This window comes from Ovis canadensis, chromosome 17 (assembly GCF_042477335.2).
Source record: "Ovis canadensis isolate MfBH-ARS-UI-01 breed Bighorn chromosome 17, ARS-UI_OviCan_v2, whole genome shotgun sequence".
NCBI lineage: Eukaryota > Metazoa > Chordata > Mammalia > Artiodactyla > Bovidae > Ovis > Ovis canadensis.
This window is the reverse complement of record NC_091261.1, coordinates 45,671,892-45,796,761: the sequence shown is the minus strand read 5'-3', so window position 1 is coordinate 45,796,761 and position 124,870 is coordinate 45,671,892. Positions and strand designations below refer to the sequence as shown.

Genomic DNA, 124,870 nt, shown 5'->3' with positions numbered 1-124,870 from the left:
TGCTTATTTTGCAAATAAATCGAGACTCAGAGGAGTCTCAAGGAAAGGAGTCAGTGATAGTTCCTGGGGATAGCCAAGGAAATTATGTTAATTAGATAAGAAGTTAGAAATAACATTTGTTCTTTAGGCCAAAGAAGACCCAAACCAAGGCCATACAGCTTGGTTAGCAAAGTGAAGGCGGACTTGAGCCCCACTTGCCCCCTTGGCTTGGTGTCCTCATTCACAACCTTACACTATAGCCTTGCTCTTGGGTTTTCAGCTTATATAACTTGGTTAATAGTAGTGTCGAGTATGAGATGGGAAATTCACTATCCCACCCAATTCCCACAGTTTTCCTTGTCAAATAATAAGAGAGTCATGTCAAGTATGAAGGATCAAAGTACTATAGTTTAACAATTCCCAAAATGTCCTTTAAATCACACAGTATATTCTGGCCATCTGATGTTTAGTTAACTTTATATTAGTATGTCAGAAATGTGAAAGCAAGGATTTAAAACATGGTATATTTTCACTTACACACTGGCACTCAATCATTTGTTATTTAATATACATATAAACAGTAATATTTACATAATATTAAATCTAAAGCAGTTTACTAAAATCATATAGCAACACTCGTATAGTTTTGAAATAAAAGATCATTTAAATTACACTGAAATGCCTTAAACACTAAATTAAGCTTTTTACTGTGTAATTCACGGAAAATAATGCAAATTATGTGAATTATCTGTCCCAAAGCCTCAATCAGGTAAATCTCACCTAAAATTAATCAATCTTTGGCTGTGTCAAAATTTTAATTACATAAAAAAATGGGGCCCAAAACATCATATTGCATCTCCACAGTATTCATATGCTAAACTTAACGTACTGTTCTCTGTGCAAGCATAGAAGCAATGACACTTTGGAAGCAATGAAACTTATAAAGCAACAAGTACAACTAGCTCTAAGATGTTAGTTTATCACTATCATTATCCAATAAAAATAACCAGGGGTTCCTGGAAAAATGGCCAATTTTAAGTCTAAGGGATGGAAAATAAAAGCATCTTATAGTTCCAGAAAATAAATAAATACTTTTTAAAAACAGGAAGATGTCAAAAGGGTACAGGAGACTACAGTGAAAGAGATCCCAGCACTGGAATAATTTGAGCAACAAAATAATAACAGTATTGGAGTATACTCAAATAATAAATATCACTGGCCCCACACTAGCATGTAAGGGGATGAATTTTTTCTTAAAATGAATTTCAAATAACAAATATGAAAGGAATGAGAGAAACAGAAAACTACCATTAGAACCCCACAGTAGAAATTCTGGTTGAAGATAGTGAAGTAGGAAGATCCTGAACGTACCTCCTCCCACAGACACACCAAATGTACAGCTACATATAGAAAAATTTCCTCTGAAAGAAACCACAAAACTATAGCTGAGAGACTCCTACGCAACGGGCAATCCAAAAAACCCCAAATCAACACAGGTAGGAGCAGATGAGACACAATCTTGCAGAAAACTCCACCCATAGTGTGGTGACCCACAATCCGTAGGAAACTCATGCTTCCGAGCTTCCCCCTGAGGAGCAAAAGGTCTGACCCCCACATCTGGTAATTTTAAGACCCACACCTGAGATACGAACTCCCAAAACATCTAGCAATGAAAGCCAATAGGGCTTGCATCCACAAAACATACAAGTTGCTGGATATCAAATCAGTATACAAAAATCTGGTGCATTCATATACACTAATAAAGAATTATCAGGAAGAGAAATTAAGAAAACAGTCCCATTTAAAATTGGATCAAAAAAGAATTAATTACTAGGAAGAAACGATCTAAGAAGTTGAAAAATGTATACACTGAAAACTGTAAGACACTGATGAAAGAAACTGAAGATGACACAAATAAATATTTATGTGGAAATAGTCCAGTCTCATGGATTGAAAAAATTAATGTTGGTAATATGTCCATATTACTCAAGCAATCGACAAGATTCAATGCAATCCCTCTCAAATTTCCAATGGCATTTTTTAAAGAAGACAAGCAATACTAAAATTTGTGTGCAACAACAAAACATCCCAAATAGCCAAGGCAATCCTGAGAAAGAACAAAGCCAGAGGCATCACACTTCCTGACTTTATACTATAAACTATGGTAGTCCAACAGTGGCACTGGCACAAACAGATGCATGGACCAATGGAGTAGAGCAGAGAGCAGAGAAATAAACCCATGAATATGTGGTCAATTAATTTATGACAAATGAGCCAAGATTATACAATGATTCAGTTCAGTTCAGTCACACAGTCGTGTCCAACTCTTTGTGACCCCATAAATCACAGCACGCCAGGCCTCCCTGTCCATCACCAGCTCCCGGAGTTCACTCAAACTCATGTCCATTGAGTCGCTGATGCCATCCAGCCATCTCATCCTCTGTTGTCCCCTTCTCCTTCTGCCCCCAATCCCCCCCAGCATCAGAGTCTTTTCCAATGAGTCAACTCTTCGCATGAGGTGGCCAAAGTATTGGAGTTTCAGCTTCAGCATCAGTCCTTCCAATGAACACCCAGGACTGATCTCCTTTAGGATGGACTGGTGGGATCTCCTTGCAGTCCAAGGGACTCTCAAGAGTCTTCTCCAACACCACAGTTCAAAAGCATCAATTCTTCGGCGCTCAGCCTTCTTCACAGTCCAACTCTCACATCCATACATGACCACTGGAAAAACCATAGCCTTGACTAGACGGACCTTAGTCAGCAAAGTAATGTCTCTGCTTTTCAGTATGCTATCTAGGTTGGTCATAACTTTCCTTCCAAGGAGTAAGCGTCTTTTAATTTCATGGCTGCAATCACCATCTGCAGTGATTTTGGAGCCAAAAAAAATAAAGTATGCCACTGTTTCCACTGTTTCCCCGTGTATTTCCCGTGAAGTGATGGGACCAGGTGCCATGATCTTCGTTCTCTGAATGTTGAGTTTTAAGCCAACATTTTCACTCTCCTCTTTCACTTTCATCAAGAGGCTTTTTAGTTCCTCTTCACTTTCTGCCATAAGGGTGGTGTCATCTGCATATCTGAGGTGATTGATATTTCTCTCAGCAATCTTGATTCCAGCTTGTGCTTCTTCCAGCCCAGCGTTTCTCATGATATACTCTGCATAGAAGTTAAATAAGCAGGGTGACAATATACAGCCTTGATGTACTCCTTTTCCTATTTGGAACCAGTCTGTTGTTCCATGTCCAGTTCTAACTGTTGCCTCCTAACCTGCATATAGGTTTCTCAAGAGGCAGGTCAGGTGGTCTGGTATTCCTATCTTTTTCAGAATTTTCCACAGTTTATTGTGATCCACACAGTTAAAGGCTTTGGCATAGTCAATAAAGCAGAAATAGATGTTTTTCTGGAACTCTCTTGCTTTTTCCATAATCCAGCAGATGTTGGCAATTTGATCTCTGGTTCCTCTGCCTTTTCTAAAACCAGCTTGAACATCTGGAAGTTCACGGTTCACGTATTGCTGAAGCCTGGCTTGGAGAATTGTGAGCATTGCTTTACTACGTGCGAGATGAGTGCAACTGTGCAGTTAGTCTTTCCAATAAAACTGGACAGCCCATGCAAAAAAATGAAATGAGATGACTATCGCACACCATACACAAAAATAAATTCAAAATGGATTAAAGACTTGAACATAAGACGAAAGCATAAAAGTCCTAATAGAAACATAGGTAAAAGGTAAAAATAAACAAGTCGGACTATAATAAATAAGTCATACTAAAAAGTTTCTACATAGGAAAGGAAACCATTAACAAAATGAAAAAGCAACCTCTGAAATGAAGAAAAAAATTTAAATCATATATCTGATAAGGGTTAATATCCAAAATATATAAAAAGCTCATAAAACTCAATACCTAAAACCCAAACAATCTCATTTTAAAAACAGAGAGAAGATCTGAATACATAAGAAGGTATACATACGGCCAAAAGGTACATGAAAAGGTGTCAACATCACTAATTAGCAAGGAAATCAATGCAAATCAAAACACAATAAGATACTAATTAACATCTGATAGAACGGTTATTATCTAAAAGACAATAACAAGTGTCGGTGAAGACATGAAGAAAAAGGGAACTCTCATACACCGTTGGTGGAAATATAAATCCATTCAGTGGCAATGGATAGCAGTATGGAAGTTCACAAAAAATTAAATATAGAACTATGATATGGTCCAGCATTTCCACCACTGGTTATTTATCTCAAGGAAATAAAACCAATAACTGGGAAAGATATTTGCACCCTCATGTTTACTGCAGCATTATTTACCATAGCCAAGGCATGGAACAACCTAAATGTTCCTTAATGGAGGATTGAATAAAGGTGTGATACATATACATACAAGTGAATATTATTCACCTATAGAAAGAAGAAAATGTTATCATTTGTGACAAAATGGATTGACCTTGAGGGTTTTATGCTAAGTGAAACAAGACAGAGAAATATAAATACTGTATGATCTCACCTACCTATGGAATTTTTTAAAAATGAGGTCATAAATACAAAGAACAAACTGGTGGTTGCCAGAGGCAAGGGGTAGGCATGTCAAAAGGTACAAACTTCCTGTTATAAGTAAGTCCTGGGCATGTCACACACAGTATTTGCTACGATGTGTGTGTTAGTCACTCAGTCATGCCTGACTCTTTGAAACCCCATAGACTGTAGCTCGCCAGACTCCTCTGTTCATGGAATTCTCTAGGCAAAAACACTGGAGTGGGTTGTCATGCCCTTCTCCAGGGGAGCTTCCTAACTCAGGGATCAAACTCGGGTTTCCTGCATGGCAGGCAGATTCTTTACCGTCTGAGCCACCAGGAAGCCCAGTAGATCTTAAAAGCTCTTATCACAAGAAAAAATATTTATAACTGTATGTGGTGATGCTAACTAGATTTGTGGTGACCATTCTGTAGTATATACATATACCAAAACATATGTTTTACACATGAAGCTAATGTTATGTGTTAATTGTGCATGTTAGTCACTCAGTCGTGTCTGACTTTTTATGACTCCACGGACTGTAGCCCTTCAGGTTCCTTTGCCCATGGGATTCTTCAGGCAAGAATACTGGTATGGGTTGCCATTTCCTTCTCCAATGTGTTAATTATATTTTAATAAAAAAGAAAAAATTTAACTGACAAAACATTTTAAAAAAGAATACCACAGTAAAAACTGCCTCAGGCAAAGTGAAAATTAGTGAATCACACTCTAGGGCAAAACAGGATATTTTCAGATCCTCAAATTATCTTCCTCAAAATATTTATTAATATGGTGGTTTTAACATATGTCCACAAACTCTGGGGCTTCCCAGGTGGCACTAGTGGTAAAGAACCTGCCTGCCAATGTAGGAGATGTAAGAGATGCAAGTTCGATCCCTGGGTCAGGAAGATCTCCTGGAGAAGATGGCATGGCAAACCTATTCTAGTATTCTTGCCTGGAGAATCCCATGGATAGAGGAGCCTGGCTGGATATGGTCCATGGGGTCACAAAGAGCCAGAAATGACTGAAGCAACTTAGCAGAGCATACCACAAACTCTGTGGTACACCTCTCTCCAGAAGGTGGATCTCTATTTCCCTCCCCTCATGTCTTTGCTGCCTTCTAACAGAGTATAGAAAAGGGAAAAGAGTAACTTCATAGTGGAGACACCAGACAGACACAACCTTAGCCACTCCATCAAGATTAACATTACCACTAGTAGCTGCTGATATCATGTACTCTTTGATATGCCACAAGATGTGCACTTCACCTCCATCTTATCAAATATCCTTAATTATAGTCTAACCAAGAGAAAACATCAGCAAATGTAAACTAAGGCCCATTCCACAAAATATCAAAATCATGAAAAAGGATCAAAGCATCAAATCATGAAAAAACAAGTGAAGACTGGAAAACTATTTCAGACCGCAGAAGACTAAGGAGATGTGATGGCATAGAATCCTGGATTGAATCTGGACTTCAGTTAAAAACCTGGTGAAATCCAAATAAAGTATACAGTATAGTTAGCAGTAGTACTGTACCAATGTTAATTTCTTAAGTTTTGATAAATATACTACACCATGTAAGATGATAACACTAGGGGAAATGGATGCAAAAATATAGAGGCACTCTATCTTTACAATTCTGTAAATCTAAATTATTTCAAAATAAAACATTTATATATGCTGTATCTTTAAGAGTAATTTTTAAACATTCCTTTTACTTTTTCAGCTTCTATTTCCATTCCATGTCCCTACTCAAGTTTGGTCCTAATGAAATTATCTATTTTTGTACTTTGAAGCTTTGATCACCATCCTGAGCACACTTCTTGGCAACATTTTAATTTTTTAACTCCTGTAAGCAAAAGTTTCTCAACGTTAAGAAAGAAATCTAAACTGAGTTATCGTTAAAATTATTAATGAGCACTTGATCAGAGCATCAGAGTCAACACATTCTGATAACCTCTAAAGAAAAATGTGCTGCTTCTATTGAAAATGAATTGCTTAATGAGAGATATGAGGCTATTTTTTCTCCCAATTAGCCCCTGTATTTGTGGAGGTATGTTACTTCTTGCTGTAATGATACAGAATACCATCAACTCTGTTATTTTTCTTTTTAAGTGATTTAACCCTTGAGAAACCTTTCCCAGATAAAAGAGTAGAGGAGCATTTAAATTTTGTTATAGCAATCTCCCTCAGTCCCTTGAAGTCCTTGTGGGTTTCATGCCAAGACCTGTTTAAATACTTGTAAAATACTACTTAAAATATTTTCAGTGATCTATCAGCAACACCTCCATTAGTGCCTCCTTCATCTTTCCCAAGAGCAAAGACCTGGGGACACTCACTTTGTGTGTATCATGCATTTATCAGTCATTAGCGTCTCAAGCCCCAACCAGTTTTCGAAACTGTTGCTTATTTGGCTCCATGTGAGGCTTCCACAAGAGTCCAGGGAGGCTTTTTTCTGTAAACAACAAACACACCATGAGGCCAAACCTTGTCCACAGGTACCTTCTGAGAGTATAACTGTGGACAAAGCAAAGGGTCTCCTGAAACTACCCACACATAGGTACCCTAGGACTGCCTCCAGGGATCCTGTAATAGATAGGAGTGATCAGTCATGTCTGATTCTTTGCGGCTCAATGGACTGTAGCCCACCAGACTCCTCTCTCCCTGGAATTTTCTCTGCAAGAATACTGGTATGCACTGCCATTTCCTTCTCCAGGCCATCTTCCCAACCAAGGGATCAAACCTGCGTCTCCAGCATTGCAGGTGGGTTCTTTACCGCTGAGCCAGCAGGGAAGATGCCTATAATAGATAAGGAGGCACTATTCCAGTGCTATGTCGGGATGGAAGGAGTACCAGGCAGGTGTGCGTGGAGGGCATCAGGCAGGAGAGTGAAGGGGCTGAACTGCGTGATCTTACCTGCCTTTCCCAGCAGACAAGGAGGCCAATAGGCCCAGCTACCTACACACAGAAAACCTGTAGTAGCTCAACGAGGCCTTGAACATGCGCAATGCGCGATGCACGACATCACTACGTCACTTGACAGCGCAAGCCTTGGCGCGCGGCAGGCACGCGCTGGCTCAGGCGCGGGGCCGGGAGCGCGGGCCGAAAGGACGGTTGGTGATTGGATGAGGCTTGCGTGAGGCGTCCGCCCCGGTCCTGTGGTGACTCCACGAGGCGGCTTTTGAAAGACGCCCTTCTTGCCGCGTGGCTCTCGGGCCAAGCTGTCTGAAGTGAGAGGTTGAGGCCGGGAGAAAGAAGCAACGGCGTCGTCGGCGGCCGGCCGGCGAGCCCCCGGCCTGCGACCTGGCCTTCGGCTCGGTCAGAGCTGCCCGCCAGCGAAGTCCGGCCCGCCGGGCAAGAAGGACAATACCGGTGGGTGGGAGTTAGGCTGGGGCTCAGGAGGCCGCCAACCGGGTGGCCACTGGAGGGCTCTCAAATTTTTTTTCCTTTTTTTCCCCCTGACCCCCGAGAAAGACTTTTCACCAAAAACCACGTCGTCCCTCCTTTCCTCCTTGTAGAAGTTCTTTGGGGAGGGGTTTGGGAGACAGTTCTGTCACCATATAACTGGTCATAAAGCAGTCATGACATCATGGAAGCGCATGTCATGGGAGTGTGTGTGTGTGAAAAGGCCATGTATGGGAATGTGGTTGTTTTTATTTCAGAGTAAGTATTTTTAGTTTACGTAGTACTTTTTAAATTTTCTGCTAATTTTCTAAACAATTTGTAGGTGAGAAAATGTCTGGCAACAATGACTGGTTTCAGAGTTCTCGGGTCCCTAGCTTTGCCCAGATGCTGAAAAAGAACTTGCCAGTTCAGCCATCAGCCCAGACGGTAACAACACCCACAGGATATTCCTCGGAAAGTTACAGCCTGTCAAACATGGCATCCAAGGTTACGCAAGTGACGGGTACAAACTCTTACATTTGTAATAATGCCTAAGTTCTGTAAGATTCTGGGATGTCCAGTCAGTTTTGATGAGCTTCCGGTTTCACTGTTTCCAGAATATATATCCATTTACCTGTGGCCATGTCCCAACTAAAACTTGGATTTGACCCCCAGCCCAGTAGAAATGCTTCCCCTGGCTGTTCACTTAATTGTTCTTTACCACTTGAGCACAAGACCACTTCCAATATGTCTTGCCTTTTTGAAGTGAGTCTGTGTTTATGCCTTTCAGGAAAGAACTGGATTTATAAGGGGTTGTATTCCGCATATCACTTACTGTAGTGTTAAGTGGAAAGCCAGGACACACACAGTAGAAATTCAGTTGAACTCAGTTTAAAAGGTAAAAATAGTGAATTGAAAGCAGACTCTAGGTTCTGGTACCAAATCTAACTACATTCTAGGCCTCAGCGACCTCGTGTAAAAATGACTTAGCCTCTGAAGACCTTGACATCACTGAAATCCTGATTCTTTGATATCACTTTATGCTTTGACAATAACAGCACTTTGCACAATAGCACAATAGTACTCCAGAAGGTATATATGTAACAGGTTAAACTTCTTTAGTAGTAGAAACATTTTTGATGAAAAACACATGTGACTGTGTGTGTGGAATTGTCTTCCATTTTAGGGAAGGGTTTAGTGCTTTTGCTTGTCTTATTACTCTTTTTAATTTAACCAAATTGACAAGCATAAACATTTATTTTTAGGTAATTTTCCAGAACCATTGCTTTCAAAAGGTCTTTCATCTATTTCAAATCCTGTCCTTCCTCCGAAAAAAATACCTAAAGAATTTATAATGAAATACAAACGTGGAGAGATAAATCCTGTATCAGCCTTGCACCAGTTTGCACAAATGCAGCGGGTTCAGCTTGACCTGAAGGAAACAGTGACAACAGGCAAGTAAAAAGTTGTATCTGGTTGTTACAATACTAGAAAATATTTTCCTATTAAAAGGAGAGTATATATGTGGCACTAAATTAAATTATTTTCTTTATTCACCTAATGTCAGGGTTGGATAACTACTAGTATGTTTTGACAAGGATACGTCATAAATGTTTATATTCATACTTTAGCATTTTGAAACTCTAAATTTACTCATACAAAAATTTTAAAATCACTGAATTCTTATTTTTTGTGTATGGCTAGTTAAACGGAAATCTCATCAGCCTTGTAGATTATTTTCAGGTGTAACTAGGTACTCCGTATAGCCTAAACATGCTTTTGTAGGGATGTTAAATATTTGGGCTGATTATTTTTATGAGTATTCTGTGATGATGATGCCTGGCAAGAATTATAGTCAAATTTGGCTTCTGAAATACAAAAGTTAGAAGGGAAAATAGCACTTAGGTGACTGATTCTCTTTGTGAAGACTTGCCCGTGACTTAATTTCTCCATTCTCTCTTAAACTGTCCCCCACCAGAAGGTCTATTACCACCTTGGGCCTGTGGAAAGCTACAAGAGTAAAAGATGGAAAGAAGTTTCTGATTTCTTCACCTTATGACTAGTGATTAGGAAAAAAATTAGGAAAGTGAAGGGATGAGAGAATAAAGTGCTCTTAAGAGGCATTGACAGGCTAAAAGCATGTAAAGCAAAGGAGCACAGTCTTTAAAAATCTTCATTATGTGTGCACACATTATCAAGTAGTTTCCTTTCTTTAATTTTCTATTCCTGATACTGTTACCAATAGGGATCTCAGAGCTACTATATGTAGCAGATTGTCATAGTGAAGCCAAATTTCTAGTCATTGATTTGGGTGAAATAGCAGTACATTAACAGGTGACCAAGAAGGGTGGAGTTTTCCTGGTCCTGTCACTGTAGGTTGGATAACGATGTGTTCAATACTATAGACTGAATTTTTCTGTAATTAGTTAGCTTTCTGCCGTTCTGTTAGTCAACTCTTAATACCTCTGCACCACCAGGGAAGCCCTAATTGAACTAAGCAAAACTCAAGAACACAACCCAGTGATTGTTCATAGTGTTCATTTTATGTGCATAGTACTGTCGAATTACCTAATTCTGTAGATTTGATAGAAAAACCACAGTGTCAGTATTTTTAAACCAGCTAGGTAGTATGGATTTAGATGATGGTAAAGTTTGAGAACCTGGGGCAGAAACAAAATGAAGCTTAAAGTCTCATCTCTCTGATTCAGGATACTTATTAACAAATTTCATGCGTAGTATCTCAAACATAAGAATCATCTGGGCCGCTTGTTAAAAATGTGAGTCCCAGGTTTACTTAATTTGGATTGGAACTCAGGTGATCATGAAGGAAGAAATTTGGGGAACTGAGATCATAGATGTTGGGAGGAAAGCAGTTTACCCTGATACAGTCTGGAGTTACTTATAAAATCTTGTTGTACATTTTAAGAACCTAGCAGTTAATGGAGTATGTGAGAAAATAATAATAAAGAGGCTTATGTCGAGTGACAATGTACCTAGCCATTTGTAACCAAAGTAGAGACTTAAGTTTCTTAAAGGCCTCCTATACTTCCCCGGTAGCTCAGACTGTCAAGAATCTGCCCACAAGGCAGGAGACACGGGTTGATCCCTGGGTTGGGAAGATTGCCTGGAGAAGGGCAAGGCAACCCACTCCAGTATCCTTATCTAGAGAATTCCATGGAGGGAGGAGCCTTGCTTGGTGCAGACCGTGGGGTCACAGTCAGATATGACTGAGCGACTAACACTATTAGAAAGGCTATAGTCTGAATACCAAAAAGTAAAATTAGGAGAGGATTCCATTTCATTTTTCATCAGGAAAATATTAAAACTAGGTAAATATAATTGTGTAAAGATACTTTTTCTGGGAATTTTGGATGATTGAACAGTTTCATTCTTTAGAATATCTTTTTTATTATTGTTTATTTTGGTTTCCCATGTAAATCCCCACTATGCACCCTAAAGCTGTGATGGATTTGGATTGTTTCTGTGACTCTGATAGAAACATAGGATTTCTTCAAAGGAATTCCTTCTGTTCTGGAGCTTATAATAGTATCAGTATACTCAGAGGACAGGAAAAATTCAGCTTCATCCGTACTGAGGTTTGAAAGGAGACATGTTGCCAGACGCTCCGCATTTTCCCTTTCATTGATCATTAGATAGACATTTGAACGCCTACCACTGCCAGGCATTATACAAGACACTGTCTCTCTGTGTGTGACATGTACTCTAAAGTTGGCCCTATTGTTTATGCTGAATCTGAAGCCACACTAGCTGCTTGAAGTTTTCCTCAGAACAAGTTTAGGGGTCCGATTATCAGCTATACTTAAAACTGTATTAGCCCTACAGAAAAACTGTCAAGTTGAGATTGTTTAATGAAGTTGTACTGGAATGTTTTCCTATGTAACAGACATCTTTCGCAAGATCATTCTGTGAAGTATTACAACTTATTCTGAGTTACTTTTCAAGGTAATGTTTTGGGACCATATTTTGCTTTCTGTGCTGTGGTGGATGGTATTCAATACAAGACTGGACTGGGACAAAACAAAAAGGAGTCTAGATCCAATGCAGCAAAATTAGCTCTTGATGAGCTTCTACAGCTGAATGAACCCGAACCAAGAATTTCAGAAACATCAGGTAAATATTTTTTATTATAAAGTAGTGTTGTAAAATGTTTCATTTTCCAAAAGGGTCATCTGAAAGATTTACAGTAATGAAGTTACTTGCCAACTGCACGATAGAAGTAGCAGAATTTGAATTATTTCTTTCCTTTGCTGATTGCTGAGTTATTTGATAGTAGTTAAAATGCTCTTGTATATTTTAGCATCAAAGATATAAACCTGTTGCTGAACTGTCTAGTAACTTTGTTGATGGGTTTGAGTACTGAAACTTAGTTTCTTCTTTAATTTATTGGATTCTTGTTATGTTCCTAAACTATACATTTAACATGGACAGGTTTTTATGCAATTTTTGTGACGTTTGCTTGTGTTAAATTTGATAATGTTAGGATTGCTTGAGAAAATAAGGGCCTAAGGTAACATAGCAAGTAGGCTGAGAGTGTAAACTCCAGAAATAGATTGCTCAGTATTGAGTATTGTCCCTGGACAGATAAGTTGTTTGTCTTCTAAGTCTTAGTTTCATCATTTGAAAAATGGAGACAAGGATAGATACCTCCTATATCTGTCATTTTAGAATTCAATAAATAATGCATGCAAAGCCTTTAACCAGTGCTTGGTGAAGAGTAACATAATCAATTAACAGAGGTTCTTATTAATCAATTTGAAGAATATATGTGTTAGCATAGTAAACAGTAAATAGTTTTTTTCAATATTCATTCATTTTGATTTTTTTAATCATTTTGGTTTTGATTTCATTTAGATTACATTTTGTTTTCCCTATAAATGAAGCAACTTCATTAAAGAAAAACATTTAAATTTGATTTAAACAGTGACAGTTGACTTTTTAAATTCAAATTATCACTTTATTTTATGACTGGACTTTTTTTTGTTTATAACTTGTTAATTGTAATATTTCTTTCATAATACTTCCCTTAAGGTCATTTTGTTCTTTAAGTTCAATCTGTATTTCATATATTTTAATTTTTCTGTTTAAGTATAACAATTATTTAATAATTAAAAGTGATCTATTTTGCCACGTCTCAAATTTGATGTGTCTGTTTCATTGTTTTAAAAATAGTTTGTCATAGTTTGGATTAAATAACTACTTAGAAAGTATTTTGTTAATTTTCATATTTCTGTTCACTATATTTCAGATTTATTAATTTTTTTAGGGCTAGATGTGATTTTGCTGTCTTACATATATTGGTAGCTTATTAATGGAAAATCTCTCTATATGATGATTTTATAAATTATCAACCCACTTAGGTATGTGCCCAGAAATATTTTCCCTGTTTCTTTCCAACCATTGCATGCATTCAAATCACTAAATCTGTGGTTTGAAGATCTGCTATGTTTCAGACAGTTTTCCCAGGATCCATCTGCCAATACACAAGATGCAGGAAATGTGGATTCGATCCCTGGGTCAGGAGGATTCCGTGAAGGAGAAAATGGCAACCCACTCCAGTATTCTTGCCTTAATTCCATGGGCAAAGGAGCCTGGTGGGCTATAGCCCATATGGGGGTGCAAAGAGGACACGACTGAGCACACACACATGCATGCATGTTCCAGGGGCTGTGATAAACACTGGGAATCTAGACTCGAATAAGACCCATCTTATACCCTCAAAAAATTAAAATACTTGGTTGAAATCCAGTTAAAACATATCTACAGAATTTTCCAATTTCCAATTACTAGAAAAGGATATTTATAATTGGTTTCTCATGAAAAATGCATTTCCCTAAAAGTTTTCAAAATGTTTATCTAGGGCTAGCAAATCTTTTGCCCTTTGGCTACAACGTTTAGTTTCTAAACATTTTTATTTTCCTTTTTTGTGAACATTAAAGTAGCATTTTCCCATCTCCAGTGATAGCATTTTAATATTCAACATTGTTTTCTCAAAGAATGATAGAAATGCATTAATTATGACTAAACTTTCTTTCAGTTCAGTTCAGTCACTCAGTCGTGTCCCGCTCTTTATGACCCCATGAACTGTAGCACACCAGGCCTCCTGGTCCATCAATAGCTCCTGGAGTCTACCCAAACCCATGTCCACTGAGTTTTGAAAAAGTCCAGTTTGTCAATTTTTTGTTTGTTTCCTGTGCCTTTGACATCATGTCCAAGAAATCATTACCAGATCCAGTGTCATGAAGCTTTTTCCCATATTTTCTTATAAGAATTTTGTAGCTTTAGCTCTGATGTTTGAGTCTTTGATCCATATTGTGTTAATTTTTATATAATAGTGTTTTCTAAGGGATCTGACTTCATTTATTTGCATATGAATATGTAGTTTTTCCAGCATCATTTTTAGAAAAGACTGTTCTTTCCCCTCATTAGACTTATTAGAAAAAAACCCTGATGCTGGGAAAGATTGAAGGCAGGAGGAGGAGGGGATGACAGAGGATGAGGCGGTTGGATGGCGTCACCAACTTGATGGATTTGAGTTTGAGCAAGCTCCGGGAGTTGGTGATGAACAGGGAAGCCTGGCATGCTGCAGTCCATGGGGTCTCAAAGAGTCAGAAACAACTGAGCAACTGAACTGAGCTGTCATTTCCCCTATTGAATGGTAGTGGTGCTCTTGTTGAGAATCATTTGAAGGCCTTTAAAAAAATTTATTTCTGCTCTCTCTATTCTATTTCATTGGCCTATATGACATTACCACAGTTTTGATTACTGTCACTTTAGTATTCAGTTTTGAAATCAGGAAGTGTGAGTCCTTCAACTTTGTTCTTCTTTTTCAAGAATACTTTCCCTGTTTGTTTATGGTGTTTCAAAATGTAGACCAACTTGTACAGTCACATTTTCTTATTTATTGAAAGCATTTGTGCTTGATAAACAAGATTAATATCTTTAGTTTTCATTTCACCCACTGAACAGATGGGAAAAAATCTATCTTCCTCTGAGTTTTTAGAGTTCTGCTTATCTAAAGTTCAGAGTGTATATATCTAACTATAGTCAACATTTACTTAACTAATGTGAACCCCAAGATAACATTGTGAATCCTTCTTTGTTAATTTCTGTGTTTTCAACCAGTTTTTCATTTTACTCAAAGTGAGGTCCAAAGTAGTAGTTCTGTTTACTGTCTTTGTCTTTATGAATGATTCTTGAGAGATGCTAACTACTTTAGTTGAACCTTTGCTCCTGGACTTTTTTCATTTAAACTTTACGATCATTTTTGTCCCTTTGATTTAGTGTCCTTTTTTCTTTTTTTTCCTGGATTCCCTAATTTGGAACCAAATTAGAAAGCTATTGCAAAGAATTGGGTAAAAAACTTAGAAAACTTTTTTTTCATGTCAGTCTTTTTTATTGTGCTACTGACACAAAAGAATGAAATTGTTTCTGAATTATGTTTAGACCTTTAAGTTACTCATTTAACAAGTTCATTTAAATAAATAACTTAGAAAACTTTGAATGAAGTATTCCCCTACAAAATGCTCTCGTAAAATAACATTAAAATGATAATTTTTGCTTACTAAATTAAATTTTTGATAGAAGATTAAATACAAATGTCTTACAAATGTTTTACCTGGTATTACTGTGAATATAAAATTATTCATAAGCATTTAAACTAGGGTTTAATTTTAACCGATTTTCAGAATGTTGAATCTGTTACAAAGCAAGCTATATAGTAGCATAAGAATAGGGAACCAGAAATGTATAATTTGGTGTTTGTATAATTGATTTCAGTATAATAAAAACATTTAGAAAGCTGAGCTAATGGATAATTGATGGCCTAGAGTTGACAGAAGTATATAGAAAAAACAATCATTCTTGGATTGTTGTTTTATTACAGAATAGTATTATACCTGTCCTTTTGAACATTTAGGTTTCATTTTTCCTTATGATTTTGTTTTATTTACAGGTCCTCCTCCTATCCCTGCAGAACCTATTGTTTCACCTGAACCAGTATATGTTTCAAAAGTACATTATGGTAGGAAAGTCCTTTATGATAATTTTTAAAAGAAGATTAACCCAATTAAAATTATAACAGCATACAATTAAAATATGCATAGGTATGAAAATGTGCATTAGTATTTTATTCAAACCTGTCACACTTCTACAAAGATGAGTATTTCCTTCCATACTCTGCTAAAAATTAGACAAACAATAAAATTGGAGAGGAACAATTGAAGAAGTGGCTTTTTTCCTATAAAGAGATGACATCAATATCATGTAACTGCCTTTTTGAAAATTCGATGCTTTGGTGGGCTGGTCATTAATGAAATCCAGTAGCTTTCTGGTGCTTGATGGTTGGGATATTCATTTCAAATAATCTGTTCACTTTCTTTTAATGTTAGTTGTTATTCAAGCTCAAGAAAACTGTAACTGCAATTGAAGTTACTAGTTGTGTGACCTAGAACCACTTACTTTTCTCTGTACACCTTAATTTCTCTACCTGTAAAATGGCTACAACAATAACTGCCTCATAGGGTTATTGTGAGGTTTAAATTAATTTATGCATGTACAAAATCTTGATCAGTGCCTGGCCCACAGTAGGTGCTCACTAAATAGTAACTACTATTATTTTATTGTATTTATTCTATTCAACACTATATGGTGACTGTTGTATTCTTTTCCCATTCGATTGTTAATCTCCTGAAAGGCAGGAAATTATCCTTAATTTCTACATTGCCTACATAGTAGTAACACTTCAGACTTTAAAATTTAGAGTATTTGCAAAAGTAAAATGAAGAAGAGCATTTCTTTCTTTGTCCTTTCCAGGTCTGAGGATTAGGATTTGAAAACACTTTTCAGGCTTGGTTTTCCATGGTCTTTTTGAGACAGAAAAAGCCTGTGTACATTTGTGTGCTTGTTTCAAGTAAAAGGACTAGACCAGGGGAAATAGGCACATTCAAAAGGCAAAATCAACCAAGAGTTAAATATATTCAGTCAAATATTGTCACTTGATCAAATGATCATAGGAATTGATGAACAGAAGGACAGTGAGTGATCATTTCAACAGGAATGATCTCTTAATATTGAAAGGGGCTCTAGTCTTTTCAGCTTCGATGGACATTTTTAATGAATAGTAGAAAGAATCCTAAGTTGATGATGGGCAGATAATACAGATTACTGGTACCCTGAGTATGTGGTTAACAATGTGTTTACAAAAATACATGAGTAGAGTCAGATTTGATAGGCTCAGGTAAGGAGTTAAAAAGTTAAAGATTAACAGTTCTCTGTTAGGAAAGGGAGGGACAAATACCATTCTTCAGGCTTATGTGTAAACACAGGAGTTGAATATTATCACTTTGAAGAACAGATTTGAGATACATAAAAATCTCCTGAACAGCTCCTTTTGGGCCAGTTATGGAAGGTATCATTTTCTCACAGCCTATCTACTTTGCCATATTTTTACTGGACTGTATCTTCACTTAATATAATGATATTTTGGTTCTGAAGATAGATTCAGGTTCCTTATGATACTAAGGATCACTTGAAATTAGCAACTGGAAATCAAGGAAATGGTGTTAACATCATATATGTAATGCTTTATCTCATCCTTCACGTCCAGTGATTTGTGAGAACATTTTATTTCCTCAGCAAGCAGCACACATGTATAGGAAAAATGGTATTGCTCCTTATTCATATGCATGCTAATTATAGTCACAGGATTCATTATTTCCTTCAACAATCAGTTACAATCAAGAGCTGTATCAGTATGTTGTTAACTTCTAAATGTTCTTTATAATATTTAGGTGCAACCTTTTTATATGCAGTGAAACATTGTCCTGCCACACACATAATTCTTGTTCTGTCAGTATTAATTGCAGTGTATTTTTCTGTTCTGTGTCATTGCACAAAATAATTGCTAACTATATAGTCAAAATCAAAGTCACTGAATCTTGTCCGACTCTTTGCCACCCCATGGACTATACAATCTGTGGAATTCTCTGGGCCAGAATACTGGAGTGGGTAGCCTTTCCTTTCTCCAGGGGATCTTCCCCCACACAGGGATCAAACCCAGGTCTCCCGCACTGCAGGCAGAATCTGTACCAGCTGAGCCACAAGGGAAGCCCAACCATATAGGATGTGATGAAGCAAATTACATTCATTCTTTGGAACCATTAAGAAGGAGGGTAGCACTAATGTCTACCTTTGAATAATGCCCAAGACCAGTTGCAGAGTGGATTTTAGCATGCCCAGTTTTAATTTTTTTAAGTAGTATATGTTTTTATTTATTTATATTTTTGTTCATCAAAATATCCATCCTGATAATAGTGGTTGCATTTGGAGAGGAAGACTTCTGAATGTACGCCTTTTATATTGCTGTTGGAGTGAAAAAAAGGTTTCATTTTAAAATATCATTAAATGAGTATGCTTCTCCTGTGTCATAAGATGTTGGTGATAAACAGAGCCAAGTTGCTGAATGCTTCTCATTCATATTTTTACTATACACTATACACTTTTACTAACATCAAAAACTAATTTTTATGCCACACAATGGTTTTGCAAAGTTAAATGAAATATATGCTAGCATGCAATTGTAATAACTTGCACCTTCACACTTTGTGGTTAGATAAAAGAATATAACCAGTAGTTCATTCTTCTTTCCCTCAGAATTTCATTTTATGATTGTATTTATGAAGTTCTTTAACTCTTTTTGATGTGACTTTACCTGTTTTTGCTAAGAGAGCATTGACAGTATTAACAAAGAAAAATTCGAGTTTGACAAATATAAATAAACTTGTAAATGGCCTGAGATTAGTTGTACTAAGACTAATTTAAAATTTTTATCATTTGTGTGCCTTTTTAATATATTTATTAAGCAGGTAAGAAGAATTTCTATGAAAGTATGGGTTTCATATATATGCAATGCATGAGAGCAAAATTGTGTCATTACTTTTTTCCTCCGAAGATATCATGGACTGCAAACCATTTGATAAGACTACTTAGCAGCCATCATGCAACATCAGGAACTTTCAGTGGCTTAGTAAACAAGTAAACTTTGAGAAATACTCTATTAAGTGATTCTGCAACCTCTCATTCTCTAGAATAATGATTCTTCCCTGGGGATACACAAGCATATATACACAAAGCAATAGGTGGCCAAGGTCCTATCTCAGAACTTCAAAACTTTCATATTTTTTAAAAAGTCTGTGGGTAAGTTTTGATGTATATTCTTGGTTATAACTATTCTGTAGTAATCCTAATTACTTTAAACTACCTTTATCTCCTTTCAAAGTCTGGGTTTTTCGTTTTGTTTTTTTTTGCTTTTTTTTGGTTTTGTAGGAACATGGAACTATATCAAGAGTTTAAGTGTTTAGTGCTTTTCAGTGGTTCTCAGTGGGGCAAATACTAAGGAGTATATTTTGATTATCACAGTGATTAGGGAAGACTGTTGGTTTTCATTGACATCGTGCTTATCAGGCAGTGTGGGACAGTCCCTTATAACAGAGAATTGTCTTTTGTCCTGAATGACTTTTCAATATTATATCAAATACAAATCAGTAATCTAATTTGTAATACTTGCACTTCTTTTTTTTTTAACAAAAATCTATCCAACAGCTCAATAACTTGTATACTTTTAGAATGGAATACTTTAAAATCTCAGTCATGACATAAATTGTACATTTGCTTACATACCTCTGAAAATTAACTCATTCAGTTGAAAGGTTATTCTGGCCTCTGGGATAAAGCACAGTGTTCTTCAAATTGATGTTGCATTTGATTTTTTTTTCTAGAAGGGAGACATATTCAGTTTGCAAAGATTTCACAGATTGTTAAAGAAACATTTAGTCAACTAATTTCTAATCAATCAGACTATCTGAAATGTAGCAACTCATTAGCTGCTTTTATAATTGAAAGAGGTAAGTGTGAGTATTTGGTATGTGTTTATAGAAAAACTATTAAGTAACTTAATGATACTGTGGTAGTATATAATTAACTTTCTTTGCCCCTATTGATAGTGGTGCTGCATTAATTTGAAATAGCCTTTTCTAGTAGGTGTGGGTTGTTAAACACACGTTCTCAAAGAGAGAAAGTATACTGAACAGGAACCAATAGAGAACTGCAGAATGGTAAAATACTTAACATTTTAATCAGTAACTATGTTGGAATCACTAGAAACTTGAAATCTAAGCTCATTATAACAAACATTGAGGACTCTATAAAAATGAACATTTTCTTCACTATCAAGTAATAAAAGATTAAAAATGAAAAATCATGAATCTGTTTTTTCCTGTAATTATTATAATGTGATTTCAATTACATTTTATTTTTTATCCTTTAATGTTCTATGTTGATATTAAAACCATTTGAGTTTTATATTCATCTCTGAATAAGACACTGTAGATGATACAAAAACAATTTCATATTTGGTTCCTATTCTTAAGGATTTTTTTTAACCTAGGTAGGAAGAGAAGATATATATGATTATTCAAGGGTCAACTTAGTTTGAAATCATGGAGCATGATACCTCCATGCTTGTTTTTTTTTTCCTCTCTCTAGAGATAGCTTTGGTTATTTGGGTGTTTTTATGTTTCCATACAGATTGTACAGTTTGTTCCTGTTCTGTGAAAAATGCTGTTGGTATTTTAATAGGGATTGCACTAAACCTGCAGATTGCCTTGGACAGTAGTATGGTCATTTAAAAAATGATTTATTTATTTTAATTGGAGGCTAATTACTTTACAATATTGTGGTGGTTTTTGCCATACACTGGCATGAATCAGCTTTGGGTGTACATGTGTCACCACGTCCTGAACCCCCTCCCACTTCCTTCCCCATCCCATCCCTCTGGGTTGTACCAGTGCCCCGGCTTAGAGTGCCCTGCTTCATGCATCAAACTTGGACTGGTCATCTGTTTCACATATGGTAATATACATGTTTCAGCGCTGTTCTCTCAAGTCACCCCACCCTCACCTTCTCACACAGAGTTCCAAAGTTTGTTGTTTACATCTGTGCTTCTTTTGCTGTCTTGCATATGGGGTTGTTACCATCTTAATTTCTTCCAGTCTTTGAGCATGGTGGATCTTTCCATTTGTTTGTTATCTTCAGTTCCTTGTCAGTATCTTACAGTTTTCTAAGTACAAGTCTTTTCCAAAACTCCTTGGTTAGATTTATTCCTATGTATTTTATTCATTCTGATATAATTTTAAGTGGTATTGCTTTCTTAATTTGTCTTTTTTGATAGTTCATTATTAGTATATAGAAATGCAGAAAATTTCTGTATATTAGTTTCATATCATGTAACTTTACTGTAACTTTACTGTATTAGTTGCAATAGTTTTTTGGTGGAGTCTTTAAGAATTTCTATATATAGTATGTCAGGGTTGGCAATTTTACTTCTTTCCATTCAAATTGTATTCCTTTTACTTATTTTTTAATCTGATTACCATCGCTTGGGCTTCCAGTACTATGTTGAATAAAAGTAGTGAGGGTGAGTATCTTTGTCTTAATCCTCTTAAGAGGACATTGCTTTCGGCTTTTCACCATTGAGTATGATGTTGGCTGTGATATGTCATATATGGCCTTTATTATGTTGAGGTACGTTCTATCTCTACCCACTTTGTTGAGAGTTTTTTGTTTTTAATCATAAAAGCATGTTAAATTTTGCTGAAAGCTTTTTCTGCATCTATTGAGATAATGTACTTTTTAGTTTTCAGTTGTTTATATGGTGTGTCACATTGATTGTGTATATTAAACCATCCTAGCATGCCTCAAATAAATCTCACCTGATTATGGTATATGATCCTTCTGTTAATGTATTGTTGAATTTGGTTTGCTAATAATTTGCTGAAGATTTTTTTACATATGTGTTCTTCAAGCATTTTGGTCTGTAATTTTGTTTTGTGGTATTTTTCTATGGTTTTGGTATCAGCATAATGCTGGCCTTGTAAAGTGAGTTTGAAAGTGACCTTTCCTCTTTAATTTTTTGGAATAGTTTAAGAAGGACGGGTATTAACTCTTCTGTAAATGTTTGGTAGAAGTCACCTGTGAAGCCATCTAGTTCTGGACTTTTGTTTGTTGGGAGTTTTTATACTACTGATAAATTTCATTACTGGTGATTAATCTGTTCATATTTTGTTTCTGCCTTGTGCAGTCTTCAGAGATTGTATGTTACTAGGTATTTATTTCTTATTGGTTGTCCGTTTTATTGACATATTATGGTTCATAGTAATCTGTCATATTTCTTGATATTTCTGTGGCATCAGTTGTAATTTAACCTTTTTCATTTCTGATTTTATGTGGCTCGTTTTTTTTTTTTTAATGTATCTGAGTAAAGGTTATAAATTTTGTTTTTTTTGAAGAACCAACTCTTTTTTCCATTATCTTTTTTTTTTCAGTCTCTGTTTCATTCATTTCCATTGTTATCTTTATGATTTCTACTAACCTTTGTTGTTCCATCGCTCAGTCATGTCCGACTCTGCAGCCCCATGGACTGCAACATGCCAGGCTTCTTGGTTCTTCACAATCTCCTGGAGTTTGCTCAAACTTCTAACTTTAGTTTTTGTTTCTTCTTATATTCTAGTTCCTTTAGGTATAAGGTTGGATGACTTGTTTGAAAATTTTCTTCTTTCCTGAAGTAGACTTATTTATTTTATTTTGGCTGTGCTGCATCTTCATTGCTGCACTGGCTTTCTCTCTAGTTGCTGTGAGAAGGGGCTACTCTCTAGTTTGACCATGTGGTCTCAGTAGTTGCAGTGCACCAGCTTAGCTGCTCCATGGCATGTGAGACCTTCCCAGTCAGTCAGTCAATCAGTTCAGTCACTCAGTCGTGTCCAACTCTTTCCCAGACCAGGGGTCCAACCCTTGTTCTCTGCATTGGCAGGCAGATTCTTAACCACTGGACCACCTGGGAAATCCCTAGACTTGTTTTAATTTCAGTCTTGTATCTGCTTTTGCTACATCCCATAGATTTTGGGTCATTGTATTTGCATTTTCATTTGTATATAGATATTTTTTTAATTTCCTCTTTGATTTCTTCAGAGACCCATTGATTGTTTAGTACCATGTTGTTTAAAATACATGTTTGTGTTTATGCTTCTTTTCTTATAATTGATTTCCACATTCATAGCATTGTGATCAGAAAAGATGTTTTATATTAATATGATTTGTCTTCTTAAATTTATTGAGACTTATTTTGTGGCATAGCATGTGATCTGTCCTGGAGATTGTTTCACATACACTTGAAAAGAACGTGTATTCCGCTATTTTGATGAAATATTCCATATATGTTCAGTTCTGTCCAGTCTGATGTGTCATCTAAGACTAGTGTTTTCAAATTAATTTTATGTCTGGATGGTCTGGCTATTGATGTAATTGGGGTGTAGCCCCCTACTATTATTGTCAAGTTCTCCCATAATGTTTATTAATACATTCTTTATGTATCTGGATACTCCTATGTTGAATGCTTTGCATTTACACTCGCCATGTATTCTTTTCAGATTGATCCCTTTATCATTTTATAGTGCCCTTTTTGATCTTTTTACTGTCTTTCTTTTTCTTCCATTTGCATGGAAAATCTTTTTCCCTTTCACTTTCAACCTGTGTGTGTTTGTAGATGTGAAGTGAGTCTCTTGCAGGCGGTAATGTGTATCTTGTTTTCTATTCATTCAGCCACTTTGTCTTTTTTATTGGAGCTTTTAGTCTATTTACATTTAAAGTAATTACTGATCGGTAAATACTTACTGACATTTTGTTACTTGTTTTCAGCTTATTTTTATAGTTCTCTTTTGTTCCTTTTTTCTCTTGCTCTCTTCTCTTGTGATTTGATGACCATCTGTAGTAGTTGAGTTTGAATTCCTTTCTCTTTTTTGTGTGCGTCTCTATTATAGATTTTTGGTTTATGCCTACCATGAGGTTCATATATTACTATAACTATATATATATATATATATATATATATGAGTGATTATTTTAAGTTGATGATCTCAAACTGAGAAGGACTGGGTTATAGAAAGTCCACATAAATAGGAGGTGAAAAGAAAAATGAATGGTATTCTTCTGAGCATAACGTTTCAAAGAAATCTCAAATGGAGTACAGCAAAAAATTATTCTGTTGCTTTTTTTCCTAAAAGGCAAAAATTTAGACAAAGTATAATGTGAAACATCTGCCTTTTAAATTGAGATATTACTGAAGTATTTTAAAACTTTGCTTCTTAAAAGACTCTCAAACTTTTTTTAAACTTTTCATTTTGAACTGTAGTATAGCCAGTTTGACAATGTTGTGATAGTTTCAGGTAAACAGTGAAGGGACTCAGCCGTGCATATACATGTATCCATTCTCCCCCAAACACCCTCCCATCCAGGCTGCCATATAACATTGAACAGAGTTCCATGTCCTATACAATAAGTCCTTGTTGGTTATCCATTTTAAATATAACATGTGTACCTGACCATCCCCACCTCCCTAACTGTCCCTTCCCTTCAGCAACCATAGTTCGCTTTCTAAGTCTCTGAGACTCTCTCTGTTTTGTAAGTAAGTTCGTTTGTGGAAGACTCTCAAACTCTTATTTGAAGGTGTGGAATTATTGATATTTTTCCATATTTTTGGTCAATGGTTTTTCTAACTTTTAAATGGTAAAATAGAATTTTTCATTGAATTATAAGCCTAATTCACTCATTTAACCTAATCTCTTTTTATATTAATACCTGGCATTTATTGGGTTGGCCAAAAAGTTCCTTTGTTTTTAAGAGACAGATTTTTTTTACTTTCACCAAGAATGTTGATGATGTTGTTCAGTCACTAAGCAATGTCTGACTCTTTGTGACCCCATGGACTGTAGCACACCAGGCTCCTCTGTTCTCCACTATATCATGGAGTTTGCCCAGATTCATGTCAATTGAGTTGGTGATGCTGTCTAACCATATCAAACTCTGCCACCCCCTTCTCTACCTCCTCTCAGTTTTTCCCAGTACCAGAGTCTTTTGCAATGAGTCAACTCTTAGCATCAGGTGACCAGTGTATTAGAGCTTCAGGAACAGTCCTTCCAATGAATATCCAGGGTTGATTTCCTTTAGGATTGACTGGTTTGATCTCCTTGCAGTCTAAGGGACTCTCAAGAGTCTTCTCCAGCATCACAATTCAAAAGGATCAATTCTTTGGAGCTCAGCCTTCTTTATGGTCCAGCTCTCACAGCCATACATGACTACTGGGAAAACCATAGTTTTGACTATACGTACCTTTGTTGGCAACGTGATGTTTCTGCTTTGTAATACACTGTCTAGGTTTGTCATAGCTTTCCTTCCAAGGAAAGGTGTCTTTTAATTTTGTGGCTGCAGTCACCATCCACAGTAATTTTGGAGCCCAAGAAAATAAAATCTGTCACTGTTTCCACTTTTTCTCATATATTTGCCATGAAGGGATGGGACTGGATACTATGATCTTCGTTTTTTCAATGTTAAGTTTTAAGCCAGCTTTTCACTCTCCTCTTTCACTTTCATCAAGAGGCTCTTTAGTTGCTCTTTACTTTCTGCCATTACACTGGTAACATCTGCATATCTGAGGTTATTGATATTTCTCCCAGCAGTCTTGATCCCAGCTTGCAAATCATCTAGCCTGGCAATCCATGTAATGTACTCTGAATATAAGTTAAATAAACAGGGTGATAGTATACAGCCTTGTTGTACTCCTTTCCCAACTTTGAACCACTCCATTGGTTCCATGGAACAAACCAGTCTGTTTTCCATGTCAAGTTCTGTTACTTCTTGACCCACATACAGGTTTTTTTAGGAGACAGGTGTAAGGTGATTTGGTATTCCTTGGACATCGGACCCTGCCTGGGCTACAGTCCATGAGATAGCAAAAAGTCAGACGTAACTGAGAGACTAACACACAAGGTGGTCTGGTATTCACAGCTATTTAAGAATTTTTCAGTTTGTTGTGATCAACAGTCAAAGGCTTTAGCATAGTCAATGAAGCAGAAGTAGATGATGTTCTAGAATTTGCTTGCTTTCTCCATGATCCAATGAATTTTGGCAGTTTGGTCTCTGGCTCTGCTGCCTCTTTGAAACCCAGCTCATACATCTGGAAGTTCTCGGTTTACACACTGCTAAAGCCTAGCTTGAAGGATTTTGAATAACCACCTTGCTAGCATATGAAATAACCACAATAGTATGGTAGTTTGAACATTCTTTGGCATTGCCCTTCTTTAGGATTGGAATGAAAACTGACCTTTTCCAGTGCTGTGGCCACTGCTGAGTTTTCCAAATTTGCTGACTTATTGAGTGCAGCATTTTATCAGCATCATCTTTTAGGATTTGAACTAGCTCAGTTGGAATTCTGTCACCTCCATTAGCTTTGTTTATAATAATGCTTCCTATGGCCCACTTGACTTTACAATCCAGGATATCTGGATCTAGGTAAGTGACCACATCATCATGGTTATCTGGATCACTAAGACCTTTTTTGTATAGTAGTTCTGTATATTCTTGCCACCTCTTCTTAATCTATTTTAGGTCCTTACCATTTCTGTCATTTATCATGCCCATTCTTACATGAAATGTTCCCTTGCTATCTGCAGTTTTCTTGAAGAGATCTCTATATATAGTCTTTCCCATTCTATTGTTTTCCTGTTTCTTTCATTGTTTATGTAAGAAGGCCTTCTCTGTCCTTACTATTCTCTGAAACTTTACATTCAGTTGAGTTTTCCCTTTCTCCCTTGCCTTTCATTTGTCTTCTTTCCTCAGCTGTTTATAAAGTCTCCTCAGACAACCACTTTGCCTTCTTGCATTTCTTTTGAGGATAGTTTTGGTGACTGCCTCCTGTACAGTGTTGTGAACCTTCATTCTGTAGTTCTTCAGGCATTCTATCTACCAGATCTGATCTCTTGAATCTATTCATCACCTCTACTGTATAATCATAAGGGATTTTATTTAGGTTGTACCTAAATGGTCTAGAGGTTTTCCCTAGTTTCTTCAGTGTAAGCCTAAATTTTGCATTAAGATGCTTATGATCTAAGCCACAGTCAGCCCTTGTTTTTACTGACTGTATAGAGCGTCTCATCTTTGCTACAAACAATATAATCAGTCTGATTTTGGTATTGACCATCTGGTGATGTCCATGTGTAGAGTCATCTCTTGTATTGTTGTTAGAGGGTGTTTGCTATAACCAGTACATTCTCTTGACACAATTCGTCAGCCCTTGCCCTGCTTCATTTTGTTCTTCAAGGCCAAACTTGCCTGTTACTTCAGGTATTTCTTGACATCCTAATTTACACTCTAGTCCCTTATCATGACCTCTTTTTTGGGTATTGGTTCTAGAAGGTGGTGTAGGTCTTCATAGAACTGGTCAGCTTCAGCTTCTTCAGCATCCGTGGTCAGGGCATAGACTTGGATTACTGTGATATTGAATGGTTTGCCTTGGAAACAAACCAAGATCATTCTGTCGTTTTTGAGCTTGCACCCAAGTACTGCATTTCAGACTCTTTTGTTGACTATGAGAACTGCTCTGTGTCTTCTAAGGGATTCTCTCCCATAGTAGTAGATATAATGGTCATATGAATAAAGTTCTCCCATTCCTGTCCATTTTAGTTCACTGATTCTTAAGATGTCAGTGTTCAATCTTGCTGTCTCCTACTTGATCATGTCCAGTTTTCCTTGATTCATAGACATAACATTCCAGATTCCTATACAATATTGTTCTTGACAGCTTCAGACTTTACTTTCACCACTAGACACACAGCTGATCTGCTTTGGCCCACTTGCTTCATTCTTACTAGTTGTTCAGTTCCTCAGTCATGACCAACATTTTGCGACCCAATGAACTGTAGCAAGCCAGGCTTCCATGTCCTTCACCATCTCCCAGACCTTGCTCAAACTCATATTCATTGAGTCAGTGATGCCATCCAACCATCTCACCCTCTGTCATCCCCTTCTCCTGCCTTCAGTCTTTCCCGGCATCAGGGTATTTTCCAGTGAGTCAGCTCTTCACATCAGGTGGCCAAAGTATTGGAGCTTCAGCTTTAGCATCAGTCCTTCCAATTCAGGGTTGATTTCCATTAGGGTTGACTGGTTTGATCTCCTTGCAGTCCAAGGGACTCTCAAGACTTCTCAAACATCACAGTTCGAAAGCATCAATTCTTTGACTCTCAGCCTTCTTTATGGTCCAACTCTCACATCCATACATGACTACTGGAAAAACCATAGCTTTGACTATATGTTCCTTTGTCAGCAAAGTAATGTCTATGCTTTTTAGTACACTGTCCAGGTTTTTGATAGCTTTGATCCAAGGAGTGAGCATCTTTTAATTTCATGGCTGTGAAATTAAAATCACTGCAGTGATTTTGGAGGCAAAAAAGATAAAAGTTTGTCACTGTTTTCATTGTTTCCCCATCTGTTTGCCATATGTGATGAAACTGGATGTCATGATCTTAATTTTTTGAATGTTGAGTTTTGACCCAGCTTTTTTTCTCTTCTCTTTCACCTTCATCAAGGAGCTCTTTAGCTCCTCTTCACTTTCTGCCATAAAGACGGTGTCATCTGCGTATCTGAGGTTATTAATATTTTTCCCCACAGTCTTGATTCCAGCTTGTGCTTCATCCAGCCTGGCATTTCACATGATGTACTCTGCATATAAGTTAAGTAAGCAGGGTGACAACATACCTAGACATACTCCTTTCCCAATTTGGAACCAGTCTGTTGTTCCATGTACTGTTCTACCTGTTGCTTCTTGACCTGCATACAGGTTTCTCAGGATTGCCCTTCACTCTTCCCCAGTAGCATATCTGACACCTTCCAACCTGTGGTTGGGGGCTCATTTTCCAGTGTCATATCTTTTTACCTTTTCATACTGTCAATGGGGTTCTCCTGACAAGAATACAAGAGTGAATTGCCATTTCTTTTTCCAATGGATCCTGTTTCTTCAGAACTCTTCACTATGACCCATCTGTTTTTTGGTGGCCCTGCATGGCATGGCTCATAGCTTCAGAGTTACACAAGCCCCTTTGCCACAATAAGGCTGTTATCCATGAAGGGCACTAAGAACTTTATTGAGGAAACTATTCATCATTTTGCTATACTACCTTCAGCCATTTTTCAGGCAATTTTATAATTCCATCTTTCCAAAATTGCTTTTTTTTTCTTTTTGAGCAAAGAACTACTCCAGGTGCTATTTACAGTCTTCCAAGGAATTGAAATTTTTTCCATTAAGAGAATTGAAGTTGCAGTATCTTGTAAATACAGTGAGTGAATCAGAACTTCCCAGCCAAGCTGTAACAGTTTTTGCCTGGTCATCAAATAGACAAGTGATCTAGCATTGTCCTGGTGGAAGATAATGCATTTTTCTGTTTATTATTTCTGGATGCTTTTCATCAAGTGTTGCTTTCAGTTGGTTTAGTTGGGAGCAGTACTGTTGGAATTGTTTGGTTTTCTGGAAGGAACTCAGAATAGAGGAATCCCACCATGTTCACAAAATCACTTTCTAAAAAAAAAAAAAAAAAATCACTTTCTTTCAATGAAGACCGGCCTTTGGTGGGGTTGGTCATGGTTCACTTCACTTGCCCCATGATTTCTTCTACGTTATTGTATGGTGTCCACTTTTCATTGCCCATCACAATTTGTTTTAAAAATGGAATGTTTTCATTATGTTTAAGTAGAGAATCACATGTAGAAATACTGTCAGGAAGAGCTTCTTAATTTATGCTGACCCAAACATTAGAATGATGACCATAACCAAGCTGGTGCAAATGATTTTCAACACTAGATCTCGATATTTTGAATATTTTGGCTATTTCCCATGTGACATAATGTTGATTTTTCTCAGTTAATGTCTGATTTGATCACTATCATCTTCAACTGGTCTACTTGACCATAGAGAATTGTCCAGCAAAAAATCTTTAGCATGAAACTTTGCAAACCACTTTTGACTTGCTCGACCAGCCACAGCACCTTCTCCATACATGGGAGAAATCATTTTTTACATTTCAGTTGCGTTTTTATCTTTCTTGAAACAATAAAACATAATATGCCAAACATGTTGCTGTTTTTCTTCCATCTTCAGTATTAAAGTGGCTACCCAAAGATTTACCAATTTGGATAAATTTTTTTTTAATGCATGCTGATAGGACAGGTGTCACAATGCAATCTTAACAGTTGTCTCAAATGAAATTAAAGGCAACTAAGTACTGCTAGTGCCACTTTACAGGAAAAAAAAAAAAACAACCTTTTGGTCAATCCAGTAAATGCTTAAATAACAGTTTGTTGAATATAAATATAAAAAGATGGTAAAGTAGAGGTGGAGGTTGAACATAGTGAAGAAGGAGGTCAAAATAATCTGCTACTGTTAACCTTTTCTTTTCAGCTGGACAACACGAAGTTGTAGCTATAGGCACAGGTGAATACAATTACAGTCAGTGCATTAAGCCAAATGGAAGAGTGTTGCATGATACTCACGCTGTTGTTACAGCAAGGAGATCTCTCCTTAGGTAAGGTAACATACATTTAATGCCATCAAATATTAATGCTCTTATATTAATATTAGCCTAAAGAATCACATATATATGTTATTATTTACAAGTGGAGTTTTACTCATCACTGAGCCAAGGATACGGTATTGTCTTACTTACCTAAGCTATCTTATATTTTCATGTCACTTTTAGAAACCTTATATTAACTGCACTGTTTAGTCAATGAATTTTAGTGTCTTCCATTATCACGACCTTATGAACTAAATTTTAAAAGCCATGCAACCTGTTTTTAAAGATAAAATATGTCTTCATTATGATTAAAGTAATTTGAGAGTATAGCCATAGATGTGGACCAAGTAGGCTTAGTAATACTTCACCCCTGAATTAGCCATACTATCCAAAGGCAGAAATCAATGAGTTTCCACTCATGAAGGCTCTACAGTCTACCATATGGTAGAATATCAATAAAGTATTTTTTATACTGGCAGATCTCAGAGAGAAGGGGGCTGAGGTAAGCATGCCTAGTTTCTTTTTCCAAATTTATGAGTCACTGCTCCCTATAAAAGGAAGGAGTATCTGATAGTGGAGAAATAAACCAGGAATTTTACTCTTTGGAGTTTCTTTCCTGTGAAAACACAAAAAGTGGGAAATAAGCATTATCTCTGGTAGTATTCAGCTTTTGTTCTCTTACATCACTGAATTTACTTTTCAGAAAACCTTTCTTAATGGAATTTTTCAAACAGGTGAGACTCAGATAATTAATACCTTCATTCAGTTATCAGCATACTGATTCCAGTATCTAATATTCATATCCAATTATTAGTGTATCCTGCTATATTAGGATTTTGTTCTTATTTAATTATGCATTCGCACTTTTTGTTGGTGATGTTTTCTTTAAATCGTAAAAAACATTTAGGCATACTCTCTTTTCTGAAAATCTTATGTATCTCTAATAATATGGAAAGAATCCTATAATCTTAAAAGGAAAGCTATTGGGAAGTCCATGAAAGTAATACAGCTCACTGAAAACTACCTCTTTTGTGTTTATTTCTTCCCATGCTTGGCACTGTCAGATATACTGATGATTAATTTTTATTACATATTTCTGATGATAGGATTACAATTATATTTTTTTGAGTAAGCAAAATAGTATTTGTCCCCTTGAGTTGTCTTTCAGGAAATCTGTTTCACTTCTAATTCAGTTTATGGGCTTCATTATGTTATTCCTATACTCTTAAATTTTTGTCTTCAGAATCACTAGGTAACAGGAACCATAATTGTTTGTCTGTGTGTTTGGGGGAGAGAAAATAGAAATAATGCAGAAAATTGATACTCCTAGGAGGCTGGGAGCAGAGATGTCTTGAGAAAAAGGAGGAATCAATAGAGAAATGGGTCTTTTGCAAGAAATGATAGTTGAGTACTTTTGAGTGGAGTGGTAGTCGAGGAATGATGCTTTAAGGCAGGTCACAGTGTAAACTGGGCTATAGCTGAAGACTTCTCAAGGGACTTACATCTTCATTAAGACAGATTATTTTATAATAAAACTTGATTTATAGGAACATTGCTCATGACATGAGTATGATGTTTAAGATACTTCATTTTTAAACATTCTTACTCAATAAAGCTCTATCTTTTACTTTAGGTACTTTTATAGACAACTTCTACTCTACTATAGCAAAAATCCTGCTATGATGGAAAAATCAATATTTTGTACAGAACCAGCTTCTGATCTACTCACCCTCAAGCAAAATATCAACATTTACCTCTATATGAACCAGTTGCCTAAAGGATCAGCCCAGATTAAGTCACAATTGTAAGTATATGGAAGCTGTTAACAGCAGCTAGGATGACCACTTATACATTCTGAATCCGTATATCAAAAGAACAAGTAAATTCAAATCCATCCATATTTTTCTTCCAGCCTTCAGAGGTTATTTGTAGGCTGCAAGAGACCACAAATTCATTCTCCCTCCCCTGCACTGTCTTACCTATTACTATTACTTAAATAGTCCACATATTTCACCACTTTCTTTTATATGCTGTTGAAAATCTTCTACTCCTTTCTGGTTGTAAGACTTTTTTATAAACTTTAGGAAGTATGGATTATGCACTCTTCACATACTAACACAGGAGTTAAGGAATGCAGTCTATTCCTCTATAGTCAGAACTTCATTGTCTTGATGAATGGGTAGCATCAGTAGCATATTTGAACAACACAGACACAAAAAGAAAGTAAAATTTACTTTAAGTCTGACCATCTAGAGATAATCATGGTTTATAGTTTGTTTAAAAGCCTTCCAGTAACACCTTTGAAAACAAGGGTGAGTGTTCTGTAGAAAAACATCAAGAAAAATAATTTTAGATTTTACTGTTTTTTATATTTTATTGGAAGTGAATCTTAAATATAAATTGTCAGTTTTCTTTTTTCATTCTCTAGTTTTGTCATTATTAAAAATTTTGGAGAAAGGAAATAACTCAAAAATTATGACGGGGCAAAAATCAAATTTTTATTTGATTTTAAGGGACATAAAAAAATGGCAATAATATGAAATTTATCCTTGTGGGAGCTCTAACTATAGGGTTAATTTCCACTTGGTTTTAATCTTGTGCAACAAAGTCATTCCATCCTGGCTTGCTTTGGGTTTGCCTCTATTTCTGTTACTGAAATTAAGTGTAACTGGCAAGTTACAATTCTTAGGTATATGCAGATTTTACTTCATTGGCTTTGATTTTTAAAGGAAGAAACTTTCTTTTCTTCCTCTAGGCGTCTTAATCCACATTCTATATCTGCATTTGAAGCCAATGAAGAACTAAGTCTCCATGTAGCTGTTGAAGGCAAAATTTATCTGACTGTCTACTGTCCTGCAGATGTTGTTAATAGAATAAGCAGTATGTCCTCAAGTGACAAGTTGACAAGATGGGAAGTGCTTGGTGTACAGGGAGCATTGCTCAGTCACTTTATACAGCCAGTTTATATCAATAGTATTCTTGTTGGTGAGTGAGATTTCAGTACCTCTTGGCCTCTTTTACTAAGTAATTATACTTTATTTATCAGTGTAAAATCAAATTTTGCATGCATGAAGCTTTTCTTAAAGTAAAATTCAGATCCACTGTTGTTGAGGTTTTCATTCCATGGTAACTTGTAATCACACTTAGTATAATATGACTTTTATCATCTTGTGAGAAGGCTAAGAATATTTTAAGTTAGGCAGTTATATGTATTCTGGCTTGAACATATGCTTTTGTTTGCACAATATCCAGTGTTTCCCTTTCTTTTGGAAGAAGGTGCTTTTTTGAACTTCTCAGGTAAGCTTATATTTAGTTATTTCTGAAATAAAAAATATTAAATGCCCATTTTGGTTCTTTGCTACTTTTATACTTTTTAAAAATGTGTTTGATTATGAGTTGGATTCTTTTGGTTTGTGAAGTAAGTGGGAAGTAAATAGAATACAAAATAAATGACATGAACTGATAATTAACTTCTTCCTTTGGTATTTATATTTGAATGGGTTTTCAGGTATTATCTCCTCAACAGATATTTTGGACACTCAGTTTTGTAGTTTTCGCAAAGCCCTGAGAGCTTCAAAGCTTTAGTCACCCTTGAGAATCAATTTAAATTCCACTACTTGACTCTTCTTTGTTTACTGTTAATTTTTGGTAATGATTGCTCACATAAAAACTTTAGCTCATCATATGAGTAATGTTTTGTTTTTAGAAGGTACTGTTTGTTTTATTCTTGTGAGTTTTTTTATTGTTGTTCTGTGTATTTTATATCCATTTCTTTAAGAAGTTCTCTTATGGACTATTTTTTTGTAGTTGTATATATACACAAAATATTGTATTTTCTTGCCATTTTTGTTTGGCTTGACTTTATTAAATTATAAAAAGGAAATAATGATTATATAATTTTCTAATATTAAGCTTATTTTCATTAGTTTGGAAACTTGTTTCACAATTCAAAAGGGTTTTCAGTGAAAAGTCTTAACTTCTATCCTAGTGCCACAGCTGCCGTTTTACCTCTGTGGCATCCATTGTTCCTGGTTTCTTGTTTCCTTTCCAAAGATGATTTCTGCTTATACATTTTTAAAATTTTACACCAATGAGATAATACAGTTCACACTTTTCTGCATCCTACTCTTTTCATTTATTAATGTATCTTGGAAATTTTTCCCTATGAAGACTTTTTTCATTATTATTCATAACTCTCTTATGGTATTTTCTTTGTATAAATGTATTATAATTTATTTAACCCGTTGTGGGTTGATGGAACTTTAGATTGTTTCTAATCTTTTGTGGCTACCAAATGCTACAGTGAACCTTGACCTTTTTATGTTTGTCATTGACACAAAAGTAAAATATATGTAAATGTAAAATGAATTCCTAGAAATAGAATTGCAGGTCAGAAATACATGAATTTGCAGTTTTGAAAATTATTGCCAAGTTATTCTCCAAATTATATTCTCACTAGCAATATATGAGAGTGCCTCTTTGGAGTTACTTCTTATTTTCCAAATATATATTCTTATAGATGATTTATTTCTTAAATTGGATACCAGAATTATTCTTATGTTTTCTTTTAGTCAAAAAACTCTCAGACACTTCAAATTTTTCTCAATCTTCTTGAAGAAAGGCTATTTTCTTGATAAATGTCTACAGAATGGCTAATAAATATCTATGCATTCTCTAGAGTCACAACTTTGAAATGCAAAGCTTTCTTTGACTTTTGTGAAGAAAGATATTTTACAGTTTGTTATTTGTATAACATAACTTCATAATATTTTAGTCTCTTAAAAGGATGGACTCAAATGGATTCTTTTGAAATTATGTACTGTTTAGTGGTTTGGACTGGGGCTTAACAATTAGATCTCATAATTTGACTACCAACTTGTACATGGGAATGGGAACACCAGGAAGCAATAAAAATACTATTAAGACTTTGTAAAATTACTCCTGATCTCTTTCTTTGTGTCTTTATGGGACATATCTAGAGTTAATTAATTGGTGATCAGTCTGAGAAAGCCGAAACAGATTTTAATGTTTGTTAAAAATGCAGATTTCTCAGCCTCTTAAGATCTCTACTCTCTCTCTGGGGGATAGCCCCAGGAATATACATTTGTATAACGGACTTTTGGACTCAGAGGGAGAGGGAGAGGGTGGGATGATTTGGGAGAATGGCATTCTAACATGTATACTATCATGTAAGAATTGAATCGCAAGTCTATGTCTGACGCAGGATACAGCATGCTTGGGGCTGGTGCATGGGGATGACCCAAAGAGATGTTATGGGGCGGGAGGTGGGAGGGGGGTTCATGTTTGGGAACGCATGTAAGAATTAAAGATTTTAAAATTTAAAAAATAAAAAACTATTAAAAAAATTAAAAAAAAGGGCACCACCAGTGATTCTGATACAGATAACATGAATGGCTCATTGAGAAATACTTAAACTGTACATTTAAAAGTATGATATGTACAATTAAATGAATCTTAAGAGTTTATTGAACTAGTAAAGCTTCTCATTTATTATACAAATTCTTTTTATGCTATTTCTGATCATCTAACTCTAGTTTAAAAGGATCCAATAATGTGGGATATAGGATTTAATGACAATCTGTTCCATTAATTGGGTGCTCCAAATGATTTTAAAAATTACTTTTTAGAATTGAAATTTGCTTCCCTTTCACTTTGAACTAAAAGACAGTACAGATTAAATCTTGATTATTTGATGATAATGACCTTGTCCCTTTTTCTCTTGTCTTATTAAATCTTTTGCAGTTCTTTATTTTGATTCTTAAAAACGTAAGTTATTTTATCAATAATATATCAGTTACAGGTGAAAAGAGAATTATATATGAAGACTTTTCATTTTACTTTCAAAAAGTTTTCATAGACTAATTTCATACCTTAGATGTTCTCAGATACTCATTTTGTCTTTGTTAATAGTCTTTCTTTTTTAAGAAAAAAATCTTAAACTTGCTTTTTTAAAAGGCACTATTATTTTAATAGAAAATAAAAAGACAAGATGTTTTTTCCTTTATGTATTTTCCTACCTAGCCATCACTTGTGTTACATATGATTTGTTTTTTCCAGATGTTCTGTAATATGTTGGTGATAGTGTCAAAATGTAATGCCTTAGACTAAATACAGTGTTTCAGATATGATATGAGCACTGTATAGTTCTGTAATAATGCTGTATTCCTTGATTTAGATGCTGTTTTTATTAATGCAGCTTCAGTTTCTATGGGCATACCTCAAAGATAGTGTGGGTTCGTTTCTAGGCCACCACAATAAAATGAATATCACAAGGGTGGGTTCAGTTCCAGACCACCACAATAAAGTGAATATCACAATAAAGTGAGTCACACGAATATTTTGGTTTCCCAGTGCATATAAAAGTTGTGTTTAGACTATCCTATCATCTGTTAAGTGTGCATTAGTATCATGTCTTTAAAAAAAGCAATGTATATACCTTAATTAAAAACTGCTTTATTGCTAAAAAAAAGGCTAAATGTCATCTGACAACATGGGTTGCCAGACTTTCAATTTGTATCTCTGAAGTGCAGTAAAGCAAAGTGCAATAAGGTGAGGTATGCCTGCATTACATACTTCAGCAACTGTTTCTGTTGACTTATATTTGTTTTGTTTGAGTATGTATTTTGTTTTTGCTTTCTAGGTGATGGAAATTGCAGTGATACCAGAGGCTTAGAAATTGCTATAAAGCAACGTGTTGATGATGCACTCACTTCCAAACTTCCAATGTTTTACTTGGTCAACAGACCTCATATTAGTTTAGTACCTTCTGCATATCCATTTCAAACAAACTTGGAATATAAGTTCCTGAGTCTGAATTGGGCACAAGGGGACATTTCTTTGGAGATTGTGGATGGCCTAAGTGGAAAGATTACAGAAAGGTTAGCATTACTGATTTCTTCAAATGTCACATATTACTTAAGCAAAAGAATGTATTTTAGTACAATTTATAAAAACTATTTTAACAGTTTTAAATACAGGTTTTTGAATTTTGAATAATAATGATTATAATAGTTATTGGGTGTGTCTATGTTGCAGACATTATACTAATTTTAAAACTTTTTTTTTCCTGATAAGAAGACAGGCCTAGAGAGGTTATATAACTTATTGAAGTTACTTAGTAAGTGGTGGAACCAGCATTTGAAGTCAGTTTCCAGAACTGACTTTATTTCTCTAGTGATCATTATCATTAGAATTATATAATGTATTTGTGTTAAAATTTTGGTTTTCCCACTGAATCTGAATATCTGAATTTAGGGCTCAGAAATCTGTATTTTTGACAACTCTCCAAAATATTATTTATGTACACTTGAGTGTGAGAACTATTGTACAATCCTATACTGATTTCTTAGAAAAACCCTGTTATTCTTGTTTGTTTGTTTGTTTGTTTCTTTTTACAGATAAAGAGACTGAGATTCAAGCTAGGTTAAATATCTTTCTTAAAGTCACCCAACTATTAAGTTAAACAGCTAGGATTCTGATCTGAGTATTTTATTTCCAAAGTCTTTGTTCTTCTCCATAATACGTTATGCCTCTTACATATACCCTTGTAATATCCCTAACATTGATTATCAAGTAAAACTAAAATCCTTCTTTTATGTGAACATACATTTATAATGGACTAATGAATAATATTAACAGTTTAAGTGCCTAAATTTGCTTTCTTTGTGAGAGACAGATTTAAATTAAGATCCCATACAAATGTTTCTTCAAGTATGAACTATTGACTATTTTAACTAGTATAAATTATACTGTTTATGCTTTGAATCAGCATAAAGAAGGGTATCTCTGTTAATAACATACAAACAAAGCAGGTCTTCTATGAAAGACACTGAAAACAGTTTACTGAAAACATATTTTTAAACCAAAATTTAAATTAATATAAAATGAGCTTAACTCATTTTTTATAGCCAAATGCTTGCTGCTGCTGCTGCAAACACAGAGAAAACAAACACGATCTAATTATTCAACCCCAAAGTAGTACATAAGGCAAAAAACACTTTAGCAATATAATCCACAAGGAAGAACAGTTCTGAGTAATTGTGCAACAAATAACATGACGTGTCAACATTCATAAAGTAGAAATTACAACGAGGATAAATAGGATAATACACTATTAGTTAGTGGAGGCAATAATTCACCTCTTTCAGTTAGTGGTAGATTGAATAGACAGAATAATAAGAATATATCAATCTTAATAATGTAGATTTGATTAATTTCTTTAAAATTCTACACCATAAAAATATAAAATATACCTACTTTTCAGGAACCTACAGAACATTAACAAAAATTGACCATACGTTAGGCCACAAAGAAAAGTCTCAAATTCTGAAAAGTATAAGTGATGTAGACAGTATTCTCTGATTGTGATGCCATAAAAGTATAAATCACATAAAGTCAGAATACTTAGAAACTCCTTTCATTGGGCAAAAGAAGTTCTCTAACTTTTGACTCAAAGAGGGAATATAAAATGAAGCCATAGAATATTTAGAAAACAGGATGTTTAATGCATTGCATTTCAGAACTTTTAACTTATATAGCTAAAGCAAAGCTGAATGGAAAAGCCAGTTCTTTGGATATTTATATCAACAAATAAGGAAAATAGAGTGAAAAAATTTATAATACTAGAAATGTAAAATAAAGAGAGAACAGATGAAGTTAGAAATGATCATAAAAACTGATTCTGTGTGGGGAAAAAAGCACTGTCTAATCTCATATAAAATAATGATAAAGGAGTTATCACAGAGAAAATTTAAAGAAATCATAGGAAACTTCTTTGATCACCATGCAAATATATTTGAAAATATGGGTGAAATGCATACATTTTGAGGAAAAGTTATTTCTAAAATTGGTACACAAGAGGAGAAAATCTTACATTATTTTCTTGAGAAAGCTACCAAGAAGATGCCCTACCTCTTTTTCAAAGAAAGCAACATTTTGAGGTGGTTCAGAGGAATGTTTTAAACCTTTAAATAGCAGAAACTTCCAATGCTATCTGAAAAGATGGAAAAGATTCAAATCCTTTTCTGAAGCATCATTGATCGTGTATACATGCTCAGTCATATCTGCCTCTTTGTGACCCTATGAAGTGTAACCCACCAGGCTCCTATCCATGGTGTTTTTCAGGCAAGAATACTGGAGTGGGTTGCCATTTCCTTCTCCAGGGGATCTTATTGACCCAGGGACTGAACCATGTCTCCTGCATCTCTTGCATTGTCAGGCTTATTCTTTACCTCTGAGCCACCTGGGAAGCCCTATATCATTGGTTCTTAAGCTTGATAGAAGATTTCACGCCCACCCCCAAAAGTTATAGACCAAGCTCAATTTTATATCCAAGCAAAATTGCTAAATAAAATAATAAGAAGCAGAACCTTAGTGTATATTATGCATTACTAAGTGGCAATTTTTCTAGAACTGAGGAAAATAACATAATAAAAATACCAAATTAGAAACTTTTATTAATAAATTTGTTATATTAACTGATGTAGGGAAAAACACCATATTTCATCTTTATAAATTCCAAGAAGACATGCAGTACAGCTCTACAACTATTCTTGACAAAAGATGCCCAATAAGAAAGTAATAGATATTTTTGTTAAGAATAAAATACATCTCTTATTTGTCCAAATTGTCGTCATGATTCATGATGAAATCTCAGAGTCATTTCTACTAGCGTCCAAAACAGGACATTATTATTTACTGTTATTGTTGTTTAAGATGTTGTTTAATGCATTTAACAAAAGAAAGGAAAGACACAAAATATTGGAGAGGAGGAGGTAAAATGACTTTTTCCATATGGTATCGTTTTATACCTGAAAAGTCCAAGAGAATCATCTGAAAAAACACCACCAGAAAAAGGTATCATGGTGGAAAATTAATATATAGAGATTAGTACATTTTGTTAACAAGAGTATGTGTTAACTATTGCTGCATATACTATTGTTTTAGAGGCTTAAAACACCAACCACTTTTTACTGCTCCCAAATCCTTAGGTCAGCTGAGCTAGATTTGGTCAAGCTCTCCCATGTGTGTGGGGTCAGCTGTAGGTCAACTGTAAGGCAGCTTGGCTGATCTTAGAGGGACAGCTGGGCTCTCATCTTCTAGTGGACCAATCTCAGCAAGTTCATATGGTAGAGGAAGGAGTGCCAAGGCATAGAAACAAACTGCTTGCAGCCCAGGCTTGCAACTGGCACAGAGTATTTTATTGACCAAAACAAGTTACAAGGCCAGTCCAAATTCAAGGGGAGGAAGAATAAGCCATTGTTGTTGATGGAAGAATCTGAAAAATTATATTGTAAAGAGCATGCAACAAGAATAAAGGATTTTGGCAGTTTTTGCAATCTATCACAAAAACAACTAAAGAGAATATATAATGGGAGAGATTTACATGTGTACACATATGCACGTATATATATATGAAGGGTGATGAAGTACATATATTTTACTTTTTAGGGAGTCAAATTGTACATTAAAATGTATAATTTCATGAGTTTATATATACACACACATATATATATTTGTGTATATATGTATACACACCTGTGTAACCATTACCCCAGTCAAAATTCAGGATGCTTTCTTCATCTCAAAAAAGATTTCTGTTCCCTCATCTAGTCAATCCCTGGTTCTACTTATCTTAATTTGGATCACTATCTTAATTTGGATCACTATAGATTAATTTTGCCTCAAACAGTAGAAATGTTCCAAATATCCATCTTTTGCTTTAATTCTTAATGTAATACTCTGATAACATACACTAATTTTTATAAAAGAAATTAGCTTCAGAAAGCAGTTAAATATTCAGAATAATTTTATATAGAAAATTTCACTATCTTCTCTGTGCATAATTGAGATAAATATACATTTTGTATTGACTGTAATCCCTGTAAGTGCTAACATAAATCATTAAATAATGATTAGTGATTGTTTCATTCTTTTCTACTTTAGTTCCCCATTTAAAAGTGGTGTGTCAATGGCAAGTCGGCTTTGTAAGGCTGCAATGTTAAGTCGATTTAACCTGCTTGCCAAAGAAGCTAAAAAAGAAGACATACTTGAAGCTAGTACATATCATGCAGCTAAGGTAAGTCTTTAAAAGAATGAAACTGATCATTGAAATAAAAATTTTAAGACAATAGTACTGTGGTAATTTGATGATGATACATAGCAAAATAATGGTTAAATAATTCCTGATATTGCCATGTAGTGGTAAAATTAGATTTTAAATGGATATGTTGGAAATTGCATATGTGAATAAGTTTTACCACTTTTAGTAGCTTCCTCAGTATGGTATGTACCAACCTTGGCAATATTGCTAAAAACATGCTGGTCATACCCAGAGAAACAAAAAGGTAATAAAATCTCTTTTGTGTATGATATTAACTATGTTAGCTATAGTATTTCAGTATTCTAAAATAATGCATTACTATATTTACGTAAATTACTTTGCTTATCTTCCTAAGTTGTGAAACACCTTTGAGTTTGTGATTTGGGCTTAAGTGATATATAGAGAGCCTTTTATATCTTTAAAAATACACTTTTTTAGTATTACAAACATAATGCATATTTGAGTAGAGAACTTGGAAATCTTTCTTAAATGCAGATGGGAAATATTAGCTTATAATCCTACCTATTATTCCAGTATAATACTCCTAATCTTATAAGCATGTTGTTTCATTTTCTTGTCATGTATTTATATTTTTTGTGTATGTGTGCATGTGTGCACTAAGTCACTTTGGTCATGTCCGATTTTTTGTGACCTCATGGACTATAACCCAACAGGCTCTGCTGTTCATGGGATTTCCCAGACTAGAATACTCAAGTGGGTTGCCATTTCCTTCTCCAGACAATCTTCCCAACCCAGGGATTGAAGTCACATCTTCTGCTTGGCCGGCAGATTCTCTACCACTGAGCCACCTGGGAAGCCCTATGCTCATACTTGATGTGCTTTTTAGTTTTTTTTATTCAGTATACTATGAACCGAGCCGTGTCATAGTATGAAATATCCATGTTTTCAAGTTGTGAAATACATATTGTTTTTTATCTAATTTCCTTTTCAGTAACAATATAGTATTGTATGAAAGTCTTAATTTCATCTATATCTTAATGCTCAAACTGTATAATGCTCAAACCTGTAAAGCAATGAATACTAATGGTAGGTAGTTTGTATATAGACACATTTTTAAGTATAAAAGCTTACCCTAGACAATTTCTGACTTTGGCTGCACAAAGAGGTTTCAAGTCATCTCTATTAAAAAAAAAAAAACAAACAGAAATTGTGATAAAATTGGACGAATTAGTCGAGATAAAAACCCTTTTCACAACTCTGGAAATTGACTAAAGGCAGACAACACATTGGAAATTGTATAGTCTTGTAAAACTTAGAACTCTGGGAAAGAACAGCAGGAATTTGTGAAACCTTTGCCCAAAGGTGTTCCTGTTCTCTCTCCTTTCTCTCTGCTAGTTTGAATGGCAAGAACTCTAGTTTTATGAGATTGAAAATGCCACCAAAAGTAGTAGATTTTCTGGACTTGATTTTGGGCAAGAGGGTGAGCATTCGTCACTTTTTCGACTAAATGTGCCAAACCTGATAGGGAGAAAAATGGCAAAAATCAGTAACTGATGCAAGGTTGCAGTCCTTGTTGGAGCAAGTGGTATACAAAAGAGTATAACAGGTAGATACTGGAAATGAAAGAGCCATGGAAGAGTTGAAAGAAATTCTCTATATATCCTTGGGTGACCAATAAATTACACTCAGGTGCAAATGAGACTCAAGAGAACCCAGAAAAGAGTTAAAAGTGTGAAATAGAACTGCCTGCAATATTAAATACACTGTGCCACCCATCCCTCCCCAAATTAATTGATCAGAAGAAGGTAGAAGTCTTACAAGTTTAAGGTGTTGAGTGTAATGCCTGCTAAAGTCATTTGCTTATCACTAAGCAAATCATTTGCTTATCACTTATTTGCAGTTTATCACAATAAACTGTGGAAAATTCTGAAAGAGATGGGAATACCAGACCACCTGACTTGCTTCTTGAGAAACCTGTATGCAGGTCAGAAAACAGCAGTTAGAACTGGACATGGAACAACAGACTGGTTCCAAATAGGAAAAGGAGTACGTCAAGGCTGTATATTGTCACCCTGCTTATTTAACTTATATGCAGAGTACATCATGAGAAAGGCTGGGCTGGAGGAAGCACAAGCTGGAATCAAGATTGCCAGGAGAAATATCAATAACCTCAGATATGCAGATGACACCACCCTTATGGCAGAAAGTGAAGAAGAACTAAAGAGCCTCTCGATGAAAGTGAAAGAGGAGAGTGAAAAAGTTGGCTGAAAGCTCAACATTCAGAAAACGAATCCCATCACTTCATGGAAAATAGACGGAGAAACAGTGGAAACAGTGTCAGAATTTATTTTTCTGGGCTCCAAAATCACTGCAGATGGTGGTTGCAGCCATGAAATTAAAAGATGCTTACTCCTCAGAAGGAAAATTTTGACCAACCTAGACAGCATATTGAAAAGCAGAGACATTACTTTGCCAACAAAGGTCCATCTAGTCAAGGCTATGGTTTTTCCAGTGGTCATGTATGGATGTGAGAGTTGGACTGTAAAGAAAGCTGAGCGCCGAAGAATTGATGTTTCTGAACTGTGCTGTTGCAGAAGACTTTTTTTATATATATAAATTTATTTTAATTGGAGGTTAATTAGATTTGGGAGAATGGCATTGAAACATGTATAATATCATATATGAAATGAATAGCTAGTCCGTGTTCAATGCATGATACTGGATGCTTGGGCCTGGTGCACTGAGATGATCCAGAGGGGTAGAGAAGACTCTTGAGAGTTCCTTGGACTGCAAGGAGATCCAACCAGACCATCCTAAAGGAGATCAGTCCTGGGTGTTCATTGGAATGACTGATGCTGAAGCTGAAACTCCAGAACTTTGGCCACCTGATGTGAAGAGCTGACTCATTTGAAAAGACCATGATGCTGGGAAAGATTGGGGGCAGGAGGAGAAGGGGGCGACAGAGGATGAGATGGCTGGATGGCATCACTGACTCGATGGACATGAGTTTAAGTGAACTCCAGGAGTTGGTGATGGATAGGGAGGCCTGTCATGCTGCGGTTCATAGGGTCACAGAGTAGGACACGACTGAGTGACTGAACTGAGCTGAAGCTTTGCAGATACATGGTAACTACTAGGAAACCAGGCTAAAACAGAAACTGGAAAGAGACAGTACACACCATAGGTGAAAACAGCTTACTATTTCAACATGCAGAAAACAAAAACAAAACCTTATAGAAAAATAGAATCCAGAGTTACTATAATATATTATCCAAAAAGTCTCTTTCACCCCAAAATTATGGGGTATGTAAAAGCAGGAAAGTAAAATAAAATCTATACTTAGAAAAGAAACTGGTTTTGAGAGGATTCCAGTTTTGAATACAGCAAAGTCTTCAAAGCAACTGTTATAAATATGTTCAAGTTATTAAAGGAAAGGGTAACAATGTTTCAGTAAATAGGTGATCTCAGCAGAGAAATAGAAGCTCAAAAGAAAAGGCAAAAGTCAAAAAAACTCAAAATTCAGAAAAAGACCCAGATGAATATTCTAGGACTGAAACAATAAATAATAAGTGAAATGAATAATTCTCTAGATGGACTCAACAGTACGTGTGAGATTGCAGAAAAATATCAATGGGCTTTGAAGATAAATCAAAATAATTTTAAAGGACAGATGAAGCAAATAAAAGAAAATTTTACAGAACTTGAGAGATTTGTGGAACAATGTTAAGTGTACCAACTTATGTTTACTAGAAATTCTAGAGAAAAAGAGAAAAGGATCAACAAAAATATTTGAAGAAATTACTGAAAAAAATTTCCATATTTGATGAAAAACATTAGCAGACCCAAGATGCTCACAAAATCCCAAGGAAAAAAAAAAGATTCACATCTAGATACATTACAGGCAAGCTGATTAAGACAAAGAGAAAATCTTGAGTTTCTGTGCATTACCAGGATTATGTCAGTATCAATCTGAAGTAAACTATGGTAAGAAAAAGAAGCATATTGTAATTCCTGAAGTAGTCATGAAAGCAATAACTTGAAAGCTATTGCTAAAATATCAGCAGAGGAATTAAAATACTGTCCTAAAAAATGTATTTTTAAAAAGACTAGAAGGCAGTAAAGCAGCAAATAAATAAAAGACACAGGACTTGGAAAATAAGTAATGACATGGCAGACATAAATCCACTTATCAATAATTATTAAAACATTAAATTTGAATATTCTAAAACCTCGAAAATGACAGAATGATCTCAGTTTGTTTCTAAGGCAAACCACTCTACATCACAGTAATCCAAGTCTATGCCCCAACCACTAATGCTGAAGAAGCTGAAGTTGAATGTTTCTATGAAGACCTACAAGACCTTCTAGAACTAACACCAAGAAAAGATGTCCTTTTCATCATAAGGGATGAGAATGCAAAAGTAGGAACTCAGGAGATACCTAGAGTGACAGACATGTTTGGCCTTGGAGTACAAAATGAAGCAGGGCAAACGCTAACAGAGTTTTCCCAAGAGAACACACTGGTCATAAAAAACACCCTCTTCCAATAACACAAGAGATGACTACACGTGTGGTCAATACTGAAATCAAATTGATTATATTCTTTGGAGCCAAAGATGGAGAAGCTCCACACAGTCAGCATAAACAGGACCTAGAACTGACTGTGGCTCAGATTGTGAGCTCCTTATTGCAAAATTCAGACTCAAATTGAAAAAAGTAGGGAAAACCACTCAGTCATTAGGTATGACCTAAATCAAATACCATATGATTATACACCAGGCTTCCCTGGTGCCTCAGAGGTTAAAGCGTCTGCCTCCAATGCGGGAGACCCGGGTTCGACCCTGGGTTCGATCCCTGGGTTGGGAAGATCCCCTGGAGAAGGAAATGGCAACGCACTCCAGTATTCTTGCCTGGAGAATCCCATGGTCGGAGGAGCCTGGTAGGCTACAGTCCATGGGGTTGCAAAGAGTCGGACATGACTGAGCAACTTCACTTTCACTTATGATTATACAGTGGAAGTGACTGATTCAAGGGATTAAATCTGACAGAGTGCCTAAAGAACTATGGATGGATGTTCGTAACATTGTACAGGAGGCAGTGACCAAAACCATCCCAAAGGAAAAGAACTACAAGAAAGTGAAGTTATCTAATGAGGCTTAACAAACAGCTGAGGAAAGAAGACAAGTGAAAGGCAAGGGAGAAAGGGAATGATATACCTAGCTGAGTGCAGAGTTCCAGAGAATAGCAAGGAGAGATAAGAAAGACTTCTTCAGTGAACAATGCAAGAACAAAAAAAAAGCAATAGAATTTGAAAGACTAGAGATCTCTTCAAGAAAATTTTAGAGATACTAAGGGAACATCTCATGCAAGGATGGACACAATAAAGGACAGAAATGGGAAAGATCTAAGAGAAGCAGAAGAGATTAAGAAGAGGTGGGAAAAATACACAGAAGAACTATATGAAAAAGGTCTGAATGACCCAGATAACCATGATAGTGTGGTCACTCTCCAAGGGCCAGACATTCTAGAGTGTGAATTCCGGGGCGGGGGATGGGGGGGTGTCTTAGGAAGCATTATGATGAACAAAGCTAGTGGAGGTGATGGAATTCCAGCTGACTATTTCAAATCCTAAAATATGATGATGTTAAAGAAAAAGTAAAAGAATTCCAGAAAAACATCCACTTCTGCCTCATTGATTACATTGATTACACTAAAGCCTTTGACCGTGTGGATCACAACAAATTGGAAAATTCTTAAAGAGATGGCAGTACCAGACCATCTTACCTGCCTACTGAGAAACCTATATGCAGGCCAAGAAACAGCAGTTAAAACTGGACATGGAACAATGGGTTGGTTCAAAATTGGGAAAGGAGTAGGTCAAGGCTGTATATTGCCACCCTGCTTATTTAACTGATACGTAGACTACATCATGAGAAATGCCGGGCTGGATGACTTACCAGCTGGAATTAAGATTGCTGAGAGATAACTGCATATCAACAACCTCAGATATGCAGATGATACCAGTCTAATGGCAGAAAGTGAAAAGGAACTAAAGAGCCTCCTGATGTGGATGAAAGAGGAGAGTAAAAATGCTGGCTTAAAACTCAGCATTCAAAAAGCTAAGATCATGGCATCCGGTCCCATCTCTTCATGGTGAATAGATGGGGAAACAATGGAAACAGTGACAGGCTTTATTTTCTTGGGCTCTGAAATCACTGCAGATGGTGACTGCAGCCATGAAATTAAAAGACACTTGCTCCTTGGAAGAAAGGACAAACCTATATAGCATATTACAAAGCAGAGACATCACTTTGCTGACAAAATTCTATATAGTCAAAACTGTGGTTTTTCCAGTAGTCATGGATGGATATGAGTGCTGGACAATAAATAAGGCTGAGCACTGAAGAATTGATGCTTTTAATCTGTGATGTTAGAAACTCTTGAGAGTCTCTTGGATTGCAAGGAAATCAAACCAGTCAGTCCTGAAGGAAATCAACCCTGAATATTCATTAGAAAGACTGATGCTGAGGCTGAAGCTCCAATCCCTTGGCCATCTGATATGAAGAGCTGACTCACTGGAAAAGACCCTGATGCTGGGAAAGATGGAGGGCAGAACGGGGTGCCAGAGGATGAGATTGTTGGATGGCATCACCGACTCAATGGACATGAATTTGAGCAAGCTCCATGAGATATTGAAGGACAGGGAAGTCTGGCAGTGCTTCAGTTCATGGGGTTGTTAAAGAACTGGACACGATTTAGGCACTGAACAACAACAAAATGTCCTAGAAAAGACAGAGATTGTCATATCGGGCAAAATGCAAAATCCAGCTATATGGTCTCTGCAAGAGACATGTTACATTAAAAAATACAAGTAGATTGAAAATAAAGGATGAAAAAATGACATACCATGCAAACAATAGCAATAAATTAGCTGGAGTGTGTATATTAATGTCAAACACACATCAAGATGAAAAATAATATGAGAAACAAAGAGTAACATTTTAGTGGTAAAAATACACTATTGTTGTTCCAAATGTTGTTAATATACAACAGGTAAATATTGCTATATGGGTAAAACAGTGGAACTTCAAAATATATAAGCAAAACCTGTTAGCATTTAAAGGTTAAATGGACAGTTCTGCAGTTACAGTTGGAGTGAAGTTGCTCAGTCGTGTCCGACTCTTTGTGATCCCATGGACTGTAGTCTACCAAGCTTCTGTGTCCATGGGATTTTCCAGGCAAGAGTACTGGAGTGGGTTGCCATTTCCTTCTCCAGGGGATCATTTCTGACCCAGGGATCAAACCCAGGTCTCCTGCATTGCAGGCAGACACTTTACCCTCTGCACTTATAGTTGGAGGTTTTAATTAATATTCTTGTCTTAGTAATTGATAGTACAACTAGAGAGAAAATCAGTAAGAATATAGAAGGCTTGAATAATACTGCAGTCCAACCAAACCAAACACTATTTTCCGCACAACAGCAGAATATACCTTCTTTTCAAATACACATGGAGCATTCTCCACTACAGACCATGTAGGCCATAAAGCAAGTTCCAATAAGTTTAAAAGTGTTGAAATCATAAAACATATGCTGTAACTACTGTACAATTAAATTAGAAATCAACAAGGATAAAAATAAAAAGAATATAAGAAGGGTTTAGAAATACATAGCTTTAAGTGCTTATTTTAGAAAGGAAGAGAACCATAAAAATCAGTTATTTAAGCTTCCACCTAAAAGAAGTTAGAAGTTAGAAGAGTATATTTTAAAAAAAATAAGAGTGCTTGCTTTGACAGCACATATACTAAAATTGAAATGATACAGAGAAGACTAACATACATGGCCCCTGTGTAAGGATGACATGCTAATTCATGAAGTGTTAAGTATTTTAAAAAGAGGTGAAATAATATAGGATAGGTTGGAAGGTAGGTAAAAACAAAACAGGAAAATAAACAGAAAAATCAATGAACTCAAAAGTTGTTTCATTGAGAAAAATCAGCACAGTTGATAATCCTTTAGACTGAGAAATAAGAGATAGCATAAATGATCAAAATCTTGACGGAAAGAAGGGTCATCACTGAAGAGCCCAAAGAGCTAAAAAAATTATAAGAAAATATTACAAACAACTTTTGTCAACAGATTAGACAAGTTAGATGAAATGAGGACATTCCTAGAAAGACAAATTGCAAAACTTGACTAAGAGAACATCTAAATTGAACTAATATAAAGAAATTATATTATTAATTAAAATTCTTTAAAGAAAAGTGAAAGTACAGTTATGAATTCACTTGTGAATTTTATCAAATATAGAAGCAAAGATTAACATAAATCATACAAAAAGTATTTAACAGAATAAAGGAGCAGCGAGTGCTTCCCAACTCATTTTATAAGGCAATATTAAAAACCCTGATACCAGAAGTGGGCAGAAACATTATAAGTGAAAACTATAAATCAGAATCTCTTAGGAACATAAATGTAGAAATTCTTCATAAGATATTGACAAACCAAATCCAGCAACATACAGAAACGATTATATACAAAGGAGGTTTATTCCAGAAATGCAAGGGTGATTTAACACCAGAAAATCATTTGACATATTATGTGAATATTTTTAAATTCAAAACCTGTTTGTTTGTCTCAATAGATGTACATAATGCATTTGACAAAATTTAACACCTATTCGCAGTAGAAACACTGAACAAATAAGAAATAGAACTTGCTCTACTAGATAAAGGGCATCAGTGAAAATCTGCAGTTTACATGACAATGCTGAAGGCTGAATACTCTTTCCCTTTGCCCCAAGAGTGCTCTCACCACTTCTAGTCAACATTGATCTGTAGGTTCTAGCCAATGCAGTAAGGCAAGAGAAAGAAAGAAAAGGCATCCAAACTGGAAAGGAAGTAGAAAAACTGTCCTTATTCCTAAATGATCTTGTATGTAAAATATCCTATGGAATCTACCAAAAACAAACAGCTATATCGTGTGAATTTAGCACACAGTATAAGAACAACGTAGAAGAATAAATTGTATATCTATATGTTAAGAATGAACACTCTAAAATTAAACTGGAAAAAATAGTTTTTTCCATAAGAGAGTATAAAATATTAGGAATAAATTTAACAAAAGAACTATAAGACCTGTACATGAAAAATAATGAAACATTGCTGAGAGAAACGTGTAAAGACCTAAAAGAGAAATGTACCATTTCATAGATTGGAAAACTCTATTTTTAGAATGTCAGTTCTCTCCTAAATAATCTGTTGATTCGAGGCAAGCTCTTATCAAAATCTCAGTAAGCTTTTGTATAGAAGTTGACAAGCTGATTATAGAATTGATATATAAACCCAAAGGACATAGAACCAAAACAATTTTTAAGCAAAATGGTAGAGTTAACCTACCTAGGTTCCACAATTTAACATAAAGCCACAGTAATCAAGAAAATGTATTGATTTAGCAATAGACATAAAGATCAATAAACAGAGTAAGAGGCCAGAGATAAACCCACACACTTACAATCAATTGATTTTGTGCAGAGGTGTCAAGGGAATTTAGTGGAAGAGAGGACAGTCTTTTTAACAAATGGTAATAGAACAGTTGGGTATTTGAGAACAAATTAACCTAGACTTACATCAGTTATGCAAAAACCTCAAAATGGATCATAGAACTAAGAGAGCTAAAAACTATACAACTTGCAAAGAAAATGTGGGAAAATATTTTATTTTCTTGGGCTCCAAAATTACTCCAAAATGACTGCAACCATGAACTTATAAGTCACTTGCCCCATGGAAGGCAAGCTATGACAACCCTAGACAATGTGTTAAAAAGCAGAGATGTCACTTTGCCAACAGAGGTCCATATAGTCAAAGCTATGGTTTGTACATGTATAAACCATGTACAAACTACAGGTACATGTAGTAGTCATGTACAGCTGGGAGAGTTGGACCGTAAAGAAGGCTAGGCATCAAAGAATTGATGCTTTTAAATTGTGGTGCAGGAGAAGACTTTTGAGAGTCCCTTGGAGAGCAAGATCAAAACAGTCAATCCTAAAGGAAATCAACCCTGAATATTCATTAGATGGGCTGATGCTGAAGCCCCAATACTTTGGCCACCTGATGTGAAGAGCCAACTCATTGGAAAAGACTCTGATGCTGGGAAAGATTCAAAGCAAAAGGAGAAGGGAGCAGCAGAGGATGAAATGGTTAGATGGCATCACTGACTCAATGGACATAAGTTTGGGCAAACTTCGAAAGGTAGTAAAGGACAGAGGAGGCTGGTGTGCTGTTGTCCATGGGGTCACAAAGAGTCGGACACAACTTAGCAACTGAACAACAAAATTTGTCTTCCTGCATTAGGCAAATTTTTCTTAGATATGGCATCAAACATGTAATCCATAAAAGAAAAAATTGATGGAGTCCAGAATTTAAAACTTGCATTTCAAAAGTCATCATTAAGAAAATGAAAATACAAGCCACAGAATGGAAGGAAATACTTAAAATCATACATTTGACAAAGGTCTTGGATCTAGAATAAAGAACTCTTACAAATCATTAAGTGGACAAACCATTCAACTTTTCCAAGTGGCAAAGAATATCTGTGAATGGCTAATACACGTATAAAGGTGCTCATCCTGATTAGTCATTAGAGAAATGCAAAACCAAACCACAGTGAGATACCACTTTACGCCTACTAAAATCCAAAAGTCTGGCTGTACTGCATGTTGTTGTGGAGAAACTAGAAACCTCTTTCACTGCTGATGGGAATGTAAAAGGTTTTAAAATCCTTTGGAAAACAGTTTGGCAGTTTGTTTTGTATACTTACCATGTGATCCAGTACTCCCACTGAAAAGAGAAGCAAAAACTTATATCCACCAAAGACTGGTACATAAATGTTTACAGCATCATTGTTTATAGTAGCCAAGCCCTGGAAACAACACAAATGTTCATCAACTGGTGACTGCATAAGCAGTGTGATATATCTATTTGATGGAATACCAATCAGCAATAAAGAACAAACTGATACATCAGACAACAGGAATGAATCTGAAAATGGTATGCTAATTTAAAGAAACCTGACACAGAAGAGTACATGCTGTGTTAATCACTCTCTATGGAATTTCTATGAAAAGCAAAATTCTGGAGACAGAAAGTAGATTCATAATTGCCTGAGACTGGGGCTTACAAGTACAGATTGACTGTATATGAGCACAGTGGAACTTTTTGCATGTAATGAAATTATTTTAAAACTGGACTGTGATCGTTGCACACCTATATCAATTTCATTAAAATACCCACATCAAACTGAACACTTACATGTAGTGGGTAAATTTACCAATTGGTGAATTTACCAGTGAGTGAATTTATGGTATACAAATTATACCTAAATAAAGCTGGTTTTTATTTTTTAAAGTTTATCAGTATGTTTATCTATTTAAAAAGTAAAAGGAAATAAGCCAAAATATTAGTTCTAGTTATCTATAGTTTGAGAATTGTGAGTTTTTTTTACTTTTTGTATATTCTTTTTCAAGTTTTCTGTAATGAGTATCATTACTCTTTTAATTACAAATATTAAAAAAAGAAGGAAAATTATCTCTTAGGAGTGTTGAGAAGGATAATTTTTAGTTTCAGAAACACTACTGAAGGAAATGGAAATGCAGAAAGATTTTTCATAATATTTATGTTAAACTAAAGAAAGATGATTAAGGCTAATTAATTACTTTTCATAAGCCAAATTCTGCCTATATTCTATAATTTACTATTTTTTCTTTCTGTAGCATATGTCTGGATCCTATCAAGAAGCTAAAACTTTGTTGAAATCCTACTTACAGCAACATGGCTATGGCTCCTGGATTGTGAAATCTCCCTGTATAGAGCAATTTAGTATGTGAATTAAGCAATCCATTGTCATATTAAAATTCTTTTTTGTGTGTGCTTTGACTACTAAAAAATTTTTTTTAATATTGGTGGTTTTCAGCTTTCAAAATCAGTCTTGCTATAGCAGTGTTCAGAGATTGCTGAAAATTCGTAAATATTTATGTCAATTTACGTTGAAACATTTGAACTTTTTTTTTAATAATTACCTGCTTCATTATGTAGCTATTTTGTATTTTTTATAGACATTACAAAGCCATTACCATTTTGTAATTTAAAAGAAAATTTCTTTTAATTTTGTACTTTAAAGTTACTTGTTCAGCAAAGATATTCACTGTGTCCTGGTGTCTCACTCAAAAATTTTTTTAATTAAAAATTGGAATCCAAGAATACAAATAATAATTCTTACTCATTTGTTGATTAAAGCAACAGACATTTGAATGTGTAATATTTGCCAATAATCATAGTAAAAAATAGTAATTAAAACATCATTTCTCATGTCAGAAAAATTTATGAATTCAAATTGAACATAAAAATTCAGAGAAATGTTAACCATGTTAGGGAGTACTTTGATAAGTTATTCTGATTAGTAAAGGATTATTATAAATGTTTTAAGATTACCTATTTTCAGGTCTCTGTAAAATCCATTCAAATGTTATTCTTTATAATTTAGATTAGTAAGAATTTCTAATAATAGGTCAATAAAATATTGTTTAGCCTTATATTTGTTTATACAGCTAGATGAAAAGAGAATGTTTAGTTACTCTTGGTTAGGATATATATCTTTAGTAAAATTGAGTTTGTTCTCTTAAAATCTCTTCCTTAGATTAAATCACAGACGGATTAAACATTGACTCTCAAGACTGTTCCTCTTAGCTTGGATCTTTATTAAATTACTAGGTCTCACTCCAACTCTAGCCAAGATGAACTGTTATAATTTCTGATAAGATTAATGTAGGGTCTTTGTTGTTGTTGTTTTTTAGTTTTGGGGTTTGTTTTTTGTCTATTCTAAAAGTATAATTGAGTTTAGTTGATGAACATTGAAGTCATCCTGGATGGAAAGACATACATGTCTTTCAGTAGACTAGATTCTATATTTATTAATAGGTTGAATCATGTGAAATTGCCATTTTGGGGGAGAGGGTAGGTAAATGATCAAATATTTGCAATTTTATGTCAGCATACATATATTATTATTAATAATAAGTTTAATTTCCATCAAATAGATGATATTTAGTGGGTTTTTTTTCTGAATTGGTATTTCCTTGTTAAGTCTTTTCATTCTTGTCTGGGTTGATTCCTTCCACAGCTAATTTACAGCCTTTATTTCTATTACTTTAACCTCTCTTTGATAGTAAATTTCCTGTGAATATACAGCATGTTTCATCTTTTCTTGGCTCTTCACATTTGTGGATATTTTGCTTTTGTCTAAATTAGGAAAAGCACAAAATGGTTAACTTTTGCTTAAATAGTGAAAGATCATGTTAGACAATTTATTTCCTCGAGAAAAATTTTTAATTTTAAGGGTTAGGTAAAATATATACCCAGCTATTTTACAGACAGGATCTAGTAAGGACCACTGATTTCTTCAACAAGTGGTCACTGAGTGTCTCTGTACATTCAGTTCAGTTCAGTCACTCAGTCATGTCCGACTCTTTGCGACCCCATGAATCACAGCACGCCAGGCCTCCCTGTCCATCACCAACTCCCGGAGTTCACTCAGACTCACGTCCATCGAGTCAGTGATGCCATCCAGCCATCTCATCCTCTGTCGTCCCCTTCTCCTCCTGCCCCCAATCCCTCCCAGCATCAGAGTCTTTTCCAATGAGTCAATTCTTCTCATGGCCAAAGTACTGGAGTTTCAGCTTTAGCATCATTCCTTCCAAAGAAATCGCAGGGTGATCTCCTTCAGAATGGACTGGTTGGATCTCCTTGCAGTCCAAGGGACTCTCAAGAGTCTTCTCCAGCACCACAGTTCAAACGCATCAATTCTTGGGCGCTCAGCCTTCTTCACAGTCCAACTCTCACATCCATACATGACCACTGGAAAAACCATAGCCTTGGCTAGACAGACCTTAGTCGGCAAAGTAATGTCTCTGCTTTTGAATATGCTATCTAGGTTGGTCATAACTTTTCTTCCAAGGAGTAAGCGTCTTTTAATTTCATGGCTGCAGTCACCATCTGCAGTGATTTTGAAGCCAAAAAAAAAAAAAAGTCTGACACTGTTTCCACTGTTTCCCCATCTATTTCCCATGAAGTAATGGGACCGGATGCCATGATCTTCATTTTCTGAATGTTGAGCTTTAAGCCAACTTTTCACTCTCCACTTTCACGTTCATCAAGAGGCTTTTTAGTTCCTCTTCACTTTCTGCCATAAGGGTGGTGTCATCTGCATATCTGAGGTGATTGATATTTCTCCCAGCAATCTTGTATTTCTTCCAGTCCAGTGTTTCTCATGACGTACTCTGCATATAAGTTCAATAAGCAGGGTGACAATATACAGCCTTGACGTACTCCTTTTCCTATTTGGAACCAGTCTGTTGTTCCATGTCCAGTTCTAACTTTTGCTTCCTGACCTGCATATAGACTTCTCAAGAGGCAGGTCAGGTGGTCTGTACATTATGTCTACTTAATTTATATATGGTATTTTGAAGTGGAGAAAGATTGTATCTCAAGAGGGATAAGCTAGATAAAGAATAAAGGAGATGACATTTAGTAGAAGGCGGTCATTTAGCAGAAAGTGTAGGATACAGATGTGAAACCCAACATTGGCTATTGTGACTCTGACGGTTATAAATTATTTAATCTTTTGTAGCTCAGGTTTTCTTTGTTTGCAAGAGTGAAGTTGATTCTAGTGGTTGTTATTCTTTGTTCAGGGATGGAAGCTTGATAGAAAGGGCTTCAGGGTTCATCAAAAGTGGAAATGCTTATTGTTTTTTCTCTGTAATATATATTGGGTTGTACAAAATGTTTTGCTTGAAGAAAAGCAAGCTTCTTTTCTAACATAAATCATAAGTAACATTTAGTTTATAAGCATTCTGAGCACAGTATTTAATTTGTAAGCACAATAAAATATTTGTGGCAGATATTTGTCAAAGATTTTTATTAAAAAGTTGATAATTATGAAATACATTTATGCAGCAGGAGCAGGATTAAGATATTTTTCAATACAGAAAGAAAATTTACTGCAAAATTCATTTGTTTTATATGTTATGTTGGGAAAAGCAAAGCTAGACTTCTAAACCTCTACTTCTAAAGGTGCTCAAAACCCATTAAACTAATTGCATCTAAGTTAAAGTCCTCTTTTGAGCTCTAAGGTTCTGTTATCTGAGGCAAACATTGAAGGATGCATAAAATTGAGAAGGCTGAAATTAAAGAGACAGAATGCATTCCACTTGGAAATCATAAAGCAAAGATTAGAAGGGAAATGTTAACAGTGTTTGAGTCTAGAATTTAGAACACAGGATGGAAGATGTTGAGAGATGAATCTAGATGTTCTCAGTTTGGTAGGCAGAGGGAGTTCGAGAAAGATTTCTTATAGGAAAGTGACCTACACTGAAACACAGTTTCACAACGTCTTCTTTGTTTGCTTATTATGGAAATTTTCAGAGATACAAAAATAGAAAGTAGCACCCATCACACCAGCTTGTTAAAGCATGGCAATCTCGTTCTATATGTACCTCCTAAAGATAGATTATGTTAGAATAGGTATCAGATATTCATCTGGAAATACTTTGATATGTATCTGTAAAATATGAACACTCTTTAATACACAATTCAATTAGTGTACCTTAAAAATTAATAGTAATATATACATTGTTGGAATCAAAATCAAATTTACATCCACGTATTGGAGTTTAAATTTTTGTTAAATATCTATTAATCTACACATTTTTTCTCATTTTTTTCTTTTAACTTAGTTCTTGAAAAAACTGGGTCCTTTGTAGAGTTTCTCACAATCTTATTTTTGCTGCTTTTATCTCTATGATATCATTTAACATTTGTCTGTCCTCTGTATTTCCAGAAAACAGTAAATTCAGGTTTAATTTTTTAGCAAAAATACTTTACAGGCAGTGTTGTGTGCTTTCTGTTAGAAAGCTCTCTGGGTTGTCTGTCTATTGTGATGTAGCCACCATCGATGAGTCTTGTCTAAATCCATTATTTAATTAGGGATTGCAGATTATACTCAAATTCTCTCATTACCTGGAATGCTTTGACTTTAAAAATGTCCACTTCTCAGTTATTTGGTTACTGAGGTATAGTTGGTACAGAAAAGAATGGATTATTTCTCTTTCTTTATGTTTTTTAACTAGTTAATTCTCTGTCATCCTTTAAAGTTGACCAAACAGTGCTTTTTACCATCATTATGATTTTAAACATGTCTCCTAGTCTATCCACATTGTTGTAAATGGCATTTTCATTCTTTTTTATTGCTGAGTAGCATTCAGTTTTTTACTGCTGGGTAGTACTCAAATTGCCAACATCTGTTGGATCTTAGAAAAAAGCAAGAGAATTCCAGAAAAACATCAACTCCTGCTTTATTGACTATGCTAAAGCCTTTGACTGTGTGGATCACAACAAACTTTGAAAAATTCTTAAACAGATGGAAATACCAGACTACCTTACCTGCCTCCTGGGAAACCTGTATGCAGGTCAAGAAGCAACAGTTAGAACTGGACATGGAAAAATAGACTGGTTCCTAACTGGGAAAGGAGTACAATAAGGCTGTATATTGTCACCCTGCTTAATTTATATGAACAATACATCATGAGAAATGCTGGACTGGATGAAACAAGTTGGACTCAAGATTGCTGGGAGAATCAAGATTGCTGGGAGAAATATCAATAACCTCAGATATGCAGATGACACTACCTTTTTGGCAGAAAGCAAAGAGGAACTGAAGAGCTTCTTGACGAAAGTGAAAGAGGAGAATGAAAAAGCTGGCTTAAAACTCAGCATTCAAAAAATGAAGATCATGGCATCCAGTCCATCACTTCATGGCAAATAGATCAGGAAACAATGGAAACAATGACAGGCTTCATGTTCTTGGGCTCCAAAATCACTGTAGATTTTTGGCTACAGCCATGATATTAAAGGACACTTGCTCCTTGGAAGAAGACCCATGACAAACAGCATATTAAAAAGCAGAGACATTGTTGCTGACAAAGGTCCATCTAGTCAAAGCTGTGGTTTTTCCAGTAGTCATGCATGGAAGTGAGAGTTGGACCATAAAGAAAACAGCACCAAAGAGTTGATCCTTTTGAACTGTGGTGCTGAAGAAAACACTTCCACAGTCCCTTAGACTGCAAGGAGATCAAACCAGTCAATCCTAAAGGAAATCAGTCCTGAATATTCATTGGAAGGACTGGTGCTGAAGCTGAAACTCCAGTACTTTGGCCACCTGATGTGAAGAACTTACTCCTTAGAAAAGACCCTGATGCTGGGAAGGAATGAAGGAAGGAGAAGGGGACGACAGAGGATGAGATGGTTGGAGAGCATCACCAGTTCGATGAACATGAGTTAGAGCAAGCTCCAGGAGTTGTTGAAGGACAGGGAAGCCTGGTGTGCTGCGGTCCATGGGGTCACAAAGAGTCAGACATGATCATGTGACTAAACTGAACTGATTCTACTGGGGCTTCTCTGGTGGCTCAGATGGTAAAGAATCTGCCTGCATTGCAGGAGACCTGGGTTCGATTCCTGGGTCAGGAAGATCCCCTGGAAATAGGAATGGCTACCCACTCCAGTATTCTTGCCCGGAGAATTTCATGGATGGAGAAGCCTAGTGATGGGGGTCACAAAGAGTATTCTATTTGTGTGTGTGTGTGTGTGTACATTTCACATCTTTTTTATCCATTCATCTGTCGATTGACATTTAGGTTGATTCAATATCTTGACAATTATATATAATGCTGCTATGAGTACTGGGGTACATGCTTCCATACTTTTTTCCCAGTGGCTGCACCAGTTTGCATTCCTACCAATGGTGTATGGGAGTTCTCTTTTCTCCACATTCTAACCACTGTTTATTATCTGTGTGCTTTTTAAAAAATACTTCTTTCTTTATTTGGCTGCACTGGGTCTCTGTTACTCTGTGAAGGCTTTCTCCAGTTGTGACAAGCAAGGCCTACTCATTGCTGCAGTGCACGGGCTTCTCCTTGTGATGGCTTCTCTTGTTGTGGAGCATGAGCCCTAGGGTGCATGGGCTTCAGTAGCTGTGAAGCATGGACTTAGCTGCCCCACAGCATGTGAGATAGTCCCAGATGGAACCTGTGTCCCCTGCACTGGCAGGTGGATTCTTAACCACTGAACCACCAGGGAAAGTCCCTATTTGTGTGGTTTTTGGTGATAGCCATTTTGACAGGTGTGAAGTGACAGCACATTGTCGTTTTGATTTGCATTTTTCAGATGGCTAGCGATGTTGAGCAACTGTTCATATGCCTGTTGGCCATCTGTATATCTTCTTTGGAGAAATACCTATTCAGGTCTTCTGCCCGTTTTTTGATCAGGTTGTTGTTTTGACGTTGAGTTGTAAAGAGTTTGTTTATTTTGCATATTAACCTCTATGGGTCATACTATTTGCAAATATTTCCCCCCATTCATCAGTGTCTTATAGCTTACCACATACAGGTCTTTTTCCTCCTTAGGTAGGTTTATTCCTTGGTATTTTACTCTTTTTTTATATGATAAGTGGTATTATTTCCTTAGTTTCTGTTTCTTGTTTGTGTGTAGAAATATAACCAATTTCTGTATATTAATTTTGTATCCTTCAACTTGATCAAATTCATTGATGAGCTCTAGTTGTTTTCTAATGGCATCTTTAGGATTTTTGATTTACTATATAGCATCATCAAGGCTGTATATTGTCACCCTGCTTATTTAACTTATATGCAGAGTATATCATGAGAAATGCTGGACTGGAAGAAACACAAGCTGGAATCAAGATTGCTGGGAGAAATATCAATAACCTCAGATGTGCAGATGACACCACCCTTATGGCAGAAAGTGAAGAGAAGCTAAAAAGCCTCTTGATGAAAGTGAAAGAGGAGAGCGAAAAAGTTGGCTTAAAGCTCAACATTCAGAAGACGAAGATCATGGCATCTGGTCCCATCACTTCATGGGAAATAGAGGGGGAAACAGTGGAAACAGTATGAGACTTTATTTTTTTTGGCTCCAAAATCACTGCAGATGGTGATTGCAGCCATGAAATTAAAAGACGCCTACTCCTTGGAAGAAAAGTTATGACCAACCTAAATAGTATATTCAAAAGCAGAGACATTACTTTGCCGACTAAGGTCTGTCTAGTCAAGGCTATGGTTTTTCCTGTGATCATGTATTGATGTGAGAGTTGGACTGTGAAGAAGGCTTGAGTGCCGAAGAATTGATGCGTTTGAACTGTGGTGTTGGAGAAGACTCTTGAGAGTCCCTTGGACTGCAAGGAGATCCAACCAGTCCATTCTGAAGGAGATCAGCCCTGGGATTTCTCTGGAAGGAATGATGCTAAAGCTGAAACTCCAGTACTTTGGCCACCTCACGCAAAGAGTTGACTCATTGGAAAAGACTCTGATGCTGGGGGGGATTGGGGGCAGGAGGAGAAGGGGACGACCGAGGATAAGATGGTTGGATGGCATCACGGACTTGATGGACATGAGTCTGAGTGAACTCCAGGAGTTGGTGATGGACAGGGAGGCCTGGCGTGCTGTGATTCATGGGGTCGCAGAGTCGGACATAACTGAGTGACTGAACTGAACTGAATATAGTATCATGTTATCTGCAGACAGTGACAGTTTTACTTCTGCCTTTCTAATTTGGGTAATTTTTATTTCTTTTCTGATTATTGTGGCTATGATTTCTGATACTATATTGATAAATGGGGCAGGAATGGGCATGCATGTCTTGTTCCTAATCTTAGAGGAAACGCTTTCAGCTTTTTACCATTGTACTGATGTTGGCTATCAGTTTGTTTTATATGGGGTTTATTATGTTGAAGTAGTGCCTTTTATAACCATTTTGTTGAGAAAACTTATTATAAATGTATGCTGAGTTTTGTCATAAGAGATTTTTGCAGTGCTTAGATGATCATATGATTTTCTTCATTTTACTAATATAGTGCATCACATTGTTTGATTTGTCGTTATTGAACCATCTTTGCATCCTGGTAAAATTCTGTTTGATCAAGGTGGTATGATCTTTCTAAAGTGCTTATGGATTCAGTTTGCTAATATTTTGCTGAGAATCTATGTTTATCAATGATATTGGCCTATAATTTTCTTTTATTGTAATATCTTTGATTTTGGTATCAGGGTGATGCTGATCTCATAGAAAGAGTTAGCAAGTGTTCTTTCCTCTCCTGTTTTTTGAAATAGTTTGAGAAGGATAGGTGTTATCCCCTCTCTGAATATTTGGTAGTAGTTAACTGAAGCCATCTGGGTCTGAACTTTTACTTATTGGAGTTTTTAAATTGCTGATTCAGTTTCAGTATGGTAATCATTCTGTTCATATTTTCTGTTTCTTCCTGATTCGGTTCTGGAAGATTGTAACTTTCTAAGAAATTCCCCATTTCTTACAGCTGTCCATTTTGTTAGCATTTGGTTATTCCTGGTAGTCTTTTATGATCTTTTATATTTCTGAGGTATTGGTTGTAGCTTTCTCTTTTTCATTTATGATTTTATTGATTTGGGTTCTCTCCCCCTTTTTTCTTGGTAAGTCTGGCTAAAGGTTTATCAATTTTATTTATCTTTTCAAAGCACCAGCTTTTAGTTTCATTGAACTTTTATTTTCTAGTCTCTGTTTTTATTTCTGCTCTGAACTCTGTGACTTCTTTCCTTCTACTGATTTTGGGTTTTATTTGTTTTTTCTTCTTTTCCTTTAAGTTTAAGGTTATGTTGTTTATTTGAGATTTTTGTTGTTCCCTGAGGTAAGCTTGTATCACTAAACTTCCCTCTTAAAACTGTTTAGGCTGTCTCCCATGAGTTTTGGATCATCATGTTTTTGTTTTCATTTGTTTCTAGGTATTTTTTAATTTCCTCTTTGATTTCTTCAATGATCCATTGGTCATTTAGTAGCATATTGTTTAGCCTCCATGTCTTTTGTGTTTTTTTCAGTTTTTTTTTCACTTGTAGTTGATTTCTAGTTTCATAGCATTATAGTCAGAAAAGATGCTTGATATGATGTCAATTTTCTTAAATTTACCTATGCTGCTTTTGCAGCTTAGTATGTGATCTCTCCTGGAGAATGTTCCATATGCACTTTAAATTTGTATTCTGTTGCTTTTGGATGGAATGTTCTTTTTATATCTAATGTTCATTTGGTCTGATGTGTCGTTTAAGGACAGAGTTTACTTATTGATTTTCTATCTGAATGATCTGTCCATTGATGTAAGTGGGGTGTTGAAGTCTCCTACTATTACTATGTTCCTGTCGATTTTTTTTCCTTGTACTTGTTCGTATTTGCTTTATGTATTTAGGTGCTCCTATGTTGAGTGCGTATATATTTACAATTTTTATATCATCTTCTTGGATTGATCCTTTGATCATTATGTAATGTCCTTCTTTGTCTCTTGTAATAGTCTTTATTGTAAAGACTGACTTTATTGTAAAAAAACTGACTTTATTGTAAAGTCAGTTTTGTCTGATATAAGTATTGCCACCCTGTATTATTCCCTAAGTATTTCTTTTGATTATCGTTTGCATAGAATAATACCTTTTTCCATTGCCTCACTCTCAGTCCATCTGTGTCTTTAGATCAGAAGTGAGTCTTTCATAAGCAACATATAAATGGGTCTTGTTTTTTTTTTTAATCTGTTCAGTCACTCTTTTTTGGGGTGTGTGTGGGATACTTAGCAGCATGTGGGATCTTAATTCCCTGATCAATGATTGAGCCTATGCCGCCTGCATTGGAAGTACAGAATCAACCACAGGACAAGGGAAGTCACAGCCACTCTGTCTCTTGATTGAGCATTTAGCCTATATACATTTAAGGTAATTGTTTCCCTGGTGGCTCAGGTGGTACAGACTCTGCCTGCAATGCAGGAGACCCGGGTTCAATCCCTGGGTCAGGAAGATCCCCTGGAGAAGGGAGTAACTACCTACTCTAGTATTCTTACCTGGAGAATTCCATCGACAGAGGAGCCTGGCTGGCTACAGTCCATGGAGTCACAGAGTCAGACAAGACTGAGAAACTAACATTTCACTTCATGCCATTATTTTAGTTGTTTGTGGTCTTTTCTTTTTCCTTTTTTTTTTTCATGCTTGTGATTTGATGACTATCTTTAGTATTATTTTTGAATTCCTTTTCCTTTTTGTGTGTGTATCTATTATAGATTTTTGGTTTATGATTACCATGAAGTTTTTATATAGCAGTTTTATGTACATGTATATGATGATTTTAAGTTGCTGGTCTCTTAATTTTAAATGCATTTTAGTAGCCCTGCATTTGTACTCAACTCCCATTATGATTACTGTATTTATATCATATTTTACTTCTAATTGTTTTGTGTATCCTTTAGCTGCTTATTGTGAATGTATATGATTTTACTATTTTTGTCTTTTAACCTGTCTACTAGCTTGGTGTGTGTGATTTCCTAGATTTACTGTATGTTTGCCTTTACTGATGAGTTTTATTGTTTCTTAATGTTCATGCTTCTAGCTCTCCTTTTCCTTTTCACTTAGAGAAATTCCTTTAACAATTCTTATAAAGCTGGATTGGTGGTAGTGAATTCTTTTACCTCTTTCTTATCTGTTAAACTTTTGATATCTCCGTTACATATGGGTAAGAGCTTTACCAGGTAGTTTTCTTGGTTGTAGGTTCTGTCCTTTTATCACTAAGCATATTGTGCCAATCCCTTCCAACCTGCAGGGTTTCTGCTAAAAAGTCAGCTGATAGCCTTATGGAAATTCCCTTATATGTTATTTGTTGCTTTTCCCTTGATGCTTTTAATCTTTATTTTTTAATGACAGAATATGTCTTGGTGTGTTCATCTTTGGGTTATTCCTGTGTGGGGTGGGACACCATGCTTTCTGGACTTGGATGTCTGTTACCTTTCCCAGATTAGGGAGTTTTTAACTATCATGTCTTTATATATATGTTCTCAGCTTTGTTCTCTCTTTTTTCTTCTTTTGGGACCCCTGTAATGTGAATATTAGTGTGCTTGATGTTGTCCCAGAGGTCTCTTAAGATGTCCTTATCTTTTTCCTTCTATTTTCTTTTTTCTATTCAATATCAAATCGATCAGTGATTTCTTACTGCTGTCTTCTAGCTTGCTTATCTGTTCCTCTGTATCATTAATCTACTATTGATTCTTTCTAGTGTATTTTTCATATCAGTTATATTATTCTCTTTTTGATGGTTCTTTATATTTTCTAACTCTTTAAAAACTAACTTCTTGCTCTACATATCCATTCTTCTCCCAAGTTCTTTGATCATCTTTATGATCACTACCCTGAGTGAGGTTGCCTAACTCCACTTCACTTGGTTCTTCTTCTAGGGCTTTATCTTGTTCCTTCATCTGGAACATCTTCCTCTGTCACCTCATTTTGTATAAAAGAAAAACTTAGGTATCTGTTAGGTTAGTTATGTTTCCTGACTTTGGAGAAGTTGCCTCCTATACATCCCAGCAGCACACCACCTCTCATCATCTGAACTATGTCTTCCCTCTGAGGGCTGCAGGGCCCTTCTGTTGTGGTGGGCTGACTATGTGGGTAGTCTTGTAGGTTTAATTGATCACTAGCCCAGTTGATTGCCAGGTCAGGCCTTGTACACAGGCTGCTGGCTTCTGGTTGGTGGGGCTGGGTCACATGGTGGCTGACTCCAGAACCCCAGGGGGCCTTGGGGCTAGTACTGGCTCCCTGGTGGGCAGAGACAGGGTCCAGAAAACCCCGCTAGTGAAGGACTAACTGACATGCAAAGCTAGGTCCTGGAGTCTGGTTGCAGGACCTAGGGGTCCCAGTACAGGTATTAGATTGTTGTTGTTGGGGTAACTGGTTCCTAACTCAGTTTGTCTTAAGTTGTAGAAGATCTTTTCTGGTGGGTTCCAGTCTTTTTCATCAATGATTGCTGTGTAAATAGTTATGATTTTGGTGTGCTCATGAGAGGAGTTGAGCTCACGTCCAGAGACAGCTGAAGCCTGGACAGTGGACTCTGTCCTTAGTCAGCCCATTATTTACCCTCATGTTCAGTAACACCAGTGTTTTATCTGTGCTATGATATGAAAAAGTTAAAAAGCAATATTCTAAACATTTTAATTTAAAAAGTGTATTGATCATATATTAAGTCATTGCCTATTAAGGTAGAACAGACATTTAATTATATGTTACAGAAACTTACAATTTTTTAGTTGGGAAGTATTTTTAGATAATTATATTTCATTTTGCACATGAGGTAAAGTGAGCATTATTTTAAGAAAACCTTAGATGAAATTTGTGAAAAATAATTTTAGGATAATATGTACATGTAATAGGTAATAAATACTTTAAATATATTGATGGGGACTGGATATGAATGTTGTCCAGCTTCACTTCATAGTAACAGTTAATGAAGGATCACTGTGACTTTCAAATGCAAGTTTATTTTCTTTGAGAATGAGCTGAAATTGATGGTTCCTAGATAAGATGACTATTCTTTGATGTGAGAAAGGAGAAAGAATATTGTTAAGTAAACAGGAAGCATGAGAATTTCCTCTTTAGAAATCTTTTGACCTTGATACCATACTATAAATTAAGTTGATTTAAAGTACACGTTTCTAGTCTGTCACTTCTTGTGTTATAATAGATGTCAAAAATATTTTTGTTTAGTTTAATAGTTTTAGTAGTACCAAAAAAGCGTCCTGACTACCAGAACAGTATTTGTTTCTACAAATAACATGCATATTTCTGTTGATAAAAATTCTGCTGAGCCTGAAATCCCTTTCTTTATGGTATTTTAAATCTGGATTATTTTCTAAGCTATAATTTATATTGTTACATGACGGTAGAGCTTAAAAAGGTGTACTACTTCTAGAAAGTTGATATTGCCATTTAAGATCTTTGAATTACTTTGAGTTGTAGTTTAAATTGCACTGCATATATTAATATGTAATGTTTGTTAGTTTTGATCATCCAAGAAGCCTTTTTTAATACATCCCAGTAAATGAGGGTATACCAAGATTGGGTGTCCCAAAGTGGGAGATCTCAGGGCGTAGAATCTACGCTGATTGGAATCCAAACCCTCAAGCAGCAGCAGTTAAAGTATACAAATATATATAGTTCTGTGGCACCCTAAGCCCTACTGACCTCCCAGGGCCAGACAATCTGGAGATGTCCCCTGGGCAGCATTAATAAAAATCAGGGCTCCAGATGAGTATATAAGCTCCTTTCTGGGGAGATACCGTTGAACTGCAGCAGGGCCATGGGAGAGTACAAAGGTGAATTTCTCTGACCTTCGTTTCCTGAAAGCACTTTCATTCCTGTTGGTCAGTGGTCCCCATGCTTTTTGACACCAGGAACTGGTTTCATGAAATACACTTTTTCCATGGATGGTGGTGGTGGGGTGAGGGATGGTTCAGGCAGTAAGCAGATGGTTCAGGCCATACTGTGAGTTCAGTTCAGTTCAGTTCAGTCGCTCAGTCGTGTCCTACTCTTTGCGACCCTATGGGCCGCAGCACACCAGGCCTCCCTATCCATCACCAATTCCCAGAGCTTACCCAAACTCATGTCCATTAAGTTGGTGATGCCATCCAACCATCTCATCCTCTGTCATCCCCTTTTCCTCCTGCCTTCCATCTTTCCCAGCGACAGGGTCTTTTCAAATGAGTCAGCTCTTCGCATCAAGTGACCAAAGTATTGGAGTTTCAGCTTCAACATCGGTCCTTCCAGTAGTGTAAGTGATGGGGAGCAAAAGATGAAGCTTCAATCTCCCGCCACTCACCTCCTGCTTTGCAACCCAGTTCCTAACAGGCTGTAGCAGGTGTGGCGGAAGTGGGTGTTGGGGACCCCTGCTAGATGTGTGCCAAACCCAAAGCCTACCCCTAAGGCCAAAAGTCCAGGACTAGCAAGTAGGCATCTTTCACAGGAAGTCTGGGGGTATATTTCAGTCTTCTGTCTGTGTAGTGCCTTGGCAGTGGGCTGCTATGAATTGTCTCTCCGATGTTACAGTCCTGTGGTACCCAAGAGTGCAAGCCTCCCTCCAGTCTCACCCCACTCCCACAATCAGACAATCAAGGGTGGCAGCTGCAAAAACCAGAGCATTAGAGAAGGGTATGAGCTCCCTTCTATAAGATATGAGTGAGTTTAATTGAGGCAGAGGGAGAGCATGAAGATTGCATCCATTGGCATTCCCTGAGAGCACCTCTGTAGATCCCTATAAGTGTGTCAAACCAGAAGCCGCCTCCTGAGACCAAAGCTCATGGACAAGGAAATGTGCCTCTTTGTCAGACAGACTGAGGATTTATTTCAGTCTGAAACATGTCCAGTGCCCTGTGTGATAGACTTCGAAGAACTCTCTCTCTGATTGGTACAGTCCCATAAGAGCCAGGAAAGCAGACCCCTAGTCGCTAAAGATAGGTGGTCAAAGGGTATCCCCTATGTGGGAGCCATGAAAATTGGGTCACCAGATATAAAAATCCCAGGGCAGCAGGTATATGTGGAATCTCCCCTCCAGGAGATACTGGCATTCTGAAGCACAGCAGAGGGAGGGTGAGTGGTGTCCTTTGGCTTTAGCAAATCAGAATGGAAGCAGGAAAATGGTTCCCACCAGCCTCTGTTCCTGGAAAGTATCTTAACAGGCCCCTCCCCCTCAGACCAGTGCTTTAAAATTAGGACATAAATCTCATTTATGTAGAGTCTAGGCACTTTGCAAATGACTGTTTCTGCACTGGGCCTTGGAGCAGGTGAATCTGTACAGAAGCCCACATTTTGCCACAGCTCTAGTCTCATGGGTACAAACACCATTGTTTTCAAATGTTTGAAGGACTGTTTCAGATATTCGAAGAACTCAAAACCCTAGTGCTGGTCTTAAAAGTTGCAGCATCCAGTGTGGGGTATGAACCCTCTACTCCTCAGTGAGAAGCTCCAGGTTTTTTAGTTCCCTCCTGGTTGTTGATTACCTCACAATGGATGGGAGCTGTGATAAAAATATGTCTTTATTTTTCCTACCCACTTTGATGTGACATGCCTCTCATTTACCTAATGTGAAGGGCAAAATGGTTTGCTGATTTTTAGTTTTGTTTCCAGAGGAAATTTTTCTGTTATAGCTGTAGATTAGGACTGTCCATGGGAGAAGGTAAGTTCAGGAATTTCCTGCATCGCCATCTTGAAGATGCATTTCTCCATCTTTTTTCAAATTCTTCCTGTCAGTGCACAAATTGTGGGTATCAGTTTCTCCACATTCTGTCAATACTTCTTATTTTCCCTTTTTTCAGACTTAATACTTAAGGATTTTAAAAATATATATGTATCCAGTTAGTCTAGTAGCATTTATTGAAGACTATTCTTTCCCCACTGAATTAAGTTGTACATTTGATATAACCTTATAAATGTTGGTATTATTCTTTTCTGCTGCTCTGTCCTTATGTCAGTTCAGTTCAGTCACTCAGTCGTGTCCAACTCTTTGTGACCCCATGAATTGCAGCATGCCAGGCCTCCCTGTCCATCACCAGCTCCTGGAGTTCACTCAGACTCACGTCCATCGAGTCAGTGATGCCATCTAGCCTTGTGTCAACTATGCTTAATTATTATGAGCTTTTTAATATCTTGTTATTTGGTAATACGAGCCCTCCAGCTTTGGTTTTCTTCAAGAATGCCTTGGCTATTTTACACTCTTTGTATTTCCATATAAATTTAAGCTTTACTTTTTTGGTTTCATACCATCCCCTCCACCACAAACATATTGCACTAACTCTGAAGATCAAATTAGGAAGAACTAATAGTCTTAAATTCATGAACATGGTAGATCCTTTCATTTATCTAAGTCTTAACTTCTCATATTTCTTTTCAAGATAGATATATATGTATATTTTATAACATTTATTCTCAGTCATTTGATATGTTTGGTGCTATTGCAAATGGCACTGTTTTAAAATATTCTCTGATTCTGGCATATAACACTACAGTTGACATTTTTGTATACTAAGTTTGTTACGAGTAATCTTACTATGTTCACCCATTAATTCTAATATTTGTAGTTTAAGATCCTTTCAGACATTCTATTTTTACAGTCTCATCTATGAAAAAATAATAATTTTACTTCTTCCTCTCTTTAACTTCTCTTCCTTGTCTTACTACATTTGTTAGAACCTCCATTATACCATTTGGAGAAGGCAGTGGCAACCCACTGCAGTACTCTTGCCTGGAAAATCCCTTGGACGGAGGAGCCTGGTAGGCTGCAGTCCAAGTAGTAATGGGCACACTTGTCTTAGTCCTAAACTTAGGAGAAAAGTGGTCCATTTTTTATCATTAACATATTGTCTCTAGTTTTGTGACAAAGATATTCAGTTAAGGAAATTATCTTCTTAGTTTTCTGAGCACTATTATTTTTATTTTCATTTCCTTAACTGATTTTTATGTATCAATTGCATTGATTCATATAATCTATATGGATTTCTCTTTTTTTCTGTATGTGATGAATTACATTTTTTTTTAAACTTATCAAATCAATTTTATATTCCTGGAATAAATCCAATGTAGTCACATATATTACCTTTTATATATAACATTGATTTTTGTTAATGTTTTGTTAAAGGTTTTTGCATTTGTGTTTAGCAGAGTTATTGGTTTCTGTTTGCTGTTGCTTAAAATGTTCCAGTAGTCGTGTATGGATGTGACAGTTGTACTATAAAGAAAGCTGAGCATCAAAGTATTGATGCTTTTGAGCTGTGGTGTTGGAGAAGACTCGAGAGTCCCTTGGACAGCAAGGAGATCCAATCAGTCCATCCTAAAGGAAGTCAGTCCTGAATATTCATTGGATGGACTGATGCTGAAGCTGAAACCAATACTTTGGCCAACCTGATGTGAAGAACTGATTCATCCGAAAAGACCCTGATGCTGGGAAAGGTTGAAGGCGGGAGGAGAAGGAGATGACAGAGGATGAGATGGTTGGATGGCCTCACCAACTCAATGGACATGAATTTGAGTAAACTCCCAGAGTTGGTGATGGACAAGGGAGCCTGGTGTGCTGCAGTCAGTGGGGTTGCAAAGAGTTGGACACGACTGAGAGACTGAAACTGAACTGAACTGAAAATGTTAGCTTGGTTTCAAGATTTGCTGGCCTAATAGAGTCCAATTTTCTGCAGAAATTCACATTTTCATCTGTATTTTAGAACCAGAGCTCTATTTTCTTGAACATATTTTAATGTTAGTTATTTTAAAGTCTGTGACTTATAACTATTTCTGATATTTTTGTTTAAGATGTTTATTTGCCTCATATTTTTGAATGTGTGTGTGTATGTTTGTTAGCACACCTCATAATTTTTTGGTGCAACATGTAGATGGAAATAATAGACGGGCTGATGTGAATTTGATGATGTTATCTTTAGTTTATGTTTCCTTGAAAGGCAAGTAGGATGGCAGTTACCTTTCATTCTGTTGAATCCTGGCTTTAGGCTTTTTTAGAGCTGGTATATTTCATATCTTCTTATTCTAACACTCATTTGCCTACAGGCTTGCCCCTTTTCTCTCACCTTAAATTCTGATATATTTACTAGACCCCTCTCCCATGGCAGAACTTAAACTCCAATCTGTGTCTCTTCAGCACCACAAACCTCTTTTGCCTCATACCTGCTTTTTTCTTGGTATTTCTTCTCTTGATTGGAAGGTGTCTTAACTTTTGCATGGGCAGGTGGTAGATCAGCCCTTGCAGGGAATTTGTATATAAATATATGATAGGGTCCTTCACACTTGCCTCTGTTTTACTTCTCAAATCCCAAACACTTTGACAACCCTGAAATCCTACCTTTATTTCCTTATAGGTGTGCCACTTGAGTTCTAGTTCTTTGTACCATAATTTGGAAAATACCATAGGCAGAAAAGCTATCTACATTCTTTCTTGTGATGAATATAACTTGTAAGACCCTGCCTACATTTGTTGCTTTCTTCACACAGTGAAACTGGTGCCACACTTAGGTTTGAAGGGAGGAAGAGAGTCCTAGAAATTTGAATGACGGTCAAAAACAACGGGCTATTTTGAAAGGAGTATGACCTTTGGTCAGCCATCTTGAGGCCATCCTGAAGTGATCCTTCTTCCAGCTCTTAGCAGAGACTTGGACAAATTAAACTAGGGAAAAAAAAAAAAAAACAGGAAAGCACGTTGACATGGTTTACGTAAATCAACTTAGCAGAGTAGAGAAGAATGTTGAGTTGTCGGGGGAAAATGGAAATATCTGACACAGGTCACCCTTTGTTCCTTAACATTTACTCTCTGTTTTCATTTTGGAGAAAAATCTGTATCCCAGACAAAGAAGACATTTGAAATACCATCAGTTTTGGTATTATTGTGGACAAATGTCCATTCAATGATACTTTCCTGAAACTTAAAATACTAGGCATGCAACCAGTATTTTACACATAAATACAGACTATGTGAAGTCTCTTTTCACATAGTGAGAGACAAAAAGGATAATGGGTAAAATAAATATAACTACCTGGGGTCTCTGCTGAATAGCCAACAAAGTTGGTAGTTATGAAAGTTGAAAGTTCATAGTCATGGAATTTGGTAATCATAGCTGCATTCTTCCAATATTTTTTGCATGAATATTATCCTCTACCATCTACTATTATCCTCTACCATTCTTCTGGCTAGGTAGAATTCATTCAGTTCAGTTCAGTCGCTCAGTCATGCCGACTCTTTGCAACCTCATGGACTGCAGCACACAGGATTCCCTATCCATCACCAACTCCCAGAGCTTGCTCAAATTCATGTCTATCAAGTCCACGATGCCATCCAACCATCTCATCCTCTGTCATCTCCTTTTCCTCCTGCCATCAATCTTTCCCAGCATCAGAATCTTTTCTAAGGAGTCAGTTCTTTGCATCCAGTGGCTAAGGTATTAGAGCTTCAGCTTCAGCATCACTCCTTCCAATGAATATTCCTTTAGGATTGACTGGTTTGATCTCCTTGCTATCCAAGGAACTCTAAAGAGTCTTCTCCAACACCTCAGTTCAAAAGGATCAATTATTCAACACTCAGCTTTCTTTATGGCCAACTTGCACATCCATACATGACTACTGAAAAACGACAGCTTTGACTAGATGGACCTTTGTCGGCAAAGCTATTTAATATGCTGTCTAAGTTTGTCATAACTTTTCTTCCAAGGAGCAGGTGTCTTTTATTTATTTATTTTTATTTTTTTTATAGTTTTTTATTTTTTAAATTTTAAAATCTTTAATTCTTACATGCGTTCACAAACATGAACCCCCCCTCCCACCTCCCTCCCCATAACATATCTCTGGGTCATCCCCATGCACCAGCCCCAAGCATGCTGCATCCTGCGTCAGACATAGACTGGCGATTCAATTCTTACATGATAGTATACATGTTAGACTGTCATTCTCCCAAATCATCCCACCCTCTCCCTCTCCCTCTTAAATTCATGGCTGCAGTCACCATCTGCAGTGATTTTGAATCCCAAGAATATAAAGTCTATGACTCCTTACATTGTTTCCCCATCTATTTGCCATGAAGTGATGGGACCAGATGCATGATCTTAGTTTTTTGAGTGTTGAGTATTAAGCCAGCTTTTTCACTCTCCTCTTTTAATTTCATCAAAACACTTTAGTTTCTCTCTGCTTTTTGCCATAAGGGTGGTGTCATCTGCATATCAAGTTATTGCTATTTTCCCCAGCAATTATGATTGCAGCTTGTGCTTCATCCAGTCCAGCATTTTGCATGATGTACTCTGCATATAAGTTAAATAAACAGGGTGACAGTATACAGCCTTGATGTACTCCTTTGCCAATTTGGGATTAATCCATTGTTTCATGTCCAGTTCTAACAGTTGCTTCTTGACCTGCATACAGATTTCTCAGGAGGCAGGTAAGGTGGTCTGGTATTCCCATCTCTTTAAGAATTTTCCACAGTTTTTTTGTGATCCACACAAGTCAGGACTTTGGCATAGTCAGGAAAACAAAAGTAGATATTTTTCTGAAATTCTATTGCTTTTTACATGGTACAGCAAATGTTGGCAATTTGATATCTGGTTCCTCTGCCTCTTCTAAATCCAGCTTGAACATATGGAATTTTTCAGTTCACAAACTTTTGAAGCCTAGCTTGGAGAATTTTGAGCATTACTTTGCTAGCCTGTAAGATGAGTGCAATTGTGCAGTAGTTTGAACATTCTTTAGCATTGACTTTCTTTGGGATTAAAATGAAAACTGACCTTTTCCAGTCCTGTGGCCACTGCTGAGTTTTCCAAATTTGCTTGCATATTCAGTGCAAGACTTTCAGAGCATCATCTTTTAGGATTTGAAATAGCTCAGCTGGATTTCCTCCACTAACTTTGTTCGTAGTGATGCTTCCTACGTCCACTTGACTTCACACTCTGGAATGTCTGGCTTCAGGTGAGTGATCTCACCATTGTGATTATCTGGGTCATTAGGATAATTTTTGTATAATTCTTCTGTGTATGCTTGCCACCTCTTCTTAGTATCTTCTGCTTCTGCAGGTCCATACTGTTTCTGTCCTTTATTGTGCCCATCTTTGCATGAAATACTCCCTTGGTATTTCTGACTTTCTTGAAGAGATCTCTAGTCTTTCCCATTCTATTGTTTTCCTCTATTTCTTTCTTTTGACCACTGAGGAAGGCTTTCTTATCTCTCCTTATTCTTTGGAACTCTATTTGGATGGGTATATCTTCCCTTTCTCCTTTGCCATTTGCGTTTTTTCTTTTCTGAGCTATTTGTAAGACCTCTTTGGACAATCATTTTTCCTTTTTCCATTTCTATTTCTTGGTGATAGTTTTGATCACCACCTCTTCTACAATGTCATGAACCTCCATCCATAGTTCTTCAGGCACTCTGTCTATCAGATCTAATCCCTTGAATCTTATTTGTCACTTCTACTGTTTAATTGTAAGGGATGATTTAGGTCATATCTGAATGTTTTAGTGGTTTTCCCTACTTTCTTCAATTTAAGTCTGAATTTTGCAATAAGGAGTCAAGATCTGAGCCACAGTTACCTCCCAGTCTTGTTTTTGCTGACTGTGTAGAGCTTCTCCATTTTTGACTGCAAAGAATATAATCAGTCTGATTTCGGTATTGACCATCTGGTGATGTCCATGTGTAGAGTCATTTCTTGTGTTGTTGGAAGAGTGTTTGCTATGACCAGTGTATTCTCTTGGTACAACTCTGTTAGCCTTTGCCTTGCTTCATTTTGTACTCCAAGGCCAAACTTGCCTGTTACTTCAATTATCCCTTGACTTCCTACTTTTGCATTCCAGTTGCCTGTGATGAAAATGACATCTTTTTTGGGTGTTAGTTCTAGACGGTGTTGTTCACTTCAGTTGTTCAGTCATGTCCGACTCTTTGTGACCCATGGACTGCAGCATACCGAGCTTCCCTGTCCATCACCAACTACCAGAGCCTACTCAAACTCGTGTCCATCAAGTCCGGGATGCCGTCCAGCTGTCTCATCCTCTGTCGTCTCCCTCTCCTCCTGCTATCAATCATTCCCAGCATCAAGGTCTTTTCCAATGAGTCAGTTCTTCGCATCCGGTGGCCAGAGTATTGGAGTTTCAGCTTCAAGATCAGTCCTTCCAATGAATATTCAGGACTGATTTCCTTTAGGATGGACTGGTTGGATCTCCTTGCAGTCCAAGGGACTCTCAAGAGTCTTCTCCAACAGCACAGTTCAAAAGCATCAATTCTTCAGTGCTCAGCTTTCTTTATAGTCCAACTCTCACAGCCATACATAACTACTGGAAAAGCCACAGCTTTGACTAGATGGACCTTTGTTGGCAAAGTAATGTCTCTGCTTTTTAATATGTCTAAGTTGGTCATAGCTTTTCTTCCAAGAAGGTCTTGTAGGTCGTTATAAAAACATTCAACTTCAGCTTGTTTGGCATCAGTGGTTGGGGCATAGACTTGGATTACTGTAATATTGAATGGTTTGCCTTGCAAACAAACAGAAATCATTCTGTCATTTTTGAGATTGCACCAAATACTGCATTTCAGACTCTTGCATTGACTATGAGAGCTATTCCCTTTATTCTAAGGGGTTCTTGCCCACAGTGGTATATATAATGGTCATCTGAATTAAATTTGCCCATTCCAGTCCATTTTAGTTCACTGATTCCTAAAATGTTGATGTTCACTCTTGCCATCTCCTGTTTGACCACTTCCAATTTACCATGATTTATGGACCTAACAGTCCAGGTTCCAATGCACTATTGTTCTTTACAGCATCAGACTTTACCTCCATCACCTGTTACTTCCACAGCTGTGTGTTGTTTTTGCTTTGGCTCTGTCTCTTCATTCTTTCTGGAGCTATTTCTTCGTTCTTCTCCAGTAGCATATTGAGCACCTACCAACCTGGGGAGTTCATCTTTCAGTGTCATATCTTTTTGCCTTTCCATACTGTTCATAGGGTTCTCAAGGCAAGAATACTGAAGTGGTTTGCCATTCCCTTCTCCAGTGGACCACATTTTTGTCAGAACTCTCCCCCATGACCCATCCATCTTGAGTGGCCCTACACAGCATGGCTCATAGTTTCATTAAGTTAGACAAGGCTGTGATCCATGTGATCAGTTTGGTTTGGTTCAGTTCAGTCACTCAGTCATGTCCGACTCTTTGCGACCCCATGAATCACAGCACGCCAGGCCTCCCTGTCCATCACCAACTCCCGGAGTTCACTCGGACTCACATCCATCGAGTCTGTGATGCCATCCAGCCATCTCATCCTCGGTCGTCCCCTTCTCCTCCTGCCGCTAATCGCTCCCAGCATCAGAGTCTTTTCCAATCAGTCAACTCTTTGCATGAGGTGGCCAAAGTATTGGAGTTTCAGCTTTAGCATCGTTCCTTCCAAAGAAATCCCAGGGCTGATCTCCTCCAGAATGGACTGGCTGGATCTCCTTGCAGTCCCAGGAACTCTCAAGAGTCTTCTCCAACACCACAGTTCAAATGCATCAATTCTTCGGCGCTCTGCCTTCTTCACAGTCCAACTCTCACATCCATACATGACTACTGGAAAAACCATAGCTTTGACTAGATGAACCTTAGTCAGCAAAGTAATGTCTCTGCTTTTGAATATGCTGTCTAGGTTGGTCATAACTTTTCTTCCAAGGAGTTAGCGTCTTTTAATTTCATGGCTGCAGTCACCATCTGCAGTGATTTTGGAGCCCCAAAAAATAAAGTCTGACGCTGTTTCCACTGTTTCCCCATCTATTTCCCATGAAGTGATGGGACTGGATGGTTAGTTTTCTCTAATTGTGGTTTTCATTCTGCCTGCCCTCTGATGCATAAGGGTAAGAGGCTTGTGGAAGCTTCCTGATGGGAGGAATCTGGGTCTTGTGCTAATGGGCAGGGCCATGCTCAGTAAATCTTTAATCCAATTTTTTTGTTGATGGGGTGATGGGGTGAGGCCAAACTATGGGAGCACCTTCAAAAAGATTTATGCCAGCACTGTTGTATACAGTGCCTCTGACCCTATGCAGGCCACTACTGATCCACGCCTCTACTGCAGATTCCTGGATGCTCACAGGCAAGTCTGGCTCAGTCTCTTGTGAGGTCACCTTTCTCCTGGGCCCTGGTGTGCACAAGGTTTCATTTTCACCCTCCAAAGTGTTTCCCCAGTTGCATGGAAGTTCTGTAATCAAATCCCACTGGCCTCCAAAGTCAAATTTCCTGGGGTTTTTCACTCCCTTTGCTGGATCCCCAGGTTGGGAAATCTGTTGTGGCTCCTAGAACTTTCTTAACAGTGTGAGAACTTCTTTGGTATAATTGTTCTCCAGTCTGTAGGTCATCTGCTCAGTGGCTCTGTGGTGGGATTAATGGCCCTCCAAGAGGACTTAGGCCACATGGCATTCCTTCCAGGTCTGCTGCAGCTAGAGAGCCCCTGTCCCTGAGGCAGGCCACTGGTGGCTGACCCATGCCACCACAGGAGATACTCAACACTCAAAGGCAGGTCTGGCTCAGTCTTTGTGGGGTCTCTGAGTCCTGGTGTGCACATGGTTTTGTTTGAGCCCCCCAAGCATCTCTGGTGGGTATGGGGTTTTGATTCTAAACACGATTTTCCCCCTCTTACAATCCTGTTGGGGCTTCTCCTTTGCCCTTGGACATGGTGTATCTTTTTTTGGTGGGGTCCAACATTCTCCTGTTGATGGTTGTTCAGCAGCAAGTCACAATTTTGGAGTTCTCACAAGAGAAGATGAGTGCATGTCCTTCCACACTGTCAGTGTCCTAGAATTCTTTACCTGGTGGTAAATTCCAAATTCTCTATTCTATGAAATCCAAGTCTGGTATTCTTGCATTTTGGGGATTGGTACAATTTTCCACTGACCAATACAATTGGGAAGAGGAAGTTACGTGCTGCCCCACTGAGCTTCCAGGGTTCCAAATAGTGTTACCTATTATGTAGCAGCTGCCTTTGTTGTATAGTGGGAAATTGATTTCCTCTTGTCATCAAATCAGTTACTCTCCTAGTACAATATGTACCTGTTGGTTCAACTGCATGAAAAGCCCCTAAATGCCCAAAAGGTAGTCTCAGCTCCCATTTAATCAGTTTTCTGATAAAAGTTAATATTCCTGCCCCTTTAAGCAGTAGGACCATAAAATCGACTAAGCTAAGATTTCATTAATGGGAGGTAAAGAAAATTTTTTTCACATGAGTCATTTAGTACAATAATGAGATGGACTGCTTTTACTTGTACTTTTTTATTCCTAGACCTATGTTCTCTGGCTCTGGGGGAGACTGTACAATATATTGGCTGCTGATTTAACACTAATAGAGCATTCTTCATTTGACCCTCACAATATCGTTTCCAAGTAGATGCCCTAACTGAATCTTCAACAAAGCATTTCTCTGTCTAACCAAGTCAGCTGCTTCTAAATAGTAGAGCCTATAGAGAGAGCGGTGAAATCCATGGGCTTGATCCTATTGCCACACTTCTTTTGCCATACTATATACTTCGGTTGGAGGCAGTGTTATGATGGATAAGACATTTTGTAAATCTACTCACAGTGGTGCTGCAGAACACTTGAGGCAAAAAAGAAAGAAAATCTGTGTTTGAAACATCAATCTGTCCTTTTGAGGACAAAATACTGCTCATGCCATGGTAGGAGAGGTCCAGTATAATCAATCCCAACTGGTTCTTTTAGGGAATGGTGCTATACTAAAAACTCAGCATTGACATGCTTTGGGGAGCTTGAGTACTCACAGTGGCAGTAGCCAGGTTAGCATTTGTAAGTGAACGACCATGTTGTTGAGCTCTTTTTTTATTTCCATACTTGTTACCATAGAATTTTGTTTGTGGACCTATTGAATAAGCACTTTACTGGCCAAGGAAAGAGACTGGCTGACATCCTCAGAAAGAGTCATCTTGTTCATCTGAATAATGAAAGCCTTCATTAATATCTTCAGATCTTCTGCCCATTCGAAGAGAGCCATTACATACTTCTTCTCCAGAACTTCTTGTCACTAATTTTACATTTTTTCTTCATATCCCCAGTCATCTGGCAGTCTCATTCATCACTTTCCACAAGTCAGTCTATTCTAGATCCAAACCTCTGTCCATTTCTCCTTAAACATGCAACGGGAAACCAAGTTTGAATAGGGTTATTCTTCTGGGATCGTCTATTCTGGCTGACACCAGCATCCGGTACAGATCTGTTTGTGAACCATGCTCTTTTCTCTCTTGTAATAGGGAACTCCCCCAAGAAGCCACAGGAGTGGGCTAAGGGAGAGGGATTAAACCAGGTTCTGTGAGAATCTAAACTGCCTGTTTATGAAGTTGACTTGTCCCTCTTGGATCTCTTTAGGCCTACTCACTTGCATTTTATAGTGAAATGCTGCTGTGTTGCCCAGTGTTAAATGGTTCAGTCCATCAGTTAATAATTAGTTCATGATGGACAGTTCAGGTTGCAGAATCATTTGGTGTCCTGTGGTCAGACATTTGTCTCTACCAGGATTTTGCTTTTAAATGGGGCATTATCTGCAGAGTAGGGTGTGGTCTTTCTAAAAACTGTAAAACTGTGTGGTCATTATCTTTCAGGGATTTTCTAGAGGCTTTTAACAATACCTCTATCACAAACACTTTGAACACCACTCGGTCTTCTGGGTCATATATCTCATGTGGCTGAGGAACTTGAATTGAGGGCTGGACCTGCAATATAGCCCTTTCTTGCTGGGGGCTTTACTGAAAACTGACAGCATTATAGAGTTACCCTTCAAAAATGAGTCAGCATAGTGTATGTAGCACACTTTCAAATTCCAGAGGCCCACCAAGCTTTGTACTTCTTTGCAGTTGGCGTTTCAAGACACAGAATCTTGTCCTCCACTTTAAAGGAAACTCCTAACGTTCAAGACACTACTGGACCCTTAGAAACTTCATTTTTGTGACACATCCCTGAACTTGTTGCTCTTCTTCTACCCCATATTTGTCTTATTCTTTTACTACTCCTACCTGTTTCTTGTCAGTAAATCCAGTTAACAGCACCAAAGTCATTGACCAGCATGGTATTCTTTGAAATAGTAAGATGATCAAGTACTCTTCAGACTAATGAAGACAGAGAGCAGTAAAATTGATAGATCCCTAGGATGAGACAGTTAAGGTATTCCATTGCCCATGCAATTTAAATGCAAATAGCAGTAGCTAGAGACTGTCAGTCAACAGTGCTCTCTGGAATAGTGCTGTGGAGATGTGCTAGGAGGCTTTGTGATCCCTTTGAGCCCTCTGGAGAAGGACTCAAGCTAATATTTCATCAGGCTAAGTCCCCATTCTGACTGATGACTCACATTGGAGTTTCAGAATTACCTGATCCCTCAGGGTCATGTAATAACTTCCCAGAATATCTCAATAATTCCCATTCGTTAGGGAATGGGCTCCCACATGAATATCTCTTCCAGAATTGCTTGGGGAAATTTTTACAGTATATACCTGTGGTCATATTACAGGACCTTCCTTATTCTGTGCTATTCCCAGAATGACAAATATCTGAGTTTGTTTTTATTCATCAACTTTATTAAATAATTTTAGTCAATGACCTGCATAGACATTATATTTAAAGATTCAATATAAAAATAAATACTTTAGGATAAATAATTTAACTGAATTTTTTAGAGCCCGTAGGGCTTACAAAAAGAATCTTAAAAGATCCATATTTATCATCTTAAGACTAATAGTTACAAAAGGTAGGAAAACATATATCAAAAAATAAATATAAATTTTAAATATTTAAATAAATAGAAAGCCTGATAGTTTAAAATGAGAAGCACACAGTTATCAAGTCATTGTTGAGTAGATGCTTTGACAAAAGGTAATCCATTTGTTCAGAAATTCTACAGCCTTTACTGTCGCATCATCATATTCACATGTGAATCTTGTTTCAGATCCCTATAAAAGAAAACATTTTAATTTTGTTTTAGTTCAAAGTAGTTTACCTTATATACAATTATTTTCAGTTCAAGTCTTATAGAGTTATGGCCTTTATTTTCAAGTATATTAAACATACTAACATTCACATTTTCTTCAAATGACCAAAATTATGTGCCTAAATTAGTATATGTTATGATATCCAGATAGTGACATACAAGCTGTAATTTAACTTGTGCTTTTTATTTAGGATGTCTATTAATTAATGAATTTTGTACTTTGACAGATGGATGAGGAAAGAGAGCCATGAATCTCTCACATCACCCAAGTTCCTTGTATATTTCATGCTTCCTATGCGTTTACAATTCTTAAGGTCCTGAAAGTGAGTATTACCTCTAAATAAAAAGTAAATTATTTGGTCCATTGGCCATTTTACTGGTTGCCATTTTTTTAAACAGATCTCTTAGTTCTTCTACCAAATGATAGGAAAACCTCATTTAAAAAGTAATTTTGGGTAATCAGAATTACCTATTCTGGAAGATGATCTGAAAAAATCTAAAAATATAGTAGGTCCCCTACATCCAAATGACTTCTGTTCCAAGAGCGGGTTTGTAAGTTGAATTTTGTTTGTAAGTCCTACAGTTAGCCTAGGTACCCAACTTAACGCAGTCAGCTATGTACTGCTGCTTTTACCCTTGCTTCTAGACATCCTGGGCTTGAAACAAAGATACCCACTACTACTGTACTCTATACAGTACTATACAGTAAAGTACACAAAGCACAATCACTTGTAGAGGATGCAGGCAAATGACAATGTATGACAGACACGTGAACTAACTTTTATGATTGGACATGTGAACGCACATTCACATCTTTGAAAGTCCACAACTTAAAGGTTCGAATGTAGAAGACTTACTGTATGTAATGACACCAGTCTCCTTTCTTTGAAATTCAATTCAGTGTTCTCCCAATCCCAGTTTTGTGTTAATGTGAGGGGTGGGTGACAAAGTGCATTGGTAGGGGCTTGTCCCTGAGTGGATGGTAGATAGACCCTCTAGCTTACACTTCCCAGATCCACAATTTGTCACCTAACATAAAAATGACTTATATTCATAACGGACTTTAAATGCATGAGTACTTCACAAATACCAAATGTTACACAATGTTAAAATGCCCTTCCATTTATTTTATTTCCAGGAAAACAAATATAGTAATATTTTACCTGTAGTTCCAAAACTATTCTCTTGATATTGTCCATTGAATCCTTGATCTCTCTGGTGTTCAGGTTTTTGCTTGGAGCTAAATCTAGCACTTCCTCTAGAAGTTTGAGTTCTTCTAGTAAACACTTAAGATGTTTCAATTCTGTAGCCTTGAATAGTAGTAAAATTAATTATCAGATCAATTTTCCCTGACTAAAGGTCAGAACCAGAAATTAATATCAAAATTTATTTTATTAATAGAAACAGTATATAGTTTGTACCAATTCTGTCTGTTTCTCAGCATTACTATAAAGATGGATCAATATAGTTTACATTATAAGACTGGAAAAATTAGACTTTAGCTGCCCATAGTTAGCATTAACTGTTAGTTAACAAATAATAAGTCATTAATTTCAGCTTAATTTGGCTTTGCAAAAAAGGCAACATTTCTGCACCCAAATGCAAATTACTGATATAGGTTGAATTATTTTCCAATCTACGTAGAAATTATTATAGCCAAGAGTAGTCTTAATTTGGAAGTATAGGCTCACAGTCTATGATTCTAATATTTAATAATGTAAGAGTTATGAATCATAGAATGTAAGCGACACAGGGAGCTCTTGGATGCAATCTGTCATAATCGCAACATTTTATAGATTAGTTAATTGTAACTACTTAGTAATAGCTTGATATAGCAAGGCCCATAAAACTGCATCTTAGTTTTTTACTTTTCTGTAATAATTATAGTAAGATGCATTGTTAAACATAATGTCTCAATCAAATAAAACTTTACAGTATTTAAAGGATTTTTGGATAGGCTCCCTGATTTAGACATATACACACACAAGCACACACATATACATACTCATATATATAATGATAATATTTCATATTTCTATGGTATATTATAATTTCAAAGTGTTCTGTCCTAAATAAGTCCATTTAAGTCTCACAGCCACCTTTTGACATACGTAATACACTGTGTTATCACCATGTTACAAATAAGAAAACTAAATCTCAGAATTTAAGTGTCTTCCCCAAGGCCACATGACCAGGCGATGTGTATGTGTGTGTGTGCTCAGTTACGTCTGACTCTTTGCGACCCTGTGGACCATAGCCCACCAAGCTCCCCTGCCCGTGGGATTATCCAGGCAAAAGACTACTGACTAGGTGGAGCCAGAGTTAGATGTCAGTTCTTTTTCTTTATAGCATTATCATAACAACCTTTGAATTAAATGTTTTTATACCTCTCTAAATTCTTTTGCAAACATGGAATAGTTGTAAAATGGACAAATGAATGGAGTTTATCACATTACTTTTAGTTTCAGATAGATTTTGTGTTGTCATTTAGAAACTATTAAATTTCAAAGAATTCTACCACCCTGCACATAATCTGGTGTTACCTCACTTTTAGAGAGAGAGGTAGGAATACACCACGTACATTTTATGACATTTTCATCTAATGCCCTTTCAACTTGCTACTATAAATTAACAAGTTTAAAGTTTAAGTTTTTGACATGAACTTGGAGCTCTTTCCCTCAAAATAGTCTAGTGTCTTTATGCTTCTGGAAGTAAGAGTTACGTGACTCTGATTAAGTTGGAGGAGCATCTCTATTTCCTTTTCATCTTTTAAAAGGGTAGTTTGAAAAAAAGGGTGAAGGAAGTGAAAGTGTTAGTCACTCAGTCATGTCTCTTTGTGACCCCACTGACCTTAGCCCGTCAGACCCCAGTGTCCATGGGATTCTCCAGGCAAGAATAACTGGAGTGGGTTGCCATGCCCTTATCCAAGGGATCTTCCTGACCCAGGGATTGAACCTAGATCTCCTGCATTGCAGGCAGATTCTTTACGTTTTGAACCATCAGGGAAGTCTCAAAGGGTAGTTTGATATCTAATCTCCTCCAAGATGTAAGATGGTGATCAATGGAAATTCACCCATGACCCTTAAAACACAGTTTTCTTATAGGCTATTCACCCAAGGACCAGCGCTTTCTAGCATCAGAGTCTTGCCCATTACCTTTTGACTGGCATAACAACTAGGAAACTTGACACACCTAGTGTATCTCTAGGAGCTTGGATGATGCTTATCTAACTGTCTGAATCCCTGGACAACCAAATGGAACTTTTAGTCTTGGAATATAAGTCATATAGCATCAGAAGTCTCTAGGTTTATTGACGTAAAAAGATGTGTAAATCCCATTTTTTACTCTATACTCTCCAGGAAGAATTTAGTCTTTGTTATTACTTCTAATTGTTAGTGCTTATATGGCATTTCCCATATGCCAGCCACTATTCTGAGTACTTTACATTTATTCATTAATTCTCACAAAATTATATGAAGTATATATAATTATCATTTGCATAAGAGACTGTGTCACAAAGAGAATAGGTAACTTGCTCAAAGTTACAAAAGCTTGGACATGGCAGAGCTGAGATTTCAGGTTAAATAATCTGCCCTAGGATCTGTGCTATGGATTAGTGCTATACTGCCTCTTGAAGAAAGATCCTTAAGAATCCCTCCTAAAACAATAAAGGATTTTTTCAGATGGGCTCTCTGAAATCAGTTTTGCTAATTTGAATGGTAAAGTGATATGCTCAAGTATCTCCAGAGTTTTATTTTTAAATAAAAAAGTAAGTCAATACAATCTTTTAAAATATTATCCCAGCAATAAAGTGAGAATATTATTCCTCTTTTCCCATTTCCTCTACCCCAAAATATATATAAGTATATATTTTTAAAAAACTGCAAAGCCATTTTTCAGAAGCCCATTATCAAACTTGATGTTCTTTTTAAAAAGATACTGAAGTTACTATTTCTTCTCCTCAGATGAGGTGCTATTAATGCAGTTAGTGTGTAAATTTTCACATTACTTTCAGTTTTATTAAAATTAAATTGAACATAGAAAGTTGTACTTACGTTAACCTTGGGCATGTAGAAGTTAAATGTATGCATCCTGGAGAGCTTGAGGTTCTCGGGATTCTGAGAAAGCATAACAGATTGTTATTTAAAAAGCAGGCTCCAGTTAGAAAAATTAAATGTAATAATTTGAGTAAGAAAGAGAATAAACTTACTTTAACTTTCTCCAAAAGCAACTGTAAATCCAGCAGCAATGACTTCACTTCTTTCATTGTGTTCCCCGTAGAGCTTGAAGTAGGTGCACCGTTTGCAACGAGTGCAAGAGTTAGTGCAATGCAAGACAAGAGTTGTATCTTGTACATTGTGGCAGGAGTTGAGGTTACTGTGAGTAGTGATTAGAGAAGCAGATAGGAAGCTCTAGAACAAGAGAAGCAATTTATACTTTTAATTCTGGAAAAATATGATGGGGGTGTCAAAATGTTTTACATATTACACATACTTTCAAAGATTCTACCTGTGTGGCAAAAAGCATTACCTTTATTTTTCCTCTTCTGATGACTCTTTGGAATTTCTTTAAACCCCCATAAACTGACTGAATGGATGTAGGTGAAATCCCTCTTGGTTACATTAGCCCACACTTAGGTGGCAGTTCTAATTCATACAACTAACGCCTTCTGTATGAAACAGTTTTTCCTCCCTCTTTCTTTAAGGGGGTGGGGATACAAAAATGGCTCATGAAAAATTTCTCTTTGTCATAAAACTGTGCGGAACATGTGGAGCACCGTGTTGTGGTGGACAAGAACAAGAGTAAATAGTTGAAAAGAATAAATTTTTAGATTTGTTGATTAAACAGGAAGAATATTGGTTTCCTGTTCCAGGATGGCTTTACCTTTTTATCTCCACAATGACTGAGCTAATGCATACAATGTGATAGATTACTTCTTACACAATCAGCTAGAGAGGTATTAAAATTAGAATACATAAAATACTGAGTTTGGGACACTGTTTTATGCTGTTTTAATTTTAATGTGTTTCTTGTGTCTGTTTACATCTCTTAATGTCTGTTGCACTTTTTTTTAATAGTGTGGTGTTTAACAAATACTTAGAAAACGATTTGCATACAAGAGTACTACTACTGCTAGGTGTGTGTGGGGGGGGAGGGTATTAGTCATTTTTTTACAAATTTGTTTTTGCTCCTTTATTAATTTTTATGGGCATTAAGGGAATATAACGAGAGTTGGAATGTTGCCAGAATCAAGGATGCTTTTTCTTCCTCTCAGTCTCTCAGGGGCCATCTGAGCCCCTGAGAGTATATTAGTCTTTCTCCCTCTTCATGCCCATTTCATTTCTTTCTATCTGTTGAACAGATTACTTGTATTTCTTTAAATATAAGGAAGAAAATGAGCATAACAATAGGAATCCCCAGGCTTGATTATAGGAAGCTTACTAAGTGGAATTTATGGATACCATTTGTATACTTTTAGGAGAAAGACAATATGTCTAGCTTGAGGTGTACCAGTACTGGCCTAATTATTGTGGCTTGGAGTGAGAAAGGCAGGGTAATAAGCAGTCCAGAAGGCCATGATGAGCCATGGAATGTGTATGCGTGTATGTGTGTGTCTTGTGGATTGAGAGCAGTTCTCAGGATAAGGGTATTTGGGCTCAGTTACTCCAACATAACTCTTACAATACAGACACCAAAACTCTAGCAATAAAAGTTACCAAGAGGGGTATTCATTACAATTCTTGGAGCACCTTTATGAAAAAATAAAGTACTACAAAAAAACTTGTAACTAACAAATGCTCAGAAAAGAGTTTACATTCAAGGGTATTGATGCTAGTTGCATAGTAGACTTTATATGTGCCATGTATAAGGGCTTCTCTGATGGCTCAGTGGTGAAGAATCCATCTTCAGTGCAGGAGATGCAGGTTCAATCCATGGGCCAGGAAGACTCCCAGGAGCAGGAAATGTCAACCCACTCCAGTATTCTTGCCTGAAAAATTCCATGGACAGAGGAGCCTGGCGGGGTACACTCCATGGGGTCACAAAGAACTGAACACAAAAGCGTTCAAAGAGTGCCATGTATAAACCAATCCATAAGTTTCTAGTTTTATGTTTTTACTCTTTAATAAATTTAGATTTAACCTCTAAAGCACCTGTGACACTGAGTGTAACAAAAATAGCTATAAAATAATACCAGATCAGTATCTTTTAGTCACTAGATTGGGTAGGATACCAGGGATTATGTTCATTTGCACTCAGTACAATGCACTAACTGCCCAAATGATGGTGCAATCCCACTTCTGGGCATACACACCGAGGAAACCAGAATTGAAAGAGACACATGTACCCCAATGTTCATTGCAGCACTGTTTATAATAGCCAAGACATGGAAACAACCTAGATGTCCATCAGCAGATGAATGGATAAGAAAGCTGTGGTACATATACACAATGGAGTATTACTCAGCCGTTAAAAAGAATTCATTTGAATCAGTTCTGATGAGATGGATGAAACTGGAGCCGATTATACAGAGTGAAGTAAGCCAGAAAGAAAAACACCAATACAGTATACTAACACATATATATGGAATTTAGGAAGATGGCAATGACGACCCTGTATGCAAGACAGGGAAAGAGACACAGATGTGTATAACGGACTTTTGGACTCAGAGGGAGAGGGAGAGGGTGGGATGATTTGGGAGAATGACATTCTAACATGTATACTATCATGTGAATTGAATCGCCAGTCTATGTCTGACGCAGGATGCAGCATGCTTGGGGCTGGTGCATGGGGATGACCCAGAAAGTTGTTATGGGGAGGGAGGTGGGAGGGGGGGTTCATGTTTGGGAATGCATGTAAGAATTAAAGATTTTAAAATTTAAAAAATAAAAAACTAAAATTAAAAAAAATAAAAAAAAATAAAAAAGAAAAGATATATACTTCTAATTTAAACTGGGAAAATTTGAGGAAATACTTTTCCAAACCATGTCTTACAACTCCCCCATTTTTATTACCTTATTTATTTTTGTCTATTCTGTAAACAGATATTTCCCTAACTCCTATGATACTGTCAGGTATATAGAAAGAAAAAAAGTATTCACAGACACATGATTTCGTTTAAGCCTTAGAAGTGATGGTACCATTTTGTAGATTAGAAAATTGAACGTCAGAGAAGTTAAATAATTTGTTCTAAGTTATTTAGCCCTTATTTCCAGTTTGAGACAGAACAAGGATTTGAAATCAGAATATTCCTACTCCAAAGTCCACACGCTTATCATTTATATTCTTTCTCAAAGAAACATGTGTAATAGAAAAGTCATAGGTAGACAAGGATAAGGCCAGGTAAAAGATGATTACTGCCTTGAGAAAGGTGGATATAAACAATTTTGAAGAAGAAACATGACTTTAAACTGAATTTTGATAACATGGTTAAAATGTAGATATGTAAATTTAAGGTTAAGTTGAGGGTGAGTAGGCAAGAAAGTATATACATTCTGTGAGCATAATTTTTACTTTTTTTTTTTTTTGGTCACACCACAGGGCATGTGGCATCTTAGTTCCCTGATTATGGAATAAACCAGTGCCTCCCTTAGTGGAAGTACAGAGTCTTAACCACTGGATAACCAGGGAAGTCCAGGTTATACTTTCTAAGGAACACAATTGTACTGAAAAAGAACATAAAAATGGTTCAGTACTTTTTAGCTATGCAGTAGACAATATTCTGAAGAATATGAAACATCTTCCTAAAATTTAAAAACAAGCATTACAGTTCCTAAGGAGGAAAAAAAGAAAAAGCCAGATTAGAGGCAAATAACTTTTTCTTTTAGAAAATATTAGAGACAAATGATCATGCTCTTTTCCTTATTTTTTTTTTAAACTAAAAACTGCATAATGTCTCTCTGTACCTTTCAAATCAAAACCACAAATTTAGCATTAGTTCTAAGGGAAAGGCTATTTGGTAATCTGTGTGTCAACTCTGTTATACTTGTTTCACTTCTTTAAAGACTTTGAGTCTCTCTTCCAGCATCATCAGCTCAGGCTTTTACCCTTCCAGAGTGGAAGGATTCACACCCACACTTTTTTCTGTGTGGGGGCTTTTCCAGCAAGGCCTTTGATGTTCTCAGAGTCTTGATATTTGTATTTCTCTGGCTATTTCCATTAGAGAATAGGTCAGTGTATGGCTGAATTGACAGGACCCTATAGAAAATTGAATTCCTAAGCCCCTGCCTTGTCCTTATTATTGTGTAACAAGCATCATTATAGAAGCTTGGGGAGAAAGCTACAGCAAACATACACTGTGGCAAACTTTCACTTTTTAACATGTCTGACACATCAGCTGGTTTCTCTGGCTATAGCAATAATAGAATCAGTAGTAGACTGCCAACTGCCATGTGTCACACTCCCTATTTCCCCTGTGAAAATAAATTTTACTATCAATAAGCAGCTATTTTAGTTGCTTAGCATTGTTTGTGAGTCTTTCTCAGAGTCAGGAGTAGCCCAAGTCCCTAAAGCTGTCTCCCAAAGAGGTTGGTCAGTCAGTTGCATAATTGTCCAGCCATGACTTTCAAGAACTCTGTCTCATGCAAGAATTTCTTCTTTCTGAGCCTTTTCCACAGCTTTGTAAAACTTTAATTTGGTCTGGAGTTTAATGCTTATATTAATGTATGTCTTGTTGGTTTCTCTAAAGGTCTCTTGACTTTTCAAGATGTAGTTCTCTCCCTTTAAAGTTAGAATATATTGTTCAATAAGCTACATACCATCTAGAGAGATTTTTTACTAGGAACTCTGTTTCCTATGAAAATCCAGATTTCCTCAGGCATAGGATGGTGACCATTCTTTGTCTTTGCTAGACCTGTGGTCCTCCATTATGTGATACCCCTTCTGTAAATACGTCTGTGAGTCACAATTAAGTCTTATTTGCATGAGGTCTTCTGAGTGGTAAATTTTAATGATGTTCACAACAGTTTGGAAGAATTATTTCTTTGATACTTTTATTTTGTCAAAGTATTTTCAAATTGATTATTTTATTGAGTCATATTCTGCTGATAAGAAATTTGACATTTGTAGAGGTTGACTTGCCCAAGACCACATTCTTAAATTAGTGGTGAAGTTTAGAGCAAAAGTCAAGGCTTCCTTGTCTCTAATTTCATGTATTTCCCATGTTAAACAGTGATGCCAAATTCTAGGTCCATTATGCTGCATAGAAAAAGCTGAATTAAATTGTGCCCATTTTCCATCTCACATATTCTCTCAGTAATAGCTGATGAATCAAGTGAGGGATCATCCACTATCCACCTTCACTTAAGCAACACCTTGTCTAAGCAGCTTTAGGATTTCTAAGAATTTAGAGCAGCTGAATTCATATAGTAGCTATAAAAGCTGGGTTTTGCTCATGTCTTTTAATCTCTTTCTGGGGTCTTTTAAAAGCTCTAGAGCATTTGATATTTTCTAACACTTCTCCCATGTTTAAAGTAAGACAATGATTGTGTCAATGTGGATTTAAGCTGCATTGTCCTTTTAGGAGTGCAGTGTCCAAGGATGATATGAAAATATGACACACAAGGCAATTGCATTTGTCAGCTAAGAGACAGCTCACACTTAAATGCGATGAGAATGGGAGTATCTTCAAAACCTTTTTTGGAAATTTCCTATTTGTATAAATATCCGACCCCTATGACAAATCAACAATTACTAGAGGTAGGACATGACAGTCTTCTGATGGTAATAGTAATAGATCTGTAAAGCACTTCAAATTCATAAAAGTACTTTCATATCCATTTATCTCATTTCACAGCAAAAAAAAAAAGTGAAGGAAAGAAATTTTCTGGCTGTATGTATTTCATGAAGACCTTTATTTTCTTGATACATTAAGAATTAAGCCTTGCAACTTATAAATAAATATTAGCTTTCTCCTCTGTGGAAATAAATGCCTTCATTAAAATCACTAAAAATAAAGTTATTTATGTTTAAGTTCTCTACTAACCATTGGTTCTTTCCTCTTCTACAGAAGCTTTGGATGCATCATTAACAGTCCATTGTTCCATGATTCCTAATGTTGAAAGCTAAACTGAGGCATGCCAAAACTTTTTAGAGTTTATTTGAGCAAAAGTCAATTTGAATCATCCAATCTAGGGACAGAAGGGAACTCTGGGGAGCTGTACAAAATGAAAGACTTTTACAGCTAAGAAGGGAATGGGAACAAGGAAGTTATATTAGACAAAAAGTGGATTGGTTTTTGCAAGGTTACTTTCCTTTAGGAAATTGCAGGAGTGTATCAAGCAGATTACCTAACTAATGCTGATTAGGCAGTTCCCAGTTGGAGTTTCTGAGAGAACCAAAACTGTAATTAAGTCGTGGTTTACTGATGTGGGGCTTAGCATAAGTGATTCCATTTAGGGCCTGTTGTATTGTTTTTAACACTAGTATATTTTTTAAAGATTGTAGCCTGATTTTTTGTTTAAAAATTATAACATTATCTAATTATAAAATAATTCATATTATAGAAAATTTAGAATATACAAAGAAAGTGAAAAAAATTAAAAATCAACTATAATCTTACTGGGTAGACATAACTGTTGTTATCACATGCAGTATTTATGTCCATCCAGTCTGTTTTCTTGATATGGTTTTACATGCTTTTCTCTTAGTCATGTGTTATAAACATCTCACATATTAAGTATTCTTCTAAAATATTATTTTATAGTTGCATAGAATTCTGTTGTGTGACTGTGTTCTAATATTGGAATTTACATTAATTATGTTCACAATTATGAATAGTGCTGTAATTCACTAAACTATTTTGCATATAAATATTTGTGCAAATTTCTGGTTTTCCTTTTAGGATAAAACCCTAGAATTGGAATTACTGGATCAAAGAGTTTTAAGGCTTTTGATACTTATTCAAAAAGTTCTTAACAATTTAGCACTCCTTATTGGTGGTATAAGCCTATTTTTCTATACCAATTACATAGTTTTCATATTATCATATAGGGGTGGAACAAGAGGGAGAAAGCAGTGATGGTAAAATGTATGCTGATTGCTGGTTATACTAATACATTCAGTTCCATATTTGGAATTGGCAATCAAGTAGACCTGAGTGCCAGTCCCCTTTATCACTCGCTGGGTGTGTGACCTTGAACAAATTTCTTATCCTCCCTAAGCCTGTTTCATTTCTAAAATGATGTATGGACCTAAGTGGAGTTTTGTGTGAATGACCAATAAAATAGCATATGAAAGCACAAAACACTAATCTGATAACTTTGGATGGCTGAGTAATCCCATGACCTGTTTCTGATACGCTGCTCCCTCTCCGTTTTCTAAGATATTTTTGTTTAACGATGGCATTTGCTTTGCAAGCTGTTTTGATATCATCCAGGTTTACCTATTTGTGTAATATGAAGGTTGAAAAAGAAATAGGTGGAGATTTTTTACCATGTCAGCATTGCTCAGGTTAAACTCAGGTAAAGTCTAACTAAACCAAATAATTCTTAATCATTCTATAAGGTTACTAGAGGTAAAATATAATGAAGATATTATCCCATAATATATGTCAGTCCCATTTAAGGAGATCTCTCTCCATTGTAGAGGAGGAACAGTCATTTTCCCTTTATACTTCTATGTGCTCTGCTGAGACTCTTCCCCCCACATACACAGACCATACCCCCCACCTCCATAATAAAAGACAGATTACTAGGAGAAAGACAATTTTAAGTACATACATATGTACCTATAGGAGCCGTGTAAAGATTTGAGCCTCAAAAGGCAGCCAGATGGTTGAGGCTTAGAGACCATCCTAAGCTAAGGAACGGGATAGGGGTCTGGGGCTTCAAAGAGGGGAAAGGTGTTTCCTGGGAAAGTGAGAAGAGGAAATGTTTGGTAAGTAAAGGTTGCTCTGCCATGCAGATACATCTCTCGAGTTAAAAAAATTATCTTTGTTACATAATTGCTTTCTTCCTGGTACAGACCCCTCTGGAAAGTAAATTTCCCCTGTAAGTGCAGATTTCTCTTATAAAAGGGTAATTTTTACTCTGTTTTCAGAAATCCTGCAGTTTCTCAAAATAATCAACTAGAAATAATTCTTACAGCCAAGGAAGCATATTTTGGGGTGGCATATTTCTGCTGCGCTTCGCCATCAAAATTGACCTATCCTGATCTGAGTCCAAGAACAATCTCATTCCTCTGAAACAACCAAAACTCTGAACGTTGACTAACATCCTGCGATGTGCCTAATTATTAACAGTGTCTGCTTGGAGTGCTGTTTTGAGAATAATTCTGTCCTCAGTGAAGTGCACATAGGTATATGAAGTGCACTGAAGTATATTCAGTCTGCAGTGGGCTCTGGGATGTGGAGTAACAGCCTGCATGCCAAGTTTTTAACATTTCCGTTCTATGCTCATGCTTTGTTCAGGCTGAGTTCCAGCAAACTTTGTTATTTGTTTTCAAGAGCAGGATAGATTAGAAGCAATTGTAGGAATTGGGCTGCCTGCAGAATAAATGATTTTCAGTGGTTAAAAGTATTTTAAAAGTGAAGGAGATATGGGGGCCAAAGGAAAGCACATTCTTCTGAAACTTTAGTATGTGCTCCAGTAATCCCATGCACCCTAATAACTATTTATAGTAGCAGAATATAATGACTAATATTCACAGTGATGACCTACCTCTTCAAAAAACATTGAAATTATGCTTTGCCTTATTAAAGTCTGCTTTGTTTAGGAAGTCAAAATATGTGTAATATTTTTAGGGAAGATTCTATTACAAATGTTCAAAATAAAAACAAACCTGATATTTTAGCTAAAGCAAATGAGAGCATGTCTTCACATGTCTGCAGACCAAGTCAAAAATAATTATTATAGAAGACAGCAGTGCTAGAGAAGAGGAGGGAGTCAAACAAATCAACACTCTACTGGGCCACTCATGCAAATCATAGAGAATGAAACGAGGAGCCAGGCTCTTTAAATAAGATGTAACCTTCTGTTACAGGGAACAGCAGAAAAGCTTCCATATTACCTCCCAGTTACTCAGCTTTTTATGCTGGTAGAGCTTCTAGAAGTAGATAGGTGGCTGATTTTAGTCAGACTTGCCTCATATAATTTTTTAAAATTTATTATTATATGTTTTATTCTTAATTCCCTACCTCTGACAGTATTAGGCAAATAATTCTGGACTACTCAGCGGATGATACTGGGATTCTTGTAGAATTCATTTCACCTCTTAGGCCAAAATTGTCTATAGATTAACTCACATATATTTCTGTGTGTGTACTTGTATGTGTGTATACTAGATATATCTGTAATTCCTATTTTTTGAGAATTTGGACAAATATTATCCATAGAATAAGAATGTATTAAGGAACTCACACTGCCAAAACTCTTTTTCATTTGGTTTCATTTTAATTTGATTTCATAAATTGTAAGCCAGAATTATCACCAATTCGTTTTTGTTGTTCAGTTGCTAAGTTGTGTCCATCTCTTTGCAACCCATGGACTGCAGCATGCCAGGTTTCCCTGTCCTTCACGATCTCCCAAAGTTTACTCAAATTCATTGGGTTGGTGATGCTGTCTAACCATCTCCTCTGCCGCCCTCTTCACATTTTGCCTTTAATCTTTCCCAGCATCAGGGTCTTTTCCAGTGAGTCGGCTCTTAGCATCAATAGATGAGGTTATTTTAACCTAGGAGGAAAATCTTGTAAGTTTGTTGACAGTCATTAAGCTTCTAACCATACTGAAGGTACACAGTCATTGAAAATATTTATATTAATGACACTTTTCTTATGCAGAACTAATAAGGAAAATTGAGATTCCTCCCTCGTCTCACCTTTTACATGTTTCTCACATTGTAAGTCAGCAATATAGGACAGTTCTTACAAAACCATTGGGCTAATATTAAAATGTGGAGTGTACCAAAAACCTAGTTATTTCTAGCATCCCTTTCATTCCTAAGCAGAGGGAGTAAACCCTTGGTGCAACCCATGGACCATCTGGAAGGCACCCTAGATGTGGGTATAATGGGCATCTTTAAAGTTGTTTTATTCTGAGTTTGGGTAAGTTTGAGGGGAAGAAACACCAAGGAGAATACTCAGAGGTGAATCCTTGCTCAGGTAAGATGCAGGTACAGTTTCTAAAAGAATAGCTGAAGGTTGGCTGCTTCATGGACCAGATTGAGGGTGAAATGTTTTCAGTATAGCAGCTGGTAACGTAATGCTTAAGAATTTGACCTCTGTAAGTGAGGAATCATTTGATATAGAACTACCTATAAAATGATAAGAGGCAGCATAAAAGTACAAAAAAGTATTCTTGAGGTGAGGCAAAAGTTAACATGTTTTCTGTGTTGAATATGCAAAAGACAGTAATTTTATTATACCTCACATTGTAGGTAGACTATGTAATCCAAGATAATTACAGTCTTTGCTCCAGCATTCTCTCTGTGTTTGGCTATGTTGGTTGTGGTGGTTAAAATTTCAGCTATTAGGAATACTTTTATGTGGTTATAATATCACTGAAAGTTATATTGACATGCCCATATACAACTTAGAAGAATAAAATGAAATCCTAGTATACCCTAGATTTTAAAATATTAATTCATTGTTCTCTACATTAACGTATGTTGGGGGGGAATGGAACAATAAGAATTTGATTAAGCATTAGGGATGATTTAAGTTTAAATTCTATGGTACTGTTTCCTAGGGAATATAAATTCAAGTGCCACATGACAGTAGTGAGGGTAGGACCACATGAGGGTCTCAGATGGCCTGGGTAACAGAGCCTGAAAGGAGAAAGAACAATCTATTGCAGGCTCATCTCAATCCAGTCCTACAGGAGCAGCTATGAGACATGGGATTACTTTGGAACTTTCTGAATAGCTGATTTTCTTCAGATACAAAGGCATTTTTTAAAGTTACCCTGTTATTTCTGTTGTAGAGAATGCTAATTTCCTCCTAATATCTGTTCTTCCCTCTTGCTTAGAGAGTGAGGTCCTGAGTTTTAACTGGATACAGTACTGCTCCCTGGTAAAAATCATATTCCCTGGTTTTTCTTTGCAATGAGGTGTGGCCTTGCAGATATGATAACCGAGTTCTAGTGACTCTCGGACATAAAGACAGGGTACCACACTGTAGGAATGTAAGAGCTGAGAGCTAAGATACCAATACTTTCATGAAACTAGCAAATCCACTCTGCCAAGTTCCTGAATTGCTTTATGTGAGAGCAAAGTAAACATATCTGCTTAAGATACTTTTATTTTGGGTTTTTGATTATATGTCCCTAACAGTACTATATGAGTTCATTAGTCTTTGTTCTTTCTTAAACAATCCTATTTGGTTATTTTGACTGCAAAGTATTCGAGGTACATGATTAAACATCATTACGGGCTATGATGTACAAAAATAAGTTGCCATCCCTAGGCTACAGAATTTTATATTTTAGTAGGTAAATGCATGGAGACAGTAAATGCATGGAGATGGGTAGGTAGTTAACTGCTAACTCAAATTTGGTGGCTTCTACTGGTCATGTATGGATGTGAGAGTTGGACTGTGAAGAAAGCTGAGCGCCAAAGAATTGATGCTTTTAAACTGCGGTGTTGGAGAAGACTCTTGAGAGTCCCTTGGACTGCAGGGAGGTTCAACCAGTCCATCCTAAAGGAGATCAGTCCTGGGTGTTCTGTGGAAGGACTGATGCTAAAGCTGAAACTCCAATACTTTGGCCACCTCATGCAAAGAGTTGACTCACTGGAAAAGACTCTGACGCTGGGAGGGATTGGGGGCAGGAGGAAAAGGGGACAACAGAGGATGAGATGGCTGGATGGCATCACCGACTCAATGGACATGAGTTGGAGTGAACTCCGGGAGTTGGTGATGGATAGGGAGGCCTGGCGTGCTGTGATTTATGGGGTCGCAAAAAGTTGGACACGACTGAGAGACTGAACTGGTATAAAAATAGACATGAGATCAATGGACTAGAATTGAGAATTCAGAAATGTACTTTTAATTTTAGTCAATTGATTTTTGACAGGGATGCTAAGATAATTCAATGGAGGAAGAATAATCTTCAACAGCTGGTGCTGGGACAGCTGAATATCTATATTTGAAAAAATGAAGTTGCACTTTTACTTTATACCATATACAAACATTAACTCAAAATAGACATGAAATTATGAAACTAATTGAATAAAATATTCTTTGAATCAGATAATGATTTCTTAGCTATGTATCTAAAAGCAAAATCAACAAAAATAATAAATTATACCTCACCAAGTAAAGCATCTGCCTCCAGTGCGGGAGACCCGGGTTTGATCCCTGGGTAGGGAAGATCCCCTGGAGAAGGAAATGGCAACCCACTCCAGTATTCTTGCCTGGAGAATCCCATGGACTGAGGAGCCTGGTGGGTTGAAATCCATGGGGTCACAAAGAGTCGGACATGACTAAGTGACTTTACTTACTTACTTATTTGCTTAAAATTTAAAATATCTGTGCTTCAAAGGACACCATAAAGAAAGTGAAAAGATGATCCAAGTGAAAAGAGAAAATATTTGCAAATCATATATCCATATAAATTGTTGTTTATATCTAGAATGTATAAAGAACTCTTGCAAAGGACAAATAACCCAGACTTAAAGTGGCCAAATGATTTGATATTTCTCCAAAACAAGATGTATACATGGCACATAAAAAGATGCTCAATATCATTAATCCTTTTCTCCTTTCTCCTAGAGTACCTTATGATCCAACAATTCTACTAGTTATATACTTAAGAAAAATATATCTACATAAAAACTTGTATACAAACATTCATAGTAGCATTAATCAAAATAGCCAAAAAGTGAAAACAACCTAAATGCCGATCAGCTGGTGAATGGATAAATAAGATGTGGTATGCCCATACAGTGGAACATTATTTGGTGATAAATATTCAAGTATTGGTACATTATACAGCATAGATGAAACCTGAAAATGTTAATCCTAATTTCAAGCAACTGGTCACAAAAAGCCATATGTTATATGATTCCATTTAAATGAAATGTCCAGAAAAAGCAAATCCATCATGTAGATTAGTTATTTCTAGAGACTGGAATAAGGTAGAATAGGAAGTGACTGCTAAAGGGTATGATATTTCTCCTTTCAGTGATGAAAATGTTCTAAAATTAGATAGTGGTGATGTCTGCACCACTTTGTGAATATACTAAAAGCCACTGAAATGTATATGGTATGTAAACTGTCTCAAAGCTGTTAACTTTTTTTTTTTTTTTTGCCAGCTTTACAATTGTGGTTAAACATACACGGTATGCTTTTGGTTTGTGGCTAAACTGAAATAGTATCTTCAAATGAAGCTACATTTGTCTCTAAGAATTGCATATTTAACAATATTTTTAAAACCTTTGTTATTACAATTAAGAAAAATGAACTGGGTTAAATTTTTAATTGTCTTTATTGTTACATAAAGATATCACATGGCATTCAAGTATAATCCTTAAGTCCCAAACATCGTAGAAGTGGTAATGCTTTGTCTTTGAGTGGTATTTGAAAATGGCATCATCCAACACATTATTAGTTTTTAATGCTTGAAAAATGTATTTTAAGATTGATTACTGTACCAGCAAATACTATAGAAATGTGGCAGTGGTTGCAGAAAAGATGATTCCATGGTTTTCCCTCTCACTCGCTAATGGTTCCACATAGTATGACTGCTCAAAATAACAACAAAAACTTTTTCTTTATCTTGTACTCCATATTCAGTCTGTCAAAAATCTTGTTGGTTCTATCCTCAGAATTCATCCTTGGTCCACCACTTATAACCACAGCTCTCTCAACCACTCACTATCATCTTTTGTTTAAGTATTTCAGTAATTCAAATTGATGTTCCTTCTTTCGATCTTTGCCCCACCACAAGCCTCTTTTTACACAAGAGACAGAGTGGTCCTTCTAAAATCTGAATCAGATTACATCATGGTGACCAGAACCTTCTAGGGAAAGTATAATAAATGCCAAATTTATTAATTGGCTTACAAGGTGCGCCTAATCTGACCTCAGTAATATCATCTTCCACTCTTTCTCTCCTGCCTACAGTTACATTGTTCTCCTTACTATTCCTTGAACAAAACGGCCTGTGACAACTTCAGAGCCACTGCAGTTGCCCTTCCTTCTGCTTGAAATGTTCTCTACCCCAACATCCTCTTGACTTCCCTCACCTTCTTCAATTCTTTTCTCATATGTCTTCCTCTCCAAGAGACCTCTGGTCATCTTATTAACATTGACCTCCCATAAACTAAATATCTCCCTTCCCTGCTTTTCCTCCTTCTGTAGCTTATTATCACTTTATAGTACATTGCATTATTTTCTTACTTAATCATTAAGTGTCTGTGTTTTTCCACTGTAATATACACTCTGTGAAGGCAGGGATTTTTGTTTGTTTGTTTTCCCTGTTATACCCCCTAAGGCCTATAACAGTGTCTGACACATAGTTGTCACTCAATAAATATTTATAGTAAGCCATTCTGAGAAAGTAGGAATTTTCCTGCATATATTGGAAAGATATTGATAGATTTTATATTTCCATTTTATAAAGATTCCTCTAGTAGTAGTATGGAGGAAAATTTGGAGGAGCTAAACAAATAAAACAGAAAAGACTTTATCGCATATCAAACACTTTTGCAGAAACACTCTATAGGGAGCCTGAACATAGCTTAGGAAGACAAAATGTCATTTCCTTGGGAAATGCCTTGATTATTTAAATAAAAGTCTGCATTTTTTGCCAATTTGTGAGCATGAGGTACACTCTCAGGCTTGTATGTAAATTTACCATGTGCTATTTGTTATTGAGAGATTTAAAATGAAGCAATGGTATGCTACAATATGGAATAAGCTTGAGTGTTGAAAGTTTGTTAGGAAAAGTTGGAGTAGAGGGAAAATGTGGATTACTAAAGTGCTGACACAGAAATATTTTATCATGGCTAAGCAAGGAAATTATTGTTTTTCTCATGAAGGCCAAAAACAACAACAACAACAACTCTCAGTAGATATTGTGTAATATTCTGGATGGAAAGAGTTACTACATCTCAAATGAGTGCCTGAATTCTAAGGGACCAGAAGAAGGTGTCCTCTGAAAAGAGTTTTGAGAGCATCAAATACAAAAGTGAAGATTCTCCTTTGTTGATTTACAATATGTGTAGTCAAGTGCATGTCCCATGTTTTTCTTTTGATGTCTATGTGTTATCTGAAATGATGAAAAATTGGACTTTCCATGGAACTCTGCCACCCTGATTCTACTCTTTCTGGTTAAAATTGCATGCTTTTATGGTTTTCTCATTGAGATTATGCCACATGTTTTGAGAAAAATATGATGTGTTTATACTCAGGTAGATATAGTTTTTGTCTCACAATTACCATAACCAATTAGTATGACATGGAGTTTATTCCCTAACTTTGTATTTTATGTACTTTATGTTAATCTACATCTTGCTAATTTTCTGGCCAAAAAGAACTGAAAGAACTGTGGTCTTAGATAACTGAGTGAGAGACTTGTTTCTGCCCTGCTGAGCAAATAATAGTCCAAGGAAAATTTCTCAAATAGTCATCTCATTTGTGAGCTTTCTTCTTGGGCTTATTTTTTTCATGCTTTTTCTTTCTTTCTATTTATTTTTCCCATTACACCATGCAGCTTGTGAGATTTAGTTTCCCAACCAGAGAGGGAACCCACACCACCTCCAGGGGAAGTGCAAAATCTTAACCACTGGACCACCAGGGAAGTCCCATACACATGTTCTTTTTTCAATTTATTAAGTTTACAATTTAAATAATATTGAAAATATTTTTAATTTCCTAAAACACTAATTCCAGAGTGGATTGATAAGACTGAATTCACAGATAAAGGGAAATAATGTTTATTAATTGAAGGTTGTATTAAGTAAGATTGCCAAGAGATACCTGTTTTCAAATTGCTCAAGTTACATGGACTAAAGTATTTAGTCACCCATGAGAGTGATAGCTTCAGAGAGAAATCTCGTTTACTACTTTCCCACTTCTTTGTAATAGTGTGTTTCCATATTGAAATGTCTCCATTTCATCAAAACAGAGGCAAACCAGTCTTGTATAATCTGCTTTCACTCATAAATGTCTACAGTCTTTGTAGCATTTTAGCAAGAAAATCTAAAATCTTTTCAGTTCCATTCAGTTCAGTCGCTCAGTCGTGTCCGACTCTTTGTGACCCCATGAATCACAGCACGCCAGGCTTCCCTGTCCATCACCAACTCCCCGAGTTCACTCAAACTCATGTCCATCAAGTCGGTGATGCCATCCAGCCATCTCATCCTCTGTCGTCCCTTTCTTCTCCTGCCTTCAATCTTTCCCAGCATCAGAGTCTTTTCCAATGAGTCAACTGTTCGCATGAGGTGGCCAAAGTACTGGAGTTTCTTTTACATTCCCTCAAATATCCATCCCCTAACCATTCTACTGGATTTCGGTAGTTTAGCCAAGTTGTAAATAAGTCAGTAACTACACAGAGTAGGTAAGACATTAAATGTATTGCATTAAGCCAGTGGAAACTGTTTAAACTCTTCCTTTATCAAAGTTTACTATTTAAATTATCTAAATTATATTTCTTTTATTTCTCCAGATAAGCAGGAAGGCCTGGGGAGGTGGGGTAAGGGGGGTTGGGGGGTGGGGAGGACTTGGCATTAGTAGGCTTAGGAGTAAATGCAATTCACCTTACTGACGTGTTCATCCGCAGAACGATTCATGTTCTAAGAAAAAGCAACTCTCACAATTTTGTCAGATCTGAGATGGAAAAACAAAAATAAAACCACAAACCCATGTCATATAAGAGATATTTAAATATTTCATGAGTTAACAATCATAGAAATAGCTATCATTTTTAAATTCTGTCTGCAGAAACCTTCCATAACTTGGGGTATTATGACCAGGCACTTTATTAAACTAGGGGTTTTATGACCAGACACTTTATTGAACTAGAAAATTTGTTTTATAGTTGTCTATGTTAAAGAAATAGTTCAACCATATCTGAACCTAATTTCAAAGAATACTAGTGCTAGGCATTACTAACATTTTTTATAGCTTTATTGAGTCATAATTTATATACAAAAGAAAATGGATATATTTAGTGTATACAATTTGATGAGTTTAGATACAGGCATACTTATGAAACAATCATCACAATCAAGGTAACAAACATACCCTTCTTTTGGTGGTAATATTTAACTACCCTGTTAACAAAATTTTAAGCACACGATTTATTGTTAACAGTAGGCACTGTGTTGTACAGCAAATCTCTAGAACTTAACTATCTTGCACAAATTAAACTTTATACCCATTAAACAGCTCCCCGCTTCCCCCTCGCTCCAGCCCCTGGCAACAACCATTCTACTGTTCCTATGAATTTATTTCAGATGCCTCATATAAGTGGAATAATACAGTATTTATCCCTCTGTAACTGGGTTATTTCACTTAGCAAAATATCATCTAGATTCATCAATGCTATTGCATATGGCAGGTTTTCCTTCTTTTTAAGGCTATATAATACTCCCCTGTGTGTATATACCACATTTTATTCATCTATTCATTTGTTGATGGACATTTAGGTTTCTTTTTGTATCTGTTATTCTAAATAATGCTGCAATGAACATGAGAATGCAGATATTTTTCCAAGATCGTGATTTTAGTTCTTTTGCATGTACCCAGAAATGGGATTACTGGGTCATATGATAGTTTATTTTCAATTTCCTGAGGAACCACCATACTGTTTTCTATAGCAAATACGCCATTTTTTTTTCACCAATAAAGCGCAAGGGTTTCAATTTCTACACATTCTTACCAACGTTTATTATCTTTTGTTGGTTTCTTTGTAAATAACAATCCTAACCAGTGTGGGGTGATATCTAATTGTGATTTTAATTTGCAGTTCTCTAATAGTAGTTTGAGATTCTTTTTACATATGGCCATCTGTATGGTCTTCTCTGAAGAAATGTCTATTCAAATTTTTTTTGCTTGTGTTTTAATTGGGTTATTTATTTTATTTTACTATTAAATTATAGGAGTTCCGTACATGTTTTAGATACTAACCTCTTATCAGAGATATGGTTTAAAGGTATTTTCTCTAATGCTATAGGTTGCCTTTCATTCTGCTGATTATTCTTTTCTCTGAAAAAGCTTTTTAGTTTTTGCGTAGTCTCACTTGTCAATTTTTGCTTTTGTTACCTGTGCCTATTGGTGTCATGTCAAGAAGCTTTCCAAGTTTTCTTCTAGGAGTTTTACAGTTTCAGGTCTTACATTTAAGTCTTTAATCCATATTGAGTCGATTTTTGCATATGGTTTAAGATAAGGTCCAGTTTCATTCTTTTGTATGTGAATGTTCAGTTTTCTATACATAATTTGCTGATGAGACTATTCTTCACCATTGTGTATTATTGGCACCTTTTAACTTTGCTGACAAATAATTGACTGTGTTTGCATGGGTTTATTTCTGAGCTTTCTGTTCTGTTTCATTGGTTTATATGTCTATCTTTATACCAATATCATACTGTTTTAATTACTGTAGCTATGTAATATATTTTGAAGTCAGGAAGTGTGATGGCTCCAGCTTTCTTCTTCTTTCTCAAGATTGCTTTGACTATTCAGGGACTTTTATGGTTCTAAATGAATTTTAAGATTTTTTTTCTGTTTATATAAAAATGCCAGTGGGATTTTGATGGGGATAACATTGAATCTATAGATCATTTTGAGTAGTATGAACATTTAGTTTAGTCGCTCAGTCGTGTCTGACTCTTTGCAACCCCATGGACTGTAGTCTACCAGGCTCCTCTGTCCATGGGATTTTCCAGGCAAGAATACTGGAATGGGTCGCCATTTATTAAGTCTTCTAGTCCATGAAAATAGTATGCCTTTTCATTTATTTGTCTTTATTTTACCAGTGTTCTATTTATTTTGCTAGTTTTCAGTTTGCAAGTCTTTCATCTCTGTAGTTTATTTCTAAGTATTTTGTTCTTCTCAATGCTGTTATAAATGGGATTGTTTTTTTAATTTGTCTTTCAAATAGCTCACAAATAGTGTATAGAAATGGAACTTATTTTTGTATGCTGATTTTGTATCCTGCGAATTTCATGAATTTATTAGTTCTAACAGTTATTTTGTAGAATTATTCAGTTCAGTTCAGTTCAGTTCAGTCGCTCAGTCGTGTCTGACTCTGTGCGACCCCATGAATCGCAGCACGTCAGGCCTCCCTGTCCATCACCAACTCCCGGAGGTCACTCAGACTCATGTCCATTGAGTCAGTGATGCCATCCAGCCATCTCATCCTCTGTCGTCCCCTTCTCCTCCTGCCCCCAATCCCTCCCAGCATCAGAGTCTTTTCCAATGAGTCAATTCTTCTCATGGCCAAAGTACTGGAGTTTCAGCTTTAACATCATTCCTTCCAAAGAAATCCCAGGGCTGATCTCCTTCAGAATGGACTGGTTGGATCTCCTTGCAGTCCAAGGGACTCTCAAGAGTCTTCTCCAACACCACAGTTCAAACACATTAATTCTTCGGTGCTCAGCCTTCTTCACAGTCCAACTCTCACATCCATACATGACTACTGGAAAAACCATAGCCTTGACTAGATGGACCTTAGTCGGCAAAGTAATGTCTCTGCTTTTGAATATGCTATCTAGGTTGGTCATAACTTTTCTTCCAAGGAGTAAGCATCTTTTAATTTCATGGCTGCAGTCACCATCTGCAGTAATTTTGGAGCCAAAAAGAATAAAGTCTGACACTGTTTCCACTGTTTCCCCATCTATTTGCCATGAAGTGATGGTACTGGATGCCATGATCTTCATTTTCTGAATGTTGAGCTTTAAGCCAACTTTTTCACTCTCCTCTTTCACTTTCATCAAGAGGCTTTTTAGTTCCTCTTCACTTTCTGCCATAAGGGTGGTGTCATCTGCCTATCTGAAGCTATTGATATTTCTCTGTGACTCTAAATAGTGACATATTATTTCATCTGCAAAAAGAGATAATTTTACTTCTTCATTTCCCATTTAGATGATTTTTTTTTCTTGACTAATTGCTCTGGCTAGAACTTTTAGTACTATGTGAATAGAAGTGGCAAAAGTGGGCATCCTTGTTAGTGATTTTAGAGGAGATTTCAGGTTTTTACCATTGATTATGATATTAACTACGGGCTTATCTTATATGCTGTTAGTTGCTCAGTTGTGTCCAACTCTTTGTGACCCCATGGACTGTAGCCTGCCAGGTTCTTCTTTCCATGGCATTTTCCAGGCAAGAATACTTGAGTGGGTAGCCATTTCCTTCTCCAGGGGATCTTCCCAACCCAGGGATCGAACCTGGGTCTCACACATCATAGGCAGATTCTTCACCTTCTGAACCACCAGGGAAACCCTTTCTTATATGGCCTTTATTATGTTGAGGTAAGTTACTTCGTTGTTTCTTTAAATAAGCATTTTTTTTTAAAAAGAAAAGCAAAACTTTCTGACCACACTACACAGCATGTGGGATCTTAGTTTCCTGACCAGGCATTGAACCTGAACCCTCTACATTGGAAGCATGTAGTCTTAACCACTGGACTGCCAGGGAGGTCCCTAAATACGATTTTTGTGCCTTTTTGTTTCTCTTCTCCTTCTTATACTCTATAATGTGCATATTGATTTATTTGATAATGTCCTATAAGTCCTTTAGGCTTTCTTCACTCTTTTCCGTTATCTTTTCTTTTTTTGTGTGTGAATCATTTCAAATGACTTGTCTTCAAGTTCACTGATTCTTCTGCCTGATCAAGTCTGATATTGAAGCTCTCTATTGCATTTTTTCAGTGTAATTATCAAATTCTTGAGCTCCAGAATTTCTGTTTGGTTTTTGTTGGTTTTTTTTTTCATTTTTTACCATTGTTGATATTCTCATTTTTTCATATATTGTTTCTAGGTATCATTTATTTGTATATCTGTATCCTTTTGTAAGTCACTGAACTTTTTAAAGATGATTTTGAATTGTTAAGAAATATGTAGATCTCTATTTCTTTAAGGTTGGTTGCTGGAGATACATTTTGTTCCTTTGATTTTGTCATATTTCCTGAATCTTTGTGTTCCTTGTTGCTTTGCATTGGTGTCTGCACATTTGAAGAAAACAGCCACCTTTCCCAGTTTTTCCTGGTTAACTTCAATAAGGAAAAATCTTCATCAATCATTCTGCCTAGAGTTTCTGGGAGATTCTCAAACTTTTTCTATGAATGTGCATACTCCACTCCTCTCCCTCCTTCCTGGGGGAAAAATCTTTGGTGGTGTTCAGGTTTGTCTGTTTTTAACCCATAAAGCTTGAAATTATTGGACTCTCAACAAACCTAGATTATAAACCATTGACAGAAAAGGTCTCTCTTATATTCTTCTTTCTCTGCCATTAGATGGGCCACCTTTAGTCCCTACTTCTTTCTTTCTTCTAGAGTTTTACTAAAGCAGCAAGAAGCAGCTGATCCATTCTAACATTCCTAAGTTTCCTGTCATTTACCTGGATACTCTAACTTTAGTAGGTGTATGTCTGCCCTCAAGGTGAAAGAGTTTTACCAACGTTTTTGCAAGCAAGGTTGTCAAACCTCTTACTGAGGAACAATAGCAGAGTGCCCATTGCCATTTGTGCCGCGTTCTCTGCTTAACAACTTCCACATCACATTTTCGAGTCTGAGACTTGTAGCACTTTAGTGCCATGTGCCAAATTCTGTATTAGATAGGATACCTCCAGCTTTAAGTAACAAAAGCCCTACTTTGAATTGGCCTGAATACCAAGGACATTTATTTCATTTATTAGGAAGTCTAAAAATGTGGTAGACAGAGCCAACTGATTTAGCACCTTAGGTCATCAAGGATCCATATTCTGTGCTGCCACAGTGTTGGCTTCTTGCTGAGACTAGTTACTCTCATGAACATAATATAGCTGCCAATAGCAACTAGAATAATATACTGCCTTATTTATATGCAGCAGGAGAGTGAAACTAGTTCCTTTTTCCAGAAACTCAAGTCAGTCCTTGTTCTAAATTATCTTAGGCCTGCCCACCCCCCAATTAATCCGTTCCAAAGACAGTAGTCTTATTGTGATTGACTTTCACTGACCTAAGATAGAATGGATGACGGAGCATTAGCTTCAATATCCTCTAAGCCAAGCATATTCCAATGTGTATTCATAAGCAAATAAAGGTCCTAATTTCCAAATACCTCTTCTCTCAATGCTAGCCACATTTCTCCCTGTGCTCTTCTACACCTGAGATCTTAAGAGTGAAGACTCTATTGCATGTTTGAGTAGTTATTGGTGGAAAACTTAACAAAGCTTTGTATTTGTTATCTCTCTTTTGGGTTAAGTTACTGTCAACAACCATCACTTTAATAATTAAGTAAAGGTAGCTAGACTTCCTGAATGTTTTAGGAAAGCTTCAAGGTTGAAAGTATCATAACCCCAATATAGTGGCTTAAACAAACGGTATTATTTGTGTCATATAAGAAGTCTGGCCATATGTCCTTGAGTGTGTTGGTGTAGTAGCTTGACAATGTCAAGGTCAGTGTCTGATTATCAGCCTTTTTTATATATTTCTATGACCTCATGACAAAACAGTTACTGCATTCCAGATATTGAGTTTATATTTTAAGCAGGAAGAGGCAAGTGTGATCTTACTTACATTTTATCAGCCAAACTAATGACCCATGACCACTCCTAATTGGTAGGTGAATGTGGAAAAGCAGTCTGGGTAAGCCAACCACAATGTCTGCTGCACCCTGACCACTGAATAAAGTATGTCAGCATATACAGTTTAGTACATATTTACTTTCTTCCAAAAGCTAGAAATGAGATAAAAACTGGTGGTAGTTATAACGATCTAAAAATGCCCAGTCCAGCTGCCCTATCCTGTCAGAACACTTCAGGCAGTCTACCTGTGGTGGCTCTCCTGGACTTGGGAGAATGTATGCTATCCATGGCCCCCTGCTACCTTACGGTTTTTAGCTCAACTTCTGAGTTCAGTTGACTAGGAAACTGAATCACAGTTAATGCTGCAGGGAACTATGGTGGACCTTGTTTCTTGTTACCACACAAGTACCCTGAATGTTTTGTTCTTATAACTCCTCCCAGTGTACATGTGAGGGATAAGGGATTCCTTGAGCCTCCGTTTCCACCTCTGCCCCTCAAAGTGGTCTTTATTCTTAGGATTGGCAAATTGACAGACAGCAGAGAGGACTTTGCCTCCTTGCCTGAAACTCAGGAGCTGTCCTCTTCTTTGCTTCAACTCTTCTCTCTTGTTATCTCTGTATCTCACTGGACAGTGTATGTGAAGAAGCTACAGTAGAGGGGAAAGGTACTATAGCAAAGGGGACTTCATTTTGGCCTTCATTAAGTCCTGCTTTGTTCCCACAGCATCTTGGAGCTGGATGCAGTATCGGGCAAGACTGGAAGGCCTACTTCCCATGCCTCACCATTTCCAAGCTAGCCCTACTCTGAACAGAGGAAAGATTGAAACCCTTCTGATGACTCATAAATAGCCAAGCCCCCTGGAATCCCAGAGCTACTTGAGGTAGCAAATAAGAGGTAATTGTCTTTAGTTGCCTTCAGTTCTTATTCTCTTCTTTGTCAGAATGGAGCATCACTGTCCTCCACTAGGACTTTCCTTCTGATCATGCTTTGTAATCTTGTCATGGAATTCCATCTCTACTTGCTACCACCACATGTACACACTGTGGTTCTGTTCTAAGGCAGAGAAGTAGAAATTTATTCCAGATTTCTGAGTTTATGGAACCGACTAAAGGTTCTTCACCATTGGAGCTTGCGAGAAAATGGTATGTATTTTCATTTTTTTGTGAAAACTGGACATTCATGGAGAGAAGTGATATGCAAGTAGAAAGTCAACATCAGAGATCCTCACACAACTCTTATGAACAGAGACAGCTTCCAAGACAACGAGGATTATGTGGTAGGAAGTGTCCAGAGCCAAAGAAGCTGAGTGGTGACAGACAGCCTTTTATGCACATCCAGGACTCCCTGTGCCCTTATGCAAACCTCAGGTTTTGACCAAGAGATATAAGTTTAAAATAGGCATGGATCGTTTTAAAGGGCAGGATTCTTATAAGGTTGTTTTTCTCAATCCAGTGCTGAGCATATATCTGTTTGCTATTCAGAAGCAGCCCTGTTTTCTGGATCCTTCAACAGCTATCAATGTCCTGACAGTCTCTCAGTACTGTCTTGTAAAAGAGATAAAATCAGGTGTCCTTGATTTTAAAACAGATTCCTGGTTCCCTGAATAGATTATCTCATGAATGAGTCTTAAAGATGCTGCAAAGGGGAAAGGAAATCTTGAAAATCATTTTATTTTGCTATCTCTGGAAATAGCCCAACCCAGATCTTCTCACACAAATGCACCTCTGAATCCCATATATCCAGCAGTAGAGTCCAGAACTTTTGTTTTTAAAGTGATGTGTTTCTTCTCCTGATTAGAAACTACTGCATGTTCATTGTAGAGATTTTGAAAAACATAAAAAGTACAAAGAAAACAAAAATTATCTGCAGTCCCATATGTCCAGTGATTGTCACCCATAACAATGTGATGCATTCTTTCCAATCTCCCATTACTTTCTCTCTCAATTTATGTGTTAATGCCCCTTACAAAATTGGGATGATAACCATGTACATGATTTTGTATTCTGCTTTTTTCATCCAACTGTATATTATTACTATTTTCTCAGGCAAGTAAACATTTTTTAAAATATCTTTTTAAATTATGTTATAATACCTCATCAAATGACTATAAAAATATTTGATTATTCTCTTGATAATAATCCATACCTTTTCTGAACAAATTTTAGTGATATTTAAAGCATTTAAATAGCAAGTATATTAAAGTAAAATCAATTGAAATTTAAGCATATGAAATGGTCAATGTAATCTGCTAAATAGATAAAGAATTAATAAGGCCAGTTCTCTAATCTCAGTGAGATTTTAGTTTTTATCATGGTATGATTTTTCTAATTGAGTACAGTGTAGCTTAATACTTAAAAACATATAGCTTATAATTTAAAATAATTAGTACTTACAGTTAATTATTTTAAAATACTGTTTATTATACATTCACTCTACTTTTCAAAACTCTACAAGGCAACTTACTGTAAAAGAACAGCTAAAATAAAAGTGAAGATCATCACAAGTAGAGGAAGAAGATAGGAACCAAGACATAAAGGAAGGTAAAGGAAAAAAGGAGAACGAGACCAGTGAAATCAGAAAACCTAATCTAAGAAAAATTACTGCATGGACTGGGAGGCACCTAGCTTTTATTATCTAAAAAGTTCATTTCTTCAGTTATTCATTTGTTTTTTCAGTCCACAAATACTTATTGAACACTTCGCATGTGTCAAGCATTGAGTTAGGGGCTGGGAACAACGATGAACAAGATAGACTTGTTCTCATAGAACCCATGTTTCACAAAAAGAAACAGACTTTCTCCTAGCTCCTAATGATTGTATCCTCAGTGGAAAATTCAAAGATCTTCCATGTTTCTTCATCTTGTATAGGTCCTCAGAAGAAGCCATGAACACTAAGGTAGCTCAAAATATTCAACATAAAGTTTGAAAAATATAGTCTATCAATAGAGGATTTGAAATAGAAATAATAAAGTTTGAAGAATCTGGAATATGAATGTTTATCACATTCTTCATGCAATTTCTTATATATTAAATATCCTAGACAGCCTTTTGATAATATAGTTGACTTTTTAAATATTTCTTTTTTAATTAAGAAATCTGAACACATTACTAACATTTTGGAAAAGCAGAAAAATAAAATTCTCCATAAGGGTTTGACCTCACTTAATTATTAGTAATATTATATCTCTTTCTCATCTTATAGATTGCCATATTTTACGTACTTGTAATCATACACTACATAAAATTGTCCTTGAATCTTTTTTCACTAATCATTATATTGTAAGCATTATATCAATCAGTGCTCTCAAGATAAACAGAATATATATATATTCTGTATATATATAAGTATATATTATGCTGCTGCTGCTAAGTCGCTTCAGTCATGTCCGACTCTGTGCGACCCCATAGACGGCAGCCCTCCAGGCTTCCCCATCCCTGGGATTCTCCAGGCAAGAACACTGGAGTGGGTTGCCATTTCCTTCTCCAATGCATGAAAATGAAAAGTAAAAGTGAAGTCGCTCAGTCATGTCCGACTCTTAGCAACCCCGTGGACTGCAGCCTTCCAGGCTCCTTCGTCCATGGGATTTGCCAGGCAAGAGTACTGGAGTGGGGTGCCATTGCCGTCTCCGAAGTATATATTATATATATATATAGTAAATAAAAGAGAGGGATATTGAGAATTGAGAGTGAGAATGGGCTCATCCAGTCATTGAGGCTGAGAAGTTCCAGGAGTTGGCAGCCAGCAAGCTGAAGACTAAGAAGTATCAATGTTTCAGTCCAGGTTCTAAGGCTGGAAAAGACCAGTGTTCTACTCAAGCAGTCAAGCAGAAGGCAAGAAGTAGGCATAGACTTGAGTAGCCCTAGCTAGGCCTCTGAGTCATCCTATGGAATGTATGTGTTAGTTGCTCAGTCATGTCCGACTCTTTGTGATACCATAGATGGTAGCCCACCAGGCTCCTCTGTCCATGAAATTCTCCAGGCAAGAATACCGGATTGGGTTGCCTTTCCCATCTCCAAGGGATCTTCCTGACTGAGGGATCGAACCCTGGTCTCCTGCACTGCAGGCAGATTCTTTACCTTCTGAGCTACCATTCTGTAGTCATTCTGGATTACAGTATTCTTATCGTTTCCTAGTTTTTTCCCGCTTCTGATTAACACCATGATGGACATATTCATGATAGGAATATTTCCATATTTTAAACTGTTTCTTTGGATAAGCTCCCCCATATGCATTTCTTTTTGTTTAGGGGTTGGGATCTGTGTTAAATAAGCAGGGTGACAATGCACATCTTTGACATACTCCTTTCCTGATTTGGAACCAGTCTGTTGTTCCATGTCAGTTCTAACTGTTGCTTCTTGACATGCATACAGATTTCTCAGGAGGCAAGTGAGCTGGTCTGGTATTCCCATTTGTTGAAGAATTTTCCAGTTTCTTACAATCCACACAGTCAAAGGCTTTGGCATAGTCAATAAAGCAGAAATAGATGCTTTTCTGGAACTCTCTTGCTTTTTCCATGATCCAATGGATGTTGGCAATTTGATCTCTGGTTCCTCTGCCTTTACTAAATCCAGCTTGAATATCTGGAAGTTCATGGTTCATGTACTGTTGAAGCCTGTCTTGGAGAATTTTTAGCATTACTTTGCTAACGTGGGAGATGAGTGCAATTGTGTGGTAGTTTGAGCATTCTTTGGCATTGCCTTTCTTTGGGACTGGAAAGGAATGAAAACTGACCTTTTCCAGTCCTGTGGCCACTGCTGAGTTTTCCAAATTTGCTGGCATATTGAGTGCAGCACTTTCACAGCATCATCTTTCAGGATTTGAAACAGCTCTACTGGAATTCCATCAGCTTCACTAGCTTTGTTCGTAGTGATGGTTTCTAAGGGCCACTTGACTTCACATTCCAAGATGTCTGGCTCTAGGTGAGTGATCACACCATTATGGTTATCTGGATCATTAAGATCTTTTTTGTATAGTTCTGTATATTCTTGCCACCTCTTCTTAATATTTTCTGCTTCTGTTAGGTACATACCATTTCTGTCCTTTATTGTGCCCAAGATATACAGATGACACCAGCCTTACAGCAGAAAATGAAGAACTAAAGATCCTCTTGATGAAAGTGAAAGAGGAGAGTGAAAAAGTTGGCTTAAAACTCAACATTCAGAAAACTAAGATCACAGCATCTGGCCCATCACTTCATAGCAAATAGATGTAGAAACAATGGAAACAGTGACAGACTTTTTTGGTGGGGCTCCAAAATTGCTGCAGATGATGACTGCAGCCATGAAATTAAAAGACACTTGCCTCTTGGAAGAAAGTTATGACCAACCTAGACAGCATATTAAAAAGCAGAGACATTACTTTGCCAACAAAGGTCTGTCTAGTCAAAGCTATGGTTTTTCCAGTAGTTATGTTTGGGTCTGAAAGTTGGACTATAAAGAGAGCTGAGCTCCCAAGAACTGATGCTTTTGAACTGTGGTGTTGCAGAAGACTCTTGAGAGTCCCTTGGACTGCAAGGAAATCCAACCAGTCCATCCTAAAGGAAATCAGTCCTGAATATTCACCAGAAGAACTGATGCTGAAGCTGAAACTCCAATACTTTAGCCACCTGATGCAAATAACTGACTTATTTGAAAAGACCCTGATTCTGGGAAAGATTGAAAGCGGTAGGAGAAGGAGATGACAGAGGATGAGATGGTTGGATGGCATCACCGAGTCAATGGACGTGAGTTTGGGTAAACTCCAGGAGTTGGTGACGGGCAGGGAGGCCTGACATGCTGCAGTCCATGAGGTCACAAAGAGTCGGACATGACTGAGCGACTGAACTGAACTGGGATGTGTGTTAAGTTTTCTATGGCTTCTATAGCAAAATACCACACACTGCTTGACTTAAAATAACAAAACTTTATTATTTTAGAGTTTAGAATCCAAAATCAAGATTTTGGCAAGAGTTATGGCCTGAGAAAGAATCTGTTCCTTGTTTCTAACCTAGTTCCTGCTGGTTGCTAGCAGTCCTTGGCATTCCTCAGTGTAAGGATGTATCACCGCACCTTTGTCTCTGTGTTCACATGGTACTCTCTTCTCTGTTTCACATGGGCTTCCTGAAGGACTCCAGTCATTGGGTTTATAGCCCATCCTGATCCACTGTGACCTCATCTTAACTAATTATATCTGCAAAGACCCTGTTTCCAAATAAGGTGGGTGCCAGCATTAGGACTTCAATATATCTTTTTAGGGAGACACAATTCAACCCATAGTAAAGTTTCTGGCTATTCCTGACAGATATTGTCAGATTGTACTCTAAAAGCCTGTATTTATTTAAAATATGCCAATAGGGTGTGAGAGTAGTTTTATTTTATATGTTTTATATTCTTATAGTAGTTACTGTATCTGTTATGATCATTTGACTCTTATCATTTTATAAACGACACCTTTTTTCTCAAGTAAGTTTTTTTGCCTGGGACCAGAACTGCTGACAGTATTCTTGCAGTGGGAAAATGTATAGGCTCTCATAGGCTATTCAGAATGCCAGGACAGTCAGCAAAAGGGTACTAGGTGACTCCAGCCCTTCCAAGTTGCAAGGAATGTGTGTGTAGTAGGTTATTTTAGGAGGTAAGGGCATACAGCAGATCAGGAGCACTTGGGCATTGCAGTCTCATAAACTCTTGAACATCATCCTGGAAACAGCTGCAGCTACTCAGTCAAACCTCTGGAACAGGTTAAAAAGCTCATTCAGAGTACAGTGCTTAGTCCAGTGACCAGCAATTTTATTTTCCTCACAGTAGCAGGTGTTGGCTGCTACATAGTAGACTAAGCTCCATCTAGTAGGCTACTACTTATCTGTGTTTTTATGTCTAATGCTGCAAACATTAACTGACCTTAATTTCCTCACAGCTTCTGTTTAGTCATGGCTTCTACTCTGCTATGGCTTCTGTTTCTTGTCCCCTCTTCATGTCTCTTGGCTTCCATCCATACTATTTTCTGCTGATTCTGATGCTAAGTGTTCTGAATTCAAACTCCCCAAGATAGTCTAGTCTCCCCTATTCAGTCTAGCTAGGCCCATCCTCATTCCTGCTGAACAAAGTCTTAGGTTAAGTAGAGCTCATATGAGAAGCCTTGTGGGTAGGGGCCAGTCTATTGACGACTGTCTTTGAAGCTGCTATCTCTGGTGCAATCAACCAAATGCATGGTAGTGTTATTAATAATAAACATGGTGACTCAGGCCAAGAAGCCTCTCTCTGAAGGGTTATCAGACACTCTGAGCCTTTGTCAGTGGGGTCGGTGCAAATAGCAGGCCACTGGCCTGGTCTGTCCACTTGACAGAGCTCAAATCTCCAGCTCTATATATATATGGTTCAGGATAACAGTAACTCTTAGGTGATAGAGAAGCCTTCTAGAGAAGACTTCCAGGAAGAGATGACAATGGAGCACAATCTTGAAGGATAGTTAGAGTTGATTAGAGAATACCAGGCTGAGATTATAGATTGAAGAAAGACATGGACAGGAAATCTTAAGCTGTGTGTAGAAAATTAAGTAGTTCAGTGTTACTAGAATACAGATGTTAAGACAAGACAGTGTAGGCTTGCATAGGAACTGATTTATGAAGACCCTATTTGCCAAGTTATAGAGCATGGACTTTTGGTAAAAGGAAGTCACTGAAATGTTTTAAGCAGGGACATAGTATAGCCTTTTCTAATTCAAGTGTAAAATATAGGTTTAAAGGGAGCAGAACTAGCAGCATATTAACTGGTTAGAAAACTATCAAAAATAGCCATGCAAGAGACAATGAGGGCAGTGATAGTACAGATGGGGAACAGGGTACAGATCTGAGGAATGTTTGGAAGAGAAAACTGGCAAAACTTGATCACTGAAATGACAGAGAGACAGTGTATCAGGCGAGTTCAGAATGACTCCCAGGTTTCTGCCCTGGGCAACCTCAGTATCCCTTTAACTGAAGTTTAAGGACTTAGGACAAAAAGCAAATTTGGGGGAAGAGATGAAAAGTAAATACTGAGTTCAGTTTTGGACATTTTGAATTTTGAGTACATATGAATGTGTATGCATCCAAGTTAAAGTGTTATTTCTTCAAAGAAAGCTTCTCTGACTAGTGGTAGGGTATGTGCATGTATGCTCAGTTGTGTGTGACTCTTTGTGACCCATGGACTATAGCCTGCCAGGCTTCATGGGATTTTCTAGGCAGTAATACTGGAGTGGGTTGTCATGCCCTCCTCCAGGCGATCTTCCAGACCCAGAGACTGAAACCACATCTCCTGCATTGGCAGGCAGATTCTTTACAACTGAGCCACCTGGGAAGCCCAGTTATAGGGTACAGATCTCATGGCATATTCTGCTTTTCTGCTATAAGCATCTGAATGCAGAGTTCCAGAGAATAGCAAGAAGAGATAAGAAAGCCTCCCTCAGCCATCAATGCAAAGAAATAGAGGAAAAGAACAGAATGGGAAAGACTAGAGATCTCTTCAAGAAAATTAGAGATACCAAGGGAACATTTCATGCAAAGATGGGCTCGATAAAGGACAGAAATGGTATGGACCTAAGAGAAGCAGAAGATATTAAGAAGAGGTGGCAAGAATACACAGAAGAACTGTACAAAAAGATCTTCATGACCCAGATAATCATGATGGTGTGATCACTAACCTAGAGCCAGACATCTTGGAATGTCAAGTCAAGTAGCCCTTAGAAAGCATCACTATGAACAAAGCTAGTGAAGGTGATGGAATTCCAGTTGAGCTGTTTCAAATCCTGAAAGATGATGCTGTGAAAGTGCTGCACTCAATATGCCAGCAAATTTGGAAAACTCAGCAGTGGCCACAGGACTGGAAAAGGTCAGTTTTCATTCCAATTCCAAAGAAAGGCAATGCCAAAGAATGCTCAAACTACCGCACAATTGCACTCATCTCACATGCTAGTAAAGTAATGCTCAAAATTCTCCAAGCCAGGCTTCAGCAATATGTGAACCGTGAACTTCCAGATGTTCAAGCGGGTTTTAGAAAAGGCAGAGGAACCAGAGATCAAATTGCCAACATCCACTGGATCATGGAAAAAGCAAGAGAGTTCCAGAAAAAACATCTATTTCTGCTTTATTGACTATGCCAAAGCCTTTGGCTGTGTGGATCACAATACACTGTGGAAAATTCTGAGAGAGATGGGCATTACAGACACCTGATCTGCCTCTTGAGAAATCTGTATACAGGTCAGGAAGCAACAGTTAGAACTGACATGGAAAAATAGACTGTTTCCAAATAGGAAAAGGAGTACGTCAAGGCTGTATATTGTCACCCTGCTTATTTAACTTATATGCAGAGTACATCATGAAAACGGTGGACTGGAAGAAGCACAAGCTGGAATCAAGATTGCCGGGAGAAATATCAATAACCTCAGATATGCAGAACACCACCCTTATGGCAGAAAGTGAAGAGGAACTAAAAAACCTCTTGATGAAAGTGAAAGAGGAGAGTGAAAAAGTTGGCTTAAAGCTCAACATTCAGAAAACGAAGATCATGGCATCTGGTCCCATCACTTCATGGGAAATAGATGGGGAAACAGTGGAAACAGTGTCAGACTTTATTTTTTTTTTTTTGGCTCCAAAATCACTGCAGATGGTGATTGCAGCCATGAAATTAAAAGATGCTTACTCCTTGGAAGAGAAGTTATGACCACCCTAAATAGTATATTCAAAAGCAGAGACATTACTTTGCCGACTAAGGTCCATCTAGTCAAGGCTATGGTTTTTCCTGTGATCATGTACTGATGTGAGAGTTGGACTGTGAAGAAAGCTGATTGCTGAAGAATTGATGCATTCGACCTGTGGTGTTGGAGAAGACTCTTTAGAGTCCCTTGGACTACAAGGAGATCCAACCAGTCCATTCTGAAGATCAGCCCTGGGATTTCTTTGGAAGGAATGATGCTAAAGCTAAAACTCCAGTACTTTGGCCACCTCATGCAAATAGTTGACTCATTGGAAAAGAGTTTGATGCTGGGAGGGATTGGGGGCGGGAGGAGAAGGGGGCGACAGAGGATGAGATGGCTGGATGGCATCACTGACTCGATGGACGTGAGTCTGAGTGAACTCTGGGCATTGGTGATGGACAGGGAGGTCTGGTGTGCTGCGATTAATGGGATTGCAAAGAGTCGGACACGACTGAGCTACTGAACTGAACTGAATCACAATTTAAGATAAGGAACCAATTGTGTGGTTAACTATTAATGTAATCTTCAGGAAGAGAAGCTCTGTTTTGCTGGCCTAGGCCAGAGCCCTCTCCACCGTAAGCAGTCAGCACCTATCTATTGAATGAATCCTAGATGCATTTCAGTCACCTGGGGGTTTATTATCCTGCACCTTGCATATACAGAGCTGGAGATTTGGAGAGAAAAAGTAGCTTGTGCATTGACACACAGTGAATGAATGTAGGGTAGCCAGAGTTAAAAAAAAAAAAAATACAGTGTGACCAGTTAAAATTGTATTTCACATAAACAAGCACTTATTAGTTCCAAATGGCATGGGATTGACTTACACAGACAGCTCAAAGTAAGTGACATTTGACTTTGAACTATGTGATCTCAAAGTCCACCTCTTTCTAGTCCACCAGTAATGAGAGTGAACACCACTCCTATACTGAAAGCTTTGTTGGTGATTATACCAGCACCAACCTCTTGCCCTGTTAATAAAAGGTTTTTGTTTTATTTTATGTTGTTTTGTTTTTAAATTCCTGCTTTGATGGAAAGTAAGTTAGTTGGTCTTAGATATAGACTAGTAGCCACTGGATTCCAAAAGGTTTATTAGAGTCTTTCTGGGATGCCTGCTCCAAATATAAGGTAAACTAAGAGAAAGTATACATTCTGCAGTATCAGGGAAATGAGTTAAAGGATTCTCCTCGGTCGAACTGCTCCCCACCCACTTCTGTGGTATTTTGAGCCACTCAGGAGCTGTGGCCCCTATCAGATGTTTATGTACGTCAAAGGTGATGCTTTATACTTTATGAGTTTCCTCAGAGATACTCTGCCTTGTTCTGGAAACAAGATAACAGTGTGGTTCTGGCAATTTTCCTGAGCGATCTTTAGGGCTGTCCTGTGTGGTTAATGTGATCTGTGGAGCTGCTGCGTTATGGTAATTTTGAAACACGAGGTTTGCTTATCTGTCTGTCTATCCTGGGTGACAACGTTTAAACATTGGTTCAAAGGGCAATACCAGGCATTTCTTGAGGGACCTAGAAAGGCTCCTGTGTGCTCTGTCTGTCTGCCTGCCTGTCTATTTGCATGTATGCATGTATCTAATAGACACATGTAAGTCTTTTACTAGAGCATTACGAGTGACTATCTTCTGAACAGTAAATTTTTGTTTTTCCTTTATATCAATTTTTAAAACTTCGGACATAAGCAATATTATCTTTATGATAACCATGACAATAAAGACTGTTTTCTTTTGGAAAGAACCATTTCAGCCTTCCCTAACCTAGACCACTGGTTAGTCCTCATATCTGACACTCTTCAGTTTCTTCTTCTTCTTCTCTACTCATGAAAGAAAAAGAAAAATAAGATAAAGATAGAGAATCTTCTAAAGGATTATTTAATAAAAATTTTTTAAAAAATAAGAATTAAAGATTTTAAAATTAAATAAACTAAAAAACTAAATAAATAAATAAAAAATCAAACAGCTCTTAAAAAAGGAAAATATAATATTGGTCAATATTATCACAAAGAGATAGATAAATTCTCTGGTTTAATATAAATAGTGAAAACATGTAAATTCAGGATTTGATGTGCAGGTTCTTTTCAAACATATATTCCCAGAAGTTTATATGTCCATGTGGTTAAAAAAAAAAACAAATGAGAGCAGAGAGCACCTGCTGAAACTTTGAGCCTCAATCATGAATACATATTACCATGGACAAGACAAGACTGTCATCTTTCAGTTCCTAATGGTTGGTTTTTACCCAACAATATAGGCCCATTTTCCAGATTGATTTTTCTTCCCTGAGTCCCCCAAGCAGCTGCTCTCATTTATAAGGATTCTTGTTAAATTGTTTTTGGAACATTTTTAGCTGTTGAAAGCAAATGGAATGCAGAAGGCCTGGCAGGTTACCATGGAATGAATTTTTGTGCTTCAACTATATTTTAGGCTTTGTGCCCCTAGCACAGACTGGGGTACAAGCAGAGTTATAGGAATAGTCACAGAACAGTATCTCTCTTGCTGTATTTCTTTTTCTTTTAAGTTTGAGGATAATTGCTTTATAGTGTTGTGTTGGTTTCTGCCATACAACACAAATCAATCATAGCTATGTATCTATTCAGTTCAGTTCAGTTCAGTCACTCAATCATGTCTGACTCTTTGCAACCCATGAATCACAGCACGCCAGACCTCCCTGTTCATCACCAACTCCCAGAGTTCACTCAAACTCATGTCCATTGAGCCGGTGATGCCATCCTGCCATCTCATCCTCTGTCGTCCCCTTCTCTTCCTGCCCCCAATCCCTTCCAGCATCAGAGTCTTCTCCAGTGAGTCAATTCTTTGCATGAGGTGGCTAAAGTACTGGAGTTTCAGCTTTAGCAACATTCGTGCCAAAGAACACCCAGAACTGATCTCCTTTAGAATGGACTGGTTGGATCTCCTTGCAGTCCAAGGGACTCTCAAGAGTCTTCTCCAACACCACAGTTCAAACGCATCAATTCTTCGGCACTCAGCTTTCTTCACAGTCCAACTCTCACATCCATACATGACTACTGGAAAAACCATATATATCTATATATATAGTTATTCAGTCACTCACTTGTGTCCAGTTCTTTGTGACCCCATGGACTGCAGCATGCCAGGCTTCCTTGTCCTTCACCAACCCCCAGAGCTTGCTCAAACTCATGTCCATTGAGTCAGTGATGCCATCCAACCATCTCATCCTTCGTCATCCCCTTCTCTTCCTGCCTTCAATTTTTTCCAGCATCAGGGTCTTTTCTAATGAATCAGCTCTTGGTATCAGTGGCCAAAGTATTGGAAGGTCATCATCAGTCCTTCCAATGAATATTTAGGATTGATTTCCTTTAAAATTGACTGGTTTGATCTCCTAGCTGTCCAAGGGACTCTCAAGAGTCCTCTCCAACACCAGAGTTCAAAAGCATCAATTCTTTGGTGCTCAGCCTTCTTCATGGTTCATCTCACTCATCCATACATGACTACTGGAAAATAATAACTTTGACTAAATGGACCTTTCCAAAACTCTAATTTGCCCAGTGCTGATCTTCTCTTCTCTTCTCTTCTCAGTCTTCTCACCTGATTTTCCTCTGAAAAGCACTGCCTTGAGTTTCCTAAGGTCTACAAAGTTTAGTGAGATAGCTCTTTTAGTTTTTATTTACACTTTATTTCGGCCCTTTCTACCTTGGACACAAAGTTGCATCCATGGGAGCTGGACTAAAGGACACCATGATCCACTGCCTCTCTTGACTTTCTTCCCTCCCCATTGCCCACTGTGATCCTTTGTTCTTGGGCCAACGTTGAAGATGTAGACTCTTGTGTATGTCGGGATGAGTTTTTCTTTCCCAGAAGGCTCTTCAGTTTTTTAGGCAAATATGCCTAAACCCTGCCAGCCTTTTATTTATTTTTTTTATTTTTATTTTTTCTGCCAGCCTTTTAAACATGCTCAGACATACTTGGATTTCAAGATGAATATGGCACAGAGTTCCAAACCCACTCTGCTTCCCATGAATTTGGATTTGGGGTTCCAGATATAACAAAGTGGCTTACTGGGATTGAAATGTAAGAACTCTAGCCAGCACTTAAAGCTGGCAGTATGTCCTTGGTGTAGGTGGAGACAGTGGGTCTTCTTTTTCAGGATAGTCATTTAAGTGATCCCAAGTTATTAGGCAAACAAAAGGTACACATGTACCCATTGCCCCAGGAAAAGAGTGAAGCAGAATCTTAATATAAGACATCTCTCAAGACCCCTTGGTGTGCATGGCTGGTTGCTGGAGAAAAGGTAGATAAGTTTGCGTAGATGCCAAGCAACCCCCGGGGAAAGAAAAGAAGGCAGAAAACCTTTTAAATAGAAATTCATTAGAAACTTTTTGATGGATTGGGATGGCTCTGATTGAAATTTTCCTGCAGTTTTAAAGGATAATGGACTAGAGGAGTTGAGGGCCCTGGTCTGATGGATTCATAGGATAGTGGGGAGCTCTGCATCACATGGCTAAGGCTGGAAATCCTCCCTGGGACTCCCTCTGATCTAGAGGTCAGCCTTTGGAAAAAGACTGTCAACATGTGGACTGCTGGCTCTCTCTTTAAAGCCCAGTGTGGCAATACCTCAGTCTCAGCATGGTCTGGGATAGCAGGAGCATCAGTTCACAAGAAGATAATGTCCTTTGGCCTATGGAGGACCCATGGCAGCAACCAAAGCGAAAGTCTCTTCTAGTGAGTGCTTGAAATCAAAACTGACTTTTTGAACTCAGTAGGCACCTGACTTTTTTGGCAATTCATGTCAGTTGTGGGTCAAGGAAGTGAGAAGGGCTCAAGATTGAGGTTCTGGACTTATTAATAACTTGTAGATGAGGCTAAAACAATTAACTGCTAAAATTAGCACTATGACTGCTTTTATGCCTACAAACTGATAATGCCAGTCATATGGGTAATACAAGCAGAAAGAAAAGGCTCACTCACCTGCTGTTAGTTTTAAGATTATTATCCACTACAATTTAGGGCTCAGATAAGGTTGCATATTTATGCTTTTTAAAAGTAGAAGTTAATATGATCATTTGCTCTACCCTGCTGATCTCTTTAATAAGCTAGATCCATTCCAACAGGTCTTTGGAATTAATCCCAATCATGTCCTCTTTGGCTGGTGTCACTCACAAGTTCTTGCCCTGTGATTCTTGGCTCTTTGATTTGAGTCCGTCTCTAGACCTCAACTCTCCTTGTCTGCCTGGCCCTCTTGGACTGTTCTGAGCTAAATTGTCTAGACTGACAGAGATGCACTTTTTCCAGCCAAGCCTTTAACAGATAGATGCCCAACTTGCTCCTGCCCTCATTTCCTGCTACTGAGCTGCCTCCTTGTGAGTGGTGGAAGATAAGCTGCAGCACTTGCAAAACAGGCCAAAGAGTTCACTCCAGTGCTCTATATCTCTGTGCCAAGCACTAGTCTTTTTGAGCTATTTCACACCCTGCTGCTTCACCTGGGGAATGTGGAGATGCAACTAGAAGGTCCCACTGTGCATTTCGATTTAAGAAGCAATCATTATTTTTTGTGCTGGTGGTATTTGTATTGAGATACATATACAGAAACAAAAAATGTTTACTTCAAATGAAATGTGAATTTTTGCCTTGGAGTATTCATAGTACATTCAGAGCTCTCAGTTTTTGACAGGATCATGATGATATGGAATTTTTTAAAAGTTAAACCCTTCAAAAAATGAAGTTTTTTTTTTTTTTTTTCAAAAAAAAATGTATTTCCCCTTCTCATGAGGGAAAGATGGAGGTTGATTAGAAAGTTGATACAATGGAAAGAAATGCTGAAATCCTGGTATTAATTTTACCTTAAAAATCTGGAGTTTTTATTCACATCAACTTGATAATATAAGCAAAAGCAATGGAGAAATTTGCCCAAGACTTGGCCTTCCCACCTTTATTCAAATTACTGTCTTTATTACTTTCCATATCTTAACAAAGGAAAAACTGAAAGTAAGGGAGGTGTGCGCGCCACAATGACTGCACTCATACCTTCCATCACTGAAAATGAGAATGAGCAAGCAATTTGTTTTTCCATATTCAGAATCATATTCAAAAAAAAACCTCAATTTTTAATGGCATTAAGATTAGAAGCAATCAACAAAGGCAAGGAAATTCACTGTAGAGGAAATGAAATTCCACCTTAAATCACAAACCCAAGAAAACATAGTCTACTGGTTTGATCATATCAGGAATCCCCTGCCCAAACTCAAAAACAATCTCTTTTCCCTGTAACAGATCTTTTTAGTCATGCCAAAAGGTATGTCTCATGCACACAATCATGAAGATATTCTTTTTAATCAAATTCTTAAGAAGCTCATTAAGTTAGGACCACTTGTATGTTTCTTTGAGATGCTTTTGACAAGAAATATAAACTAAAAAAACTTTCTAAGTTTCAAACCTGAAAAGATTGTGTTTTATTTTTCTTTGGGTGGCAGGGGAGTGGGAAGGAGGCTAGTCAGTAAAGACAGGTCTACTTTTTATCTTTAGTGAAATCTCGATGAGTAAACTGAAAGGAAGATTGGGTTGGGGTTTATGCAAACTCAGTTTCTTCCTCTCTAATCCCCTGCGCTGCTCTGCCTGCAGAGAGATTTACCTTTGCATCTCTCTATTCCTGCTCTTTACTCTCAGAACTCTGCTAGTCTGTCCTGGGCAGTTCTAGTATTTCTTGTATGAACTTGTTCTGGAATGGACAAATTCAACAATTCTTAGGATCAACCTATAAAAGCAGAGTCTCTAAACAAAAATATAACAAGATTTAGTTTTCCTTCAAACCAACGTGAACATGAATCATTTGATGCTATGTGGCTGTAAATGTCAAGAAATATTTATTAGATGCCCATTTATATAACTGAATGAAATAAAATGTACAGTGAATACCATAGGCACAGTCCTGACCCTAAAAGGGACAGTTGATAACAATGATAGTAAGAGCAACTGCCACTTAGCAGGTACTTACCACCTGCCAGGCATTTATAGTCTCATTTAATCCCTGCATGCATGCTAAAGTGCTTCAGTCATGTCTGACTCTTTGCAACCCTATGGACCATAGCCCACCAGTCTCCTCATCTATGGGATTCTCCAGGTGAGAATACTGGAGTAAATTGCTTTGCCCTCCTCCAGGGGTTTAATCCCTATAGCCACTGTAATAATTAGAAACTATTATGACTTTTTATGGAGAAAGAAACTAAGGTTAGGAGACATTAAGCAATTTGCCCAAGGTTGCATGATGTACACTGTTCTCATCTCTGAAGAACACACTGCTGTGTTCACCTTGAGCCTAAGTGAAGATTGAGCTTGTAGGACTGGAGATAGCCCCTTCTCCACCTGGGTGCTGGATTATAAATAAATAGGTGCATAGGGTCTTGGGATGGAGAGGAAAGTAGAGAAAAGAACAGTATTTCTTCTCCACATGGTCTGATACTGGTCTCCTGGCATGACTCCCTAGAGAGAAATAAGGAGCAAGAGGATGCTAAAGGAACGAGAATATATCTATATAGGGTTTTTTGTGTGTGAGTGAGGGAGAAGGAAGTTTATAAAAAAAATATATTCTAGTTAAAAATTTGAACAATGGAAAATGTATAAAATAATCTTATAAAAAGATTATTGTTAATGGTTTATGTATATTCTTCTAGATTTTTCC

At 36.9% G+C, this 124,870-nt stretch overlaps 2 protein-coding genes and 1 non-coding gene across 3 annotated transcripts; 2 read left to right on the top strand and 1 right to left on the bottom strand.

Annotated features, from left to right (window-relative positions):
• Positions 1 to 8,234: 8,234 nt before the first annotated feature.
• ADAD1 (adenosine deaminase domain containing 1) lies at positions 8,235 to 53,379 on the top strand. Its single transcript, XM_069557483.1, has 11 exons — positions 8,235 to 8,408; positions 9,151 to 9,339; positions 11,849 to 12,016; positions 15,858 to 15,926; positions 19,681 to 19,806; positions 30,240 to 30,363; positions 31,988 to 32,158; positions 33,110 to 33,339; positions 37,016 to 37,253; positions 41,320 to 41,452; positions 53,206 to 53,379. The coding sequence occupies exons 1-11, from the start codon at positions 8,237 to 8,239 to the stop codon at positions 53,317 to 53,319; spliced, it is 1,734 nt and encodes a 577-aa protein (XP_069413584.1). The 5' UTR covers positions 8,235 to 8,236; the 3' UTR covers positions 53,320 to 53,379.
• LOC138423010 (U6 spliceosomal RNA) lies at positions 49,216 to 49,326 on the top strand. Its single transcript, XR_011250116.1, has one exon. It is a non-coding gene; the product is annotated as a U6 spliceosomal RNA (small nuclear RNA).
• Positions 53,380 to 80,699: 27,320 nt separating the features above from the next.
• IL2 (interleukin 2) lies at positions 80,700 to 85,205 on the bottom strand. The gene is made up of 4 exons (XM_069557497.1): positions 85,059 to 85,205; positions 84,904 to 84,966; positions 82,012 to 82,158; positions 80,700 to 80,810 (listed from the first exon to the last, which is right to left on the bottom strand). Exons 1-4 carry the CDS (start codon positions 85,203 to 85,205, stop codon positions 80,700 to 80,702), a joined length of 468 nt encoding a protein of 155 aa, XP_069413598.1.
• Between the last annotated feature and the right edge of the window lie 39,665 nt (positions 85,206 to 124,870).

Excerpts from the sequence above, each read along its gene's own strand:
- IL2 (XM_069557497.1), bottom strand. The coding sequence starts at position 85,205 with ATGTACAAGATACAACTCTTGTCTTGCATTGCACTAACTCTTGCACTC. Across the intron at positions 84,967-85,058 it reads TGCTTTTGGAGAAAGTTAAA|AATCCCGAGAACCTCAAGCT; the intron begins GTAAGTTTATTC and ends ATGCTTTCTCAG. Across the intron at positions 80,811-82,011 it reads GAATAGTTTTGGAACTACAG|GGATCTGAAACAAGATTCAC; the intron begins GTAAAATATTAC and ends TTTCTTTTATAG.
- ADAD1 (XM_069557483.1), top strand. The coding sequence starts at position 8,237 with ATGTCTGGCAACAATGACTGGTTTCAGAGTTCTCGGGTCCCTAGCTTT. Across the intron at positions 32,159-33,109 it reads GCCCAGATTAAGTCACAATT|GCGTCTTAATCCACATTCTA; the intron begins GTAAGTATATGG and ends TTCTTCCTCTAG. Across the intron at positions 37,254-41,319 it reads AGTGGAAAGATTACAGAAAG|TTCCCCATTTAAAAGTGGTG; the intron begins GTTAGCATTACT and ends TTTCTACTTTAG.